General features: G+C 60.0%; 11 protein-coding genes across 26 annotated transcripts in view; 6 read left to right on the top strand and 5 right to left on the bottom strand.

Annotated features, from left to right (window-relative positions):
• Positions 1-2206: 2206 nt before the first annotated feature.
• HSPBP1 (HSPA (Hsp70) binding protein 1) lies at positions 2207-7520 on the top strand. 6 transcript variants are annotated; one of them, XM_038382216.2, is made up of 9 exons: positions 2207-2280; positions 2696-2807; positions 3001-3176; positions 3322-3535; positions 3949-4173; positions 4589-4744; positions 4981-5077; positions 5255-5366; positions 6087-7514. In XM_038382216.2, exons 3-9 carry the CDS (start codon positions 3048-3050, stop codon positions 6162-6164), a joined length of 1011 nt encoding a protein of 336 aa, XP_038238144.1. In that variant the 5' UTR covers positions 2207-2280; positions 2696-2807; positions 3001-3047; the 3' UTR covers positions 6165-7514. The 6 variants fall into 6 exon arrangements, with proteins under 6 accessions (XP_038238144.1, XP_038238146.1, XP_038238145.1 ...); XM_038382218.2 differs by having other exon boundaries at positions 2210-2280; positions 2696-2781; positions 6087-7520; XM_038382217.2 differs by having other exon boundaries at positions 2217-2280; positions 2699-2807.
• Positions 7521-7923: 403 nt separating this feature from the next.
• On the top strand, positions 7924-25963 carry PPP6R1 (protein phosphatase 6 regulatory subunit 1). 5 transcript variants are annotated; one of them, XM_038381968.2, is made up of 24 exons: positions 7924-8116; positions 11507-11739; positions 13220-13406; positions 13951-14088; positions 14468-14533; positions 14835-14947; positions 15433-15546; positions 15628-15793; positions 15964-16116; positions 16632-16763; positions 17236-17300; positions 17646-17761; positions 18026-18111; positions 18461-18550; positions 18738-18835; positions 19498-19521; positions 20274-20331; positions 20587-20720; positions 21877-21989; positions 22287-22452; positions 22731-22810; positions 23198-23303; positions 23555-23668; positions 24002-25963. In XM_038381968.2, exons 2-24 carry the CDS (start codon positions 11513-11515, stop codon positions 24003-24005), a joined length of 2550 nt encoding a protein of 849 aa, XP_038237896.1. In that variant the 5' UTR covers positions 7924-8116; positions 11507-11512; the 3' UTR covers positions 24006-25963. The 5 variants fall into 5 exon arrangements, with proteins under 5 accessions (XP_038237896.1, XP_038237894.1, XP_043357099.1 ...); XM_038381966.2 differs by lacking the exon at positions 7924-8116 and adding an exon at positions 10222-10491 and having other exon boundaries at positions 23201-23303; XM_038381965.2 differs by lacking the exon at positions 7924-8116 and adding an exon at positions 10224-10491.
• A 101-nt stretch (positions 25964-26064) lies between these two features.
• TMEM86B (transmembrane protein 86B) lies at positions 26065-31086 on the top strand. Of its 2 annotated transcripts, XM_043501236.1 has the most exons (4): positions 26065-26317; positions 29733-29985; positions 30344-30758; positions 30801-31086. In XM_043501236.1, the coding sequence occupies exons 1-3, from the start codon at positions 26267-26269 to the stop codon at positions 30745-30747; spliced, it is 708 nt and encodes a 235-aa protein (XP_043357171.1). In that variant the 5' UTR covers positions 26065-26266; the 3' UTR covers positions 30748-30758; positions 30801-31086. The 2 variants fall into 2 exon arrangements, with proteins under 2 accessions (XP_043357171.1, XP_038237897.1); XM_038381969.2 differs by having other exon boundaries at positions 30344-31086.
• Positions 31087-40902: 9816 nt separating this feature from the next.
• Positions 40903-53391, top strand: SYT5 (synaptotagmin 5). The gene is made up of 9 exons (XM_038382392.2): positions 40903-41025; positions 46060-46218; positions 46444-46622; positions 47030-47149; positions 47586-47753; positions 48167-48334; positions 49054-49171; positions 49778-49911; positions 50305-53391. Exons 1-9 carry the CDS (start codon positions 41013-41015, stop codon positions 50512-50514), a joined length of 1269 nt encoding a protein of 422 aa, XP_038238320.1. The 5' UTR covers positions 40903-41012; the 3' UTR covers positions 50515-53391.
• Positions 53392-57733: 4342 nt separating this feature from the next.
• On the top strand, positions 57734-65076 carry DNAAF3 (dynein axonemal assembly factor 3). Of its 5 annotated transcripts, XM_038381884.2 has the most exons (12): positions 57734-57879; positions 58522-58604; positions 59233-59375; positions 60721-60814; positions 61018-61175; positions 62271-62447; positions 62687-62809; positions 63161-63283; positions 63546-63708; positions 64126-64240; positions 64611-64685; positions 64766-65076. In XM_038381884.2, the coding sequence occupies exons 2-12, from the start codon at positions 58523-58525 to the stop codon at positions 64932-64934; spliced, it is 1422 nt and encodes a 473-aa protein (XP_038237812.1). In that variant the 5' UTR covers positions 57734-57879; position 58522; the 3' UTR covers positions 64935-65076. The 5 variants fall into 5 exon arrangements, with proteins under 5 accessions (XP_038237812.1, XP_043357139.1, XP_043357140.1 ...); XM_043501205.1 differs by lacking the exon at positions 57734-57879 and having other exon boundaries at positions 58421-58604; positions 64110-64240; positions 64766-64907; XM_038381887.2 differs by lacking the exon at positions 57734-57879 and having other exon boundaries at positions 58422-58632.
• A 4338-nt stretch (positions 65077-69414) lies between these two features.
• On the top strand, positions 69415-73625 carry TNNI3 (troponin I3, cardiac type). The gene is made up of 9 exons (XM_038381866.2): positions 69415-69537; positions 70074-70086; positions 70682-70864; positions 71197-71238; positions 71758-71889; positions 72065-72154; positions 72522-72698; positions 72799-72904; positions 73431-73625. The coding sequence occupies exons 1-8, from the start codon at positions 69527-69529 to the stop codon at positions 72898-72900; spliced, it is 750 nt and encodes a 249-aa protein (XP_038237794.1). The 5' UTR covers positions 69415-69526; the 3' UTR covers positions 72901-72904; positions 73431-73625.
• A 15579-nt stretch (positions 73626-89204) lies between these two features.
• LOC119847267 (galactoside alpha-(1,2)-fucosyltransferase 2-like) lies at positions 89205-90245 on the bottom strand. Its single transcript, XM_038381895.1, has one exon. It carries the CDS (start codon positions 90237-90239, stop codon positions 89205-89207), a length of 1035 nt encoding a protein of 344 aa, XP_038237823.1. The 5' UTR covers positions 90240-90245.
• A 17220-nt stretch (positions 90246-107465) lies between these two features.
• Positions 107466-109852, bottom strand: FGF21 (fibroblast growth factor 21). The gene is made up of 3 exons (XM_038382063.2): positions 109187-109852; positions 108597-108700; positions 107466-108205 (listed from the first exon to the last, which is right to left on the bottom strand). The coding sequence occupies exons 1-3, from the start codon at positions 109425-109427 to the stop codon at positions 107909-107911; spliced, it is 642 nt and encodes a 213-aa protein (XP_038237991.1). The 5' UTR covers positions 109428-109852; the 3' UTR covers positions 107466-107908.
• Positions 109853-115162: 5310 nt separating this feature from the next.
• BCAT2 (branched chain amino acid transaminase 2) lies at positions 115163-124555 on the bottom strand. Its single transcript, XM_038381621.2, has 11 exons — positions 124332-124555; positions 120529-120609; positions 120071-120271; positions 119603-119713; positions 119117-119236; positions 118615-118778; positions 118122-118264; positions 117389-117474; positions 116517-116657; positions 116211-116285; positions 115163-115794 (listed from the first exon to the last, which is right to left on the bottom strand). The coding sequence occupies exons 1-11, from the start codon at positions 124374-124376 to the stop codon at positions 115756-115758; spliced, it is 1206 nt and encodes a 401-aa protein (XP_038237549.1). The 5' UTR covers positions 124377-124555; the 3' UTR covers positions 115163-115755.
• A 2542-nt stretch (positions 124556-127097) lies between these two features.
• Positions 127098-132070, bottom strand: HSD17B14 (hydroxysteroid 17-beta dehydrogenase 14). 2 transcript variants are annotated; one of them, XM_038381827.2, is made up of 9 exons: positions 131893-132068; positions 130959-131003; positions 130536-130636; positions 130208-130274; positions 129910-130001; positions 128756-128860; positions 128289-128356; positions 127896-127992; positions 127098-127520 (listed from the first exon to the last, which is right to left on the bottom strand). In XM_038381827.2, the coding sequence occupies exons 1-9, from the start codon at positions 131978-131980 to the stop codon at positions 127371-127373; spliced, it is 813 nt and encodes a 270-aa protein (XP_038237755.1). In that variant the 5' UTR covers positions 131981-132068; the 3' UTR covers positions 127098-127370. The 2 variants fall into 2 exon arrangements, with proteins under 2 accessions (XP_038237755.1, XP_038237756.1); XM_038381828.2 differs by lacking the exon at positions 128756-128860 and having other exon boundaries at positions 127200-127520; positions 131893-132070.
• A 929-nt stretch (positions 132071-132999) lies between these two features.
• Positions 133000-133064, bottom strand: part of PLEKHA4 (pleckstrin homology domain containing A4) — a 13883-nt gene continuing 13818 nt past the window's right edge. The window contains 1 exon segment of the mRNA XM_038381576.2: positions 133000-133064. This exon segment is cut by the window's right edge and continues 913 nt beyond it. The gene's annotated coding sequence lies outside the window, so the exon portion shown is untranslated.

Below are 133064 nucleotides of genomic sequence, written 5' to 3' on the forward strand. Positions count from 1 at the left end.
GGGCAGGGGTGCATCTAGCGTTTGGAAATGGATGTGACCTTTCCTGATGTTTCCCCGCATGGTGGGGCAGGACCTGTGTGATGGCCCCCAACCCGTGGTTGGCTCCTCCTTTTAAATGCAAGGCTGAAATCCCAGTGATTTGGGGGTTTTGTTCCACTGGGGCTGGTGGGGGATGAGTGGCTGCCTTGCCATCCCACCCTAGATACCTCACAGCCCCCTCAAATCCCCCCCTGCACTCCTTCCCTGGATCCCCTGCCAAATAATCCCTCCCCGCAGCCCCCTGCCCAACCCCCTGTGGTGGGCCCCTGCTGGCCAATCCTGCCCCACCTGATCCCCTCACAGCCTCTTCAGTTCCTTCTGCACTCCCCCCACCCCATCAGCCCGCTCCAGGACCCCCCTGCCCAATCGCCCCCATTGCCCCCTCTTGGATCCTTCTGCTCAGGATCGGGGCCACACCCCATCTTTTAAACAGTCCCTTGGAGGAACCCATCGGAGTGGCAGACCCCCACCCTTCCACCAGAGCCGAGCCGTGCAGCCTGCCCGCCTCCAAGACTGAGCCCTGGGATCCAGACCCCCTGCTCCTGGAGCTCTGCCCAGAGCTGGAGAATCCCCTTGTTTGGGGTGAATTGTCTGGTCCCTGGAGTGACCCTTTGTCTCTCCCGACCCTCCAGTTGCTCTGGGTCATGGCCTTTCACACCCCATTCGTTCCTCCTCAGCCAGCCCTGGGACTCCTGTGCCACACGGCTCTGGTGGGCTGCCTGTTAGTGTCTGTAAACCCCCCTGCCTGCACCCACCAGGCAGCGACCTGGAATCTGGGGGGAGGGAGGAAACTGAGGCAGGCACAGGAACCATCCATGTATGACAGAAAATTCCCACTTTGTCATCCACCCCCCACGGGAGGGCCCCCACCAGCCCCGCCCAATTCCCCCTCAGTAATCCCACCTAGATCCCCCCAACTCTCCCTGGGTCCCCCCTCCCAACCTCTCCCCCAGACCCCAACAACCCCCGACCCCAGCAATTCCACCCTGGATCCCCAAATTCCCCGCCAGCAATCCCACCTAGATTCCCCCAACCCCTCCCATGGGTCCCCCCTCCCAACCTCTCCCCTGGATCCCAACAACCCCCAACCCCAGCAATCCCACCCTGGATCCCCCAATTCCCCACCAGCAATCCCACCTAGATCCCCCCAGCCTCCCAACCCCAATTCCCCCCAGCAATCCCACCTAGATTCCCCCAACCCCCGCCCCTAATTCCCCCAGCAATCCCGCCCCCAAACCCCTCGCCCGACACCCCCTCAGATCCCCCTAACCCCCGCCCCTAATTACCCCCTAGCAATCCCACCTAGATTCCCCCAACCTCTCCCCTGGGTCCCCCTCCCAACTTCTGCCCCGGATCCCAACAACCCCGCACCCCAGCAATCCCACCCTGGATCCCCCAATTCCCCCCCAGCAATCCCACCTAGATCCCCCCAGCCTCCCAACCCCCGCCCCCAATCCCACCTAGATCCCCCCAGCCCCCCAACCCCCGCCCCCAACCCCACCTAGATCCCCCCAACCCCCACCCCCAATTCCCCCCAGCAATCCCACCTAGATCCCCCCAGCCCCGCAACCCCCGCCCCAATTCCCCCCAGCAATCCCACCTAGATCCCCCCAGCCCCCCACCCCCGCCCCCAATTCCCCCCAGCAATCCCACCTAGATCACCCCAGCCTCCCAACCCCCGCCCCCAATCCCACCTAGATCCCCCCAGCCCCAAACCCCTGCCCCCAATTCCCCCCAGCAATTCCACCTAGATCCCCCCAGCCCCCCAACCCCCGCCCCCAACCCCACCTAGATCCCCCCAACCCCCACCCCCAATTCCCCCCAGCAATCCCACCTAGATCCCCCCAGCCCCCCACCCCCGCCCCCAATTCCCCCCAGCAATCCCACCTAGATCACCCCAGCCCCCCACCCCCACCCCCAATTCCCCCCAGCAATCCCACCTAGATCCCCCCAGCCCCCCACCCCCGCCCCCAATTCCCCCCAGCAATCCCACCTAGATCCCCCCAGCCCCCCACCCCCGCCCCCAATTCCCCCCAGCAATCCCACCTAGATCCCCCCAGCCCCCCACCCCCGCCCCCAATTCCCCCCAGCAATCCCACCTAGATCACCCCAGGATCGCGCCCAGCCCCCCATGCTCCGCTCCCGCCAGCAGGGGTCGCCCCGCCCCCTCCTCGCTGCCCCGCCCCCCGCAAGATGGCGGCGCCCAGGGCTGGGAGTGGGGAGCGCGCGGCGCGGTAGGAGGTGAGCGGGGCGGGGCGGGGCAGGGAAGAGGGCGGGGGGGCTCGGGGGGGGCGGGCAGAAGACGGGAGGGGGAGCGTTGCAGGGAAGAAGATGGGGGGTGGGGCAGAAGATGGGGGGCGGGGCAGGGAAGAGGACGGGGGGCTCGGGGGGGCGGGCAGAAGACGGGAGGGGGAGCGTTGCAGGGAAGAAGATGGGGGGTGGCTCAGGGGTGGGGCAGAAGATGGGGGGAGCAGTTTAGGGAAGAGGACGGGGGGGTGGCTGAGGGGGGCGGGGCAGAAGACGGGGGGAGGGTTGATATGCTGTTCCCCAGGGAGGGGGGCTGTTTAATGGGGGACACCTCCCTCAATACCCTGCGCCCCACAGCTTGGCCGGGTCCCCCTCCCATGCTGACCTGGGTTCTCTCCCCGCCCCCCAGCAGACCCTCTTGTGGTGCCAGCGGTGGGAGCCGGACGCCAGCAAACCCCCCCCCAGGCTGAGTGCTCAGCGCGGACCCAGCATCTGGTAACGCCTGGACCCCCCAGACCTAGGTGATGGAGGGTGAGGTCGATGAGTTAGAGTCGGGGGGCGGGGTATGTGGGAGCCAGGACTCCTGGGTTCTCTCCCGGCTCTGGGAGGGGAGTGGGGCTTAGCAGTTAGAGTAGGGGGCGTTGGGAGCCGGGATGCCGGGGTTCTCTCCCCAGCTCAGTACCTGACTCCTGTTGTCTGTGCCTTTCTCTGCAGGGGACGTGGCCGAGGCGCCTGCTCTCTGGCCCTGCACCGCCCCAGCCATGGCTGAAGGGGGCGCCGGGGGCAATCGGCCACCGCGTGAGCATCCGCAGAACCTGCAGGGGCTGCTGCAAATGGCCATCACGGCTGGCAACGCCGAGCCCAGCCAGCTGGAGCCCATGTCTGACGAGGTGCGAGCACTCCTGGGTCCTATCCTGACTTTGGAGGGGAGTGGGCCCTAGTGGTTGGGGGGGGGGCTGGGAGCCAGGTTCTCCCCCCGGCTCGGGGAGGGTTGGGATGGGGCTGGACGCTGACCCCTCTCTCTCCGCCCCCCAGCGGCGGCAGTGGTTGCAGGGGGCCATGGCCCAGGCGTTCAGGGGGCAGCTGGAGGAGGTGGAGCAGATGAAGGAGTGTTTGCGGGTGCTGGAGGCCGTGTCCCCTGGAGGGGACGGCGGAGAGACCTCGGAGCCAGCCGAGGGGGACCCCTCCCGCCAGGCCAGTGCGCTGGAGCTGCTGGCTGAGCTGTGCGAGAACTTGGACAACGCTGCAGGTATGGGGTAGAGCACTCAGGGCAGGGGGTTCTGGGGGTCAGGAGAGGGGCACTCGGGGCAGGACGGGAGGGAGCCGGGATGGGGGATTATCCTGGGAGTGCTGGGGCAGGGAGGATGGGAACAGGGGGTGCCCGTGGACTGGGAAGTGGGGGATGGTGTTGTGGGGGGAAGGCAGTGAGGGTTCTGGGGGGGTGGATTGTCAGAGCCCCCGAAGGAGGCCTGATCTCTGAGATGGGGCCCCCTGAATGGGAGCTGGGTCACGGGGGGTGAACCGTGTAATTGAGCCTGCGAGCAAGTGACCCCCACAGGGTGGGGCTGGCTTAGGGGGTGCCCCACCGGAGCTGCCTGAGAACCCCCTAAGGGCACCATATGGTCTCTGGGGCACCTGCTGTCACGCCCCCCCCCCCCCCAGATTTCTGCAAGCTCGATGGGATGCGGCTGCTGGCTCATCGCTACCTGGAGCACCCCATCCCGGAGCTGCGCTGGCGCGCCGCCCACCTCGTGGGCACCTGCGCCCAGAACGTGCCCAAGGTGCAGGAGCAGGCCCTGGCGCTGGGCTGCATGCGCAAGCTGCTGCGGCTGCTGGACCACGACGGGGCCGACGCGGTGCGCATCAAGGCACTCTTTGCCATCTCCTGTGAGTTCTGCAGGGGGCGGGAATGGGGCATGGGGCCTGTTCCATCTAGGGGGCGCTGGCTCTGATCCAGCCCCAAGGCAGGGGGTGGGGATGTGGCACCGGACCTGTCCCCTGTAGGGGTTGCTGGCTCCTGTCTGGCTGCAGGGCGAGAGGTGGGGATGGAGCACGGGACCTGTCCACTCTAGGGGGCGCTGGCTCTGATCCGGCCCCAAGGCAGGGGGGTGGGGATGGGGCCCTCTAGGGGGCACCAGCTTCACAGCCATAGATATTACTGGCCCCATGGTAGCAGAGAGGCCAGGGGGTGGAACCCTTGCTCTCCTCTGCCTCCAGAGGCCGGAGGCGGCATTGCAGCGCGGGCAGGAGCTGTGTGCGTTGCCCCCGCTGAGGCTCTCTCTGCCCCTCTCCCCGGCGCCAGGCCTGGTGCGCGCCCAGGAGGGGGGCCTGCAGCAGTTCCTGCGGCTGGACGGCTTCTCGGTGCTGATGCGTGCCATGCAGAGCCCTGTGGAGAAGCTCAAGGTCAAATCCGCCTTCCTGCTGCAGAACCTGCTGCTGGACCACCCGGAGCACAAAGGTGAGGGGTCTCCGGGACGCTGGGGGGCGCTGCCCTCTGCCTCCCACCCAGCCCTGCCCCGCCCCGTCTGCCCAGCCAGATGCCACCTTCTGCCTCCCACCCGGCCCCCTCTGCCTGGCCAGGTGCCACCTTCTGCCTCCGACCTAGCCATGCCCCGTCTTCCACCCAACCTGGCACTGGGGGGAGTCATCATTCTCCATTCTCCAGCCCCCTGACTTGTTGCTCTCCCTCTCCAGAGACCCTGTGCTCCATGGGGATGGTGCAGCAGCTGGTGGCTCTGATCCGCTCTGAGCACAGCCCCTTCCATGAACACGTCCTGGGGGCCCTCTGCAGGTGAGATGGGAATGGGGATGGGAGGGCCAGGACTCCTGGGTTCCCTTCCTGGCTCTGGAAGGGGCATGGAGCCTAGTAGGTAGAGCTGAGGGGCGGGAGGGGTGGTAGTCAGTGGGAGTGATGGGACCTTGGTCTGTGCTGAGAATAACCCCCCATTTGCCCTGCCCCCACCCACAGCCTGGTGACAGATTTCCCCCAGGGGATGCGGGAGTGCCGGGAGCCACAGCTGGCGCTGGAGGAGCTGCTGCGGGAGCGCTGCCAGCTGCTGCAGCAGCAGGAGGAGTTCCAGGTAAGGGGAGGGAGCTCTTCCAGGTCAGAGCCACCTGCATGTCGTCCCTCTGCCCGTCTCCCCCTGCCTGGCACTATAGGGCACCGCCCTCTGTCCCCTTCGGCCACTCCCTGTGCACAACCTGACGCTGCCCTCTGCCCTGGCCGTGCTCAGTCCCCCCCCCTCGCCTGGCACTGGGGGCGCTGCCCTCCCTGTGCCATCCAATAATGATCCCAGATCTACTCGGTCCCCTCCGCAAGCATCTCCGTGCATTTGCGGGTGAGCTGGCGACGCGGCAGCCTGGCTCACAGAGAATCTCTGTCCTTGCTCCACCCAGCCGTGAGATTCCGCGGCTCCTTAATTAAACTAATGGTCTGTTGGGTACGTGGGGGGCAGAGTGGTCCTCGCTCATTATCCCCCCCTGCTGCCACCTATCCCCATTTCCTTCCCAAGTGGGAGTTCAGCTGGACTGTGGTGAACTTCCCAGCAGCAGTGCCAGGACTGGGCCCCCTGCTGAGCCTGCAGCACAGTGCCCCCTAGTGTCCGCGCCAGCACTGACTGCCTAGAGTGAGCACCCCCTGCTGAGCCCGCGCCCTGCAACACCCCGCTGGGTCTCCTATCCAACATCACGACCCACCCGAACCCCACTTAGCTTGGGAACTTTCCCACCCTGCCGGCTGTGGGGCAGCCCAACTGCAGCAGCAGTCTCTCCGCTCACCCCTGCGCCTTGTGTTCCCCTAGGAGGAGCTAGAGTTCTGCGAGCGGCTCCAGCGCGTCTGCTTTCAGACGCCCCCCGAGGACAGCAGCATGGATCGATGAGTGCCCCCATTGCCCCCCGGATCTGTGACTGGCCCCGGTGTGTCCGCCCCCCCTCCCCCGGATCAGTGACTTCCCTGAGGTGACCACTCCTCAGAATGGTGGTTTTCTCCTGGCCTTTTCTGTTTTCTCCTGTGGTGGCTTTTCTGAGGGACCCCTGGCTGCCTGCCCCCCTCCCCCCACATGGGGCTGGGGAGAGGGGCTGGAGCCACCCCAGAGAGAAGGCCTCGGCTGGATCAGAACCAGGAGCCTCTGGTCCCCATTTGTTCTGTGTAGATCCTGCAAGAGACACCCCCTCCTCCCCTCCACTTGAGTTGTAATGGTGAATTCAGGGAGTGAGGGGTTAAACTGAGAACACTTCTCCTCCAGTGAGGTCTCTAGGTCTCTAGGGGGCTCCGCCAGAGCAGGGGACTGGCTGGCTGTGGGGGGGTAGGGAATGGGGTACAGGGCCTTTCCTTCTGGGGTGTGCTGGACCTGATCGGGATCCACCTGAGCGTGTGGGGGTGCTGTCTGACTTGGGAGACCAGAGGATAGGTGCTATGCCCATTGCTGTCACATGCTCCCCATGTGGGGGGGGGAAATCTAAGGGCAGGGTGGGGGTTGAGCTGGGGGGGTGCAGCTTGGGGCTCTCCTGCTCTGCCTGTTCCTGTGTTCTTGTTGCCAATGGTTTTCTAATAAAAGTTCTGCATTGGGTGGATCCTTTTCTGTTTCCTGGGGGATGCCAGGGCCTCTGGGTGGGGACGGGGGGAGGGGTGTCATGGGAGGAGCTGGGACCTAGGCAAAGGGGTGGGAGGTTGTGGAATGGGGCACGTGGCCTTTCTCCTCTAGGGGGTCCATCCTGGCCCCAGGGCAGGGACTGGCTGGCTCAGGGGGGCAGGGATTGGGGCCGGGTCCTTTCCCCCTAGGGGTGTTCTAGCTGATGAGGTTATAGAGATATCATACCCACAGCAATTAGGCCAAAGTGCTGACGGTGCAATGATGATGTCAAACATCTAGCTGATGATGCCGCGCAGAGCAATGATGTCAGTGACTCTGAGTTCCGCTGTCACCCCATGACAACGTGCCCTGCAGTGTGATGTCACACATTTGGAGAGATGACATCACATGCTGGGTGGTGAGGTCACAGCAGGGGATGAGGTCACCCCTTGGGAGTGGTTGACTCAGGGTGATGCTGTCACACAGTGAGGAACGTGCCCCAGCAGTGGGTGGCACACACTGATGATGTCAGACGTGTGGAGATGATGTCATGTTGAGCGGTGCTGGCGCTCAGCTATGTCACACAGTGTGATGATGTCACAGACCCAGGCTTGGTTACCTAGATATGCAGATTTCTGCTAAGCACCGCAACGTTCCCTCCTTAATTTAAATATTAATTGGATGCCAGTGGCCCCTGCGCATGCGCCTCGGCGCTTGGCGTAGGGGCGGGAACGAGCAGGAGAGGCTCATAGACTGGCTCTGCGTCAAGCGCATGTGCACCCAAGGACCCCGACCAATTTTCAGGGCGCATGCGCACAGTCGCAGGCGGGGCGCTGGGGGCGGAACAAGATATGCGCATGCGCACTTCCTGAGGCAACGCAACGAAACATCTACGCATGCGTAGCTGGCCCTGGAAGGCGGAAAGGTTATCCTGCGCATGCTCGCCCAGTTGAGGCGTTGGGCAGGGTTAAAAAAAATAAATGGGAGTGTGACGCATGCGTATCTTCCCTGGGAAACAGACCCGGGAAGGTTCTGGACATGCGCGTCCAGTGGGAGGCGGGGCCCCTACCCATCGTGCGAAGTGTGCGCATGTGCGGGCTCCCGGAGAGGCGGAAGGAAGGGTCCGCTCGGCGCATGCGTGTTACCCCGGAGACGGGGGGGCCTGGCAGTGAGACGGGGCGGCAGAGCGGCCGCAGGCTGGTTCCGGGCGCGGGGCATTGTGGGATCGCGGCGGTGCTAGGAGACCCAGGGGGGGCCCGGTGAGCTGCGTCTCTCGGTGGCCGCCATATTGGCCTCTCAGCCCCGCGGGGAGCGCCGGGCCCTGGGCCAGGGCCCCCAATTGACCCCCCCCGGGCCCGGAATCCCCCGGGCCGGGACCCCCCCCAGTTAACCCCCCCGGGCCGGGACACCCCCCCCAGTTGACCCCCCCCCCGGGCCCGCAATCCCCTGGGCCGGGACCCCCCCAGTTGACCCCCCCCGGGCCCGCAATCCCCTGGGCCGGGACTGACTGGGGCCCCTCCCGTCGTTGGGGCCCCCCATAGACTCACTTGGGCATGGCTGGGGCCCCCCACAGACCTCTGAGCTGGGCTGAGGGACCCCCCAAGACTCCCTGGGGATATCTCTTACAGCAGGGGCACCCCCATGGCCTTGTGGAGACCCCTGCACCCCTCGGGGACCCTGCCTCAGCCTCAGGGGCTCTGTCCGGCTGGGGACTGCGCCGGTCAGTCTGTGGGGGGGTCTCAGCCCAGCTTCCCACCCTGCGCTCGGTGCTGCACAGATGTGCTCTCTGCACTACCACCCCCGGCCCCCAAATCTCACCCTCCCCTCTCATCATGACCAAGGGGCCATGGGGGGCTAAAGGAACCAGCCTCCATGTTGGAGGGAGACGGAGCCTGTGCCCCGATTCTGTGTGCGGCGCCTGGGCGTTGGGGCTGCTTTGCTTCCTCTGATTGCGGTCTTGGGAGCCAGGACTTCTGGGTCCCCTCCCTGGCTCTGGGAGGGGCATGGGGACTAGTGGTTACAGCAGGGGGGGCAGGAATTGGGGCGGTTGTGGCATGAGCCTGGGGTGTGGATGTCCTAGAGGCCTTGTCCCCGCAGCGGACGGTCTCTGGGGCAGGCGACGGTTTGCGCAGCTTTCGGTGTCGGGCTGACCTGGCGGCAGGAGGGGTGAAAGGCCCATGCCGGTGGCTGGGTGGCAGCGTGCCGTGGCCCGGCGGAGTGCTCTATGTCCGTGCCGTGGCTGGAGTCAACAGCGTTGGTAGCAGCTTGGGGGCGGGGGCGTTTCTGGTACCTGGGTGACTGAAATCTTAACCGGTGCATTGGGGGAAGGGTTACAGGACTGCAGGGGGACAGGGAATGGGGCTCGGGGCCTGTCCCCTCTAGGGGGTGCCAGCTCCCATCCGGCCCCAGGGCAGGGACTGGCTGCTCGGGGGGCAGGGAATGGGGCACGGGGCCCTCTTAGGGGGTCTCTTTTGTTCCAGTCAGGACCCTCCTCATTAATCACGTCTCATTCACCAGTGCCTGGGCTCTGATGCGCTAGGTGCTGGACAGAGTAGCACAGTCCCCGGCCCAAAGTCTCGGCAGCTAAATCCTCTTGCTAGGAGCTGAGACCTGCTGGTGGCCAGGTGGGGTCAATCTCGAGTGACTCCTCCCCCTGCACAATCCAGTTCTGAAATTGGAGTGTAATCAGCGTAACCTCAGCCGGTCTCCAGCTCTCCTCTCTGCTCCCATTTGCTACCCAACTGGGTTTCAGTGGCCCTGTGTCAGGCAGGCATTATTCTAAGATAGCGAATGTTCGGCCTTTGCTGTTAGCTGCCGGCTCAGTGCTGGGCTGGGGAGCCCCAAGTTCAAATCTCACCTTGGAGGGGGAGGGGTGCAGTGCCTCAGTTTCATCTTTGGACTCTCCCATGTGCTGCTGGGGCCATTCTGAAGGGCAGGGAGTGGGGGTGGGAAGCTCATGAGCCTCCACCAGGGAGGCCCAGCGAGAGAGGGTCCATGCCCAACCGAGATCAGGGCCCCGTCATGCCAGGCGCTGCCCAGACCCAGCGAGAGAGGGTCGTTTCCAGCTGAGATCAGGCGCTGCCCAGACCCAGCGAGAGAGGGTCCCTGCCCAGCTGAGATCAGGCCCCGTTTTGCCAGGCACTGCCCAGACCCAGCGAGAGAGAGGGTCCCTGCCCAGCTGAGATCAGGCGCAGTCGTGCTGGGCGCTGCCCAGACCCAGCGAGAGAGGGTCCCTGCCCAGCTGAGATCAGGCCCCGTCGTGCTGGGTGCTGCCCAGACCCAACGAGAGAGGGTCCCTGCCTAGCTGAGATCAGGGCTCTGTTGCAGGCAGGCAAGGGCTCTGAGACTAAGGGCAGTGCGGGGCATTGCCCCCATGCCAGCGGGGGGCTGGAGGCGGCAGGTTGGGGTTCTGGCCCCCACCCCTCGCGCGCTCTGTTCTGCTCTCCCGGCGCTGCCTCTCAACCCTCTCTGCAAACCCATTTCCTGTCGCTTCCGTTCCTCTAGTGGCGCCCAAAGCAGGTCGCCCGGGGAAGGACCCAGGCCTCCGCAGCTGTATCTGCCAGCCTGGTGCTTCCCTTACCCGGCGGGGCGCGGTGCCTGGCTGGGCTCTGGATGGAAGCTGGCTGCCGCAAGGGTAGGGCTGCGAACAGGGGCTGTGTGGTTGGAGGGGGGCTGGAGCCTGTTCGTTAGCCTTGCAGCGATGGCTGGAAGCCTCGCCTGGGAGGGAGGCTGGCCTTGTAGCGTGGGAGAGCTGGGTGCGAGTGCCGGCTCCGGGGCTGCTGCTGAGTCCACGCTGCGCTGCAGCGGCTCTGTGCGGGAAACGGGGGGGATCCTGCTTTCATCTGTGTAGATTCAGGGTCAGGCCCAGGGCTGAGCCTTGTCTGTGCAACGCCCGACGCGACGGGGCCCCGATCTCTGGGGGGGTCTGTGCAGCGCCCGGCGTGACGGGGCCCCAATCTCAGTCTGGGCCTAAAGATGTTCTAACACAAACAGTGAGGTGGGGGGGGGTCTCGCAGGGCATGTGATGGACAGGCCCTCATCCCTTGCTCCCCCCCCCGCGTGCCACACTCTGAGAGTCGCCCCCCCAGTCCTGTTTATGAGCCACTCCCTGCCCCCAGCCAGTGCCAGTCTCCTGTGCTGGCCCAGGGCTGACCAGGGAAGAGATATTGACCAGCTAGAGCATCCTTCTAGGAAACAGGAGAGATCTGCGTTGTGGTGGGGGCTGGCTTCCATCCGGCCCCAGGGTGGGCACTGGCTGGCTCAGGGGGCTGGGGAATGGGACATGGGGCCTTTCCTCCCTAGGGGGCACTGGCTCTGATCTGGCCCCGATCGAGTTCCAGTTGGGAGGTGTCTATGAAGCATCTTGCCCAGTGGGGCCCTTGTTGATGTGTGTGTGGTGGTGGGGGGGGGGTTCCTGATCTCTCCTGTTGCCCCAACCTCACCTATCCGGATCTCTAGGGTGGGGTCTGTGACTGATCCACATAGCGCTGAATTCTGGTTGGGGGGGACTCTGGGCTCGGAGGGGAGGGGCCTCGGGCAGAAGGGGTGGTCTGGGCTGGGGGCTAGCCTCCCCGAGGTTCACCCATCGCCCATGCTGGGATCTGTGGCCGCTGACCTCCCTTTCCATCCCCGTCCCCCCTGCCCCGCAGGGCGCCATGTTCTGGAAGTTCGACCTGCACTCCAGCTCGCACATCGAGACGCTGCTGGAGCGTGCCGACCTGACGCTGCGGGAGCTGCTGGACGAGGACGATGTGCTGCAGGAGTGCAAGGTGGTGAACCGCCGGTTGCTGGACTTCCTGGTGCAGCCACAGCACATGGAGGCGCTGGTGACCTGCGTGACCGAGGAGCCCCCCGCCGAGCTGGATGAGCGGCTGCGCTACAAGTGAGGGGCTGCGGAACGGAAGTGAGGGGCGCCGGCAGAGCTAGGGGGAGACCAGGGCCAGGCTAGCAGGGGGCTGCAGATTGCGAGTGAGGAGCACATGGGATCTTTTTTCAGGGGAAAAGGCAATACACCGCGTTTATTGAAGATATAACAATTAGCACGTGCATTCAAACACACCGGACGCACACACACACCGTCCCGCCGGTCAACATTATAGTTACCAGTCCAGAGTGTGGATCAATCTAGTGGCTAGGTTGATTACAGGTAGGGAGGAGCCGGGTTCTGTCTTTCAGGACTCGATTCTCCGGGGAAGTTTTGGCAGGACAAACCCAAAGTTTCATGGCAAGGCACCCTGTTTATGTTCTGATGTTTTTTTTGTTTTGTTTTTGTTTTTTATTGGGACCCATGAGTTTTGCACTATTACGCTGTAATCAATTGTTTGACGAATGCTTGTTTTCTCAAATTGTTTTTATTTATTTTTTTATTAATTTTTTTAGGGAGTTGTTTTATACTGGTGTTGATCACAGCTATTTTGTCCCCGTTCATAGGTGCCTGTTTTATTTTTAGAGTTGTTAATTTGCCTTTTTTTGATATTTTAATAGGGGCGTGTTTCAGCCTCTTGGCGTCCTTGCGTCTGTTTTCGGTTCCTTCCTAGACCGTTTCATTTAGCGATGGCTTTTACTCTTATTTTTTAACATACGCGTTTTTTATTTACACACAAAACAATTAATTTACCTAGAACATTTTGAACAGGAACATTAAATTGCAATGCAAAAGAAAACAATCACGGCTTTTTTTTTTTTAAACTAATTTTAAAATGCAACAAAGTCGTCACCCTTAAAGGTCTGTTACTGCCTTGAAATCAGCCCAGACACAGATTTCGGTTAAAGCATCTCTACTAAATGGCCCATTAGGTCTGTTGCTTTCTGCTATTCAAAAAGGTTGGTTAGCAGGATATGATCGTATCATACATCAATACATGCTACATTATTACCTCATTCTTCTTCTTTCTAAATTATATAAAAATGCAAACATAAAATCCTTCTACTACACAGCAGGGCTGGGCTAGCAGGGGCTGCAGGTCGGGAGTTGGGCACTGCAGGGCTGGGCTAGCAGGGGCTGTGGATCGGGAGTGAGGGGCACCGGCAGAGCTGGGGGGGAAGGGCGGGCTAGCAGGGGCTGCGGGTCAGGAGTCAGGCACCGCAGGGCTGGGCTAGCAGGGGCTGCGGGTCGGGAGTCAGGAGCACTGCAGGGCTGTGGGGAGTGCAGGGCTGGGCTAGCAGGGGGCTGCAGGTTGGGAGTGAGGGGCACCGGCAGGGCTGCGGGGAGTGCAGTGCTGGGCTAGCAGGGGCTGCGGGTCGGGAGTGAGGGGCACCGGCAGGGCTGGGGGGGGAATGGCTGGGCTAGCAGGGGCTGCGGGTTGGGAGTCAGGGGCACCGGCTCCCCCACAGCTGGCTGGTGCTCATGTGCCCCGCTGCAGGTACCCCAGTGTGTCGTGCGAGATCCTGACATCGGACGTGAGCCCCATCACAGACGCGCTGGGCGAGGACGAGGGCCTGCTGCGGCGTCTCTACGGCTTCCTGCAGGTCCACGGCGTCCTCAACCCGCTGCTGGCCAGCTTCTTCAGCAAGGTCATGGGTACCCTCATCAACCGCAAGACAGACCAGGTGCCCCAGCCTCCCCCTGCCTTGGTTTCCCTTCTGCCTGCCAGCTCTTGCGGTCGGGACTGGCTCTCGCTCCACCTATGTGCAGCGCCTGGCACGATGGGCTCCCAGTCCCAGCCAGCGGGTAGGGGTGTGGGGGGGTGTTACCATAATACCACCAATAGCCTGGCAGCAGCTGCCCCCTTTGAGCTGCGGAGGGGGTGGCCCCTCTCCCTAACACCCTACCTCCCAAAGCAGCTGGCACAGGCAGGAGACCAGGCTAGTTGGGCCCAGGGCAATTGGCTGTTGCTGCCCCACATGAGTGAGACACTCGCTGCTGCTTGCAGGTGGGGGACGGGCTCATCTGGACCCCCCCAGATGTCCTCCAGGCCAGGGCATCGCTGCAGCACATCTGCCTATCTAGCCTGGCGTCCCGGCTGCGGAGCTTGGGAGCCTGTTCCCTCCTCATCACCCCGAGCAAGAAGCAGCTCGGGCCCCAAAGCTGGATGCCTGGCCCCAGTGGTGGGGAGTTCTCCAGGCTAACGGGGGCTGGACCGGTCCTTTGCAGATTGTGGCCTTCCTGCGCAAGAAGGACGATTTCGTCAGCCTGCTGCTGCGGCACATCGGCACCTCGGCCATCATGGACCTGCTGCTGCGCCTGCTGACCTGCGTGGAGCAGCCCGTGCTCCGCCAGGACGTCTTCAACGTAAGGGAGGGGTTGCCTGCTGGCCCCACCCTGGGCACCTGCCGGCCCCCCACTCCATTTCATTTGCTACCCTGTGCCCGGCCCCACGCTCGCCCCTGCTCCTTTGCCCGCACCTCATTGGCAACTCCAGTGCTACCTCAGGTTCAGCAGGGCACTCCACTGGTCGAAGCTGCCTAGGTGCCGTCCCCTCCCCCAGTGGCCAGCCCTACCTGCTGCCCCCCCTGGCAGGGTGAAAGTCACAGCTTCCAGCCAGGCTGAGCCAGAGGGAAACCCCCATGGGGGGGGGCACTGGCGCAGCTGCGGGGGAGCCCAGGACTGGGCTGGGAGGGGGCTGCGGGTCAGGAGTGAGGGGCACCGAGTTGTGCTGTTCCCTTCACAGTGGCTGAACGAGGAGAAGATCGTGCAGAGGCTGATCGAGATGATTCACCCTTCGAAAGATGACAATGTGAGCAGCTCTGCATGGCCCCCACCTGGTGGGGGAGGGACATGGGGGGGACAGCTACAGGCAGGGAGCTCCTAGCCCCCCCCCCGCTCTAACCACTAGACCTCACTCCCCTCCCTGACCTAGGGAGAGAACCCAGGAGTCCTGGCTCCCGCTGCCTCTAGCCCCTACTGGTGATGGGGGTCCGTACCTCTAAGCTGGCAGCTCCGGTGGGGCGTGGGCAGAGGGACTGGCCCCGCCTCCCAGTACTTGGCCCCGCCTTTCCCATCGCCCCGGTAACTGGGACTCTTTCCCCCCACCCCAGCAACATTCCAACGCCTCCCAGTCCCTGTGTGACATCATCCGACTGAGCCGGGAGCAGATGATGCAGATCCAGGACAGCCCCGAACCCGACCAGCTGCTGGCCACGCTGGAGAAGTGAGGGAGGGGCACTGGCAGGACTGGACAAGGGGGCAGCCCAGGGCTGGGCTAGCAGGGGCTGCGGGTCGGGAGGGAAGGGCACCGGCAGGACTGGGGAAGGGGGAAGCCCGGGGCTGGGCTAGCAGGAGGCTGCGGGTCAGGAGGGAGGGGCACCGGCAGGACTGGGGAAGGGGAAAGCCCAGGGCTGGGCTAGCAGGGGGCTGCGGGTCGGGAGGGAGGGGCAACAGCAGTATTGGGGAAGGGGCAGCCCAAGGCCCCCTTGATTGGAGGGTGGCGCTCCTAGTATCAACCCAAGTTAACGATGGCGAAGCAGAAGCCCGAAGCTCCCGGACCACGAGCCAAGGACCCTCACCTGGAGCTGAGACACGGCCTCTCTCGGGCGGGGGGCAGGGCTGGGTCCCCGGGGATGGGATGTTTGGGGCCCCCCTCGGCCAGCCCCTCTGACTGGGGTGGGGGTGGGGTGTTTGGGGCCCCCCCCGAAGGCAGGAGACGGTGGAGCAGTTGCTGGGGAACATGCTGGCGGACGAGCGGGACGAGTCCGTCATTGTCAGCGGGATCCAGGTGCTGCTGACGCTGCTGGAGCCGCGGCGAGCCAGGTGAGGGGGTGGAGCTGGCGGGAGGGGGCGGGGCCAGCCAGCCGCCCCGCCCCTGCTCATCCCTCCCTCTGCCCCCTGCAGGTCTGAGGCCGGGGGGATGGGCAGCTTTTACTGCCCCCTGGAAGGGCAGCTGGAGCTGGGGCCTCTGGGCTCGGATGGCAACGCCTGCCAGGCCAGCCCCAGCACCCTGCTGGCCCTCAGAGGTTACCTCCGGGACTTCCACCAGCTGCTGATCGACCCCCCGAAGGTAATGGCCCCTGGATTCCTGGGTTCCATCCCTGGTGCTGGGAGGGGAGTGGGGGTTAGTGGTTAGAGCAGCGTGGGCTGGGAGCCAGGACACTGGGTCGGGCGTTAGGTCTGGGGGGGCTGCCCGGATGCCTGGGTACTCTCACCTGTGCTAACCCCTGCTCCCCACAGCGGCCGGCCCTGCAGATGTCGTGGGGGCTGCTGGACCCGCCGCTGGGGAACACGCGGCTGCAGGTGGTGAAGCTTCTGGGCGGCGCGCTGGGGGCCGGGGACGCCGGGCTGCAGGAGGAGCTGCTGGCCTTGGGTGCCCTCGACACCATGCTGGTGAGTGCTGGGGACGGGACAGGGCTCAGCCAATGGGATGGCAATGAGGGGGCGGGGCCAACATTAAGGACCAATGCTGGGGTCAGCTTTTGTGTGAAGTCAGAGCCAGGGGCCCATCTGCCCGGGCGGGGGGCCTACCCCCTCTCTCCCACCCCCAGGTCAGAGCAACCCCCGGAATCCAGCGCCAATCCTGGATCTGGGAAGGAGATTGCTTCACTTCCTGTCCCAAAGCGGCCAGCTGTACCACCAGCCCCCAACCCAGAGGGGCCCATCTCAGTGCTGGGCAGGATTCCTGTATACCCAGCCCTGCCACCCCACTCCAGAGGGGCCACGTCCCAGCACTGGACAAGGGGTCCCTGTATACGTGGCCCCTGTGCCCCAGCCCAGAGGGGCCGCGTCCCAGCACCGGGCGAGGGGTCCCCGTGTACCCAGCCCCCGGCAGCTGGGCGCCATAGCCAGGCTGGTGCCCGGTGTCCCCTGCAAGCGCAGTCCTGAGCTCCGTCTCTCTCGCCCAGGACCTGTATTTCAAATATACCTACAACAATTTCCTGCACGCCCAGCTGGAGGCGTGTCTGAGCACCCTGCTGCAGGCCAGTGCCCCCCCTGAGGACTCGCAGCCCCCATCAGACAGCCCCGTCGTCAAGCATGTGAGTGGGGAGGGGCCCTTGAAGCTCCTGGGCAGAGGGCGGGCAGCCCAGTGTGGGCAGGATATGCAGTCACCTCCTTTCTCTGGGATTATGACTGGCCCCAGGGAGAGAACCCAAGAGTCCTGGCTCCCAGCCCCCTCCCCGTCTAACCCACTGGTCCCCACTTCCCTCCCAGAGCCAGGGATTGAACCCAGGAGTCCTGGCTCCCAGCCCACTCCGCCTGTAACCCACTGGACTCCACCCTCTTCCAGAGCTGGGGATCGAACCCAGGAGTCCTGGCTTCCAGCCCCCTCCCCGTCTAACCCACTGGGGACTCGATTTCCCTACCAGAGCCCCATAGGGAACCCAAGAGTCCTGGCTCCCCCGCAAACCAGTAACCATCGCTGCCTCCTGCTCCCCCTTAGTCAGTGGTGGGTCCCGTCTCTGCCCCGCCTGCCCGTGACCCGCTGCCCCTTCTCTCCCGCCCCTGCAGCTGCTGCAGAAATGCCACTTGGTGCAACGAATCCTGTCGGCCTGGGAGGAGAACGAGCAGACCCAGTAAGTGGTGGGTGGGGGTAAAGAGCGAGACACCCCACTACGAGGTGAGCCCAGGAGTCCTGGCTCCCAGCCCCCCCCCCCCCCAAACACCTGACCCGACAACCCTCCCAGAGCCGGGGGGAGGGGTGGAGCCCAGCTCTTCTGAGCCTTGTGCTGGGGTGGATGTGGTGAGAGCGCCCCCTAGTGTCCAGTGCTGACTACAGGGGAGAGCTGCATCCGCCCCGCAGCCCAGCGCCCCCGGCTGAGCCCCCAGCCTTGCTCCCCGCAGCCCAGCGCCGCCCTGGGGCCAGCCCTGCCGGCGGGGTGGGCGCTGCGGTGACACCCAGCCCTTGGGTCCCGTTGCAGGGCAGCTGGCGGCCGGCGGAGGGGGTACATGGGCCACCTGACGCGCATCGCCAATGCCCTCGTCCAGAGCTCTGAGAAGGGTCCTCACGTCGCCCTGGTGGGGCAGCTGCTGAAAGGTGGGTGCGGGGGGCACTGGGCCAGCGTGGGGCATAGAACCAGCCCCTTGGCTCCAAGCTCCCTGCCTGGCTATGGATCTGTGGTGACCCTTAGTAGGCAGTTGGTGGGGTGCCCTGCACTGTGGGTGTTCCTGCCCCACCCCAGGGCCCATAGGGGATGGCTGGGGCTCCTGGCTCTGTGGCTGTTCCCTGCCCCTGGGGCAGTGGTGGGGGGCTGCCGCCCATGGGGGGCACCATCTCACTCCAGTGCCCCTGCCCTGGCAGAGCTGCCGGAGGAGGAGCAGGAGCGGTGGGAGAAATTCGTCTCGGGGCCCCTGGCAGAGACCAACAAGAAAAACGTGGTGGATCTGGTGAGTTTCCCCCAGCCCCAGCCCCACAGGCCCATCCCGCCCGGGGCTACCCCCATGTCTGTCCAGCTGTCAGCACCGATACCAGCCCCATGTGCCCACTGGCTTCCTGCCCTGTGCCAAGCACCGTGGAAGCCGCGAGCCCGTCTTTACTCGAGCCTCAGCCCCGTCTTGTAGCAGGGAGTTCCGCCGGCTAACACCTGAGCATTGTCCTGGGGCTCTATCACATGTTCTGAGGGACTCACCCAGCCGGTGCTGACCCCCACTCAGCTGGGAGGTGTCGGGGGGAGGGACAGGGCTTGGCCCCCACCCCCGGTACCATGACCCTAACGAGCCCCGTCACCCCCTGCAGGTGAACATGCACAATCTGCACTTGTCCAGCGACGACGAGGAGAATGACCTGAAGGAGTTCAACTTCCCCCAGGAGGCCGTGCTGCAGCAGGTGGGTCTGCCCCCCCGCCAGAGCCAGCCGCATCCCAGCACACGGCAAGGTGTCCCCGTGTCCCCAGCCCCCGCGCCCCACCCCAGAGGGGCCGCATCCCAGCGCTGGGCAAGGTGTCCCCGGCTACTCAGCCCCCCCCTGTGCCCGATGCCCTCCCACCTTCTGTCTGTCTGTCCCTCCTCTCCAGGCCTTCGTGGATTACCAGATGCAGCAGGTGACCTCTGCCTTTATCGACCACTTTGGCTTCAACGACGAGGAATTCGGGGAGCAGGAGGAGAGTGTCAAGTGTGTGTCTGCCTGGAAACACCCCCCACTCCCGCCCATCAGCCCCCGCTGCCCCACACTCTGGGGCCAGCCCCCCAGGACACCTGGGCGGAGAGACCCGCTGTGGGGTGCACTGGGGAACAGGGCCACTAAATGGCACCAGATCCACCTTCTCTGCTGTGGGCTGGGAGCCAGGACTCCTGGGTCCTCTCCCCAGCTGTGCCATGACTCCTGTCGGTGCCTGGGACCGGCTCAGCCGCGCCTTTTGAGGTGACCCCACCCCGGCTCATTCACACTAACTTGGGGTTCTGCACAAACAAACCCCGGTGCTTTCCGGGGGGATGCTGAATGTGTGTGTCTAACCCAGCTTTGTACACAATACCTATCAGCCCCCTCACTAACCCCTGCCTCCCTGGGGACCCCCATGTGGAGGGAGGCTGACACCCCATAACCCCCCTCCTTGGCTTCCTGCCTCCCCGGGGACCCCACGTAGAGCAACGGGGCAGCATCGCATCAGACTTCCCCCCCCACATGGCAGTGGGGCTGGGGTGCTGGCAGTAGCGCCCCCTGCCTGTTGAGCTGACCCCCTCGGAGTGAGGCACTTCAGCCCCCCACGAGGCCCCCGCCCCAAGCCCCTCTTGGCTTCATGTCTCTGCTTCTCTTTTTCTCTCTGCTGCCTCCAGTGCCCACTTCCGCCAGCTCAAGAGGTAACGAACCCTGGTGTGCCCCCCCCCACAGACACCCCGGCAGGGGCACATGACAGCAGCCCGACCCCGCCCCATCCCTGAGAGCGGGGAGTAGGGAGGGCGAGAGGAGAACTACATTTAACCCCCCTGGCCCTGCCCCTTTCAGGAATCCCGCAATCAGGGACTCAGCTGGGCACAGCTCCAGGCTCCATGGGGTTAACTGTCCCAGGAGCCCTTGGGGTCCCAACTGCTCTCCCGCCCTCCTCCCCCCCTTCCCCTCCCCAGCACCCCCTCTCCTAGCACAGTGCCCCCTGGGGAGGATTGAGGTCTGGCGGCGGGGGCGTTGGCGTTATCCTAGTCGAGGAGGCCTACCCAAAGCAGGACTCCTGGGTTCTCTCCCGGCTCTGGAAAGGGAGTGGGGTCCAGTAGTGAAAGCAGGGAGGGGACTCGGTGCCAGGATTCCTGGGTTCTGTCCCCAGTTTTGAGAGGGGAGTGGGGTCTAGTGGTTAGAGCAGGAGGGGCTGGGTGTCAGGATTCCTGGGTTCTCACCCAGCTCTGGGAGGGGAGTGAGGTCTAGTGATTAGAGCAGGGGGGGCTGGGTGCCAGGATTCCTGGGTTCTCTCCCAGCTCTGGGAGGGGAGGGGGGATCTAGTAGTCAAGCAGCAGCCCCTCAGCTGCTGGTCTCTTCCCAATGCTTGTGGTGGGGGGTGGCCAGCAGCGCCCCCCGTTTGATGCTGGCTCGGCCCCCTGTCACGCTGCGTTCTCCGTTCCAGCGCCCCCTTCGACAGGACGGGCAGCCTGAGCTTCTCCCTGAGTGCTGATGACGACAGTGTGAGTGCCCCACCCCCCTCACCACCTTTCCCAGCCCCGCATCACCCCCCTGCCCTGTGCCCTCTGCCCCCCCACATCCCTGCTGTGCCCCCGTCTTTCCCTCAACTCCTGCGTTCCCAGCTGGCATCATCTCGTTGAGCACTGGTGACAAGCGCATGAATGTTCTCTGGCCCACCTCCTGCCTGACCCTCTATGGGCACCCCTTTGTCCCCCAACTCCTCTGCTGCCCCCTGACTCTCTGCCCCCTCCCCCTAGCCCAACTCCAACCTGTTCGAAGTCTGCTACAAGGAACGGATCCAGCAGTTCGACGACGACTCAGACGGGGAGGACACCTGGCAGGAGAAGGACCTGGCCTACTCTGGGGGGCAGCCGCAGCCCACAGGGCCCAGGTACTGGCCCCGAGCGACTCCAGGGGGCGGGCACAGGGCCTCCTGCTCTCGGGGGCAGTCAGGATGCCTGGGTTCTCTCCCTGGCTCGGAGTGGAGTGGGGGCTAGAGGTTGGAGTGGGGGGGCTGGGAGCCAGGACTCCTGAGTTCTCTCCCTGGCTCTGGGATAAATACCAGGTTGGATGAGCTCATGGATCAGATCCAGGGGCAGGGAGGGGATGGCATATCCGGGTAGATGGGCCTGTGGCTCTGATCTGGGGGGGCGGAATAGGGGGTAGATGGACCTGTGGATATAATCCAGGAGGTGGGGAGGGGATGGGATACTGGGGCAGATGAGCCTGTGGGTCTGAACCGGGGGGATGGAATACCGGGGTAGATGGGCCCCTGGGGCTGATCCGGGGGCAGGGAGGAGGCGGGATGCCGGGGTAGATGGGCCCCTGGGGCTGATCCGGGGGCAGGGAGGAGGCGGGATGCCGGGGTAGATGGGCCCCTGGGGCTGATCCGGGGGCAGGGAGGAGGCGGGATGCCGGGGTAGATGGGCCCCTGGGGCTGATCCGGGGGCAGGGAGGAGGCGGGATGCCGGGACAGATGGGCCCCTGGGGCTGATCCGGGGGCAGGGAGGAGGCGGGATGCCGGGACAGATGGGCCCCTGGGGCTGATCCGGGGGCAGGGAGGAGGCGGGATGCTGGGACAGATGGGCCCGTGGAGCTGATCCGGGGGCAAGGAGGAGGCAGGATGCCAGGGTAGATGGGCCCGTGGGACTGATCCAGGGGGCGGAGGAGGTGAGATACTGGGACGGATGGGCCCTTGGGGCTGATCTGGGGGCAGGGAGGATGCGGGATGCCGGGACAGATGGGCCCTGGGGCTGATCCGGGGTCAGGGAGGAGGCGGGATGCCGGGATAGATGGGCCTGTGGGGCTGATCTGGGGGCAGGGAGGATGCGGGATGCTGGGACAGATGGGCCCTGGGGATGATTCGGGAGAGGGAGAATGGGGGATGCCAGGACAGATGGGCCCGGGGGGCTGATCCGGGGTCAGGGAGGAGGCGGGGTGCCAGGATAGATGGGCCTGTGGGGCTGATCCGGGGGCAGGGAGGAGGTGGGATGCCGTGGTAGATGGCCCCGTGGGGCTGATCCGGGCACATTCTCTCCCCGTGTCAGGAGCTGCGGCAGCACAGACAGCGAGGGGAGCCGGGACTCGGAGGAGGAGGAGGGCGAGGAGGAAGACGCTGGCGGGGGCGTGGAGGGAGAAGGAGGTGGCGGCGAGGCTGAGGGTAAGACCCCAGTGGAGAACGTGGGTGAAACCAACAGGACGGGGGGACCCCGGGAGCCAGAGGACGGGGGCAGAGGCTGGCTCTGGAGGTGTGTGTGGGGTCTAGGTAAAGTATGTAAACAAGATGGTGCAAATTCATTAAATACGCAAATCAAGGTCTCACTTCCCAGCTCTCCGGTGGTGGCCAGCCTGAGCTGCGGCACCTGGTGGGTGCCCGGGTGTCGCCCGCTGGCACTAGGGAATCGGAGCAACGGGCCACTGCCCAGCCCTGACCCGGCTCTCTTCTCTCCCTTCTCAGGTGCCAGCCCTGACCCACTGCCTGCAGAGCCCCCCGCTCTGCCCCCCAACAGCTCCAGGGTGGACACCGGGGTGGCTGTGTGGGACAGGCCCGGCTTGGACGCCTCCCACCCCCCCACAGAAGGGAGCTGGGCCCTGTTTACAGACACCCCCTCAGCGCAAACCAGGTGAGACCCAACCCTCTTCCCCCCCCCCCCTGCAAGGCAGGCTTATCTTCATTGGCCTCTGGGGGGGGCTGGCACTAGCTGCTGTGGAAGACGGGACGCCAGGGTCGAAGGGCCCGTGGGTCTGGGTCTGGGCCAGGGAGGGGGCGGGAGGCCGGGGTCGATGGGCCCGTGGTGAGAGGTTGGGGTCGAAGGGCCCGTGGGTCTGGGCCAGGGAGGGGGCGGGAGGCCGGGGTCGATGGGCCCATGGGTCTGACCCAGTTGGGGGCGTATTTCCGCAGCCTGTCAGAGGCCCCGTCAAGCTCTGTCCGGGGACCCCACCCTCAGGAACCAACACGCAGCAATGTATCTTCAGTGGGAGGTGAGTGTCACTGCGGCAACCTGCTCTCCCTCCCCCTAGCACTGACCCCTGGGTCTTCCTCTGCGGTGGGTGGGGGGATAGATGTTGGGCCCAAGGGGCTGAGCTAAGCAGGGGGGAGGGTTGCTGGGCCCATGGGTTTGACCTGGAGTGGGGGGAGGCTTGCTGGGTCTGTGGATCTGGGCTGTGGGGGGCAGATGGTTGGGTCCGTGGGTCTGAGCTAAGCACGTGGAGGGTTGCTGGGCCCATGAGTCTGAGCTGGGGGGGGAGGGGGGGGCTGGGCGTCTGGATCTGGGCGGAGGGGAATCGGGCCCATGGGGTTGACCTGTGGGGGGGATGGGCGGGGAAGAACGACTGCCTTGGCAGGCCCCTAACCCCCCCTCTCTCCAGCAGCCCCCCCGGAGGTCCCCCGAGCGGGATCGCCCTGCGAGAGCAGCGACCCGGTGCTGAATGGCCAATCAGCTCGCCCGCCCGGCCCCGCCACAGCCAGGCCAAAGTAAGGCTGGGAGCAAGAGGGAGGGGCAAGTAGCACCCATGGGGTGGTGGGGGAAGGGTGCCTTAGGACAGGCCTGAACCTTGGGCTGGGGGTGGAGCTTGTGGGGCAGGGGAGGAGCCAGCCTTGGCCCTGCCCCTCACCCAGGTAACTGCCCTGGGAGGGAGGTCACTTGCGTGTGGGGTTTGTGTGATGGGGGAGGAGGAGCCAGCCCTGGCCCCACCCCTCAACCAGCTGTCTCCCCTCCCCCCCAGCACGGAAGGGGCCCCCCTATCTACCTCTGATGTCAACCAGCGGCTCCTGGGGGCCGCAGACACCCTGAAGGCGGAGAATGGCTCCCCCCAGAGGCAGCAGCAGCCAGCAGCCAGGTGAGCTCTGACCCCCCCCCCTCACCACCACCCCCAAGGAATGCTCAGCCGGGTTGGGGGGTCAGCTTGGTGGAGGGCTGGTTGGAGGGAGGGCCTCAGTTGGGGGAATCCCCTTCAGGATCTCAGGGGGAGGGCTCAGCCTATGACCTCATCAAATCCCGTGCATGGCGGGGTGTTAACTTGGCCTAAGCTCAACCCGCCCCCCGGCTGGGGAGATGGGCCCTGGGTTTGTGTGGGGGGTGTCTCCGATTTGGGAATTGCGGGCGAGGGGACAGAGTGGTGACCTCCCCCCTTGTCGATCTCTCTCTCTCTCTTTCTCTCTCTCCTCCCCAGATAAAGCTCATGGAGGGCACTTGGGGAAGCTGCTGATTGTGGGGGGCTGGAGGGAGCCCACCCTCCTGGAGCCCGGCCCACACAAGGAGAGCCCTTTCCTGTGGGGGGGGGCAGCATAGGATGGGGGGGCACTGTCCCCTTCATCACAGGACGCTCATGGCGAGATGGCTGAGCCCCCCCCCAGGGAAGCTGCTGTAAGCCCCTCGGCACGCCCCCCCCCCCATTTTTGCACTGAAATCTGCGGCAGGGCGACAGAATTAAAAGCAAATTGTTCGGAGAAGTGACTCTGGAAAGCACTAACCCTGCCCCCCACTTCTCAGGCCGGCCCCCCACTGTGCTTCCAACCCCCCTCGGTTAGCCCCTCCACAGCCCACCTCTGCTCCCCTGGGGGGGCCCAGCACGGGAACGGAAGCCCCTCTCCACACAGATTAGATTTTAACCCCCATCCCCACTTCCAGCATAAGCACAACCCCAATCCAACCCCCCACCTTTCTGTGTCAGGTCCAGGGCCTCAGCCAGGAGTGGGGTTCTGCCCCCGAGAGCCCAGCTCACTGGGGGACAGGGGGAAGAAATGCTGGAGGGAGTGGGGAGGGCAAGGGGTGGAGGGTAGACATGGGTGGGTGGGACTAGGAGCTGTTGGGGGTGTGGTCAGGGAGTGTTGGGGGTGGGGTTGGGCATGGATAGGTGGGGCTGAGCAGGGGGGGTTAGAGGCTGCTGGGGGAGGGGCACTACAAGGGCGGGCTGGAGCTCAGGGCTGTGGGACAGGTCTGTGTCCTTCCGTCCCCCCCCCCCCCCGGCTGGTTCTACGATCCTTTTAACCTCATGTTTTCCGCTCCCCCTTGTTATTTATTTCCCTGGCCTGGAGGGCTGGAGCTGCCCCATTTCCCTGGAGCAGAGGTGTTGGGGGGCAGAGATGGGTCATGCCCCAGGGAACAGCACCAGGCAGTCAGAGGTGGAGGAAGGAACAGGTAGTTCCCCCACTCCCAGGATACTTTTCAAGTGGGGGAGGGGTTTCGAACAGCCCACAATGCACCTGCCCCCTCCCCCCGACTCAGTGGCCTCCCCTCCTCGATCCTACTGCTCACACCAGCGCCGGCTCAGACTACAGCCCATCTGCAGGGCCCTTTGTCCCCCTCCACCCTTCCCCACAATCGGGGGGATGCTCAGTCCTGGGGGGCAGGGGTATCTGCATACAGAGGGGCAGCTCCCTCCCTCTTGGCAGGGGCCTCAGGTCCCTCAGCCTCCCCAAAACCCATCCTGTAGCAGATCTGGTGGGGGGGGAGGGTGGTATGGTACGGGGGGGGGGTCTCTTTCCCTCTGCACCCCAAGGGATTCGGGGCCCTTCAGGAGTGGAGGAAGGTTTATGGGAACCTAGGAAGTTCCCTGTCCCCATAGCGGTTTGGGGCATTAGGGGCTCAGACTGTAGGGCATAGGGGGCTAGGGGTCCCCCACCAATCAGCTGCCCCCCATCCTCCCTCCACATTGATCTTCCCGGCCTCTCCAGAGAGGTTCTGTATTGCACTAGTTTTAGGGGGGATCCGAGGTGCTTGGGGGGGTGAGGCTGGAAGGGGGTGTGGGGTCTGATCCCCTCCCCTTGCAAAAGAGACTTTAAAACAACCCCCTTCCCCGCATGGCCCCTGGCTGGGGGGAGATGGGGCCAGATGCCGGGTTACATGGCCCCACGATGCACCTTTCTCCTTTTTAAAAGCACTGAATTCCCCCCCCCCCCCAAGTCAGCAGTAGCCAACCGTGATGTCCTGGTAGCCATCCCCTCCCTCCTTCCCCTGGCTATCACTTTAGTGGCAATATTTAAAAGCTCTTAAACAGGAACCAAATCAAGTGGCCTTTTGGGGGTTGCTCCGGGGCCTGCCCGGCTGGCGACCATCCCCCCTGTGTCGTGGGTCCCCGGCTCGTCTCTTTTGTTATTCTGGATGAAAATAAAAAACAATGGTTAAAGCCTGAGCGTGCCACAGCCTCCTTCCTGGGGGGGGGCCGGGGGGAAGCAGGGCGCTGTGGGGGGGCCCAGCACCAGGGATCACATCCAGGAGCCCAGGCTCCCAGCCCCCTGAGCCCTACTCCTCCAGCAGCTGCCTCCCTGTTATCAGCTGGTGCTGGGTGGGGATGAGGCAGGAGAAATCGATTTTTCTCTTCCCGCCCCCCTCATCTTATCTCGGCTTTGTTGAACCCACGGGAGATGAAAGTCCAGGCGGGTGCCTTTAGTTGGGAGCAGCAGCCAGGGTGCTTCCGGAGCCCCGGCCCCGCACCATGGACATTCTGGAGACGGACACCCGCTACCGCCGGAACATTGCGGCTGATGTAAGGAGGGGGAAACTGAGGCACGAAGAGGGGACTGGGCGGGGGCGGGGCAGAGACTCTGTGGCCTGGCTCCCAGTTCCCTTTCCCCGCCCTGCTCTAAGCCACTAGGCTCCACTCCTTTCCCCGAGCTGGGAAGAGAACCCAGGCATCCTGGCTCCTAGCCCCACCCCACCCCTGCTCTCCCCCACTCAACCCCAGTGTCCTCTGTGTGCCATTGTGTTGCTGTTATGGCTCCTGGGACTGTGAGCTGGTAAAGCCGATCCATCGAGGCGGGATTTCCCAGCAGCCATTTCCACTTCAATCCTGCACTGTTTCCCGTAGCCCGCCTGAGGCCCAGAGGGGAAGGGAAGCGGGGCTAGTAGCAGGATCAGTGTGGATTGCAGTGGCAGCGTGGGTAACCTTGAAAGCACAATATCAGTAGGTTTCAGAGTTAACACCCTGTTGGTGTGAATGGGGCAAGCTCATGGCAGAATTGGGACAATTAGGAGCAAAGTTAACTGCCTCTTCCTGCCCAGTCTCCTGGTGATTAAATAGTTAACAATCAGTAGGTTTCAAAGTCAAAGTTAAAGCTGCTACTTTAGCATCAATAGGAACAGAACTTCACCCTTTGAAGAAGCAGCATTAACTGGCTCTTCCTGCTAAAACGGTGAAATCGTTGTTAAATTGTGCCATCGGTAGGTTTCAGAGTGAACGTCTGCTAGGGTGAGTGGGCATGGACCCAGTTTTTACTTTGGTTGAGTGGATGTTTTAGGGTTGGCATGGTGCCCTGGTTCAATTGGAAATTCCTGGGGAAAAAATACCTCTGGTATGAAACTGGAAAGTTGTGGATGAAGTGATGCAGTCAGCAGCATTCAGAGTTAACACACAGTGGCAGGGAACGGGCTGGATCATGAATGGGGTCGGAGATAGAGCAGGCATAGCAGGATGCTGCTGTGATTGCTCTGGCAGCTGAATTACCAAGGATGATGTGTTACATGACAGCAGTAGGTTTCAGAGTTAACACTTCATTGAGGTGAATGGGGGAGGAGGCCACTTCCCCGCCCCACTGGGATGAGGTGCCAGGAGGTGAGCTGAGTAGATTTAGCTGGGATGATCTTGGTGGTAAAATAGTTAACCTAGATGAGACTAGCCTCATTATCAGTAGGTTCCAGAGTAAGAGTCGTAAACAGGGAGTTAAGTTCCCAATTCCAGTGAGCTGTGGGGTTCAGCCTGAGATAAGTAGCTAGTGCTGAGTGCTCCTGGTAGATCTCTGCTTGGTCAAATAATTAGAAGGCCATAGGCAGTAACTCCTCGCTTCACGTGGTGGTTACGTTCCTGAAAAACGCGACTTTATGCGCAACAATGTTAAGTGAATCCAATTTCCCCAGAAGAATTAATGTAAATGGGGTGGGGGGGGGGGGATTTAGGGTCCAGGGAATTTTTTTTTGCCAGACAAAAGACATCATAGACAGATACAGGGTACGTTTTAAACAATTGAATATTGTACCCAGCACTGGGTGAGTGTGACGCTTGGGTGAGGCGGTGGAGTCTGCGGGTGGGATGTTTCCCAGGGAAATCTTGCTGCTAAATGATGAGCTCGCACTCGGCTGAGCCCTCAAGGGTTAATACGCTGTTGTTAATGTAGCCCTGGGGTGGGCAAACTTTTTGGCCCGAGGGCCGCATCTGGGTATGGAAATTATATGGTGGGTTATGAATGCTCGCAAAATTGGGGGTTGGGGTGTGGGCTCTGGGATGGGGGCTAGGGGTGCAGGGAGGTGCTCCGGGCTGGGATCGAGGGGTTCAGAGGGCGGGAGGGGGACAGAGAGTCAGCTTCGGGCGGTGCTTACCTCGAACAGTTCCTGGACGCATGTCCCCTCTCTGGCTCCTATGCGGAGGCACAGCTAGGCAACTCTTCTGCGTGCTGCCATGTCTGCAGGCGCCGCCCCTGCAGCTCCCATTGGCCGCGGTTTCAGGCCAATGGGAGCTGTGGAGTGGCACTTGGGGCAGCGTGCGGAGCCCCCTGGCTGCCCCTCTGCATAGGAGCTAAAGTGGGGGCGTGCTGCTGCTTCCGGGAGCCGCTTGCTTCCTAGCTGGAGCTCCAGGGCCGGATTAAAATGTCTGGAGGGCCGGATGTGGCCCCGGGCCATCATTTGCCCACCCCTGATGTAGCCTCGGGCTCTACGAGGCAGCCAGGGCCTGAGGCAGGAGGGAGGAAACGCAAGAGATGCAGGGGGCCAGCGGCCGCAAACTCTTCCCTGCAAAAATGGAACAGGATGATGGGACCCCGCTGGAGCGCACGACGCCCTCCTCCTGCCCCCGCTGGAGCGCACGACGCCCTGCTCCTGCCCTGACAGCACGTGCCAGGCCGCACAGGTGCTGACTTTCCAAAGTGCTGTGGGGTGAGAGAGAGAGACATGCGTTGCCCCTTTAAGTACGCTCACCCCACTTCAAGTATGTTGCCCTTTTAAGCAGATCAGGCAGGAAGCAACAGCCTCCAGCAAGCTCCCACCCTTCTGTCCCCTAGCCCTGTCCCCTCCTCCGCTTTGTGGAGAGGGGGTACAGAGCCGGGGGGCAGGAGCAGGGGGACATCCTGCATCAGCACCCCTCTCCACCCCCTGCACAGCAAACTGGAGCTCCAGGGAGCAGCCCCAAGACAGAGGGCAGGGGCAGCAGGGGGAGGGCCCCCTGCACTGCTGCTGGGCAGCTGCTGAGCCGCATCCCTTATTGGGAATTATGGGGAACTGACGGGGGGCCCTGGTTCTAAGCCCCACGAGGAGAGGCTGCTCTCCCAGAGAATCCTGTGGACAAAGCATGGAGCTACCAAACGACCTTATAAGGCAGCATTGCACAACTTTAAACGAGCTTGTTCCCTAATAGATCAGCCATGTGAGGACATGAACCAGGACGATGTTCAGGGAGAAGTCACTGTACTCTGGGTTATCATTAGGTGAGCTAGTGATCCGCACTGATGCTATTCAGGGTGCTGTCAGTAGTGTTCAGTGTTAACGCCATGAAATAACCAACAGGATTCTTGGTTACAACAGCTTATCATTAGGTGTTGGAGTTAACAGCAAAATAACAGCCAAAACCCACTGTGTAAGAATTGAGATGTCTGTTGTTTTCTCCGTTAACTCTGAAACCTAATGACATCCTGTTTCCCGACCCTTGTGTTTCGGTAGGTTTCAGAGTGAACACGGTGAAATAGCCAGACTGTACATTACTATAGACTGATGTAATGATAGGTGTCACAGTTAACATGATGACGGTTAACAGGCCTGCTCTTACAGAGTAGGTCATCAGCAGGTTTAAGAGTTAACGTGTGATGCTTGTTCCCTGCTCCCTGATTGGACCGAGGGATAGCCTCCATGCCAGGTGCGCTGTACTCTTCCTAGTGTAGATGGTCCCCGCCCGTGTCGATTTCCACCCCCCTCTGCAGGCCGCGAGCCGCTGCCTCAAGCTGCTGCCGTTCCTGGCCTCCTGCGGCCTGTACTTCGTCCTGTGGCTGCCTGAGCCCAGCTGGGTCAGCGCTGGCGTCAAGAGCCTCCCGCTCCTGAGCCTGGTCTTCTTCCTGACAGCCCAGGCCTGGGGCGATGGCGCCTGCACCCCCTCGGCCTGCCGGGTCTGCTGGGGGCTGATGTTCTCCAGCGTGGGAGACGCCTGCCTCGTCTGGCCGCAGCTATTCCTCCTAGGTACGGAGTCGGGAGTGAGGGGCACTGGAAGGGCGGGGGGGAGCCCAGGGCCGGGCTGCGGGTCGGGAGTGAGGGGAGCCCAGGGCCGGGCTAGCAGGGGGCTGCGGGTCGGGAGTGAGGGGCACCGGCAGGGCCGGGGGGAGCCCAGGGCCGGGCTAGCAGGGGGCTGCGGGTCGGGAGTGAGGGGCACCGACAGGGCCGGGGGCTGCCCAGGGCCGGGCTAGCTGGGGGCTGCGGGTCAGGAGTGAGGGGCACCGACAGGGCCGGGGGCTGCCCAGGGCCGGGCTAGCTGGGGGCTGCGGGTCAGGAGTGAGGGGCACTGCTCTCTGACGCCCCCCTCTTCCCCCCCCCCCCCCAGGCATGGTGGCCTTTGCTCTGGCTCACGTCTGCTACATCTGGGCCCTGGGCCTGCATCCCGCCCGCCCCTGGCTCCTGCTGCCACTGGCGCTGGCCTGGGCGGGGGCCTACACGACGCTCTGGCCCTGCCTGCGGGGCCCCTATGTGCCGGCCGTGGGGGTCTATGGGGCGCTGCTGGCGGCCGTAGGCTGGCGGGCCCTGGCCCGGCCTCCCCCCCACCTGGCCGTGGCCACCGGTTCCCTGCTCTTCATGGCCTCTGACCTGGTCCTGGCCAGGGACCACTTTTGCGCCCCGGTGCCCCAGGCCCGGCTCATCGTCATGGGCACCTACTACGCGGCCCAGGGGCTGATCGCAGCCTGGGCCCCCCGGGCCCCCCACGCCAGCCCCCGCTGGAAGGAGAGCTGAGCCGGGAGCCCCCAACCTCTGACCCCGTCCGTGCCAACCTGATGGTGACCCTGGCGACCTCTGACCCCATCCGCGCCAATCTGCTGGTGACCCCGGCGACCTCTGACCCGTCTGCACCAACCTGCTGGTGACCCCGGCGACCTCTGACCCCATCTGCATCAACCTGCTGGTGACCTCTGACCCTGGGAATGAGAACCAACTGCCCTGGGAGTTGATACCTTGACCTACGCCCCCATGGCCTAGGAGCACCAACCTGCCCAACCAATAAGCTGGAAGTAATTGTCTTGACCTTTGACCCTGCTCATTTGCCAGCAGGCCCAATTATAGCTGATTTGATGACGTGTGTTGTCTGATGTGGGCCAGGTGGGGGGCGGCTGGGACAGCAGAGACACGGGCCAGCGACCTTTTATTGGCCCAACTTGTCTTCAGCTGTTGATGGGGATGTTGAGTCCTGTGACCTATGACCTCCCTCTACAGACCCGAAGCATGACCCCACCCCCCAGAGCCAGGATAGAACCCAGGTGTCCTGGCTCCCATCTCCCCCCCCCCGCTCTAACCACTAGACCCCACTCCCCTCCCAGAGCGGAGGAGAGAACCCAGGAGTCCTGGCTCCCATCCCCCCCACTGCTCTAACCACTAGACCCCACTCCCCTCCCAGAGCCGAGGAGAGAACCCAGGAGTCCTGGCTCCCATCCCCCCCCCCCACTGCTCTAACCACTAGACCCCACTCCCCTCCCAGAGCGGAGGAGAGAACCCAGGAGTCCTGGCTCCCATCCTCTCATGAATGGTGGTTGAAGCCTCTGGCAAAGCCTGTGTCATGGCGCCCTCTAGTGGCCGGATGCAGCCACCTGGCGACTCAGGGAGCTGGAGATGGTGCTCAGGGGGTGATGGGTTTGAGGCCTGCAGGGGGCGTGATTAGGGGTCCCCAGGGACCCGACATGCCGGCTGCTTGTGGGAGCCGTGCAGGGCCAGGGCAGGTAGGGAGCCTGCCTTAGCCCAGCCGTGCCAGCAACCGGGAGCCACCTGAGGTAAGCACTGCCTGCCCAGAGCCTGCACCCCGAATTCCCCCCCTCCGCACCCAAACACCCTCCCAGAGCCCACACCCCATGCTCCCGTCTGCATCACAGCCCCCTCCCACACCCCCAGCTGGAGCCCTCATCCCCTCCTGCATCCCTGCCCCAGCCCAGTGAGCGAGGAGGGGGAGAGTGAACAGCATGGGGAGGCAGGATGGAGTGAGTGGGGCAGGTGTGTAGAGAAGGGGTGGGCCAAAGGTGTTCAGTTTTGTGCCATTAGAAAGTTGGCAACCCTCCAAAACCCCCATGTGTCCCATTCCCACCATGAGGCCGCATTGGCTCTGAGCCTCACCCCCCCCCCCTTCCCGGGCCTGCCCATGCAGCGCCCCCCCACAGGACGTAGCACCTGTTCCTCTCCCACTCATTCCCCAGAAGAAACTTGGGGACCACAATGCCCCCCCTGCTCTATCCCAAAATTTGGGAATGACTCTATGCTGCACCCTCACCTCTGGTGTGCATGCGTGTGTGTGTGGGGGGGGGGGCTTGTGTCAGTATTGGAGCTTATTTAAAGGTCTTTTTTGGAGGGGGGGCCTGCTGGAGGTTTAGCTCAATCGAGTCTGTATCTCCCCTTTACCCCACATTCTTCCCTCCCTTTCCCTCCCTCCTCAATGATGTGCCTTAAAGAGGGTCCAAACTACCCGCCGCCTCGGTGGGGTTCTTACAGGACTCGCCTCGCTGAGCCGGGGGCCCTTTTCTCTGCCCGGCACAGAGATCTCTGTGGCAAGGAGCGCAGCACCGGGTCTCACAGGGGTTTCGGTGACAGTGAGGCCCGGCTGCTGCCTCTTTGGAGTGGCCTGGACGAACTTGTTGGCCGACACAAAAATGCAGCCGGCAAAAGGCCCCGTTTTGCTTTCGTGGCCCAGAGCAGAGCCGGGGAACCATCACGGGTCCCAGTGGCTGAACGGCGGGTTCGGGTCTTATATGGCAGGATGCACCGTCCGCGTGCCGGACTGATCGATATCCCTCCTGGTCTCTGGCGGAGGGGTGTTAGGGCGGCTTTTCCCTCTCCCTCTCCTTTTCAACAGCGTCTCCGGCTCGGGGTGGCGGTAGGGACACGGCTAATGGGACCGATTGCGGTGGGTGTCAGCGACTCCTTGACGCTTCCCCACGTCCCCTGACAAATATGAAAATAAGTATTGAAGCAAATCTTCAAAGCCCCCTTTTCCTCAGAACGTGTGATCATGGGGAAGGCGGAAAGAGGGGTAGGAAACCTGCCAGTGCTGGATTTAAGTCATGATGATACATTTCTGTTCTGGGAAAGTGTGAGAAAGCACGGCCCGGAACACACCCTGGATTTGGCCTGACCATTAGGCAGAAAGACACCGCTCAGCTGGCTGAGTCTGTGTTAATCAGACAGGTCTGTGAGTGTACAAGGTCTGTGAGTGTGCCAGGCCTGTGAGTGTACACGTGTGAGTGTGCCAGGCCTGAGTGTACAAGCTGTGAGTGTGCCAGGCCTGTGTTGGTGGTAGAAGACAAAGAGTCCGTTCTAAAGCAATAACATCCCCAGTGAGGCCGGCTGCTGGGGCGCCTGGTTTCTGGATGCAGGAAGAAGATCTGGTGACCCCCACGCTTGCGTTTTTATCTCGCTTGTTTCCTTTTTGTCTGTAACAAGTGCTGTGACCAGGTCTCTTGGAGTCGGTCGTGCCCCAGTGATGTGAGACGGGTGATGGTCAAGGATGAATAGGGAGTAAAAGGTAGACGTGATAGACCAGGGTGGCCAACCGGAGCTTGAAAAGGTGCCAGAATTTACCAATGGACATTGCCAAAGAGCCCCAGGAATACGTCAGCAGGCCCCCATCAGCTCCCCCCCCCCCCCCGGCCCCGGTCCCCACACCTCCCGCCTACCTGCAGCCCCACCCATCAGCGCCTGCCCCTCCCACCCCGCACCACCTGATCAGTTGTTCCCGGGCATGCAGGAGGCTCTGAGGGGAGGGGGTGGGAAGGAGTGCCGTGGGGGCAGAGCCAGGGGTGGAGCAGTGAGCACCCCCCGGCACATTGGAAAGTTGGCGCCTGTAGCTCCAGCCCCGTCGTCTGTGCCTGTCCAAGGAGCCGCATGTGGCTCCGGGCCCCTAGGTTGGCCACCCCCAGGATAGAAAATATGCGAAGTGAAATAGTGTGTGATTGCGGTTGTGTGTTTTGGCTGGGTAATAAAAGGTTGAGGTGCCAGAGGACACCCCACCCCTTTCCCCACGGCCCTATCCCTCTTCCACCCGGGGTCCCCCCATCCTCCTCCCCACAACCCATTTGTCCCTTTCTTTCCCCCAAGGCCGGAGCCACTCTGTCCCCCTGCCGCAGCCCCAGGTGCAGCGGGGAGCAAGAGCTCCCCCAGTCCTGAGGCCGCAGCAGGGAGTGAGAGCGCCTCCAGTCCCGGGGCCGCAGCGGGGGTCCGGGACGTGGGGAACGAACACTGAGTGAGCAGCAAGCCCAGCTCACAGAGAAAGGTCTAGCAACCTGCAATGGTTGGAAGCTGAAGCTAGACAAAATCACGCGGGAAATAAGGTGCGAATTTTGCCCGGGGATGGTGTTGAACCAGTGGGACAAGCTAGTGAGGGTCACGGTAGATTCTCCAGCCACGGCCACTTTAAACTCCAGCTGGGATGTTTTTCTGAAAGATCTGCTCTGGTTCAACCAGGGATTGGTTCAGAGCACTCCCAGGGCCTGGCTTGTGCAGGAGATCAGATCTGAGCACACTGGTCCCTGCCGGCCGGGGAATCTAGGAATAATACCCAGAGTTTGAGTAATTAACGATAAACCAGCTAAACCCTCCTGCTCCAGGGCCCAAGGAACGTCCCCGGGGACAGGTGATCTTACCAGCGCCTCCATTGAGGTGTCTTGGATCCGTCTCTGCAGCAGCTGGTAGTGGCCGGTGCTGGAGAGAGGGTCGTGGGGGTCACGGGCGAGTGGTCTGAGCTGCACTGGCAATTCCTCAGTTCCTAGTTTTGGTGTCTAAAGTTCCCAGGAGAAGCGAGAAAACCCCCCTGGCTCATCCAGTGTCCGTCGTGTGGGATGTTACCACCAGCCCAGGCAAGGACCTTGGTAGCTAGACGAGGCCCCTCCCTTGGTGCACTGACTGTGACCTACACCGCGGGGGCTCTGGCCTTTGCTTTGCAGGTCTGTTCTCCCTGACCACGGAGAGCCACCGTGTTCAGGTCCACAGACTGCCGAGCGTAGATCCTTGGAGTGAGTTTCTTCCTTTACTCAGATATTTAGTTAAGAAGGGGGGATCTATGCCCCAGGCGGGATTTGTCGGCCTTGGCGAAGCTGTAAAACGCCAGGCGGGTTTGGTCCCCTGAAGCCGAAGGAGACATCACTGAAGGCTGAGCCAGTGGGGGGTTTACGGCAGGGCCGTTGCCCGAGTCACAAGCCCAGGGTTTAATGGACCCCCAAAGGTCTGGGCCCTGAACAAGAGAGTCGACTTGTTGGTCTGAACTCGCACCCGGAAAGCAGAGCTCGAGCTCCGACATCCAAGCTGTGGTTGAAAGTCGCATTCCAGACTGATTCCCCCACTGCCCCCGGCTTCGGCTGGGGTCCTGGCTTCTGCCCCCCCTGCTGTGGATTTCAATTTTTCCAGGGGCCCCCCAGTGGGCTGGGAGCCCTGGGCCCGTTGGATCATCTGCCACCATCTACCAAGGAGCCTTGGCCACCCTGGCACCTGACCCAGGAGTAGGTGCTGCTGGCCAACCTCCGGCCTATTGGGACGCCGTGCCTCTGACCCAAATGATGAGCCTAGGACCCCACCCGGGACGGATCCAGGAGGTTTGGGGGGGGTGGAACATCCCATCCCTGTGGGGCTTTAATGGGGTGGTAGCTTGGGGTCGCTATGCCATTGCCCCACCCCTCCCCGGTTGTATTTATGTCAATGGGGGGTGCTATATAGAGGGGTGAATAAACCAGCCCCCACCCCGGAGGGGCTGCATCTCGGGGCCAGGTGAGGGCTCCCTGTACAACGCAGGTGTCCTGGCTCTCAGCCCCGCTGCTGATTCTCTCTAGCCCCCCCCCACTGCTCTCCCAGGCTGGGGGAGGGGGAGAAGGCTGTGGATACAGGATGTGGGTCCCTCCCCCTCTCCGGAACCAAGGCCCCAGGGAGCCATCCAGGTGTAGAGACAGCAGGTGAGACCAGGGCAGGATGCAAGTGGCAGCCAGAGGACAGTGAGAGAGATTTAGCTAATCCCTCCTCCAACCCACCTACCCACTAGCCTCCACTCGCTTCCCAGAGCTGGGGATAGAACCCAGGAGTCCTGGCTCCCAGCCCCCCACTCTAACCACTTGACCCCATTCTCCTCCACTCCCAGAGCTGCAGATAGAACCCAGGAGTCCTGGCTCCCAGCCCCCCCTGCTCCAACCACTAGCCCCTACTTCCCTCACTCCCTCATCCACACACACCAGCTCCTCTTCCCCCTGCCTCCCTGTTACCAGTTAGTGCTGGGTGAGGATGGGGCGGGATGGACCAATTCCCCCCCACACCCATTTGTGGCTCTGTTGAACCTGCAGGAGACCAAAGTCCAGGCACATGCCTGGAATTGGGCACATCAGCCAGGGTGCGGCCCGGAGCCCCCAAAAGTTGTCCATGGACATTCTGGAGACGGACACCCACTACCCCCCGAAGTTTGTGGCTGATGTAAGAAGGGGGGTACTGAGGCACGAAGTGGGGCCAAGCAGGAGGTAGACCCTTGGTGTCCTGGGACCCAGTTCCCTTCCCCCACCCTGCTCTGAGCCATTAGGCTCCACTCCTCTCCCAGAGCCAGGGATCGAACCCAGGGGTCCTGGTTCCCTGATGGAGTCCTGATGAACACACCGATGAATCGCCCGCCCGCCACGCACACTGTTCATGCTGGTCGCAGCGCACGCTTTCGAGATCTGACGGGCTCACAACTGAAACTCGGTCTCAGACCCCAAGGAAGGCTTGGAAAGTTTCGACAAAGCCAAGCCAGGAGAGAAGGCCGACGCTGAATGTCGGCGCTGCACACGGGGTGGGATTAAGTGTGAATCGTTATAAGCGCCCAGCTCTAACTCTCGATTGAAATGAAACGTTTTCTTCGGGGAGCAGAGAGCGAGCGAGGAGAGCTTGGGTTTTGAGTTCTGGTTTAGTTCGGCAGCAAACCACACTGAGGAGCCAAATTCGAAGCTTTAATCGGCTGGTTGCTTCCCCCTTCCACCCCCCGACCCGTCTTTCCCTCCAGCAAAATCAACCCCAGGAAAATTATTCATCTTTTTGTTTGCATTATTTTTTACCTGGTTTGGGTGTGGTGGTGATAAACAACCCTGATCAGTTCCCCGGGGGAAATGAAACAAAAGAAACACTGAAAACCAAGGGTCAGACCCACATCCAGCTGTTCCACAGAGCTGGCTAAGTCCCCGTGCTCCACCCCAGAGACAGCTGCATCCCAGCACCAGGGAAGGGGTCCCCATATAACCAGCCCTCATGCCCCATCCCAGAGGGGCTGTGTCTATGTGCTGGGTGAGGGGGTCCCCATGTAATCACCCCACATTCCCCACGCTAGAGGTAGGGTCCCCATCTTGTTTTGGGGTGGGGGGAGCCTGCCATGCCCAGCATGAGGGGGGCCCTGATCTCACTTGAGGATTGTGGGGTGGGGTGCTATGCCTGGCCTGCTGGTAGGGGAGAGGGGCCAATCTCAGTCCAGGTCTCTGGATGCTGCTGTTATGGAACTAATATTTGGCAGCAGCTTTGAGTATGAAAACGTAAATTGATTTCTCATGATGCCAGCACCAACCTGTAACAGATGGCGTTCTCTAGGGGGATGGAGTGGTGGGGCTGGGAGCCAGGACTCCTGGGTTCTCCCCCAGCTCTGGGAGGGCAGTGGGGTCTAGTGGTTAGAGCAAGGGGGTGGGAAGCCAGGACTCCTGGGTTCTCCCCCAGCTCCAGGAGGGGAGAGGGGTCTAGTGGTTGGGGGGGGGCTGGGAGCCAGGACGCCTGGGTTTCCCCCCCGGCAATGTGGTCTCATGCTTTCTCTGTCTGCCTCCTGCCAGTGACTGCCCCAGTGATGATCCTCACCCTCAAGGCTCACTCGAACATCTCCCTGACCCTGGCTGGGTGAAGCCTTCAGGGTCCTGGGCCCACAACTATAGCTACAGCATCCTCATCTGGGCCCCTCTCCCCAGGAGCAGGCAAGCACAGGGGGAGACCCTGCCAGCGTCTCCAGCGGCCCTGTCTCCATCATGGGGCTCTTGGTGGGACAGAATTACATTGTATCGCCTTTCCCCTCTAGGGGGTGCTGGCTCCCATCCTGCCCCGGGTTAGGGACTGGCTGGCTCTGGAGGGTGGGGAATGGGTCATGGGGCCTTTCCCCTCTAGGGGGTGCCAGCTTCTGTCCAGCCCTGGGGCAGGGACTGGCTGGCTTAGGAGGGTGGGGAACAGGGCATGGGACCTTTCCCCTCTAGGGGGTGCTGGCTCCCATCCAGCCCCAGGGCAGGGACTGGCTGGCTCAGGAGGGTGGGGAATGGTGTGTGGGGCCTTTCCCCTTTAGGGGGCACCAGCCCTGATCTGGCCCTAATCTGCTGTTATCAATAATTTTTGGTTATTAGCCATAGCTGGTTTCTAATCATTGCTAATTGCTTAGTTCTATGAATGTAATTAACGGTGAACTGCTAATGATCACTGGTTGCACCTAACTGTTAATTACTCACATGTCCATAATTAATGGTTAAATGTTAGTAATGGAAATATATTAATGGTTTGCAAGAGGTGCTAATTAACCACTTGTCATTAATCACAATCACAGATACTGGATTGCTAGAGCGCCACGGGGAAAGTAAGAGAAGCTGTGAGAGGCAAAATGGCATCCTTTAAAAAGTGGAAGTTAAATCCTAGTGAGGAAAATAGAAAGGACATAAACTCTGGCAAATGAAGTGTAAAAATATAATTAGGAAGGCCAAAAAGAATGTGAAGAACAGCTAGCCAAAGACTCAGAAAGTCAGAGCAGGAAGCTGCTAAACAACCAATGGGCCCACTGGACAATCGAGATGCTAAGAGAGCACTCAAGGACGATAAGGCCATTGCGGAGAAACTAAATGAATTCTTTGCATCGTTCCCGGTTGAGGATGGGAGGGAGATTCCCAAAACTGAGCCATTCTTTTTTGATGACAAATCTGAGGAACTGCCCAGATTGAGGTGTCATTAGAGGAGGTTTTGGAAAAAAATGATATATTAAACAGCAATAAGTCACCAGGACCAGATGGTATTCACCCCAGAGTCCTGAAGGAACTCAAAGGTGGCTTTGCAGGACTTCTAACTGTCGTCTGTAACCTATCATTTAAATCAGCGTCTGTACCAGATGACTGGAGGGGTAGCTAATGTGACAACAATTTTTAAAAAGGGCTCCAGAGGTGATCCTGGCAATTACAGGCCAGTGAGCCTGACCTCAGTACCGGGCAAGCTGGCAGAAATGATAGTAAAGAACAGAATGATCAGACACATGGGTGAACATAATTTGTTAAGGAAGAATCAACGTGGTTTTAGTAAAGGGAAATCACGCCTCACCAATCTACTAGAATTCTTTGAGGGGTCAACAAGCATGTGGACAAGGGCGAGAGCACTGGGCCGGTGAAGCTGTGACATATGGTATTGGGTGGGAAGCCGGAGGTGTCGCAGGTCAGGAGTGAGGAGCAACAGCAAAGCTAGGGGGAGCCCAGGGCTGGGCTAGCAGGGGCTGTGGGGCAGGAGTGAGAGGCACCGGCAAGGCTGGGGGGAGCCCAGGTTTGGGATACCCCCCCTGTGTCTCCCAGGGGCATCAATGTCAGGCCTGACAGCCAGGGGAGAGACCCCCCTGCTGGGCCCCCCCGTCCTCCGTAGCTCAGCGCCCCCTGCAGGCCCCCCACCCCACCCCGTTCTAACCCTGTTGATTTCTGGCCTCTGATCCATGAGGAGAGTGGGTGAATTCTCCTGTTGCCAAGGCAACAAAGTATCAACTCCAAGAGTTGCTATGAGGCTGGGCGATTTCCCCATCTCGTTCCCATGGCGCCGGCGTTGCCCTGGTGCGACTCACGCCAAATAATCTGGACTTCTTCCAGTCCCATCTCAGGGAGGAGAGCGGGGTCTAGTGGTTAGAGCAGGGGGGGGCTGGGAGCCAGGACTCCTGGGTTCTCTACCTGGCGTTGGGAGGGGAGTGGAATCTAGTGGCTAGAGCTGGGGGAGGAGGGGCTGGGAGCCAGGACGCCTGGGTTCTCTCCCTGTCTCAGGCAGGGGAGTGGGGTCTAGGGGGCTGGGCAGGGCTGGGAGCCGGGACACCTGGCTTTGCAATGCCTAAGGCCAAAGTTTCCCTTCTCTCCTGCAGGGGGCAGCATCGCCCCTTCCCCGGCCCCCACATGCGCTAGGTTTCTTTACATGCTTCCCAAGGCCCCTGCTCCACCCCCGCGCACACAGGGCCAAGGGGGGGGGCGATTCCTCTCCCATCACCGCTGCAAGCAGCTAACAGTGTAGAAGGGTAAACCCAGGTACACACACGTGTCTGTCCCTGGCGCCCCCTGCTGGAGGGGCCGAGCCCTGCGCTGTGTGTGTTCCTCAACACCCCTCCCCTGCCGCCCCAATTGCTGATCAGGATAAACCATTCCAGCCCGGGGATCCTAACCCAGAGCCCCCTCTTTCCTCACCCCCCTCCACTGCGATGGGAGATCCCCCTCACCCCCCTCCCTGCAATGGGAGACTCCTCCATCCCCTCCCTCACTGCAATGAGAGAACCCCCTCCCCTCCCTCCCTGTGATGGGAGACCCCCCAGCCCCTCCCTGCAATGAGAGAGCCCCATCCCCTCCCTCCCTGTGATGGGAGACCCCCCAGCCCCTCCCTACAATGAGAGAGCCCCCTCCCCTCTCTCCCTGTGATGGGAGACCCCCAGCCCCCCTCCCTGCAATGAGAGAGCCCCCTCCCCTCCCTCCCTGTGATGGGAGACCCCCAGCCCCCCTCCCTGCAATGAGAGAGCCCCCTCCCCTCCCTCCTTGTGATGGGAGACCCCCAGCCCCCCTCCCTGCAATGAGAGAGCCCCCTCCCCTCCCAGCCTGCGACGGAAGAGCCTCTCCCTTTCCAGGGATGGCAGAGTCCCCTCCCCCTCCCTGCCTGCCACGGAGGAGCCCCTCCCCCTCCTGTCCCCACCCCTCGCCCCACCCAGCCGCCGTTCAGCACCGCGGGGCGGACAGCTCCGAGCCCCGCTCCGGCCGCCCCGGCGCCTGCCCCCGGCCGCGATGGAGGGAGACGGTAGGAGCCCCCCCGCCGTGCCCCCCGTCCCCCGATGGGAGCGGCCAGCGCTGAGGACTCGGGAAGCCGGGAGCTGAGGGGGGCGGCGGGGGGGGAGCAAAGCCGGGGGCAGGGAGCGGCTGAAGGGTCCGATCGTGGCTGGGGGACGGGGGCTGGCTGTGGCGCGGGGCAGGGTCCCAGCTGGGTCCATCGGTGTCACTCTGGAGTGACACCCGTTTACACTGACTGAGGATCTGTCCCTAGAATCGCCCCCTGTGTCTTGATGGGCAAATTCACTCCATAGAGGGCCAGAGGCTCAGCTGGTCTAAAGGGGTGTCACTCCAGAGTGACTCTGAATCACACCAGCTGCGGGTCTGGCCCCACTGATCTAATGGAGCTACGGCCACTGGCCCAGCTGGGGGTCCAGCCCCACTGATCCAATGGAGCTGTGGCCACTGGCCCAACCGGGGGTTGGCCCCATTGACCCCCCCAATGGAACTACAGCGGATGGACCCAGCTGGGGGTCTGGCCCCATTGACCCCAAAGGAGCTGTAGCCACTGGGTCCTGGCCCCCTTGGGGAGCACTGAGGATCTGATGGATAGAGGGGAGCTCATGGCCCTGGGTGAGGTGGGGTGGGACCTGGGGGGCAAGGAGGGGACAAGGTCCTGGAAGGGGCTGGGCTGGGCTGGAAGTGGAGCGATGCTGGGAATTCAGAGGATCGATATTTCAGAGCTGTTGGCTCCCATCTTTTGTGTGTCTCATGGGACCCGGAGCGCCAGAGGGTCCAGCCCAGGGCCAAGTTCTTGGCTGGCTCCGCGGCTGAGTCACGGCAGCTGGGGCTGGGGAGGAGCCCATCTCTTGCCCTGATACCGGGGCACCCGCTGACCCCCAGGGCCAGGCAGGGCCGGGCAGATGGACGCGGTCCACAAGGTTGGGTCCAACTTAACAGGTGAACCCATCTCCCCAGCCACAGGCCGGGGGGCCCATGGAGCCATCCCAGGTCAGGCCAGCTTGGGGTCCTGGCCCCATTGATCCAGTGATGCTATGGTCAATGGGGGCTGTCCAGTGCTCAAAGCACATGCCCTGTATCCCAGACCCCGTGTGTGGTCTGGTGGGTGGGGGGAGGGTTGGAAGCCAGGACTCCTGGGTTCTCTCCCTGGTCTGGGAGAGAAGTGGGGCCTGGTGGTTAGAAGGAGGGTGGGGGGAGCTGGGAACCAGGACTCCTGGGTTCTGTCCCCAGCTCACTTCCCCCTGTCTGGGCCCCAGTCTCGCGGTGTGTCGGGTTCCATTGCTGGGGCGGGGTGGGGGCTGTTCTGGTGCAGAAGGGCCCAGCTGTCGTGGATGCTCCTGCCTCGGGGCACGCGGCGGGGGGGGGGAACACACGTACTCAGTGAGTCAGAACCGGAAAACCACACATGCAGGCAGGGACACGTGCACCCGCCCTGCCTCCCTGGCCCTGGGATCCCCCCACGCACCAGCCCCACCGGTGGCCCTCACTCCCGACCCACAGCCCCCTGCTAGCCCAGCCCTGGGCTCCCCCCAGCCCTGCCAGTGCCCCTCACTCCAGACCCACAGCTCCCTGCTAGCCCGGCCCTGGGCTCCCCCCCCGCCCCGCTGGTGCCCCTCACTCCCCACCTGCAGCCCCCTGCTAGCCCAGCCCTGGGCTCCCCCCACCCCTGCCAGTGCCCCTCACTCCCAACCCACAGCTCCCTGCTAGCCCAGCCCTGTTCTTCCCCCAGCACTGCTGGTGCCCCTCACTCCAGACCCACAGCTCCCTGCTAGCCCGGCCCTGGGCTCCCCCCCCCGCCCCGCTGGTGCCCCTCACTCCCCACCTGCAGCTCCCTGCTAGCCCGGTGCTGGGCTCCCCCCAGCGCTGCTGGTGTCCCTCACTCCTGACCCGCAGCCCCCTGCTAGCCTGGCCCTGGGCTCACCTCAGCCCTGCCGGTGCCCCTCACTCCTGACCCACAGCCCCTGCTAGCCAGGCCTGGGCTCCCCCCAAAGATAGCTTTTCTCCTCTCACCACCCCCAGGGGAACCCTCTACAGGGTGGGGGCTCAGTTCTTCTCTCCTATTCAGCCATATCACCCCCTTTGCTGAGGCTGTTGGTTAGTGCCCCTCGGAGGTTGTTGTGAGGTAATAGGGGCCCCGGCCCCACTGTAGATGAGGCTCAAGCCCAGCAAACTCATTTTACAGCAGTGGAAAGTGGTAGTGGGGGAGAGAGGTTGGTTGACACAGAGAACCCACCTCCCAGACCCAGGGAGAGAACCCAGGTGTCCTGATTCTCAGCCCCCCCCCCCCAGCTCTAACCACTAGACCCCACTCCCCTCCAAGACCCAGAGAGAGAACCCAGGAGTCATGATACACTGCGTCACTCCGCCCACACTGCCCAACGTGTAATTAAAGTGATGTGGTTCCCCCAGCCCCATAGTGGGTGGGGATGCGTGTTTGGGGCTGAGTGTTTGGGGCTGGGGTTTGTCTGTTGGCCTCAAGGGGCTGATTCGCTCCCTTCTTCCCGCTTGTGTGCTCTGCCCTTCCCCGGATACACAGGGTTATTGTCCCTCATCAGCACCAGCGCCCCCTAGAGGGGAAAGGCCCCATGCCCCATTCCCACCCCCCTAAGCCAGCCAGTCCCTGCCCTGGGGCCGGATTGGAGCCAGTGCCCCCTAGTGGGGACAGGCCCCATGTCCCATTCCCTGCCCCCCTGAGTCAGCCAGTCCCTGCCCTGGGGCCGGGTGGGAGCTGACGCCCTCCAGAGGGACAGGCCCCATGTCCCATTCCCTGCCCCCCTGAGCCAGCCAGTCTGCCCTGGAGCCGGGTGGGAGCCGAGGGACAGGCCCCATGCCTCCTTCCATGGTGGTGTTTTCCGGTGGTTGCTCTGGTTTGCACAGGCCTGGGCTGACAGGGGCTGGCGGGGAGGGGAGGCCGGCGGGGGGAGCTGTCACCCAGCTCAGCACAAGCGGGCGTCAGGGCCTGGGGGCAGCGAAACTGCATGAGACAGAGAGAGAGCGAGCGCAAGCCGGCCGGCACTGGGGTGAGCAATCACAGGGGTGGAGGGGCCCACGGGTCTGCTCCGGGGCAGGGGCTGGATACCACGCTAGATGGGCCCATGGGTTTGCGCCGGTGGGGGGTGGGGAGGGGGTCTCTTGTGTTACGCTGTGTCTATCTATGTCCAGACACCTGGGTTTGTGCTTAAAGCACTCGACTGGGAACCAGGACGTCTGGGTTCTAGCCCCAGGACCCCCCCCGATGAGATCGGAGCCCCATCGCACTGGGCGCTGCCCATGCCCCCCCCCCAGCTGGAGCCAGGCCCTGCCAGCCCAGGGGAGTTCACAGCCTAAATCAAGAGTTGCTGGTGCTTTCAATTCCATGGGGAAACTGAGGTCTAGGGCAGGGCTGAGCCATGCCCAGACCCATAGAGGAGGGGTGTGGATCTGAAGCCAGTGTCCCATGTGCCTGGCAGAGGTGGTGAGACCCTGCTCGGGCCGGGGGAGGTGAAGGCTCCAGCCCATGATGCCTGCCCCACGACATGCCTCACCGCTCGCTCCCCTCCCGGTGCTGGGTCAATCCTGCCGGTTGGGGGGGGTGGTTAATCCACTCGGCTCCATCTGTGAGTTGGGGGAGGGGGATTAGCAAGCAGGGCCGGCCCCGGGCACTTTAACGGGCGCTAATGGGATCAGAGCCCAGGGGGAGGGGGCAGGAGAGAGAGAAACTCCCCATCAGCCAGGCCCCGGCACAGCTGGCCCCCAACATTCCTCATCTGTCTGTTCCCCCTTCTAGCCAGCCCCCCTCTCAGCCTCTAGCTATCAAGCCATCCCAACGCCCCCTTCTGTCCTGCCGGCCAGCCCCAGTCCCTAGCTAGCCACCCCTCTACCCCTCCCCAGGCACCATCCCATCTCTCCAGCCGCTGTCCGGCCAGCTACCCCTCTACCCCTTCCCGGGCACCACCCCATCTCTCCAGCTGCTGTCCCATCTCTGGGAGGAAAGTGGGGTCCAGCGGTTAGAGCAGTGGGGGGCTGGGAGCCAGGAACCCTGGGTTCTATCCCCATTTCTGGGAGGGGAGGGGGGTCCAGTGGTTAGAGCAGTGGGGGGCCGAGAGCCAGGACTCCTGGGTTCTATCCACATCTCTGGGAGGGAAGGGGGGTCCAGTAGTTAGAGCAGTGGGGGGCCAGGAGCGAGGACCCCTGTGTTCGATTCCTCACCCCGTGGAGTGCTGGGTGGTGAGCCAGGCCAGCCCAGGCCAGGGTGCAGAGGCAGTGTGCCAGCGGGGAGCAACGCGAGCTCCATGTCTGTGTTTGCGGCTCAGCCGTTGTCGCCCGGGGCAGCCCCAGCCCGTTGCACGGGAGATGGAGGATCCTGCCAGGGAGAGGAACAGCAGGGAGGTGCAGAGAGCCAGGACGCAGTTTGATTGATTGCCCAGTTTGATCATCCTCCTGCGTGGGCCGGGCGGGGGTGGGGGGGCTGGTTGCACGTTTAGGGTGATTTTTTTTCAAACTCATCAAGCTAATGTGACCTATTTCCTGGATTCCCAACCTTGCCCCCGGATTAATGCCGGCAGTAACTTACAATCACCTTGCAGGGGCTAAACGATAAACACCTATAAGACCAATACCTATCCTGAGCAAAACTGACCTACAGGTGACCCAGGCTTCTGGTCTGCCAGCATCCCACATACCCCCCCTCGCTGGGGGCACCCCCTCACCAAGGATCCCTAGGCTCTGCCCTGCCACAGTTCCGCTCTCTGATTTGGTGGCAGGAGTGGGATCCTGCAGTGCCTACCCCAGAAGCCAGGGGGAGACTGCGTGGGCCGGGGTGGTATCTCCTCCTGTACAGACAGAGCCCCCTGCAGGGAAGGGTCAATGGGGACCCCCCCACAGCAATGGGGCTGGTAGTTAACACCCCGGCGAGATATATGGGGCACTTGGGACAATTCACACCTCTCTGAGCAATAAGTCCAGGCTCTCGGCAGACTCAGGCGGGGGGTCGGGCACACTGGGGGCAGTCCCTCTGGCCCAGTGATGATCGGACGACCCGGATCTGTGCCCGCCCCTTCCCCAGGTGCAAAGATGAACGCAGCTCGGCGATCGGCCATGCTGGCCTCGGAGGTGACCGCGCCTCCCACCGAGCCGGCCCTGAACGCCACCGAGACGCCCAGCAAGGAGAACGTCTTCTCCGACACAAAGGACAAGTTCATGAACAAGCTCAGCAAGCTGCCCAGTGAGTGCTTGGGGGAAGAAGGGATCCCCTCCCCATAGCCCCGTGCCCCACCCCAGAGGCAGTCGCATCTCAGCACTGGGCCAGAGGTCCCTGTCGAAGCACTCCTCGCCCCCCCATCCCAGAGGGGCTGCATCCCAGTGCCAGGCGAGGGGTCCCCCTATAACCAGCCCCCCGTGCCCTGCCCCAGAGGGGCCCGGTCTCACTCCTGCTCTGTCTCTGCCGCAGTCCCATCCTGGGCCTTGGCCACCATCCTGATCGTGGCGGCTCTTCTCCTGCTCTGCTGTTGCTTCTGCGCCTGCAAGAAATGCGGGAAGAAGAAGAAGGGGAAGAAGGGGAAGGAGAAAGCGAAGGCGCAGATCAGCCTCAAGGAGGTGAAGGAGCTGGGCCAGAGCTACCTCGACAAGGTGAGACCCTGCTAGGCTCCGGGGTGGGCATTGGCTGGCTCAGGGGGTCGGGGAATGGGGCCCGGGGCCTTTCCCCTCTAGGGGGCGCCAGCTCCCACCTGGGCCCTGGCTGGCTCAAGGAGTGGGGAAGTGGGCTTGGGGCCTTTCCTGCTAGGGGGAGCCAGCCCCCACCAGGGTGGGAGGCTGGCGGGGGGGCCTCAGTTTGGGACTCAGCTGCTACTGAGCTGCTTATCTCCTGAGCCTCCCAGATGCCTAAGCCCTCGGCCCCTGAGGCAGCAGCCTCTGACCTTGGGGGCTGCTTGGACGCTCCGCCGAGGGGGGAGGCCAGGCCCTGCATGTGTAACTGAGGTGCTGGCAGTACTCAGGGTCTCTCTCTCTCTCTCTCTCACCCCCTCTCCCCGCCCCAGGTGCAGCCTGACATTGAGGACCTGGACCCAGCGCTGCTGCCCGAGCCGAAGGACGAGAAGCCCCAGGAGAAGCTGGGCAAGCTGCAGTACTCGCTGGACTACAACTTCCAGAACGGGCAGGTGGGGGCACCCACGTGGCCTGCCATGGAACCCAGGCATCCGGGCTCACATCCTTCCCAATTCCAACCTAGAAAAAAAAAACCCTCCCTGCCCAGAGCTGGGAATGGAACATAGGAGTCCTGGCTCCCAGCATCCCCTGCTCTAACCACTAGACCCCACTCCCCTCCCAGAACTGGGGAGAGAACCCAGGAGTCCTGGCTCCCAGCACCCCCTGCTCTAACCTCTAGACCCCACTCCCCTCCCAGAGCCGGGGAGAGAACCCAGGAATCCTGGCTTCCAGCCCCCCCCTCTAACCACTAGACCCCACTCCCCCCAGAGCCCGGGAGAGAACACAGGAGTCCTGCGTCCTCTGTGTCAGGCACTGCTGTGGGGGAAGCTCACAGGGCGTCTGACATCCGGTGTCACACTGGGACTTTTTCCTTTCACCCTGTCCCAGCTGGTGGTGGGCATCATCCAGGCAGCCGACCTGCCGGCGCTGGATATCGGGGGCACGTCCGACCCCTACGTCAAAGTCTTCCTGCTCCCCGAGAAGAAGAAAAAACACGAAACCAAAGTGCATCGGAAAACCCTGAACCCCATGTTCAACGAGACTTTCACCTTCAAGGTAACACCCCTCACTCCCAACCTGCAGCCCCCCCATGCCCACCAGCTCTGCCTGTGCCCCTCACTCCCGACCTGCAGGCCCCTCTGTGCCCCCCAACTGTGCCAGTGCCCCTCACTCCTGACCCACAGCCCCCTGCTATCTCAGCCCTGTTCCCCTCAGCTCTGCCAGTGCCCCTCACTCCCGACCCGCAGCCCCCTGCTAGCCCAGCCGTGCCGGTGCCCCTCACTCCCAACCCGCAGCCCCCGCTACCCCAGCCCTGCCCCCCACCCAGCCATGCCGGTGCCCCTCACTCCCAACCCGCAGCCCCCGTTACCCCAGCCCTGCCTCCACCCAGCCGTGCCAGTGCCCCTCACTCCCAACCCGCAGCCCTGCTGGGGGAGGGGCCCTGCTGATCTCTCCCCCCGTGCCCCCAGATCCCCTACGCAGAGCTGGGCGGGCGGACCCTGGTCATGGCCGTCTACGACTTCGACCGGTTCTCCAAGCACGATGCCATCGGGGAGCTACGGGTGCCCATGAGCAGCCTGGACCTGGCCCAGCCCATCGAGGCGTGGCGGGACCTGCAGTCCGCGGAGCAGGAGGAGGTGAGGCCCCACCTGCGGGCAGTGTCGCCTGCCAACCCCGCCCTTGGGGGTGCATCCCAGCAGGCTGGGAGTGGGGGATTCCCTGGGAGGGGAGAGGGGCCAGGGGGTTGGGATTCCCTGGGAGGGGAGGGGAATCTGGGGGATGGGATTCCTGGTGGGGAGGGGGGGTTGGATTCTCTGGGGGGGCTCTGGGGGTTGGGATTTCCTGGGAGGGGAGGGGAGTCTGGGGGTTAGGATTCCTGGTGGGGAGGGGGGTTGGGATTCTCTGGGGGGGCTCTGGGGATTGGGATTTCCTGGGAGGGGAGGGGAGTCTGGGGGTTGGGATTCCCAGGGGGAGGGGGACTCTAGGGGATGGGAATCTGGGGGGAGGAGGGCTCTGGGGCATGTGATTCTCTGTGTGGGAGGGGCACTCTAGGGGATGGGATTACCAGGGTGGGAGCGGGACTCTGGGGGATGGGATTCCCTGGGAGAGCAAGGTTTCTTGGGGATGGGATGCCTGTAGGGGAAGGGGGGTGCTGGGGGTTGGGATTCCCTGGGGGGAGAGGGCATTGTGGGATGGGAGTCCCTGGGGGGGAAGGGGCTCTGGGGGATGGGATTCGGGGGCAGGGGCAGTGTTGGCTAATGCGGGAGAGGGGAGTCCCTAGAGCTAGGATTCCTGGGGGGGGGGGAAGCTGCAGTCCAGCCCTCCCAGTCTGACTGTGCCCCCCCATGCCCCACAGCAGGAGAAGTTGGGGGACGTTTGCTTCTCCCTGCGCTATGTCCCCACCGCCGGGAAGCTCACAGTCATTGTGCTGGAAGCCAAGAACCTGAAGAAGATGGATGTGGGGGGACTGTCAGGTGAGACAGCGCTGCAAGCTTCCTCCCTGCAGTGCCCCAGCTGGGGACCCTGGTGCTGCGAGCTTCCTCCCAGCAGAGCCCCAGCCAGTGCCCTAGTGCTGTGAGCTTCCTCCCCGCAGTACCCCAGCCAGGGGCCCCAGGACTGTGAGCTTCCTCCCCGCAGTGCTCCAGCTGGGGACCCCAGCGCTGTGAGCTTCCTCCCTGCAGTGCCTCATCCAGGGGCCCCGCCGCTGTGAGCTTCCTCCCTGCAGTGCCCCAGCCAGGGGTCCCAGCACTGTGAGCTTCCTCCCCGCAGTGCTCCAGCTGGGGACCCTGGGACTGCAAGCTTCCCAGCAGCAGTGCCCCAGCCAAGGCCCCGTCTCTGCCCCCAGTGGGTCAGGCTCATGCCTGGATGTCCAGGGGGTCGAGCTCCATTGACTCCCTGGCCTCAGGGCTCAGCAAACTTATGGGGGGGTGCTTGAACCTGCGGGAGCCAGGAATTGTGGGATAGCTACCTCACTGGTCACCTGACTGGCCCAGCTTGGGGGCAGGGCAGGGGTTTGCTCTTCAGACCCAGGTGGGGCCTGGGGTCTCTGTTCTGAAGTGTCTCCCACCCACACCTTCCAGATCCCTACGTGAAAATCCACCTGATGCAGGGGGGAAAGCGGCTAAAGAAGAAGAAAACAACCATTAAGAAAAATACCCTGAACCCCTATTATAACGAGTCCTTCAGCTTCGAGGTTCCCTTTGAGCAGATCCAGGTGAGTCCCCCCCTGCCCCCCAACTCTGAGCAAGCCAGTTCATGTCCTGGGGCCAGATGGGAGCTGGTGCCCCCAGGATCCCCGGGCCCCATTCCCCACCCCCTTGAACCAGCCAGTCCCTGCTCTGGGGCTGGATGGGAGCCAGCTCCCCCTAGATGGGAGCCTGCACCCTGTTCTCTCACTGGCTTGACATGGATATTACTGGAGTGGGGGAAGATCACAACACTGGGGGGGATCCCCAGCTGGGAGCACTGCTGCAGGGAAGCTCACAGCACAGCACGGGAAATCCCTGGCTAATGGCACCACTGCCAGGGAAGTTCATGGCCCTGGCCAATCCCCAGCTGGGGCACCACAGTGGGTGAGCTCACTGTACCACCTCTCCTCCCCCGGCAGAAAGTCCAGGTTGTTCTCACCGTCCTGGATTATGACAAGCTGGGGAAGAATGAGGCCATTGGGAAGGTCTTCGTGGGCTGCAATGCCACGGGCACGGAGCTGCGTCACTGGTCCGACATGCTGGCCAATCCCCGGCGCCCCATCGCCCAGTGGCACACCCTGCAGACAGAAGAGGAGGTGGACATGGTCATCAGCATGAAGACCTCCTGATGCCCCCTCTCCCCCCGCATCCTGGCCTAGCTGGTGGGCAGTCGTCCCATCTCCCGTCCTGAGTGAGTGGGAACGTGTGGGTGAGGCGCCTCTGGAGAATGCATGTGTGGGGTTGCCTGTGAGCCTGTTTCCTCTTTCAGAGCTGTTCCTGTTGAAACATCTTTGAGAAAACCTTCTGTTTCTGATCCGCTGTGTGAACCGTGAGGTTTACATTGTGTCAAGAAGCTGGTGAGACGTCTACTATAGGGTTACTATAGGGTTACTATGGAGTTACCATAGGTTTACTGTGAGGTTACTGTGGAGTTACAATGTGACTGCAGTAGGTTTACACATCATGTTGTACCACCACATTTGAAAACTGGGTCTTGTGTGTAAACCTATTGTAAATCTGTTTACTAATGGCTTACAACAGGTATACTTTAGGGCTACCATAACTTTGCACAGGTGGATGTCATAGTGTGGTGACACATTTAAAAGCTAGGTCTCATGTAAATCTCTTGTAAATCTGTAGAGGAGGCATCCTAAAGATTTCCACCTTTGGATCTTGCAAGTCTCCTGTGTGAAACTATTGTAGCTCTGTTGATACGGGTTTATAATATACTTATATACTTGGATGCTATAGCACAGTGCCATCTTTGAAAATTAAGCTTAATGTGTAACCCTATTGTAAATTTGATTCCTGTATGTTTATTAATGGTTTACAACAGATTCACTTTATGGTTACACTTAGCTTCACATGTTTGGATGTTATGGTAGGGTGTCATATTTTCAAACTGGGCTTCATGTGTAATCCTTTTGTAATTCTAGTCATAATAGCTTTACTACAGATTGGCTCCAGGTTCACTTACAGCTTTACAATGGGTTTATTATAGGCTTACAAGATATTTACTATGGGTTTCACACAGGTATACTTTGGGTTTACTACAGGTTCATGACAAGTTTACTATAGATTTTTTGTGGTCTTATGATAGGTCTAATATAGGTTTACAACAGGTTTACTGAGGGCTTACAACAGGTTTACTATTACTTTACATTGTTACTGTACATTATTTACTCTAGTACATTATTACTACATTTTACTGTAGCTTACAATGGGTTTACAACAGGTTCACTAGAGACTTATGATAGGTTCAATATGGCTTTACTATTAGTTTACAAACATGTTTATTATAGGTTTACAGCAAGTTTACTATTAGTTTACAAACATGGGTTTACAACAAGTTCACTATGGGTTTACAACAGGTTCATTGTTGTTTTACAAACATGTTTACTATAGGCTTACAACAGGTTTGCTATATGTTTACTATTGGCTTACAATGAGTTTACTGTGGGTTTAGAGCAGGTTCACTACAGATGTACCAGATGTTTACAACAAGCTTACTATTAGTTTACAAACATATTTTCTACAGTCTTACCACAGGTTTTCTATATGATTACTACAGGTTTGCAGTGACTTTACCATGGGTTTACAACAGGTTCACAATAGACTTTCATGTTTACAATAGGTTTGCAACAGATTCACTGTGGGTTTTCAACAGGTTTACAACAGGGTCACTATGGGTTTACAGCAGGTATACTATTGGTTTATAAACATGTTTATTATAGGCTTATAACAGGTTGACAACAAGTGTACATGAGGGCCAACATTCAAATACACATTCCTTGCTCATATTGTCCCTCCTCTGGCTGCCTCATGGTGCACATTGGACAATCGGTCCTCGGGCATTTAAATCTATTGCAAGCTTTACACATGAGATCCAGCCTCCAAATGCAGGCCCTTTTCAATGGAAACCCTAAAATAGGATCATCCCTTAAAGGCATCAGCATCGGAGAGCTCAGCTCCTGCTTTCCCAATGCCCGGTGGGATTATTACCTGGCTCAGTTTAATTCACCTCTGTTGATGTTTTGTTTCGGGTTGTCTTCTGCTTAGCTTGTGCCAATGAAATCAGGCTGATCCGATTCCCCACCTGGTTCCTGTTGTACCAAACCTTGCTGCCGTTCATTGCTACTCACACTTGTTAGCTCATTAACATCCTTGGGGGGGGACTCGGTATGATCACCCCTGGCTCTGGGAAGGTTAGAGCAGGGCGGGCTGGGAGCCAGGACTCCTGGGTTCTCTCCCTGACTCTGGGAGGGGAGTGGGGTCTAATGGTTAGAGCAGGGGGGACCTGGAGTCAGGACTCCTGGGTCCTATTCACCATCTGAACTCTGGCAAGCCAATTCCTCTTCATACACTCCTAAAACCGGGCTAACACCCCAGTCTGAAGCCCTCAGACACAAGGTTGCAAAGTATTAGTACAATGACCTCTTGGCTTTCGCTACCCAGAGCTCTCCTGCTTGACCACGGAGCCACTTTTCTCCTCGTGCCCTGTCTGGCTCCATTTCAGTTCACGGGGAGCTGGGCTGTATTTTGTTACTCATTACTTCCTCCAGCTATCTAGTTCCCAAAGCAGAATCTCCCGTTCCTGCCCTGTCCAGGGATTTCTGTTCCCAGCAAAATGAGCTCAAGAAGAAGGACACCTCACCAGGCCAAGAATGGTCAAATGTAGGGGGGGGGTGGCAATTTTGTTTCTCATGTTGACCACAATAGGATGTTTGGTACTTTATCCTCTGACTGTAGAATCAGCACCCCTTGGGGACTAAAAAATGCCTTCCATCCCCGCTATTTAAATCTTATCCCCTCTGTCTCCTCTCTCTGGTCCCAAATTTTAGTGACAGGCATGACTGGAGGCGTGATTGTGTTGTAATTCCATTGGCTGAGCCCTTGTTAGCTGGCTAACTCTCCATCACCTTCCCCCCCGCCCCCCCTCACTCCCAGTCTCAACTTTTAGCCATAAGCAAAGTGAAGAGTATGATGACCTCTGCTCAAGATGGCCTTCATCAAGATGGACGGAGACGTTAAATTACTTCCACTGACCAGTCCCTTGTGTCTCTCCATCTCTCTTTATCTCCCTGCCCCTTCTAGCAAAAACTTCTAGCAAAAAACAGATAGATTATCAAGAGGGTGGCCATCTGAGTTGATGGCCACCATCCAGGATGATGGCCACTCAAGATGGGGATGGTCATTCAAGAAGGTGGCCATGCCACATGATGGCAAACTGTGAGGCAATGCTAAATACTAGTCTCCCCAATCTCCTTTCCACCCTAAATCCCAACTTCTAGCAACAACTGGTGTGTAAATGCCCGGCGCAAGATGGCCTCTGCCAAGCGTTGGAGAGATGCTGTGTCCTCTGTGAACCCCTTGTTCATGGTTCAAGACGACCTCCCCACCTCCGTAACAATGAGTGTGCCAAGAATTAGATGACCACCACCATGCTGTGATAGACACGCTGTAGGATAACGGCAGATGGGATCGGGTACAGGCCAAAGAGGACAGTTGTAACCTATGACATGGGTGGATTCTACCCCCACCCTCCGATTTTGAGGAACCTCCCTGCCCTCACCCCTTAGCGGTGCCATCCTTTATACGCCGCACCCCTTTTGAACAGGTTTTCATATCGATGTGTTTGACCGCGGGGTAAGGTCGTCTGTTCATAAATAAATCAAAGAGCTCTATATTTCAAAGGTGTGTTCCTCATTGTCTCTGACGGGGAAGCAGGGAGGTAAAAGTTAAGCGACTCTTGATTTACACCAGGGCGAGCGAGAGCAAACTCCGCTCTGTTTGACTTGGATCAGCTTTCTCCTTATTACACTCCCAGTTGATAGCCCCACCTCTCACTGGAGACCCTACCCCTAACAAACCAGCATCCCAGCTCCTGGGATAATTTAGTTTGTGTTGGTCCTGCTTTGAGCAGGGGGTTGGGCTAGATGACTGCCTGAGGTCCCTTCCAAACCTGATATTTACGTTTCAGTGTTCACAAGTAACCCAACAGTAACCAGCTAGGCCTGGTTCTCACAAAAGACCCTATAATAACAAACCAGCACAGAGCTCATGGGAGACCCTACAATAACAGACCAGGATATAAAGAGCTGCGTTCCAGGCAAGCTGGATACATACTCTCCTGCGGCTTGTGTCTGATCTTGGGAGCAATTGCGTCTGCATGACCAGGACTTTCACAGCTGCTTCCGGTAGCTACATTTTTGTAATCCCAGCGAAGGGCAGGAGAACAGGTGTTCGCCACCTGCCAGGCCCTGCCTGCTTAGGAAGCCCGACCTGGGGCCTGCTGATCTGAAGTAAATTATGGTATTCAATACTCTGTCCCTCAGCAAATCCCTTGCCAAGCTAGGAGCAACCAAGGGCTTTAGAGGAAGATGAAAATCTCTTTTTTCCGTTCCAGAGATGTAATTAATTGTGTGCCATTAAGGAGAGGCGAGGTGGGGGAGGGAGTGTGACAGAGACTGGCAAAAAGGGAGGGAGAGACAGAGCGAGGATGAGAGGGATGCAGAGAAAGTGAAGGAAGAAAAGAAAGAGTCAGCTAGGTGTGCATAGGGCTGGCTGGCTGTTATGGGGCTAAACACAGAATCGATAGATTTCAGAGTAGCAGCCGTGTTAGCCTGTATTCCCAAAAAGAAAAGGAGGACTTGTGGCACCTTAGAGACGAAAAAATTTATTTGAGCATAAGCTTTCGTGACCTACAGCTCACTTCATTGATAGACTGACAGCTCAGATCAGAGAGATCTGGATGAGGGTGTGGGGGGGGCAGCTGGTTGGCTAGATGGTGCATATGGGGATAGATACATAGATAGATAGATAGATAGAAGGGCAGATGGGAATAGATAGATAGATAGATAGATGGGGTAGACGAGGATAGATAGATAGAGGGGGTGGATGGGGATAGATAGATAGATGGGGTGGATGGGGATAGATAGATAGATAGATAGATAGATAGATAGATAGATAGATGGGGTGAACGGGGATAGATAGATAGATTAGATAGATAAAGGGGGTAGATGGGGATAGATAGATAGATAGATAGATAGATAGATGGGTGAACGGGGATAGATAGATAGATAGATAGATAGATAGATAGATAGATAGATAGATAGAGGGGGTAGATGGGGATAGATAGATAGAGGGGGTGAACGGGGATAGATAGATAGATAGATAGATAGATAGATAGATAGATAGATAGAGGGGGTGGATGGGATAGATAGATAGATAGAGGGGGTGAACGGGGATAGATAGATAGATAGACAGATAGATAGATAGATGGGGTAGATGGGATAGATAGATAGATGGGGTGAACAGGGATAGATAGATAGATAGATAGATAGATAGATAGATAGATAGATAGATAGATAGATAGATAGAGGGGGTGAACGGGGATAGATAGATAGATAGATAGATAGATAGATAGATAGATAGATAGAGGGGGTGAACGGGGATAGATAGATAGATAGAGGGGGTGGACGGGGATAGATAGATAGATAGATAGATAGATAGATAGATAGATAGATGGGGCAGATGGGGATAGATAGATAGATAGATAGAGGGAGTGGATGGGGATAGAGAGAGAGAGAGAGAGAGAGAGAGGGAGTGGATGGGGATAGATAGATAGATAGATAGATAGATAGATAGATAGATAGATAGATAGATAGAGGGGGTGGATGGGGATAGATAGATAGATAGATAGAGGGGGTGGATCGGGATAGATAGATAGATAGATAGATAGATAGATAGATAGATAGATAGATAGATAGATAGAGGGGGTGGATAGGTGGGGTGGATGGGGATAGATAGATAGATAGATAGATAGATAGATAGATAGATAGATGGGGTGGACGGGGATAGATAGATAGATAGATAGATAGATAGATAGATAGATAGATAGATAGGGGGGTGAACGGGAATAGATAGATAGAGGGGGCAGATGGGGATAGATAGATAGATAGATAGATAGATAGATAGATAGATAGATAGATGGGGCAGATGGGGATAGATAGATAGATAGATAGAGGGGGTGGACGGGGATAGATAGATAGAGGGGGCAGATGGGGATAGATAGATAGATAGATAGATAGATAGATAGAGGGAGTGGATGGGGATAGAGAGAGAGAGAGAGAGAGAGAGAGAGGGAGTGGATGGGGATAGATAGATAGAGGGGGGCTGGGGAGGGATGGAGAGAGGGGTGGTTGGGGGTGGGGGAGGGGGATGGACGGGGAGAGGGAGGCACAGAGGGGGGAGTGGGGAAGGGGGGGAAGGGGAGGAGAAGGGGGATGGGGCAGGGGAGGAGGATGGAGGATTGGGCCAAAAGAAATCTAATGAGGTTCAATAAGGATAAGTGCAGGGTCCTGCACTTAGGATGGAAGAATCCAATGCACCGCTACAGACTAGGGACCGAATGGCTCGGCAGCAGTTCTGCGGAAAAGGACCTAGGGGTGACAGTGGACGAGAAGCTGGATATGAGTCAGCAGTGTGCCCTTGTTGCCAAGAAGGCCAATGGCATTTTGGGATGTATAAGTAGGGGCATAGCGAGCAGATCGAGGGACGTGATCGTTCCCCTCTATTCGACACTGGTGAGGCCTCATCTGGAGTACTGTGTCCAGTTTTGGGCCCCACACTACAGGAAGGATGTGGATAAATTGGAAAGAGTACAACGAAGGGCAACGAAAATGATTAGGGGTCTAGAGCACATGACTTATGAGGAGAGGCTGAGGGAGCTGGGATTGTTTAGTCTGCAGAAGAGAAGAATGAGGGGGGATTTGATAGCTGCTTTCAACTACCTGAAAGGGGGTTTCAAAGAGGATGGCTCTAGACTGTTCTCAATGGTAGCAGATGACAGAACGAGGAGTAATGGTCTCAAGTTGCAGTGGGGGAGGTTTAGATTGGATATTAAGAAAAACTTTTTCACTAAGAGGGTGGTGAAACACTGGAATGCGTTACCTAGGGAGGTGGTAGAATCTCCTTCCTTAGAGGTTTTTAAGGTCAGGCTTGACAAAGCCCTGGCTGGGATGATTTAACTGGGACTTGGTCCTGCTTTGAGCAGGGGGTTGGACTAGATGACCTTCTGGGGTCCCTTCCAACCCTGATATTCTATGATTCTATGATTCTATGGACGGGAGGGGGAGGGGCGGACAGAGATGGGAGGGGGAGGGGGAGGGGGCAGGGGTGGGGCGGGAGGGGGCGGGGCGAACAGGGCTCAGCCCCTGGCGACGTTCGGGCGGTGGGGCGGAGCCTGGGGCGTGGTCTGGGGCAGGGGGCGGGGCTCCCCGGGGGCGGGGTCTCCGGGGAAGGGGGCGGGGTTTATCCTCGGCGGGGGGGCTCCAGGGAGCGGAGGCCCCGTTGCCAGGGCGACCGCGTCGCAACCGAGCTGCCGGCCCCGGCCGAGCCGCGCTGCTGTGGGCGGGACCCGGGGCCCGGCCCCGCAGCCCATTGGCCCGGAGCCCTGCCCGTCACGGGGGGGGCGAGAGAGGCAGCAAGGCAGGGTGAGAGCGCGGGGCAGGGGTCAGTGGGGGGCAGGTGATCGGGGGGAGGGGCAGTGGGGGGTAGCAGGGTAAGTGAGGGTGGGGGCGGTGTGGGGGGAGGGGCAGTGGGGGGTGGCAGGGGAAGTGGGGGTGGGGGCGGTTTGTGGGGAGGGGCAATGGGGATGGTAGGGGAAGTGGGGGTGGGGGCGGTGTGGGGAGGGGCCGTGGGGGGTGGCAGGGGAAGTGGGGGTGGGGGCGGTTTGTGGGGAGGGGCAATGGGGATGGTAGGGGAAGTGGGGGTGGGGGCGGTGTGGGGAGGGGCCGTGGGGGGTGGCAGGGGAAGTGAGGGGCGGGGAAGAGATGGGGAGGGGGTCAGTGGGGTGCAGGTGATCCCCAGGGAAGGGGGCAGGAGGTGCAGGGGGTAAGGGGAGTGGAGAGCAGTTGGGGGCAGCACAGAAAGTGGCAGAGGGCAGCTGGCCAGTGGGGGAGGAGGAGAGATGGGGCAGCGGCGGGGGAGGTAGGTGGTCACTGCGGAGGGAAAGAGATGAGTGAAGTGGGGGGCCGGGCATCGGTGGGGGTGGCAGCGGGAAGGTTGAGGTTGGGCAGCCCCCCGGCCCTGGCGGCCCCACATCCACGCAGGGTGCACCTGTCTTTGTTTTCCAGCATGACGACGGCAGCCGGCAGTAGCAGCTTCGGCACCACCTGCTGGTGGGGCTTCTCCCCCGCGCTCGACCTGCAGAGGGAATGTGGGTCCCCCTCATCCCCTGTATTACGGTAGCGCCTGGGAGCCCCCCTTCGGACCAGCCCTCCATGGTGCTAGGCGCTGTACAGACCCAGCACAAGGAAAACCCCAAAGAGCTGACAAGCCAATTCTTGGCCCCTCCCTATCTCAGGGGTCCAGGAGGGGCGGCATTGGCCCCTCCAGTCTATTCCTCCCGGCCCCTTTGGGGGGCAGAGCCAGGCTCATGCCCTCCAGTCTATTCCCCCCTCCCAGGGGTGGAATCAACCCTTTATGTTTATTCCAAAATCTGATCCCTCTGCGACATGTGGCAGTGAGTTACCTGTGTCCTGTTCCCCTTCTCAGTTTTAAATGGGTTGCCTTTGAGCTTCGCTGTTTAAGTGTTATGGGGTGGGGTGGGACTGGTTATTCGGGGACCCCTTGTCCTGTGTTGAGATGTGGCCCCTGTGGGGTGGGGGCGAGAGCTGGGTATACAGGGCCCTTTGCCCACAGCTAACATGCGGCCCCTCTGGGGTGGAGTGTGGGGGCTGGTTATACGGGACCCGTCACCCAGCACTGAGATGCGGCCCCCCTGGGGTGGAGCGTGGAGGCTGTTTATACAGGCCCGAGATGCACCCATTCTGTTTTCCATGCAGGTCTGGAGAGCTCCATGGCCCATCTCTGCCTGTCACAGGATGACCTGCCCGAGCTCAATATCCTTCTGGTGGGGTCCGTCGACGGCCGGCACGTCCTCAGGACCATGAGTCAAGCCCACCGCTGGCTGCGGAGGAGGATCAATGTAGGTGTCTCCCCTCCCCGGCTCCCCTCTCTCTCTCACCTGGCCCAGAAGTGTGGAGTAGTGGTTAGAGCACGGGAGTGAGCAGTCTCTGGAGAGCTGGGTTCTATCCTGGCTTGGGGAGGGGAATGGGGTCTAGTGGTTAAAGCGGGGAGGGGCCTGGGAGTCAGGACTCCTGGGTTCTCTCCCTGGCTCCAGGAGGGGAGTGGGGTCTAGTAGTTAGAGCGGGGGTGGGGAGGGCTGGGGGCCATTGTCAAGCCTGCCCCACATTTGGGAAGGGCTTCGGGATCCCCAGTGCCCGTGCCCCAGCCCAACCTTTCCCCCTGCACTCGGCCGTGTTCCCTCTGCCAATGAGGGCTGTGGTGGCAGCCGACCGTGGGCCGTTTCTGAGCTGGCATCAGGACTCATCAGGCTGACGGGCGAGACGGGGATGGTTTATTCCGCGGGGCATCCGGAGGCTGGCGGCACGTGTGGCATGGGGTGGAGGGGTGTGTGTGAGTGCGGGGAGAGGTCCGTTCCAGCTGCCAGGCCCCCTCCCGTAGCCCCCTAGTACCTCTTATCTAAATGCCCCCTGGGATCTCCTCCATGCCAGAGGATCTCCCCGCCTCTTGCTGTGCCCTCTTCGAATCACCTGGTCCCCAGGCTGGCAGGGGGATGTGAGGACATGGGGCTTCAGTACCCACAGGGATATTCTAGGGTGGGGAGAAGGGTTCAGAAGGGAAGCGTGAGGAGAAATCTTGGGGGTTCTGAAGCTACAACTGACCGATGGTACCCCTGCTGGGAAAGATGGGGCTGGAGTAGGCAAGAGTTCCCCACACAGCCAGTGCTCCTGCCCCGCTCCCCATAAAACCCCCTGTTGGGAGAGGTGGGGCTGGAGGAGCCAGGAGCTACCCTGCCACAGCCGGCGCTCCTGCCCTGTTCCCCACAGCACCCCCTGTTGGGAGAGGTGGGGCTGGAGTCGCCGGGAGCCCCCCCCATCGGCATTTCTGCCCTGTTTCCCACAGCACCCCCTGTTGGGAGAGGTGGGGCTGGAGTCGCCGGGAGTTCCCAGTTTAACAAGCCGAGCTCTTTACTGCAGAAGACGTGACAGTCTGGCCTAGTGGGTTTCACAGGCAAAGTCAGGGCTGTACTGTAGAAACATACATTTATATCATCAGAGGAAGGATCCCTCACGTGGCGCTGGGTCGCGGCCCCTCTGGGGTGGGATGCGGGGGCTGGGTATATGGGGACCCCTCTCCCGGCGTGGAGACACGGCCCCTCTGGGATGGGGGAACCTATAACGCCTGCCCCTGCATGGACGCCAGCTTTTCCCAGGGCTTCCCAACTTGTTTTCTTTCCTGCTTCTCAGTTCTACATTGTGGAGAATAACCTCGAGGCGCTGGGCCGGCAGCTGCTCTTTCTGAGCCTCGCCCTGGAGTCTCCGGAGAAATTGGGGCTGCAAGGTAAAGGCCACTAAATCCCTGGCTCTGACCACTAGACCCCGCTCCCCACACAGAGCGGGGATAGAACCCAGAGGTCCTGGCTGCCAGCCTCTCCTGCTCTAACCAGAGGCGGGATAGAACCCCAGAGTCTGGGCTCCTAATACCGGGGACGGAGGTTGGCGGGGAGGCAGTCTCTGATTGCAGCACTCGCCTCCGCTCCGCAGAGAAGAGTGAGATGTTCCTGGAGCTGCTGGGGAACAGCCTGATCCGCAGCCCGACAGCCGCCTACCTGCAGGAGAAATCGGACCTGTTCATCCGTTACGCCACCGACCCAGACTTCCAGCAGCGCCACCTGGGGGCCGTGGACATGTCAGCCCTGAAGGTGGGTCCCCACCACGGCCACCGGCCTTCCCGCGTGGCGGGACTGACCCCTGCAATGCTCTGGCCCCGCTCTAGTGGCTAGAGCGGGTGTGGCACTCGGGCGGCTGGGAAATAAAACCCCACCGCGGTGCCCTATGGGAGCTGTAGTTCATGTGCCTCATGCTCTGTGGGTCAAGCTCCCGCGCCAGACTACATCTCCCAAGATGCACCACGCTCTCACTGGGTAGGGCAGGTGCGCATCATGGCAGTGACGTGGCCGCACTGCATCATGGGAAAGGTAGTCCCATAAACATAAAATCGTCCCCGATAACGTTTGCAGAGGAGACGAACTGGGGATGTGGGGAATAACTCAGAGGTCAGGGTCGCTGGGGCCAAGCGACCAGCCTGCGTTTTCATACGGCTCCGTGTCAGCGTGTCCATATGGGACCAGAGGACGCCAGCTGCACGCACCAACTGGGGCTCGCCGTCCTGGGCAGCCGGGACTCTGGGAAAGATTTGGGGTTGCGGTGGAGAATCAGCCACACCTGAGCTCCCCAAGCGACACTGGGGCCGAAGGGCTAACAGGCTCCTGGGACGCAACAACCGGGAAACCCCACGTGGGAGCAGAGAGGTTGTTTGGCCTCTGGATCTGGCCCTGGGGACGACGCTGTGGGAATCCTGCGCCCAGTTCTGGGGCCTGCAGTTCCAGGAGGATGTGGAGAAATTGCAGAGGGGCCGGAGAAGAGCCCATAAGGATGATTGAAGGGTTAGAAAGGGTGAGAGACGCCACCAGACTGGCTGTCGCTGGGAAAGCTCTGTCCTGGGAATTATCATGGGGCTGTTCTCTGGCCTGGGCTATCCAGGGGTTCAGACTAGGTTCCATTGGCCCCTCTGGCCTTGGAGTCTATGAATCGATGGTCTGGCCAGGGAGCCTGGCCACACCCAGACGCATGCTGCTCCTACCTAGAGAAGAGACCACGGTGCATCCTGGGAGACGTAATCCAGTCTGTGAGCCTGGGTCTGGAGCATGAACGACCCCCAACTACATCTCCCATGATGCACTGCTGCCATAGTACCATCTCTCCCCCACACTCTCCCGTTGCTCTTTGTCCAACAGTTCAAGGAGCGGGATCAGCTGGAGGGCATCTTCCGATTCTGGCGGAACCCGGACCCGCAGGCCTTCCCGATCGCCCGGCTCTGGGACCTGCGGGTCCGGCAGTACCTGGGGACCCGTTACGATGCCCGCCGCGGTGTGTGCGACTGGGACCTCACCATGAAGCTGCACGAACGTGGGGTGAGTCCTTGGAGTGTGTGGAGCTGCGGGCACAGCCGGGGGGCGAGCTCCCCGCTGGGTGCGGCCTACGGGGTGCTCAGCAGGGGGTGCTCTCCCCTGGTATTCAGGGCTGGCCCCATGCCCCAGGGCAGCGCGAGGGGGCACTGACCCAGCTGGGTTCCAGGGTGGCTATGGGAGGGCCCATCCAGCAGCCCCCAGCGTGGGATTCTCACCACCCTTCCCCCCGCCCCTCCTTGCAGGCCAGAGCAGTCGGCGGGCGGGAGTTCTCCCGGTGGCGGGACACGGGGGTGGCCTTCGAGCTGCGGGAGGGCGTCTACGACGTCCCCAACAAAACCTTGGCCTCCGGGAGGTTCCTGAGACACGTGAGCACCAGGCGGCTGTGGGGGGGGGGGTCCCCACGGTGGGGGGGCTGGAGCCCAAGGGCGAACAGGGGCAGGGGAGATTGGAGAAGAGAAGCTTCCATGACCCAAGGGAGAGGAGTGAAGATTGTTTCCATGGAGGGAAGGTAGAGGGGGGCTGCAAGAGCCTGCAGTCGGGGGGCTGGAGGGGGGCAGAGGTTGCGGGTGGGGAAGTTGGAGGGGGGCTGCCGGAGGCCGGGAGGATGGTGGGGGGGATCTCAGATGGGGGGCTAGAGAGGGCTGCTGTAGTCCCAGAGTGGATCTAGGGGAGATCTGTCTCCCCAGATGGGTAACACCCTGTCTCCTCCTGCCCAGAAGGGGGAGCTGGTGCCAGCCCGGGGGTACTGGGGTGACATCGGCACAGGGCCGTACCTCCTCTTCGGGATCGAGTCCGAGGAACCGAGTCTGCTGAGAACCGTCAACGGGATCCCCGCCAAGGTAGGGGTCCCCCGGGGGGATGGGGGCAGGGTCATTGAGGAGAGGGGCCCCCGCAGAGCGGGAGGGAGCCCTTGCAGGGAGGCTGGGGAGTGGGGGAGAGAATTGGGGAGCCCTGATCCTGGGGTGGGGGGAGAGAATTGGGGAGTCCTGATCCCAGGGGAACGAGGGAGGAAGCGGGAAAATTGGGAAGCCCTGATCTTTGGGGGATGGGGCAGGATTTTGGGGATCCCCCCTCTCACCTCTCTCTCCTCTGCGTTGCTAGAGTGCCCAGGAGATCTCCTTGTACAATGTCACGGCCCTGTTCCACGAACTGGCAGCCCGGGCCCGCTACACTCCCCCGCCGCCCACCTCAGAGGCGGTCAGCGGGGCTGCCCCAGCCCAGGAGAACCCCGCCCTGAATCCAGATCCGGACCTCCAGAATCACAGTGAGTCCTTGTGCCAGGGAAAGGGGGAGAGTTGGGAGGGATTCCACCCCCGGCTCCATCTGTCTGTCCTACAGCCCCTGGATCCATCACATTGATACTCTAGCTGCTTCCTCCCTGAGCCAGGGGGCTCTGGCCCTTCCCCTGTGGGGAGGGGACCTCCAGTCTCACAGGACCCCCAGTACTGGGGTTCATGTCCCTTCCCCCATGGGGAGGAAACGCCCAGCCTCACAGCCTCCCATCAGTGCAGGGACTCCTGGCCCTTCCCCCGTGGGGAGAGGACCCCCAGCCTCACAGACCCCCCACCCCAGTGTTAGGGGTCCCTCCCAGTCCAGCCCCTGGAACCCCACAGATGTGGGGGATTCCCTTCCCCCAGGTCCCGGCCCCATGCTGATCAGTGTCAGTTTCCCCCCACCCCAGAAGCCGCCTGCCCCGGGCCTGTCCGGATTCACTTCCTGCCACTTGGCTGCACAGCTCGGCTGCCCTGCAAGAGCCAATACCACCAGCTCTTCCACCTGCTCTACTTCTCCTGCAGGTAGGGGCCTGCCAGCCGGACGCCGGGGTTCTGCCTGGCTCGGGGAGGAGAGCAGGGGCTGGTGGTTAGAGCAAGGAAATGGAGGAGTGGGAGGGGCTGGCAGCCTGGATGCTGGGGTTCTGCCTGGTTCTGGGCAGGGAGAGGAGGTCTGGTGGTTAGAGGGTGTGTGTGTGTGTGGGCGGGCGGGGGTTGGGAGCCCGGATGCCGGGGTTCTGTCTGAGATGGGAGGAGATTCTGGGGTTAGAGCAGGGGGGACAGCTGGGAGCCCGGACTCCTGGGTCCCATCCCCAGCTCATGGGAGGGAGAGAAGATCCCATGTCCCAACCACCTTCCCCAACCCAGCTTCATGACGCCCCCCTTTGCCTTCCAGCATGGTGCATGCCCTGACCCCAGAGCTGCAGCTGGTATCTGCCCCCAGGGCTACACTGATCACTGAGCTGACCAGGTAAGTGCCAGCCTGGGGGGCCCTGCTGTGGGGTAGATCCACTCCCTCTTCTAACTCCACCCCTCCATTTTCCCCCACAGCTTCCTGCCTGACGTGCGCAAGGAGCAGGCGGACGCCTTCCTTGACCAGGTGACGGCCATGGCCGCAGGGGCAGGCTTCACGCCGTGCGGGACGCCCGAAGGACAGAACCAGGCCTGGGCCCGCTTCCAGCGCCGGGAGGAGCGGCCCGGGGACCCCCCTCCCCATTAACCCACGTTGCCCCCTCCTGGCTCCCGATGTCCCCCCAGAAGATGGGCGCCCCACACACATGACCCCACCTGTCCGCCCATGGCCTAGCTCTGTAGGTGGGGGAGTGTTAATGGGGTTTGACTGGAAATAAAATCCGCCCCCCAGAATCATGGCTGCTTGGGTGGTTTGTTCAGCTGCAGGGAGTGGGGTGGGGGCTTGGCAGGGGGCACTCTCCCCTGGCAGGCAGGGCTGGCCCCATGTCCCTAGGGGGTGTAGGGCTGCGGGGAGTGGGATGGTGATCAGTAAGGGATGGGGGTGAGTGGGGGGCCCTGGGATGGGGGAGCAGGCCAGAGGGGTCAGTAAGGGATGGGGGTTAGTGGGGGCACTAGGCTGCAGGGACTGGGCTGGGGTCAGTAGGGGGCTGTGACGTTCCCCTCTAGTGTTGTCCGGACCGGTGATCTGCTCGGTCACTCCAATCCTCGACTCTGGGAACCAGCCTTACCCTGCTCCGCTGTGAGACCCCCCACTCCCAGGCTGTTCACACACAGCCTCTGGTGTGTGAGCTGCTCCTTGGATTGTGCAAGCAAATGCCACTAGCCAATATCTCCGGGTCCCAGTCCCAACCCTGGAACCTCCGTCTTGCCCGCAGGAAGCTGCAAGCTCATGTACGTTCGTCAGTTTAACAAAGGAATTGCTATGTACCAGGCTTGTTCTCCCATGGGGAGCCTCTGACGCGCTGAAAACCAAACGCACTGCTTCCGGTGGGATAAACAAACAGATTTATTAACTATAAAGCTAGATTTTAAGTGATTATAAGTCAAAGAAAAGGAGTACTTGTGGCACCTTAGAGACTAACAAATTTATTAGAGCATAAGCTTTCGTGAGCTACAGCTCACTTCATCGGATGAAGTGAGCTGTAGCTCACGAAAGCTTATGCTCTAATAAATTTGTTAGTCTCTAAGGAGTACTTGTGGCACCTTTTCTTTTTGCGAATACAGACTAACACGGCTGCTACTCTGAAACCTGTCATCATATAAGTCAAAGCACAACCAGTCAGATTTGGTCAAATGAAATAAAAGCAAAACGCATCCTAAGCTGATCTTAACACTTCCAATGTCCATAAAACTCAGATGCTTCTCACCACAGGCTGGCTGGTTGCTCTTCAGCCAGGCTCTCCCCTTTGATCAGCGCTTCAGTCGCTTGGTGGTGGTGTCTGTAGATGGAAGTGGAAGAGACAGAGCATGGCAAAATGTCTCTCCCTTTTATCATGTGCTTTCTTTCCTCTTGGCTTTGCCCCCGCACTTCAGAGTCAGGTGAGCATTACCTCATCACATCCCAAAATGCTCAAAGGAAGGGGGGTGACGCCCTCGAGGGTCTAACAGGGCCTAAGCCAGCATCCTTCATTCCTGTGAGGCTGGGCTGGGTTTGTCCCATTCATACCCTGACGAGGTGTGAACTGCGCTTCTGTTCTTGGAGAGCGTCATGGAGTCCCTGGATGCTCTGGATCTGCTCCCTACGAAGCCAGTCAGGACTCTGGGGGAGCCACCTCTCTCGGAGCAGACTGTCTCCAGGGCAAGAAGCTTACACAGCTTCCCCCTTCCTGGGTCTGACCTTGGAGCATTCAGCATCCTCTGCCCCTCCGGGCGCTTCCCACAGCGAGTCCGCCCAGGCAGGGTCCTGGGGCAGCCAGAGGATCCTGCATCCCAATTCCGCAGTCAGACGTGACTCTCAGCCAGCCGGGGAAACAGAAGGTTTATTAGATGACAGGAACATGGTCTAAAACAGAGCTTGTAGGTACAGAGACTAGGACCCCTCAGTCAGGTCTGTCTTGGGGGGCAGGGAGGTCAGAGCCCCATCTGGGCCTCCCTCCGTTTCCCCAGCCAAACTGAGAATCTCCTGCCCCTCCTCTGGCCTTTGTCTCTTTCCCAGGCCAGGAGGTCACCTGATCTCTTTGTTCTCCAGCCCCTTCAGTTGGCACCTTGCAGAGGAGGGGCCCAGGCCATCAGGGGCCAGGAGATGGGGTGTCGACCATTCTCTGTGCAGACCCCATCACACTGGCCCCCTAGGGCTCTGCCACAATCACACTCTCTTATCCCACCACCTAGATACTTAAGAACTGCCTAGGGGAAACTGAGGCACCCCCCCAGTATTCAGAGAAAACATTAAGAGCATTCCCACTTCGCCACAGAGAGTTTTTGCATGGGGTTGATTTAAACCTTGAGGACACATTTTCATCCTCATAACTATATCCATGAAATTCTAACCTCTAACCTCACTGTAACATTCCTGTAACAATTACTCTGACATCCCTGCACCAACCATGCTCCGTGCGTCATGACCCTTCCGGAGACACCCGGCGTGACAAACGTTGCATTGGATCCCACATAGTCATTTTATGAAGATGAGCATGGGGGTGCTGGGTGTTCCCCTGAGGTACAGAGCGTCACAGGGGCGCTCTGCCCCAGCTGTCAGTGCTGACCCCAAGAACGTTGTGTCCCCGCGGGCACCCGGCTGCCCTGTCTTCGCCGTGGCCCTAACGGGAACCAAGGGGACGCCCTTTCCTGGCGCAGGTCCTGCTCTTCTCACCTCTCCTGGCTGGATACAGGCACCTCCTCTAGCCAGTCTGCCCCCCCCAGCTCCGCCCCCCAGCTCGCCCCATAGCCCCCACAGCTGCAGGGTGTGAGACCCTCACAGGGTCAAGGTAACTGGGGCTTGCTTGTGGGGACGTTAGGGATTAAAACACAGGGAGCAGGGCCCAGCCCCTCCAACAGGGGTTGCAGGGACACACACACAGGCTGCTGGACACACACTCACACAGAGCAGGAGGCACAGACAACACACACCAAGGCAGCAGGGACACACACACGCACACACAGGGACACACACTCACACAGAGCAGGGGGCGCAGGGACACACACACAGAGGGACACAGAGCTGGGAGTGCAGGGACACACACACAGAGCAGGGGGCGCAGGGATAAACACACACATAGGGACACACACACACACAGGGAAACACACTCACACAGAGCAGGGGCGCAGGGACACACAGAGAGGGATACACAGAGCTGGGAGCGCAGGGACACACACACACAGGGACACACACACAGAGCAGGGGGCGCAGGAACACACAGACACAGGGACATACAGACACCAGAGAGCAGGGGCGCAGGGACACACAGACACACAGGGACACACACACACAGAGCAGGGGGTGCAGGGACACACACACACAGACACACACAGAGCAGGGGGCGCAGGGACACACACACACATGGGGGACACACAGAGCAGGGGGCGCAGGGACACACACACACGGGGACACAGAGCAGGGGTGCAGGGAAACACACACACACACAGGGACACACAGACACACACAGAGGAGGGGTGCAGGGACACACACACACACACAGGGACACACAGAGCAGGGGGTGCAGGGACACACACACACGGGGGACACACAGAGCAGGGGGTGCAGGGACACACACACACATGGGACACACACAGAGCAGGGGCCGCAGGGACACACACACAGACACACACAGAGCAGGGGGTGCAGGGACACACACACACACACAGGGGGGGACACACAGGGCAGGGGGCGCAGGGACACACACACTTATAGGGGGAGACACACTCTCTCTCTCTCTTTCACACACACACACACACACACACACACACACACAGCCGGGCCCTGCCCCCCAGCGCCCCCCTCCCGGAGCCGGCCCCGCCCCTCGTTCCCTACAAGGGCAGGCGACGGCTCCGGACCCTTCTTAACCCCCCGGCCCCGGCCCCGGCCCCGCGCCGCCTCCGGAGTCCAGACACTCGGGTAATCCGGCCGGGGGAGCCCCAGTCCTGGGGGGAATGGACGGGAGGGACCCCCTGCCCCCCATTGATCCCCTTGGAGGATGGAGGGGAGGGGACTTGCCTGCCCCCCACTAACCTCTGGGGGGATGGAGTGGAGAGGACCCACCTGCACCCCACTGATCCCTGGGTGGATGGAGGGGAGGGGACCTGCCTGCGCCCCACTGATCCCTGGGGGGATGGATGGGAGAGGACCCGCCATCCCCCCAACTCCGGGGAGGGGGAGACTAGCTGCAGGGGGATATTTTCAACCCAGATGAGCGTGGGGGAGCCCAGCCCCCCATCTCAATGCTGCCCCCCCATCTTTCCCCATCGCAGCATCTCCAGGGCCTGGCTGGATCTTCCAGAGCTTCCCCCGTTCCCCCAGGCTTGAAGGGGGGGCTCCCCCCGTCCCATCCCCCCAGCCCCCGAACTGGCTCGGGACCCCCTCCCACCCGATAAGGGGATTTATATTTAGCAGCAGCCACTTAGGGGCTTATCGGCCCGAGCGGCTCCCGCCCCAAATAGGGGAAAGGAGCCGGGGCTGGGGGAGATAACGGGCCCCAGCGCAGGGTCTTTCCCAGCCCCCTACCCGCCTGAGCCAGCCAGTCCCTGCCCTGGGGCCGCATGGGAGCCGGCTCCCCCTAGAGGGGACAGGCCCCGTGCCCCATTCCCCGCCCCCCTGAGCCCAGACCCAGACCCTGTGCAGAGCAAATAAGATTTTTCCATCTTCTCCTCCCAGCTGTTTGTAGTGAAAGCCACCTGCTCCTGATGGCAGACGAGTGAGTTACTTGCTTTTGACTAATCCAGCTCTGGGAAGGGAGTGGGGTCTAGTGGGTAGAACCCGGAGGCAGGGGGCCTGGGGGCCAGGACTCCTGGGTTCTCTTCCCAGCTCTGGGACAGGATCGGGGTCTAGAGGGTTAGAGCAGGGGGGCTGGGAGCCAGGACTCCTGGGTTCTCTCCCTGGCTCTGGGAGGGGAGTGGGGTCTAGAGGGTTAGAGCAGGGGGGCTGGGAGCCAGGACTCCTGGGTTCTCTCCCTGGCTCTGGGAGGGGAGTGGGGTCTAGTGATTAGGGCAGGGGGGCTGGGAGCCAGGACCATGTGATTTTTTGAGGAGGTACATCCCTGTCCCCGCTCTGTGCCTCCATTTCCCAGTATGCGAAAGGGGGCAAATCTCCCTGGCTCATGGGGGCAGAGAAGGGTCGATCGCTGTGCGAAGAGCTTTGGGCCCTGCCAGCAGGAGGCGCCAGGGCGGCGGGTGGGGGGGGTTGACTAGGGCTGCTCGAGCCTAATCGCCGTCCATCTTTCTTTCTCTGCAGGGAGGACGTCACCGTAAGGAGGAGCTGGGGGGGGGCCCTTTCCCCTGCTACACCTGGGGAATCTCTGGGGTGGCGCCATGGGGTGGGGGGTGGTTCTGTGAGATCAAAGCCTCTTTCACAGGCTGCCCCTGCCCAGGCCTGGGTCAGAGCTGGCGCCCCATAGAGGGGACAGGCCCCGGGCCCCATTCCCCATCCCCTGGGGCTGGATGGGAGCCGGCACCCCCAAGAGGGGAAAGGCCCCGTGGCCCATTCCCCGCCCCCCGGAGCCAGCCAGTCCCCGCCTGGGGCCAGATGGGAGCTGGTGCCCCCTAGAGGGGAAAGGCCCCATGCCACATTCACAACCCCTAGCCAGCCAGCCCCCTGCTATATTTAATCTCCTGGCTGTTGCTCTGGCTGGTGTCACCCCCATTGTATCCCCCCCCCCTCCCTGGATAAATGATTCCGCCCACTTTCCAAATATTTCGGGGTCATCGCCTGTAAGTGGAGGAGGGGTGTTGAGTTATTGTTGCTCTGGGGCCAGGACACCTGTCCCCCTCCCCCGCTCACCAAGGCCACCCCGGCACCTCGGTGCAAACTGGGCTGACGCCCTGAATTCCTTCCCCCCCCAGTACGAGGAGGAGGAGGAAGAGGAGGATGTCATAGAGGAGGAGGAAGAGGCAGCCGAGGAGGGGCCCCAAGAGCCGGAGCCCCCCAAGCCGGCTCCCCCGCCCCCACCGCCGTCCTCCGTCCCACTCCTCCGGCGCAAATCTTCCGCCAACTACCGGGCCTATGCAACTGAGCCACACGTCAAGGTGGGCGCTGGGCCCGGGGCGACGTGCTTCCCATGACAGGCTTTTGGCTGGGACCCTGAAGAGCTGGGGCTGCTTCCTGGCTCTGCCCCAGATGCCCTCTCGGTCGTGGGGGGGGGTCTGTGCAGCACCTGGCGCGACGGGGCCCTGATCTCGATCGGCAGGGGGGAGGGTCTGTGCAGCACCTGGCGCGACGGGACCCTGATCTCGGTCAGCAGGGGGGAGGGTCTGTGCAGCACCTGGCGCGACGGGACCCTGATCTCCGTAGGGGGGGCAGGTCCTGAGCTGCTCTCATCATACATCTAATAAAAACTCTCTTCCTTGTTCTAATGCAGAGAAAATCCAAGATAACGGCATCTCGGAAATTGCAGCTCAAGGTAACATCTCAGGCTTCCCATCTGGGCTTGTGGATCTGGTCTAGAGAGGGGGCAGGAGGCCAAGATGGGTCTGTGGGTCTGGTCTGGGGAGGGGCGGGAGGCCAGGGTTGATGGGCCTGTGGGTCTGGTCTGGGGAGGGTGCGGGAGGCTGGGGTAGATGGGCCTGTGGGTAGGGTCCAGGGAGGGGGCGGGAGGCCGGGGTCAATGGGCCCGTGGGTCTGGTCTGGGGAGGGTGCGGGAGGCTGGGGTAGATGGGCCTGTGGGTAGGGTCCAGGGAGGGGGCGGGAGGTCGGGGTAGATCGGTCTGTGGGTCTAGTCTGGGGAGAGGGCAGGACACCAGGGTAGATGGGCCCGTGGGTCTGGTCTGGGGAGGGGCAGGAGGCCGGGGTCGATGGGCCCATGGGTCTGGTCTGGGGAGGGGGCGGGAGGCCAGGGTAGATGGGCCTGTGGGTCTGGTCCAGGGCGGGAGGCCGTGGGTCCAACTGAGGGGTGTCACCCAGCCCCCTTCGTGCCCCCCAGACGCTGATGCTGCAGATCGCGAAGCAGGAGCTGGAGCAGGAGGAGGAGGAGCGGGGCCGGGAGAAGCAGCGGTACCTGGCCGAGCACTGCACCCCGCTCGCCCTGGCCAGCCTGCCCCTGGCCGAGCTGCAGGTAAACCACCCCCCCACCCCAGACCCCCAGGCAGGGGGAGGAGGGCTGGGTCTCGCAGTGCGGTGAGGGGGCATGGGTGAGCCCGGACAGAGGTGGGGGGATGGGTCCAGGGGGGCTGAGAGAGGACCCCTTTTCTCCTCCTTTCTCTCCCCCGCCCCCCCTTCGCCCCCCCCAGGATCTCTGCCGGGAGCTGCATGCCCGCGTGGACCGTGTGGACGAGGAGCGCTATGACATGCAGGTTCGGGTCAGCAAGAGCATCAACGAGGTATGGCCGAGACGGGGGCCCCCTGGCTCCCCTTGCACCCCCATGCCAGCCCAGAGACTCCAAAAACCAGCCAGAGGCCCCCCCCCCAGCCCACCCCGCGAAAGGGCTGCAGAGACGGAAGGAACCTCCAGCGGCAATAACAAAACAGGTCACTAGACGGCGCCGTGGGGCTGGGGGTTAGCCCCGCCCCCTTAAGTGCCGTCCCCCACCTCACACTCCCCACAGCACGGCGCCCCCTAGTGCCATCTGGCAGCATCTGCCTGCCAGGTTTGAGCAGTCCCTGCTGAGCCCCCCGGCCCCACTCCCTGCACCACGCCCCCCCCCGCCGTTGTTACCTGACCCCCTCCCCTGCTGCTCTGACCCCCAGATCGAGGATCTGAACCAGAAGATCTTCGACTTGCGGGGGAAGTTCAAGCGCCCGGCGCTGCGGCGGGTCCGGCTCTCGGCCGACGCCATGATGCAGGCACTGCTGGGCTCCAAGCACAAGGTGTCCATGGACCTGCGGGCCAACCTCAAGCAGGTCAAGAAGGACGACGCGGAGAAGGTGAGCGGGGGGCGGGGGCTGGGGTGAGGGGAGCAGGGGAAGCTTCCCCCCCCACTCCGGGGTATCAGGACTGACCCTCTTCCTGCCCCCCCCCCCGCAGGAAAACCGGGAAGTGGGCGACTGGCGCAAGAACATTGACGCCCTGAGCGGCATGGAGGGGAGGAAGAAGAAATTCGAGACCTCGGGGGCTGGGCAGGGCTGAGCAGGTGACCCTGCACCCCACAGCGCCCCCTGCTGGCAGAAGGGCTGGGGTCACCAGGACCCTGCCCCCCAGAGCCGGCGCTCCTGCCCCGTGCCCCACATTGCCCCCGCTGGGAGGGATGGGGCTGGGGTCACCAGGGGCTCCCCCCAGCCGGCACTTCCTGCTCCCTGCCCCACACTGCCCCTGCTGGGAGAGGTGGGGCTGGGGTCACCAGGGGCTCCCCCACAGCTGGCACCTCCTGTTCCCTGCCCCACACCGGCCCTGCTGTGAGAGGTGGGGGTTGGGTCACCAGGGGCTCCCCCACAGCCAGCTCCCTGTCCCACAGTGCCCCCGCTGGGAGAGGTGGGGCTGGGATTGCTGGGACCCCCTCTCCTGCACAGCTGGTGCTTCTGCTCCATGCCCCACAGCACCCCTGCTGGGAGAGGTGGGGCTGGGGTCCCCGAGCTCAGATGGAGGATGGGGCTGGGGCTGGGACATTGTTTCTTCGGTGGTTTCACTTTCCTCTTTGTCTTTCTGTTTCTTTCCAGCAGGAGCAGAGAATTGCCGATGCAGGGGGAGGGAAACAAGATGATGGACCCCAAAACTGCCCCCCCCCAAGCTCCACTCTCGATTCTACCCCTCCCTGCCTCCCTATTCCCCTCCCTACCTTCCCAGGTCAGAGCACCCCACAGTGTCACCCCTCGACTTTGAAAGCTGCCCCCACCAATAAAGCATCTCTGAGTGTCGGGGGCTGTCTGTCCGTCTGTCTGCTGGCCCCTGTCCGGAGCGGGGGAGCTCCCCAGGGGCCCTGCGGTTCGGGGGCTGGGAGCCAGGGCCTTTCCCCCCTAGAGGGCGTCTTTCCCTGCTCCCTGCTCTAACCCATAGACCCCACTCCCCTCCCAGAGCCAGGGAGAGAACCCAGGCGTCCTGGCTCCCAGCGCCACACCCTCTAACCACTCAACTTCGGGGAAGGGGGGGAGCGATACCAAGTCCCAGAGGGTCCCATATCACTCTGGACCGACGATGTAGGTCATTTATCCAGACACCCCAGTCAGCAGGAATGAGGGGCACCAGCAGGGCTGGGCTAGTAGGGGGCTGCAGGTCGGGAGTGAGGGGCACCGGCAGAGCAGCATGGGACCCAGCTGCCTCCTCTCCAACCCTTCCCCCCCGCCCCCCAAGGCAGCAGGAAGAGCTTGGTGCTGCCCCCCTCCCCCTCCTGCCTCGCCCATGTCAGGAAATGACTCATTCAGAGGCTGGGGTGGGGTGGATTTACCAGAGTCCAAAGGGCCTTGGATTCACTGAAGAGAAATAATCCCCAGGTGTCAGCGCCCCGCCCCACCAGCTGTAGGTTCCTGCCCCCAGCCTTAGCGCTGCCCTAGGGCCAGCCCTGCCTGGCAGGGGAGAGGCCCCTGCAAGCCAGCACTGGATAAAACCCAGGAGTTGTGGTTTGCAGCCCCCCTGTTCTCACCACTAGACCCCACTCCCCTCCTAGAGCCAGGGAGAGAACCCAGGAATCCTGGCTTCCAGCCCCCCCCCCGCTCTAACCACTAGACCCCCCCCTTCCCTCCCAGAGCTGGGGAGAGAACCCAGGAATGCTACTTTTGCCTTGCAGGTCACCAATAGCTGCACCCCGGTACCTGAATTCCTTCGACGCTTCCCTGCCTGCTCGCCAGCCCCTGCCACTGTTTGCTCCCAGAAATCCCAGCTCCTCTGCCCCAAAAAGGAGCCGTGGGCCCCAGTTTCCCATCGCGGCGGTCACCCACACTGTGCTTGCTGTCACCCACACGGAGGAGTATTTCAGGCAGGGGAGAGGGTCCATTAGACGCAAGTGGCAGCAATGGCAGGAAAGGGTGACAATAGAAAATGAAAGTCCTAAAACATGAACAACGGCTGACACTTATCAAGAGTTACCTCTCCTAGCTAATGAGGTTGGCCTTCCCTCCCTGCTGGGGATAGAACCCTGGCATCTTGGCTCCCAGCCCCTTCTGCTCTCACCCACTACACCCCGCTCCCAGAGCTAGGCGGAGAACCCAGGAGTCCTGGCTCCTAGTCTCCCCACTCTAACCATTCAACCTTGCAGATGGAGACGGCCCCATCACTTCTGGATACTTCTATGAGAAGTTGTCCGATGTAGGTCATTGGCTTCTCTGTAGGGGCTCTGAACCCCACCAGCCCAGCTCCAATCTCCTCTGATGTCCCCAGCACAGCCCGCCCCGTGTGAGTGTCTGTGACAGGGTGGATCCTGTTTGCAGCCCGTGGCCACCGGATGAGCTCCTTTAGCCACTCGTCCCACTCTGCTGCGGGGAGAGATCGGCATCGAGCCCGATCCGCTCAGGCAGGAAGGCGGCCGCAGGCTTGAAGGTCTCGAGGAAGGGGGAGTCGGGGAGGGTGTAGTTGGCCAAGTAGATGGTCTCCCCCCCAGTCAGGTAGCCGGCCCAGGTGCCGATGGTCATGATCGTGTGGTTGCAATGAGCCAAGAGAGCAAAGTCCCTCCCCGGCGAGGACTCCTTCCTGTCCCCCGAGAAATACACGTCTCCCCGCGAGGCATTGATGTTCTCCCGGCACCACTCCAGGGGTGTAAATGGACACTGCAAGATGGAGGTTCCCAAGCCCGGGGCAAGATGGAGGTTCCCAGGCTTGTGTTTGGGACCTGAGATATTGGATAGTGTCATTCACTTGCAAGTAGCTGGGAGCAGCTTACATGCCAGAGCCTGTGTGTGAACAACCCAGGAGTGGGGGTCTCACAGCAGAGCAGGGTAAGGCTGGCTCCCAGAGTCAAGGATTGGAGTGACCTAGCAGATCACTCATCCAGACAACACCAGAGGGGAATGTCACAGAGGGATCAGGTGAGTGGGTAGACCTATGGATAAAGAGGTGTGTATAGGGATGGATGGATTGATGGATGGATATTTGGACGGGGGAGAAGGGTAGATGTGGGGATGGATGGCTGGGGAGAAGAGTAGATGGTGGATGGTTGTGGGGGGGAAGGGTAGATAGGGGTATAGCAATGCTGCCCTTGGTGCGGCCCAACTGAGAGTGCCAATTCAGGACACATTGCTTAGAGCAGGATAGTTACAGCCCAAGGCTGGGGTTCCTTTGCACACCAAGGCAAACCAAACCAGCCAAACAGAGAAGACTTTGGTTTTACCCCACTGGCTAACCGTAAGTCACACAAGCAATTCCCTTAGACCCTCCAGTTTCCTGGTATCACCACCAACGCCACTCGTTATGGGGACGAATGGTTATGAAAACCAAGACCCCAGTAAAAGAAAAAAGGTTCTCCCGATCCCAAAGGACCGAGCCCCAAGGCCAAGTCAATATACAAATCAGATCTTACCCATAAATCACGCTGTTGCCAATCCTTCAGAATCTAAAATCTAAAGGTTTATTCATAAAAGGAAAAAGATACAGATGAGAGCTAGAACTGGTTAAATGGAGTCAATTACATCCAGTGAAGGCAAAGTTCTTGGTTCAGGATTGCAGCAGTGATGGAAGAAACTGCAGGTTCAAAGCAAGTCTCTGGTGTCCATCCCCAGTAAGGCTGGGTCATTCAGTCCTTGGTTCAATGCTTCAGTCTGTAGCAAAGTCCCTCCAGAGGTCAGAAGCAGGATTGAAGACAAGATGGAGACATCAGCCTTTTATAGTCTCTTGCCATGTGGTCTCTGCTTTCTTTGTCCCAAGGACACGCTGTCCAGCACGTGGCATAGAAAACCTGAGGCATGGCTACACTGGAAACTTCAAAGCGCTGCCCTTGGATAGGAAGGTAGGGTGGATGGATGGGTGGGTGGATAGATGGATGCATAGGAAGGTAGGGTTGGTGGATGGGTGGGTGGGTGGATGCATGGGAAAGTGTGACGTTACTGACATAAACTGTGACCATATAAATCATTGTTGCAACCACTGTTATATATTTGCAGCAAGTATTGTACAAAGGTTCTCGTGGAAGGTGTCTATGGAAAGGTTATAATTTGCTGGTTATGCTCAGATGGGGAAGGATTGGTGGGGGGACTGATAAAGAGGTGTGTATGGGTATGGGTGGATGGATGGATGGGAAGAAGAGTAGATAGGGAATGGATGGATGGATGGATGGATGGATAGGGAGGACGATAGATGGGGGATAGGAGGATGGAGAGAAGGGTAGATGGGGGATGGGAGGATGGATGGAGCGGGAGAAGGGTATAGCTGGGGTGGGTGGGTGGATGGATGGAGGGGGAAAAGAATAAATCGGGGGATGGATGGATGGGGAGAAGGATTGATGGGGGGATGGACAGATGGGAAGGATGATAGATGGGTTGATGGGGGGTGGGTGGATGGATGGGGAGAAGGGTAGATGGGGGATGGGTGGATGGGTGAGATGGATAGATGGGGGAATGGTGGATGGATGGATGGATGCGGAGAAGTGTAGATGATGGATGGATGGACATATGGGAAGAATGGTAGATTGGGGATGGATGGTGTCACGGAGTCCCCGGGCGATGCTCTGGAAGTGCTCCCCACGAAGCCGGTCAGGACTCTGGGGAGTCTCCTCTCTGGGAGCAGCCTGTCTGCAGGACACACAGCTCACCCGGCTTCCCCCTTCCTGGGGCTGACCTCGGAGCATTCAGCATCCTCTGCCCCTCCGTGTGCTTCCCACAGTGAGTCTGCCACGGTGGGGTCCTGGGGAAGCCAGAGGGTCCTGCCCCACAACTCCGCAGTCAGATGTGACTCTCAGCCAGCCAGTAAAACAGGTCTATTAGACGACAGGAACATGGTCTAAACCAGAGCTTGTAGGTGCAGAGAACAGGACCCCTCAGCTGGATCCATTTTGGGGGGCAGTGAACCAGACAACCATGTCTGCACTTCACTCCATGTCCCCAGCCAGCCCCAAACTGAAACTGTCTCTAGCCCCCCACTCCTCTGGGCTTTGTCCCTTTCCCGGGCCGGGAGGTCACCAGATTCCTTTGTTCTCCAACCCAGGCCATCAGTTGCCAGAAAATAGGGAGTTGGCCATTCTCTGTGTCCAGACCTCTGCACACACCTGCCCTCCAGGGCTCTGCAACAATCATACACCCTTATCCCACCACCTAGATACTTAAGAACTGCATAGGGGAAACTGAGGCACATCCACAATATTCAGAGGAAACATTAAGAACAGTCCCGCTTCATCACAGATGGATGAAGGGGGAGACGGGTAAAGAGGGCGATGGATGGACAGATTGTGAGAAGTGCAAGAAGAGGAATGGGGATGGATGAATGGGTGTGTGGGTCAGGTTATTTGTGGCTAAAGAGTTCGGTGTTGGGCTGGATGGAGAGACGGCTGGAGGGGTCAGTATCTTTGGTCAGAGAGAGGCCAGCACATTTCTAGGAAGGGAATCTCCCTGCTTCTTATCTTGATGAGGTGGGTTTTGGGGCGGCCTCTCCCACCTGCTCTTATTCGGTTTCCCTGGACGTCTCCATCTACAGGTGACTCTGCCTCACCCATTTAGTTCCTCTTGGACTTTCATCAGGCCTTAAACATTAATCCAGTGAGCTGCCCCCAGGCATGACTTACCCTTCTCCGTGCCACCCACCTCCCCGGCACATGCCCCAGTGACACACTGGGGCTTAAAGCAAACCAGGGGGGCTTGCCACACCAGGCTGGGAGGCCGGGGCAGAGCAGGAAAGGGTAAGTCATGCACGGAAGGATGGGGAGCGAGGGTTGGGAGCGGGGCCCAGCATGAAATAAGGGAACCAGGACAACTGAGCTTGCTCTGTGGCTTGGGAAGGGGAGTGAGGTCTAGTGGGTTAGAGCAGGGGTGCGGGGCTAGGAGGCAGGACTCCTGGGTTCTCTCCCCAGCTCTGGGACAGAATTTCACAGGCCCCCCACCCTGCTCCCTGCACCACAGCATCCCCTGCTGAGCTCCCGCCCCGGTCCCTGCAGCACAGAGCCCCCCAGTGCCCCCTTGAGGCATTGCCCCCTTGATCCCTAGGGGTGAGCACCCCTTGCTGGGATCCCCCTCTCCGAACAACCGAGGTGCTGACACCCAGTGGCCAGTTGGGAGAGCATGTGCTTATTAACCCTTTACAGGAGTTCTGACCTGCATTCCTGCTCTGGTCCCGGCCAAAACATCACACAGACAGAGAGAACCCTTTGTTCCCCCCCCCCCCCCGAGCTTTGAAAGTATCTGGTCATTGTGGTCAGGTGCCAGCGAGGTTATCATAGCTTCTTAACTCTTTACAGGTGAAAGGGTTTTTCCTCTGGCCAGGAGGGATTTAAAGGTGTTTACCCTTCCCTTTATATTTATGACACGCCCCCCAAATCACAGATAGGGTGAAACACTGGCTGTGATTTCTTCCTGGAGCTCTAGGAGAAAACAGAGTTAATAAGACACATGCACCTCTAACTATACTACCAAGTATATAAAGACTGACAATATTTTCCGCATCTCAAGGACGATTTTAACCAGTTGATTCTGGGAAACTTTCACGGGAAAGTGCATCAGCCACTTTGTTCGAAGCTCCTGAGATGTGTTGATGTCGAAATCAAAATCTTGGACAGCTAAACTCCACCGAAGAAGTTTGTTGTTATTTCCCGTGGCGGTATGAAGCCACTGTAGCGCAGCATGGTTGGTTTGCAGGTGGAAACACCGTCCCCAAACATATGGGCGTAGCTTTTCCAGAGTGTAGACAATGGCGTAACATTCTTTTTCACTGACTGACCAGTTGATTTCCCTCTCAGACAGCTTCTTGCTGAGAAACACGACAGGGTGGAATTCTTGATCCTGTCCTTCCTGCATTACAACTGCTCCCACACCACGCTTGGAAGCATCGGTGGTTACTAGGAACCGTTTGTCAAAGTCTGGGGCCCTTAGCACAGGGTCAGACATGAGTGTCGCTTTCAGCTGGTTAAAGGCCTTCTGACACTCTTCGGTCCACTGAACGGCATTTGGCTGTTTCTTTTTGGTTAGGTCTGTCAGTGGGGCGGCAATTTGGCTGTATTGCAGTACAAATCACCTGTAATATCCGGCCAAGCCTAAGAAGGTTTGGACCTGTTTCTTTGACTTGGGGACGGGCCACTTTTGGATAGCATCCACTTTGGCCTGTAGGGCGTTGATAGTTCCTTGACCCACCTGGTGTCCAAGATAAGTCACTCTGTTTAGGCCTATTTGACACTTCTTAGCCTTAACAGTTAGTCCTGCCTCCCTTATGCACTCGAAGACACTTTGTAGTTCCAGGTGTTCTGCCCAGGAATTCGAAAATGTGGCCACATTGTCAAGGTTGGCGACTGCATATTCTCCTAATCCTGCTAGGAGACCATCTACAAGTCTTTGGAAGGTGGTGGGTGCATTCCGCAGCCCAAAAGGGAGTACATTAAATTCATACAGCCCGACGTGCGGAGAAGGCTGACTTTTCCTTGGCGGATTCATTTAGCAGTACCTGCCAGTACCCCTTGGTTAAGTCCAAGGTAGAGATGAACTGGGCCCGTCCCAGTTTCTCTAATAGTTCATCTGTGCGTGGCATTGGATAGTTGTCTGGGCGAGTTACAGCATTTAGCTTACCGTAGTCCACGCAAAAACATGTCTCCCCATCTCGTTTGGGAACTAGAACCACTGGAGACACCCATGCACTGCCAGAGGGGCGGATTACACCCATCTGTAGCATACCCTGGATCTCCCGTTCTATAGCAGTTTTAGCTTGAGGAGACACCTGTTAAGGTTGGATTTTAACTGGGTGAGCATTACCTGTGTCAATGGAGTGGTATGCCCGTTCAGTCAGTCCTGGGGTGGCTGAGAACGTCGGCGCATAGCTAGTGCACAGCTCCTGGATTTGCTGTCTCTGCATACGCTCAAGGGTCATGGAGAGGTTCACTTCTTCCATTCCACCAGCACCTTTCCCTTCGTAGTAGACACCTTCAGGCCACTCAGCGTCATCTCCTCCCTGGGCTGTAAACTGACAAACCTTTAATTCTCTGGAATAAAAGGGCTTTAGAGAATTAATATGGTATACCTTAGGCTTTCGGTTGGAGGTGGGGAATGCTATGAGATAATTAACAGCTCCCAGGGGCTCCTGGACCGTGAATGGCCCTTCTCACAACGTTTCCATTTTATGGGCCTGGAGCGCCTTTAAGACCATGACCTGGTCCCCTGCTCTGAAGGAACACTCTCTGACATGTTTATCATACCAGGTTTTTTGCTCTTTTTGAGCATCCTGTAGGTTTTCTTTAGCAAGGGCTAAAGAGGTTCGGAGGGTGTTCTATAGGTTGGTTACAAAGTCCAGAATGTTAGTTCCTGGAGAAGGTGTAAACCCCTCCCATTGCTTTTTCACCGACTGTAATGGCCCCTTAACCTCACGACCATATACAAGTGCAAATGATGAAAACCCTAAACTGGGATGTGGTACAGCTCTGTAGGCAAAGAGCAACTGCTGCAACACTAGATCCCAATCATTGGAGTGCTCATTTATGAATTTACGTTTCATGGTCCCCAAAGTTCCATTAAATTTCTCCACCAGGCCATTTGTTTGATGATGGTAAGGGGTGGCAAGCAAGTGATTCACCCCATGAGCTTCCCAAAGGCTTTCCATAGTTCCTGCCAGGAAATTAGTTTCTGCATCTGTGAGGATGTCGGTGGGCCAACCTACCCTGGCAAAAATGTCCGCTGGTGCCTAGCACACACTTTTAGCTCTGGTGTTGCTTAGAGCTACTGCTTCCGGCCATTGGGTGGCAAAATCCATGAAAGTCAGTAAGTACTGGTTTCCTTTGGTTGTCTTTTTTGGAAAAGGACTCAGAATATCCACAGCTACTCGCTGAAATGGAACGTCAATGATGGGGAGTGGCTGGAGAGGGGTTTTGACCTGGTCTTGGGGTTTTCCCACTCTTTGGCATACCTCACAAGACCATACATAGGTAGAAACATCCTTGCCCATTCCCTCCCAGTGGAATGACCTCCCCAAACGGTCTTTGGTCCTGTTCACCCCAGCATGGCCACCAGGATGATCGTGGGCTAAGCTCAAGAGCTTTACCTGGTACTTAGTTGGAACTACCAACTGTCTTTGAGGATGCCAGTCTTCCTGGTGTCCACCAGAAAGAGTTTCCTTGTATAAAAGTCCTCTTTCTACAACAAACCTGGATCGATTAGAAGAGCTGAGAGGTGATGGGTTGCTCCGTGCCGCCGTCCAAGCTCTCTGGAGGCTTTCATCTGCTTCCTGTTTGGTCTGGAACTGTTCTCTTGATGCTGGAGACATCAGTTCCTCAGTGGATTGTGGACCTAGGCTTGGTCCCTCTGGAAGCGATGTAGGGGATGGCGCTGTTTCCGTTGACTGTGAACCGCTCTCCACTGGTGCACTATGTTGGGGTCCAGGCTCCGGCTGAGCCTCTTGTATAGGGTTATCTGCTGCTGCCGGTTCAGGTTCGGTGGGGCCCTCTGGTGTTGGGGTCTCAAGTACTGGATTCAGTGCTGACAACAGGTCTGGTGCTGGTTGTTCCGCCGGTTCCGGTTTTGGAGCTGGCTCTGTCTGGGTTTCTGGGATTGGATCCACTACTGCTGTTGTAGACGTTGGTATGTGGTCCGGTTCCATCACCTGGCCGGGTCCTGGTAGAAATTTCCGGAACAGAGCAGGCATGATGGCTTGCTTAGCTTAGCTGTGGGTGACCATTCCCACCCTCTTGGCTAGCTTCATATGATTGGCCAAGTCTTCCCCCATCATCACGGGGATGGGATAATCATCATAGACTGCAAAAGTCCACGTTCCTGACCAGCCCTTATACTGGACAGGCAACTTGGCTGTAGGCAAATTGAAAGAGTTGGACTTGAAGGGTTGAATTGTCACTTGGATCTCTGGGTCGATTAAATTGGGGTCCATTAAGGAAGCATGGATACTTGTGCTCCGGTGATCCTCCATGCAGTGACCTTCTTCCCACCCACACTCACAGTTTCCCTCCGCTCTGAGGGTATCTGGGAGATATCTGGGCTTGAGGACCTCTGGTATGATTCCGGTGCAAGGAACTGTAATCTGTTGGGGTTCTTGGGGCAGTTGGCCTTCACATGCCCTGGCTCGTTACATTTAAAACATCGTCCAGCTGACGGGTCACTGGGGCAAGGTGGGTTGTTGGAGAACAGTGTGGCAGGATGATAAGGTGTCTGTATTCAGAGTAGCAGCCGTGTTAGTCTGTATTCGCAAAAAGAAAAGGAGTACTTGTGGCACCTTAGAGACTAACAAATTTATTAGAGCATAAGCTTTCGTGAGCTACAGCTCACTTCATCGGATGCATTTGGTGGAAAAAACAGAGGAGAGATTTATATACACACACACAGAGAACATGAAACAATGGGTTTATCATACACACTGTAAGGAGAGTGATCACTTAAGATAAGCCATCACCCACAGCAGGGGGGGGAAAGGAGGAAAACCTTCCATGGTGACAAGCAGGTAGGCTAATTCCAGCAGTTAACAAGAATATCAGAGGAACAGTGGGGGGTGGGGTGGGGGGGAGAAATACCATGGGGAAATAGTTCCTTGGTGTGTAGTTGGGGCCTTGAGCTGCCCACGGTAGTAGGGTGTGGTCTGAGGGTGTCCCTTCTGGTATCCGCTCCAACTGTGACCAGGGTTGTTCCTCTCTCCTCCCTCCACCCGTTTTGTTTCAGCTTGCCCCGCCTCTCTGGCAGTCTGGGACTGCTCGTATCGATCAGCATAAGAAGCAAGACTTTCTGCTGAGTCCATTTCCTTATCCCATAAACAGTGTTTTATTTCCTTCTTGGACATATTCAGGAATTGCTCCTGAGCTATCAAATCACACATTCCGTCAAAGCTAGTGACTCCCCTTCCTTGGACCCATTTATCTAACAGATCCTTCATCTGGTTTAGATAAGCCACATTACTTAGTCCAGGCCCTCTCTTAAGGATTCAAAATTTTACTCTGTACGTTTCAGAAGTAATTTGAAATTGCTTTAAAACCAAATCCGTGAACTTATTATAGTCAGAAGCCTCATCAATAGGCATCTTATTGAATATGTCCAGATCTCCTCCAGTCAATTTTGCGACCAATGTGGTCATCTTGTGAGCTTCAGGAATTTTATGGAGAGTGCACAGTCTCTCAAAGGTGAAAAAATATTCAGCAATATCACTGGATTCATCATACTGTGGACATAGTCGCTTCCATTTGTAGATTGTTGGGGAAGAATGGTTAGGGTTATCCAGTAGATTTCGCTCAGCCCTTACCTTCTCCAACTCCAGTTCATGCTTCCTCTCTTTTTCCTTCTCCTCCAGTTCTTTTTCCTTTGCCTCCATAGCTCTCCTGTGGGCAGCCTCTTGGTTTTTTTCTGCCTCTTTTGCACCTCCAGTTCTCTCCTGTGGGCAGTCTCTTTGGCTGTTTCTGCCTTGGGCTCTGTCATGTTTGCCTCTCTGTTTTAAACTAACTTTACACCCGAGAGTTAGAAATAAAACAAACAAACAAACAAAACTTGGCTTGTCAAAACAAAATAGGTTGTGCTGTAATGGATACCGATGTTCTCGGATCGTGAGTCTCAGCCTACAGAAAAATCCTTAAAAAAAAACAAAACAAACTAACACCTTTGTCTCCAGGCAAATAGACAGAAAAACCCTCTAGTTGCTCTTAGCTAAAAAACAAACCACCTCTTCAGGTCTGTGAAGACTTGTGAATTTCCCTGCAGGAGGTTAACTACCCTGCCTTTAGGTAGAGAAACTCCGGCTCACAAAAGCAAGCTCCCTTTTGTTATGCTTGTTGCTTTGTCCCCTTTTACAAAACCCTTTAAAATCTTTTAAAATCCTTCTATGCTTCTGGTTCAAAAAAAAAAATCTCAAAATGATTTCAAGTTAATCCCACCACTCTGCCACCATGTCAAGGTTCCTTCCCCACTTTGAACTCTAGGGTACAGATGTGGGGACCTTCAGGAAAGACCCCCTAAGCTTATTCTTACCAGCTTAGGTTAAACGCTGCCACCAAAGTGTTACACAAAGAACAGGGGAAGTGCCCACTTGGAAACGTCTCCCCCCCAAAAATATCACCCCAAGCACTACACCCCCTTTCCTGGGGAAGGCTTGATAAAAATCCTCACCAATTTGCATAAGTGAACACAGACCCAAACCCTTGGTCTTGAGAACAAAGAAAAAGCAATCAGGTTCTTAAAAGAGAATTTTAATTAAAGAAAAAGTAAAAGAAAAACTTCTGTAAAATCAGGATGGTAAATACTTTACAGGGTAATCAGATTCAAAACATAGAGAATCCCTCTAGGCAAAACCTTAAGTTACAAAAAGACACAAAAACAGGAATATACATTCCATTCAGCACAACTTATTTTATCAGCCATTTAAACAAAACAGAATCTAACACATATCTAACTAGATTGCTTACTGACTCTTTACAGGAGTTCTGAACCTGCATTCCTGCTCTGGTCCCAGCAAAAGCATCACATAGACAGAGAGAGCCCTTTGTTTCCCCCCCATCCCCTCCAGCTTTGAAAATATCTTGTCTCCTCATTGGTCATTTTGGTCAGGTGCCAGCGAGGTTATCTTAGCTTCTTAACCCTTTTCGGGTGAAAGGGTTTTTCCTCTGGCCACGAGGGATTTAAAGGTGTTTACCCTTCCCTTTATATTTATAACAGGAGGACTATGGGGTAGCTAACTGGGGGCTATGGGGGTATTTGGTGGGGCTATGGGGATAGAATCACAGACTTTAAGGTCAGAGGGGACCATTCTGATCGTCTAGTCTGACCTCCTGCACAATGCAAGCCACCAAGTCTCACCCACCAACTCCTGTTACAAATCCCTAACCTATGTCTGAGCTACTGAAGTCCTCAACTCGTGGTTTAAAGACTTCAAGGTGCAGAGAATCCTCCAGCAAGTGACCCATGCCCCATGCTGCAGAAGAAGGCGAAAACCCCCCAGGGCCTCTGCCAATCTGCCCTGGGGGAAAATTCTTTCCCGACCCCAAATATGGCAATCAGCTGAACCCTGAGCATGTGGGCAAGATTCACCAGCCAGATACCCAGGAAAGAATTCTCTGTAGTAACTCAGATCCCATCCCATCTAACATCCCATCACAGGCCATTGGGCCTATTTACTGCCAGTAGTCGAAGATCAATTAATTGCCAAAATTAGGCTATCCCATCATATCATCTCCTCCATAAACTTATCAAGCTTTGTCTTGAAGCCAGATATGTCTTTTGCCCCCACTGCTTCCCTTGGGAGGCTGTTCCAGAACTTCACTCCTCTGATGGTTAGAAACTTTCATCTAATTTCAAGTCTAAACTGCCTGATGGCCAGTTTATATCCATTTGTTCTTGTATCCACATTGGTACTGAGCTTAAATAACTCTTCTCCCTCCCTGGTATTTATCCCTCTGATATATTTATAGAGAGCAATCATATCTCCCCTCAGCCTTCCTTTAGTCAGGCTAAACAAGTCAAGCTCATTGAGTCTCATTGAGTGGTAGCTAACTGGGGGCTATAGTGGTATTTGGGGGGCTATGGGAGTAGCTAGATGAGAGATGACTGCAGGGGGTGGAGCTGGGTAGAGCTTGGTCACTTTGGCTACTAGGGGTCAGTGTTTCCCCTTCCATGGCACCCCCAGCCGAGGTTACCAACTGGAGTGTCCTGAACTCAGCTCCCTCTGGGGTCAATGTGGGCTCACTCCCACCCGGGTGGGAAATGGGGTCAGGGCTGGGCTAGCAGGGGGCTGCAGGTTGAGCCTGTGATGGACTCCCAGGCCCCGTGCTCTCTGGGCTACATACGGCCCCTGGGAGACCCCGCTTCGGTGTGACAGCCTGTCATGGAGTCCTCGGGGGATGCTCTGGATCTGCTCCCTACGAAGCCAGTCAGGACTCCGGGGAAGTCTCCTCTCTGGGAGCAGCCGGTCTGCAGGACACACAGCTCACCCGGCTTCCCCCTTCCTGGGGCTGACCCCGGAGCATCCAGCATCCTCTGCCCCTCCGGGCGCTTCCCACAGCCAGTCTGCCCAGGCAGGGTCTTGGGGAAGCCAGAGGGTCCTGCCCCCCAACTCCAGTCAGACGTGACACTCAGCCAGCCAGTAACACAGAAGGTTTATTAGACGACAGGAACATGGTCTAACACAGAGCTTGTAGGTGCAGAGAACAGGACCCCGCAGCTGGGTCCATTTTGGGGGGCAGGGAGCCAGACAACCCCGTCTGCACTTCACTCCATGTCCCCAGCCAGCCCCAAACTGACTCTCTCTCGCCCCTCCTCCTCTGGGCGTTGTCCCTTTCCCGAGCCAGGAGGGCACCGGATCCCTTTGTTCTCCAACCCTTTAGCTCTCACCTTGCAGGGGGGAGGGGCCCAGGCCATCAGCTGCCAGGAAACAGGGTGTCGGCCCTTCTCTGTGTCCAGACCCCTGCCCACACCTGCCCTCTAGGGCTCTGCAAAGATCATACACCCTTATCCCACCACCTAGGTACTTAAGAACTGCCTAGGGGAAACTGAGGCACCCCCACAATATTCAGAGGAAACATTAAGAACAGTCCCGCTTTGTCACACAGCCCCCCCCCCCGCCCACTCCCTTCCCCCCCCATCCCCTGAGGGTCTTCCTCAATCTCTGGGGTTAGGTTCTCTGGCCCCGCCGCTTCCTGGAACCGCACCTCTGAGCCTCCATCCCACCTGGCTTCCTCCGTGAGCCCCCTTGGGGGTCCCCTCCCTCTTCCCCCCCCAGGGCTGCTACACCAGAGGGAGCAAGGCCCCCAATCTCCAGCCTGCAGGGACTTTCAGCCGGCGTAAAACAGGAGGGTTTATGGTACAGCCAAACCCAGACCAGGCAGTTCTCAGAGGCCTGGGGCCCAGCCAGTCTTAGCACCGTCCAGCTGGGTCTGTCCAGCATCCAGATGGGGTCCAGACCCTTATTTGTCTCCAATCCAGAGCAAGCTCCTTCCAGCCGACCCCCCTATATCACCTTCCCTACAGCCCCTCCTCCTCCCTGTGTCTTTGGTCCCGCACAAACAGATAACTGGGGTCCTCTCTCATCCGTCCTTTGCCCTCCCACTGGCCAGAATCCAGCAGGCTCCCAATTGGGGTTCAACCTCCCAGGCCTCCAGGGTCATCAATCACTACATTACCAAGTGTCCAGGCTGTTGGCATCAGGCTGCTAGGTAATATCACATCTGGTCCTCTGCAACAACAGCACCCCCTCCCACCTCCTGGTTAAACATGCAGCTCATGGGGGAAACTGAGGCATGCACAGCACTTCCACAAAGCATCCAGAAAATTCCCCACTTTGTCACAGGGAGTGAGGGGCACTGGCGGAGCTGGGGGGGAATCCAGGGCTGGGATAACAGGGGGCTGCAGGAGTGAGTGTAGAGTCCCTGTGGCTGAATGAGACCCAGCTGCAGCCCTGGCCAGCTGGGTGATGCCCTTCTCCTCCCGCACCAGCCTCAGGTGATGAGATCCTTCCTTCGCCCCTAGCGCAGCCTGCTCCCCAGGGGAGAGCACCCCCTGCTGAGCCCCCTGCAGCCCAGAGCCCCCTAGTGCTGTTCCGGGTCTGAGCATATCCCCATCCATCTCTCATGGAGATTCCCCTCCTCCCCCGCCCACAGCCAGCCCCCATGTCACCACCTGCAGCCCCTTGCCACTGCCAAGATAGCAGCTTGGAATTTCTGAGACCTGTCTGTCCGTCCGTCTGCTGGCCACTGGCCAGAGCATGTGAGGGGGGACTGGCTGGCTCGGGGGACAAGGATGGGACACAGGCCTTTCTTCTTTAGGGGGGTGCCGGTCCCAGTGCTGGGACTGGCTGGCTCAGGGGGGCAGGGAATGGGGCATGTGGCTTTTCCCTTTCTGGTTTCACTTGTTCATCCACAATTCTCTGCTCTTGAACCCCCAGTGCCCCCTGCCCCAGAATGGGGAGAGAAGCCAAGACCCTGACCTGTGATCTGTGTGTGTCCTGGCACTAGGAGCCCATATCTGTGTGTGTGTGTGTGTATGTGGCGGGGGAGGACATGGCTTACTTGAGGGGTTCCGAGCCTGGCCAGGTCAGGTCAACAGTGAGCAATTTGATTTGTCTCTTGTAATAAAACCACATCTGCAAAACAAATCAGTCATGGTCCTGGCCCACCTCCACCACCCCAGGCCAGCCTCCCTGGTCACCTGAACTCACCACTGGAACTGGGGAGAGAACCCTGGTGTCCTGGCTCCCAGCCCCCCTCCCCCCCCCGCTCTAACCACTGGACTCCAATCCCCTCCCAGAGCCAGGGAGAGAACCCAGGAGTCCTGGCCCCCATACTCCATCACTCTGAACATTCCTATCAGATCAGTAGCACCTATGTAGGTCACTGGCTTGGGGATCCCAGGTGACCAATCCTGGGCAGAACGGCCAAGCCACAGTGGGTGGATCCCATTGGCTGAGCTCCTTTAGCCAGAATTCCCGCTCCACAGCGGGGAGAGATCGGCATCGATCCCGATCCACTCGGGCAGGAAGGCGGCCCAGGGCTGGAAGATCTTGAGGAAGAGGGAGTCGGGGAAGGTGTAGTTGGCCAAGTAGATGGTCTCCCCCCCAGCCAGGTAGGCAGCCCAGAAGCCAAAGGTCCCGATGGTCATGATCGTGTGGTTGCAATGAGCCAAGAGAGCAAAATCCCTCCCCGGCGAGGACTCCTTCCCGTCCCCCAAGAAATACACGTCTCCCCGTGAGGTGTCGATGTTCTCCCGGCACCACTCCATCCCGTTGCTGGTCACCACGAAGACCGGCTCCTGGTACTTGGCCCGGAAGTAGCCCATGGCCTTCTCCAGGTAGGCCTTGTCTGCCACCACCCTCTTCCAGCGCTTGGTCATCACCTGGACGTAGTCCCCTCTCCGGACATGGACACCCAGATAGGTCACGTTACGGCGCTGCCCACGCAGCCTGGTCAGGTACCGGTTGGCCTCCTCCTTGATGTGGTCATGGAAGGTGAATTCCTGGAGGATCTCCTGCCGGAGGTGGTGGTAGAAGGTCCAGGAGCAGGGGTAGCCTGTGAGCCAGACGTATTTCCCCTCAATGTGCCTGTACTCCTCCGACATCCAGTCGTGGAGCTCATAGTCCTTCCACGGGATCTCCCAAGCCCTGAATCTGGAGATCACAGGCAGGCTGATGCGGAAGAGCGGTGCCAGCTGCCGGTGCATGTCTGGGAGGATATAGGCCTGGCGCCCGTTCATCTTGGCCAGGGCGTGGAGGGTGGCGTATTCCCCCATCTGGTTCCCCAGGTGCCCAAGGGAGTTTATGGTCCATATGCCCTTCTCTGTGTAGGAGGCAGATGGACTCTGCCCTGAGTCATTTAGAGATGGGTTCCTCCATCCCTGGATGGGGAACTGGCTGTCCAGGAATAATAAGGTGGAGACAGTCAGGATAACCAGCAGCCAAAGGGTGATGAAGAGAGATAGCCAGAAAGAGATCCAGGAGTTCAGTAGCTTCATGGCACCAAGCAGCGGAGGGCAGGAGGAGTTCTGCCTTGCGGGGAGAGGGAGAAAGAACTTCAGACCCTCACTGATTGGCCTAAGTGTCCAAAAGCTTAGTGACCAGCTTCTTCCAGGATAAGAGCATGGGAGGATGGTTGGAGCAATGGGAAGGTGTGCTAGATAGCTGGGAGATGGGAACATGGGGAGGAGGGATGGATGGGTGGGATGGTATGGCAGGTATGTGGGTGAATGGAAGGGTGAGAAGATAGGGAGGAAAGGTGATGGATGGATGGGGGTTGGATGGATGGATGGATGGATGGATGGATGGATGGATGGATGGATGGGAAGCCACGTGTATGGGTGTGTGGACAGACGGGTGAGAAGGGAAGTTGGGTAGGTTGATAGATGAATGGGTGGTTGGGTGGATGACTGAGAAGGTAGGGAGGGTGGATGGATGGATTGGAAGCTAGGGAGTTTGGTGGATGGATGGGAGGTGTGTGGATGTATTGGTGAAAAGATAGGGAGGGAAGGTAGAGAGGGTGGATGGATCAGTGGGTGGGTGGGTAGATGAATGGGAAGGAAGGAAAGTGGGTGGATGGATGGATGGATGGATGGATGGATGGATGGATGAGAAAGAGGGATGGTAGATGGTTGGGTAGGTGCATGGATGGATGTGAAGGTAGGAATGGTGGACAGATGAGTGGGAGGGTGTGTGGATGGATGGGTGAAAAGAAAGGGAGGGAAGGTAGGTAGATGGATGGATCCCCCTCATGAAATTCATCCATCCATCCCCATATATATCCTTCCTGCTAATCTATCCATCCACCTCCACCTACTAACTGCACTCAAACTATGTTAACACAGAGTTCCCATGGCCTGGCACCACCTCAGCCCTTCCAGAATGTGCAAAGAGGCTAAATATCAACCTTTGGAAAACCAAGAAAAGAAGAATTTATTGAGTGCAAACTTCTGAAATAACTTCTGAAAGCAAGGACATACTGAAATAAGGCAAGGGCCAGTGGAGCAAAGCTACCTTCACTCTGACCCTCTGTGACTGGTAGCAGCCACTGGGAACTGCTCCAGAAGGCATGGGTAGATAGATGGTTGAGTGTGGGGACAGTTGGATGGGTGACTAGATTGAGGGTTGGGTGTGGGGATAGCTGTTGTGGATAGATGGGTGTGTAGATACATAAAGGGTTGAGTGTGGGTGGATGGATAGGTAGACAAATATAGGGTGGGTATGGAGAAGAATGGATGGAGCAGTAGGGAGTTAGAGAGTTGGGTATGGGGATGGATGGATGGATGGATGGATGGATGGTGACATTGCCGTTCATATGTTTATGGAAATATGCTTATTGGGGTAAATATAATGTAACTGGAATATGCTTTATGCAAAAGGTCTCTTGTAAAGTATCATTACAAAGCTTATAATCTGCTGAATATGTTCCTCCTGTTTGTATGAATGTCTCATTCTTGTATCGGAAGATAGAAATATGAAGTATTACTCTGATGTATTGTGACTATGCAAAGTGTGGGCTATTAATGGTGGCTTGGAATCGTGATGGCTCCCATTGACTAGGACTTTGGTTGTGGCAGGCTCTGTTTACTCGCAAACATTCCAGGCAGGCCAACCCCGAAAGAATGGGAATGAAGTTTTACAATGACATGTGATCATGTCACCTGGTACTGGAATCCATCTTAAACCTAGCGCTTTTCCATTTAGAAGGAGGGATGGGAACCCAGAGAGAGACAAAGGATTCCTGCCTTGTGCCAAAGCTATAAAAGGGGGTGGAACAGAACAAAGGGGGCTGCCAGTCATGAGAAATCCCCTAGTTATCACCTGAGCTGGAACAAACAAGGACGGTGCCAGGGGAAAGGGCTCAGACTAGGAAGGAGTCTAGTCTGGGAAAGAAGCTTATTGGAACATCTCTGAGGGTGAGATTTACCTGTAATTAGTTTCTTAATGTTTTAGGCTTAGACTTGCGTGTTTTGTTTTATTTTGCTTGGTAACTTACTTTGTTCCATCTGCTATTACTTGAAACCACTTAAATCCTACTTTTTATACTTAATAAAATCACTTTTGTGTATTAATGAACCCAGAGTAAGTGATTAATACCTGGGGGAGCAAACAGCTGTGCATATCTCTCTATCAGTGTTATAGAAGGCAGAGAATTTATGAGTTTACCCTGTATAAGCTTTATACAGAGTAAAACGAATTTATTTGGGGTTTGGATCCCATTGGGAACTGGGAGTCTGGGTGCTGGAGATAGGTGACCTGTTAAGCAGTTTTCAGTTAAAGTCTGCAGCTTCGGGGGCATGGACCAGACCTGGTGTTGCAGCAGACATAGTGTGTCTGGCTCAGCAAGGCAGGGTTCTGGAGTCCCAAACTGGAAGGGAAAACAGGCTCAGAGGTAATTCCAGCACGGCAGGTGACAGTCCCAAGGGGGGTCTCTGTGACTGAACCCATCACAGAAGGATGTGTAGGGGAATGGGAGGATATGGGGAAAGATGGATGGGTAGACATATAAAGAGGTGTGTACAGGGATGGGTAGGTGGATGGTAGAGTGGGTAGATAGATAGAGGGTTGGGTATGGAAAGGTTGGGTGTGTGGGAGGATGGGTGGGTAGACCAGTAAAGGGTAGGGTATGGGGAAGGATTGACTGATGGGTGGGTGGATGGATGCAGAGATAGATGGAAGAGGTGTGGATGGGGGGGTGGGTGGATGGGTGAGTAGATAGATGGAAGTTTGCTTATGGGGAAGAATGGGCAGATGGGTGGCTCGAAAGGTAGGAGACTATGTGAGGAGATGGGGGGTAGCTAGAGGGTTCGTATGGGGGAAGGATGGGTGGGTGGGTAGACTGATACATAAAGAGGTGTGTATGGGGATGGGTGGGTGGATGGATGGGTGGGTAAATAGTTGGAAGGTGGTTATGGGGAATGTAAGATAAAATAATAATAAAAAAATTCAGGTGAGCTCAAGTTTGGTTAAAGAAAAGAACATTTTTACTTTCTAGCTTGTGGCCAGGCAGAAGAAGGTCCCAATGGGCAAGTAAAGGAAAGCCGAAGCTGTGAGAATAGCAAGTCATAAGAACAGCCAGACTGGGTCAGACCAAAGGTCCATCTAGCCCAGTATCCTGTCTTCCAAAAGTGGCCAATGCCAGGTGCCCCAGAGGGAATGAACAGAGCAGGTAATCATCAAGTGATCCATCCCCTGTGGCCCATTCCCAGCATCTGGCAAACAGAGGCTAGGGACACCATCCCTGCCCATCCTGGCTAACAGCCATTGATTGACCTATGCTCCATGAACTGATCTAATTCCTTTTTGAACCCTGTTGTAGTCTTGACCTTCACAACATCCTCTGGCAAGGAGTTCCACAGGTTGATGGTGCATTGTGTGAAGAAATACTTCCTTTTCTTTGTTTTAAACCTGCTGCCTGTTCATTTCATTTGGTGACCCCTAGTTCTTGTGTTATGAGAAGGAGTAAATAACACTTCCTAATTACTTTCTCCACACCAGTCATGATTTTACAGACCTCAATCATATCCCCCCGAGTCATCTTTTTTCCAAGCTGGAAAGTCCCAGTCTTACTAATCTCTCCTCATACGGAAGCCGTTCCACACCCCTGATCACTTTGGTTGCCCTTTTCTGAACCTTTTCCAATGCCAATAGATCTTTTTCGAGATGGGGCGACCACATCTGCAGTCATTTAAGGTGTCGAGAAACTTTGTCTCTGCATCCCGACCTGAGGTGATGCTTGTATGCTCATGCCGGGCTACTTGTCGTGTGGGAAAGATGGATGGGTCCCAAAGTAACTAATCAAGTAAAGAGCTGCAGAAACAAAAGGTTTCAAAGTAGCAGCCATGTTAGTCTGTATCCACAAAAAGAAAAGGAGTACAATTTGTTAGTCTCTAAGGTGCCACATGTACTCCTTTTCTTTTTGAGAAACAAAAGGGAAATTCTCTCCAGAGAAAGAAGCCCCAAATCTTCCCACTGGTCTGCTGGTAATCAAGGATTGCAGGGGGTTAGAGAAGGCCTCAGAGGAAGGGAAGTAGCCAGGATAAACTGCTTCAAACTGGGGTTTTGCTAAAGCCAGCAAGTTCACTAACAGGTATAAAGAGAGAGCCAGGAACCTGAAGGCGCTTTGTCAAATCCTGCCTGATCACGCTGGAACACTCCTTATGAGCGAATCCTCCCTAAGGCTGGCCAGGTTGTAAGTGCCCTGATCACGGGTATATAAATAGCTTGTTCCTGTGGGCTTATCTACACTGGCAATTTACGGCACCGAAGCTTTCTCGCTCAGGGGGGTAGAAAAAATACGCCCCTGAGCGCAGCAAGTTGCAGCGCTGAAAAGCACCAGTGTAGATAGGCACCGGCGCTGGGAGCTGCACACCTCGTGCAGGTGGATTTTTAGAGCCCTGGGAGAGCTCTCTCCCAGAAGCCATAACTGCTTCGTTTTAGGGTGTTGAGCATGCCGAGAGTGACCGCAGAAAGCTCCGCTTGGCCTGTGGATTTAATACAGGAATTTATGGCTTGATTGACATTTGGTGATTTCCCATATTGTTATTAATAATTTCCAAAACGATGAATCATTCCAACGGGGGAGAACAGATAGGTGAGTAGCTGTGTGGATCGGCAGGTAGATCGATAGAAGGTTGGAATGAGGAAGGATGGATGGGTGGAAAGGGGAGATAAAGGGTTGGGCATGGAGACAGATGGACGAAGGAGGCTGGAAATGGGATAGGAAAGGACGGATGGACGGACAGGTAGATGGAGAAGTAGATAGACGATTGTGGCTGGGGAAGGATAGATGGATGGGTGGATGGATGGATGGGAGGTTGGGGACGGATGGATGGATTGAAGGCTAAGGACGGATGGATGGATGGAGGGAGGGCTGGGGTTGGTGGATGGATGTGTGATGCTGTGTAGAAGAAAGGTGACCTTTTCTATCATGGTTGTTCCCACCATTACACAATTTAGATTCGTCTGATAGAAAGTGTATTATGTAAGGTGTCCATGGAAAAGTCATGATTTGCTCAGTAGGATTATCCTGTTTATATGCAGGTATCATCACTGGACCTGCAGTTATGAATATTGCCCGTGTGCTTGTATCTGAAACCGGTGCTGGGCGACACCCTGTGATGAAGTGGGGATTTTCCTTTATGTTGTCTGTGAGTCTAATAGGTCGGAGTATGAACAAGAGGCTACTAGGCAGCTCTCCAACACCACTTTCTACAAGCCATTACCCTCTGATCCCACTGAGAGTTACCAAAAGAAACTACAGCATTTGCTCAAGAAACTCCCTGAAAAAGCACAAGAACAAATCCGCACAGACACACCCCTGGAGCCAGGACCTGGGGTATTCTATCTGCTACCCAAGATCCATAAACCTGGAAATCCTGGACGCCCCATCATCTCAGGCATTGGCACCCTGACAGCAGGATTGTCTGGCTATGTAGACTCCCTCCTCAGGCCCTTCGTTACCAGCACTCCCAGCTATCTTCGAGACACCACTGACTTCCTGAGGAAACTACAATCCATCGGTGATCTTCCTGAAAACACCCTTCTAGCCACTATGGATGTAGAAGCCTCTACACCAACATTCCACACAAAGATGGACTACAAGCGTCAGGAACAGTATCCCCGATACTGTCATGGCTAACCTGGTGGCTGAACTTTGTGACTTTGTCCTCACCCATAACTATTTCACATTTGGGGACAATGTATACCTTCAAATCAGCGGCACTGCAATGGGTACCCGCATGGCCCCACAGTATGCCAACATTTTTATGGCTGACTTAGAACAACGCTTCCTCAGCTCTCGTCCCCTAATGCCCCTACTCTACTTGCGCTACATTGATGACATCTTCATCATCTGGACCCATGGAAAAGAAGCTCTTGAGGAATTCCACCATGATTTCAACAATTTCATTCCCACCATCAACCTCAGCCTGGACCAGTCCACACAAGAGATCCACTTCCTGGACACTACGGTGCTAATAAGGGATGGTCACATAAACACCACCCTATATCGGAAACCTACTGAACGCTATTCCTACCTACATGCCTCTAGCTTTCATCCAGATCATACCACTCGATCCATTGTCTACAGCCAAGCGCTACGATATAACCGCATTTGCTCCAACCCCTCAGACAGAGACAAACACCTACAAGATCTCTATCATGCATTCCTACAACTACAATACCCACCTGCTGAAGTGAAGAAACAGATTGACAGAGCCAGAAGAGTACCCAGAAGTCACCTACTACAGGACAGGCCCAACAAAGAAAACAACAGAACGCCACTAGCCATCACCTTCAGCCCCCAACTAAAACCTCTCCAACGCATCATCAAGGATCTACAACCTATCCTGAAGGACGACCCATCACTCTCACAGATCTTGGGAGACAGGCCAGTCCTTGCTTACAGACAGCCCCCCAGTCTGAAGCAAATACTCACCAGCAACCACACACCACACAACAGAACCACTAACCCAGGAACCTATCCTTGCAACAAAGCCCGTTGCCAACTCTGTCCACATATCTATTCAGGGGATACCATCATAGGGCCTAATCACATCAGCCACACTATCAGAGGCTCGTTCACCTGCGCATCTACCAATGTGATATATGCCATCGTGCCAGCAATGCCCCTCTGCCATGTACATTGGCCAAACTGGACAGTCTCTACGTAAAAGAATGAATGGGCACAAATCAGACGTCAAGAATTATAACATTCAAAAACCAGTTGGAGAACACTTCAATCTCTCTGGTCACTCGATCACAGACCTAAGAGTGGCTATCCTTCAACAAAAAAGCTTCAAAAACAGACTCCAACGAGAGACTGCTGAATTGGAATTAATTTGCAAACTGGATACAATTAACTTAGGCTTGAATAGAGACTGGGAATGGATGAGTCATTACACAAAGTAAAACTATTTCCCCATGGTATTTCTCCTCCCCACCCCACCCCCCACTGTTCCTCTGATATTCTTGTTAACTGCTGGAATTAGCCTACCTTGCTTGTCACCATGAAAGGTTTTCCTCCTCCCCCCTCCCCCCCCCCCCGCTGCTGGTGATGGCTTATCTTAAGTGATCACTCTCCTTACAGTGTGTATGATAAACCCATTGTTTCATGTTCTCTGTGTGTGTGTATATAAATCTCTCCTCTGTTTTTTCCACCAAATGCATCCGATGAAGTGAGCTGTAGCTCACGAAAGCTTATGCTCTAATAAATTTGTTAGTCTCTAAGGTGCCACAAGTACTCCTTTTCTTTTTGCGAATACAGACTAACACGGCTGCTACTCTGAATCCTTTCCTTTTCTTTTTGTTGAGCCTGTGTGAGTTTTACTGTTTCGCAGGAATATTGTGTGTGCCTCAGTTTCCCCGTGTGCTGTACCAATACCTCAGTGGTGGGAACAGGAGTGTGTGACTTTGGCTGAGACCTCTGGGGCAGGTGAGGCTGCTCAAGCTGCCTGCTCTTAGGCTATGACCGGTGCCCTTCGTAACCTGAGACCCAGGAGTGGGATGCAACCAGATGACGACCAGATGACTCTTTGCCTGGGAAGCGAGACAAAGACAAGGAGGAGGAGAAATGGGGGTGTCTGAGGTTGGGTCACTGGAAGCTGGCAGTCTGCTTGTGGGGACTGGAAGAAGGGGAGTCCAGGGCATCTGACCCAGGACTCCCAAGATGGACTTGGCTGAAAGTCACTGATTTCTGTGATAGCAAGCTCAGTTCTACTCCGTGTTCCCGTCGACTAATAAATCTTCTATTTTACCGGCTGGCTGAGAGTCACATCTGACTGAGGAATTGGGGTGCAGGACCCTCTAGCTTCCCCAGGAGCCCCGCCCAGGAGGACTCGCTGTGGGAAGCACATGGTGTGAGAAGGGGATGCTGAATGCTCTGAGGTCAGACCCAGGAAGGTCGAAGCTGTGTAAGCTTCTTTCCCTGGTGACAGTCTGCTCTGAGAGAGGAGGAATTTCTGTGCACATGGCAGAGGAGATAAAAATATGCCTGAGATGTCTCCATGTTGCCTCTTTCCTGCTTTGATTCTCTGGACCGTGGATTTACAACCGAAAGGAGTGTCTTGAATTATGGATTGAGGACCTGCCAATCTTTTGGAGATTACCAGAGAGATTTTACAAGTCAGCAGCCTGTAACATCACTGCTACAAAGCTGATACAAGGACTTTGCAATCATTTGTATATATATGATCGATTAACCATGGGTAGATGAATGGATGGATGGATGGAAGGATGGATGGGTGGATGGATGAGTAGATAGATAGAAGGTTGGGAATGGATGGGTAGATGGATGGTATCACGGAGTCCCTGGGTGATGCTCTGAAACTGCTCCCTACGAAGCCAGTCAGGACTCTGGGGAGTCTCCTTTCTGTGAGCAGCCGGTCTGCAGGACACACAGCTCACCCGGCTTCCCCCTTCCTGGGGCTGACCTCAGAGCATTCAGCATCCTCTGCCCCTCCAGGCGCTTCCCACAGCCAGTCCACCCAGGCGGGGTCCTGGGAAGCCAGAGGGTCCCGCACCCCAACTTTGCAGTCAGACGTGACTCTCAGCCAGCCAGTAAAACAGAAGGTTTATTAGACGACAGGAACATGGTCTAAACCAGAGCTTGTAGATGCAGAGAACAGGACCCCTAAGCTAAGTCCATTTTGGGGGGCAGTGAGCCAGACAACCCCCATCTGCACTTCACTCCATGTTCCCAGCCAGCCCCAAACTGAAACTCTCTCCACCCCTCCTCCTCTGGGCTTTGTCCCTTTCCCGGCCAGGAGGGCACCGGAGTCCTTTGTTCTCCAACCCTTTAGCTCTCACCTTGCAGGGGGGGATATTCAGAGGAAACATTAAGAACAATCCCGCTTTGTCCCAGATGGATGGAAGGATGAGTAGACAGAAGATTGGGAATGTATGGCTAGATGGATGGATGGATAGATAGAAGGTTGGGAATGGATGAGTAGATGACTAGATGGATGGATGGATGGATGGGAATGGACAGGTAGATGGATGGATGGATGCATGGATGGATGGATGGGTAGATGGAAGGTTGAGGATGGATGGGTGGATGGATGGATGGATAGATAGAAGGTTGGGTCTGGGGATGGACAGATGGGCGGATGGGGAAGGACAGCAGGTTCAAGAGTTAGATGGAGGGCTGGGTCTGGAGAAGAATGAATGAAGGGGTAGATAGAGGGTTGAAGATGGAGGGGTGGATGGATGGTTGGATGGATGGATGGAAGGTTGGGAATGGATGGGTAGATGGATGGATGCATAGATGGATGGGTAAATAGAAGGTTGAGGATGGAGGGGTAGATGGATGGAGGGGTAGACAGAGAGTTGGGTTTGGGGATGGATGGATGGATGGATGGACGGACGAGTAGATAGAGGGTTGGGGAGGGGAAAGGGTGGGTGGGTTGATACAGGGCTGGGGTGGAGCCAGCCAGCCAGGAGGCTCCATATCTTTGGTCAGAGACAGGCCAGAACAGTTTCTAGGTAGGGGATATCTCCCCTTCTTACCTTGGTGAGGTGGGCACCGTGGTGGCCACTGCCACCTGCTCTCCCTGCACGGCTCCGGCTCCGGCTCCAGCTCCCGCTCCCTTTGACTCTGTGTCAGCCGATTATTTCCAGTTCTGCTCTTATCAGCATTTAAACATTAATCCAACCAGCTGCCCCGGGCCTGATTTGCCCTGCCTAGCCCTGCCTAGCCCTGCCTGCTTCTCCCCAGCACAACTCCTGGGGCACTCTGGGGCATGCCATGCCAGGCAGGGAGGGTGAGGAAGGAGGTGTGGGAGTAGGTTTCTGCATGAAATAGGCGGGCCAGGACACCTGGGTTCTCTCCTCGGCTCTGGGAGGGGAGTGGAGAGGGTGCTGGGAGCCAGGACGCATGGGTTCTCTCCCCAGCTCTGGGAGGGAAGCAGGGTCTAGTGATTAGAGCAGGCGGGGGAGGGAGCTCCCCCCCCCAGGGCTCAGAGGTGGTGGATGTGCCATGCAGTGAAGGACTTGACAAGCCAGGACTGTCACATTTCCAGCACACCCCGAATCCCTCTCACCATTCCCTACAGCTGCAGTGGCATTGCACACATCAAAATCCCCTAAGGGCCTGGCACCAACCCAGAAGGAAACAAGTCAGGTACTTTGCTCTTCAGTCCCGCCCTGCAGCCCCGTCCCCCCCGCCCCAGCTGCGCCGGTGCCCCTCTCTCCTGACCTGCAGTCCCCTGCTAGTCCAGACCTGGGCTCCCACCTGCACCCCTGAATTCAGATTGTCAGCACAGAAAAGTGGAGGGAGGGTTGGGGGGAGCCCAGGGCCAGGCTAGCAGGGGGCTACAGGTTGGGAGTGAGGGGCGCCAGCAGAGTGGGGTCCCTAAGGGAACAGATCAGAGTATCCCTCCTTATCCAATCTCTCTCTCTGTCCATTTTTGAGGGGTGGGGTAGATACTGACATAGGGTCCCTGAGTCGGGGACAGAACCCAGGAGTCCAGGCTCCAAGCCCCACCCTGCTCTAACCACTAGATCCCACTCCACTCCCAGAGCCAGGGAGAGAACCCAGGAGTCCCGGCTCCCCTATTTCCTCCTCAGACCCAACCCCCAGCCTTCCTGCCTGACAAAGCAAGCCTCAGTTTCTGTGCCCCTGGGGGCGGGGGGGGGGGGATGACAACAGGCAGAGCATCCCACCCAGGACAGCTGGCTGGATCTAATGTCTGAACGCTGGTAAAAGGAAGAGGAAATAACCGTGTGCCGCAGCAGGGTCAGAGGGAGCCGGAGCCATACCGGTTTTCCCAGGACTGTGGGCTTAGCAGCTGTCATCCAAACCCTGTTCCCAGCCCTGGGCTTGGCCAGGCCTTGCCGGGCCTGCCGCTGCGGGTTACCCCTCGGTGCTGCCCAGCCCCCCAGCCCCTTTGAAGTTACCCAGCCCCAGACACTGGCTACTCCCGAAAGGCCATGGCTTGCTGTCCCCAATGGAGTGGGACATGCAGGCATACAAGATCCAGCCCAGGGCCGGCTGCTTGGTGAAGCGTGACTGGGTTAGTTGTTAAAAGCAGGGGATTCCATGTGACTGGGTTATTTGTTTGCAACTTGCTGCGCTTGGGGGGGGAGGTGTTTTTTCACCCCCCTGAGTGAGAAAGTTTCAGTGCCGTAAATTGCCAGTGTAGATTAGCCTACAGGAACAAGCTATTTATATGCCCGTGATCAGGGCACTTACATACTGGCCAGCCCCAGGGAGGATGTGCTCGTAGGGAGTGTTCCAGCGTGATCAGGCAGGATTTGACAAAGCGCCTTCAGGTTCCTGGCTCTCTCTTTATATCTCTTAGAGAACTTGCTGGCTTTAGCAAAAACCCAGTTTGAAGCAGTTTATCCTGGCTACTTCCCTTCCTCTGAGGCCTCTCTAACCCCCTGCAATCCTTGATTACCAGCAGACCAGTGGGAAGATTTGGGGCTTCTTTCTCTGGAGAGAATTTCCCTTTTGTTTCTGCAGCTGTTTACTTGATTAGTTACTTTGGGACCTATCCATCCTTCCCACACGACAAGTAGCCCAGCATGAGCATACAAGCATCACCTCAGGACGGGATGCAGAGACAAAGTTTCTCAACACCTTAAATGCTGCAGATGTGGTCGCCCCATCTCGAAAATGATCTATTGGCATTGGAAAAGGTTCAGAAAAGGGCAACTGAAGTGATCAGGGGTGTGGAACAGCTTCCGTATGAGAAGAGATTAATAAGCGTGGGACTTATGTAGCTTTGGCACAAGGCGGGAATCCTTTGTCTCTCTCTGGGTCCCCACCCCTCCTTCTAAATAGAAAAGCACCAGGTTAAACATGGATTCCAGGATCAGGTGCCATGGTCACATGTCCTGTGAGCCCCCCTCCATTCCTCCAGGACTGGCCCGCATCTATGCAGTGGAGGCTTGCAAGTAAACAGAGCCATCCACAACCAATTGTCCTCGTCAACAGGAGCCATCAGGATTCCAAGCCACCATTAATGGCCCACACTTTGTATAGTTACAAGCCGACTTCAGAGTTAACTTCGTATTTCTAGTTTCAGATACAAGAATGATACATTCAAAGAAATGGGATGACCACACTCAGTAGATCCTAAGCTTTGTAATGATACTTTACAAGAGACCTTTTGCATAAAGCATATTCCAGTTACATCATATTTACACTCATAAGAATACTTCCCCTGGGAAGCCGATGGGCCATGCAGAGCAGCTGGAAATTCTTGGGAATGTCGTGCCTGAGAGCGCTGAAAAGTCCCCTGCCGCTGCAAAGCCAGCGGTTACGGGGTGGTCGCATTATTTGGCCATGGGGATATGGTTACGGCTCCTGGACTGGGTGTGACCTGGAGGTTTGGTGTCAAGCACCGAAAGCTTAAGGTTGCCCCATTTGGGATGCTTCCCCCGGGCCCAGAATTTATATGTTAGACATGCTAGGCAGGGAGACGAACCCAAGCCCCCCAGAGCTCATCCCAGGGTATTAGCAAGCTCTGCCCACCAGCGCAGCCTGGGAGAAATCCGCCTCCGGGACAGCTGCATCTGCAGGGGTTCCGAGTGTTACTTTTGGGTTAATTAACACAGGGGCCAGTGTCTAGAGGCCCAGTAAGGGTGGAGCGGGTCACGAGCCCTTGCCAGGCTGCTGTTGATGGTGTTGCACCAGGCAGCAACCCGTGGCCGCCTCGTCAATCCCAGCCAGGAATCGTGTGGACGAGATGTAGAGTCACGCTCCCGGGTTGCAATCCGAACCGGCAAGGGGCCGCAGCACTGCCTGTCCCGTAGCCCCTGGCTCTCCCGACCTGGGTCACTCACAATCAGCCTACCAGCTCACGTCCCGAGCCACGCTGTGGCTTCCACCAGCCTGGGTTGGCACCTGTGGGGTGACCCCGACACCCGCCCTGTCCCGGATTTTCCCCAGAACATGTGACCTGCACCTTCCAGCCCTCTCCTGGCCAGTCCCGATATGAAAGGCCCGTTTTCCCATCAGGGATCCGTATGCAACCGTTTGCTACTTTAACTGGAGTTCCCCCAACCCGCTCGGTTTAAACGCGGCTCGGGCTTCACTGAGCTGGAGAAACACACATTTCTTTCACGAGGCAGAGGCCGGGTTTGAGTGAGCACAAGTGTCAGGTGTTCAAGTCAGAACGAACGATAAAAACGCTTCCTCGGAGCTGACCCTTAGCAAGCCGGGTTGGGTGAGGTCAGATCCTCACCCCAGGGCCCCAGATCCACAGGCCGGGTCAACGGGTGGGTTCCTTTGTCGTCTTAGGTGAAAAAAGTATGAGAAGGACAGATGCTTTGTGGGGGGGGGAACGTGTGCCCCTCCCTTTTATAGCCCAGTTGTCATCTGGAGTGGATTTTTATGAGGGTTCCTCCCTAAAGCAACATTGATTCAAGCTGTCAAGGTGGAGACGTCTGGCCCCAGGCTCTTTCTTCTCCCTCATCTCTGCTGAAATGCAAATTTGCTTTGTCTCCGGCCACTTCCACCCCTCCATTGCTGTCTCGAGGCCCCTGTTTATTACTGATCTGTTGTGAGCCGAGGTGCCTTGGGTGGCCCACACTGAAAATGCCAAGTGCAGGGCAGTCTGCAAACAGGCGCGCGGATTCTCCCAAACCTGGAGGTTAACACTGTGGTTAGATTCACCAACCAGTAACCAGCTGGGCTCCTGATCCCCGACCCTGGTTATGCAGCAGCTAGAAAAAAGAAATCACCCAGCCCCATTTACTGGATCCCAGTCCTCTTGCTCCCACCAGCAAATAGGTCAAGTAAAGTGAGAAGTTATTTAAAAACTCTGCTCGCTATGACAAAATGTCTAACGTATAAATTCTGGGCACAAGGTGGGGGGCGGGGAGTGTCAGGAAGCCTTCGGTGACATGTTAGACACATTAGGCAGGGTGACGTACCCAAGCCCCCCAGAGTATTAGCAAGCCCCACTTGCCAGCACAGCCATATCGGGGGGGCTCCAGCTCCCAGCCCTGGCTCTGCAGGTGAGTCCCCCCCAACCCACCCAGGGAGGGGCAAAGCAGCGATCGATGGAGGGAGAAGGAAGGAGGAGCGAACAGGGGGTGGGGCCTCAGGAGGAAGGGGCAGGCCCTGGGATGGGGCGTCAGAGGAAGGGGTGTGTGACATTATTAACATAATCTGTAACCGTATAGATCACTGTTGCAACCACTGTTATATATTTGCAGCAAATATTTGCAGCTGGAGCCGCCCCAGGGAACCCAGACAGGAGCAGGAGGAAGCAGCCTGGTCCCAAATCCCACCTCGCCAAGGTGAAAGGAAGGGAGATTCCCCACCTAGAAACTGTCCTGGCCCTTCTCTGACCAAAGATTCCGACTCCTCCAGCCGCCATCCACCTGTCTCCACTCCCATCCACCCATCTCTCACCACCCCCAGCCCTCTAGCCATCTGTCTCTTCATCCATCCATACCCACCCCCCCAGCCCTCTACCCCTCCATCCATCCATCCATCTAACGTCCAAATCCATCCAGCCAGCCATCCAACATCTTCATCCAACCATCCACTCAATGTCCTCATCCATCCATCCATCTATCCATCCAGCCAATGTCCTCATCCAACCATCTGGCCATCCCTCCACCCAACGTCCTCATCTATCCATCCCTCCACCCAACAGCCTCATCCATCCATCCATCCCTCCACCCAACGTCCTCAGCCATCCCTCCACCCAACGTCCTCATCCATCTGTTCACCCAACGTCCTCATCCATCCATCCATCCCTTCACCTAACGTCCTCATCCATTCATCCATCCACCCAATGTCCTCATCCATTCATCCATCCATCCATCCCTCCACCCAACGTCCTCATCCAATGGCCTCATCCATCCATCCCTTCACCCAATGTCCTCATCCATCCATCCATCCCTCCGCCCAGCCCACATTCCATTCCATCCATCCTTTCACCCAATGTTCCCATCCATCCATCACAGCTACCAAAATGGAACAAGGCATGTGGACTGTCAACTCCATTGGGCACCAGGGGAACCAAAGGGAGGAACATGCCACCCTCTATGCCCTGGCCAAGGTGAATGAGCTCCAGGCCTACATTCTCCCGGAGAGGCACTGGGAGCTGGTGTCGCTCTTCCGCATCACCCTGCCCATGCTCTCCGGCGACGTGGTCAAGAGGGTCCCAGGGAAGACGACAGGCTCCACAACCGGATGTCAGAGAAGGGCAGGTGCCTCCACAAACAGATATATCTGGCTCATGGGCTACCGCTGGTCCTGGACCTTCTACCTCCATCTCCAAAAGGAGCTCCTCCAAGAATTCTCCTTCCACAACCACATCAAGGAGGAGGCCAACCAGTACCTGGCTGGGTTGCCAACAGGATCCACCCACTGTAATTGGGCCAGTCAGCCTGGGATTGGATGCCTGGGATCCCCTGGCCAGGATGGGTGGCATATGGAGAATCCAATGACCTACAAGTGGTTTTCTCACAGGAACTTCCCAAGTGATGGGACAGTCCCCTTCCCCAAGGTTGAATGGTTAGAGCGGGAGGAGGGGGAGCCAGGACTCCTGGGTCCTATCCCTGGCGCTGGGATCTAGTGTGTTAGAGTTGAGAATTAGGCGGGCTTGAATAGATGCAGCCAGAAAGGAAAAGGCCCCATGTCCCACACCCTGCTTGCCTGCCTCCTAGTCTGGCTCCACTCTCCCCACTCTGGCATTTGGTTATGGGCCAACAGCGAGACAGTCGGGCCCCAGACACCCAGCGCTGTATTATCAGGGAGAGGGGTGACACTGGGACTGCCTACGGGCTGGGTGATCTTCATGAGAGATGGACAGGGACATGTCCAGACCCAGAGCAGTGCTAGGGGGTGCTGGGCTGCAGGAGGGGGTGGGTGGCTCACAGGGGGCACTTCCCTATGGCCGGCAGGGCTGGCCCCGATGCTCGTGAACAAGCAAACTCCACCCCCATCCTAGCACTGATGACCCTCCCCTGCCCCCCAGCTCTGCCGGTGCCCCTCACTCCTGACCTGCAGCCCCCTGCTAACCTGGCCCTGACCCCATTTTCCACCCAGGATGGGGGTGACTCCATGGGAGCTGAGTTCAAGACCAGCTGGTAACCTCGCTGTGGGGAGCCCAGCACAAAGGGGGGGGGGGCATCAGGGTCTTGCCTGGCAGCTGCTTCTCAGCTCCCCATATAGCCACCCCCTTGGCTCAGAACCCAGATGGGCCCCAGGCAGCCGGGCAGGGGGTGCCATGGAGTGGGGGACACTGACCCCTAGTGGCCAAAGTGACCAAGCTCTACCCAGCCATCCCCTGCAGTCATCTGTCATCTATCTACCCCCATAGCCATCCCAAATACCCCCTAGCGCCCAGTTAGCTACCCCCATAGCCCCATCTATCCCCATAGCCCCCAGCTAGCTATACCCATACCCTCATCTATCCCCATAGCCCCCCAGCTATCCCCATAGCCCCCCTCTACCCACATAGCCTCTTATTATCCCCATAGTCCCCTCTAGCTTGCCCCATAGCCCTCCTCTAGCTACCCCTTAGCCCCCCATCCCCATAGCTCCCAGTTAGCTACCCCCATAGCCTCTTATCCCCATAGCCCCCCTCTAGCTAGCCCCATAACCCCCATCTAACCTCATAGCCCCCCCCAGCTAGCCCCATATCCCCCTCTAGCTCGCCCCATAGCCTCCCACTAGCTACCCCTTAGCCCCCCTCTATCCCCATAGCCCCCTCTAGCTAGCCCCATAGCTCCCATCTACCCCCATAGCCCCCACTAGCTAGACCCATAGCCCCCATCTCTCTGTCCCCAGACTCTCGCTTTACAAAGCAGGGAATCTGCTCACAGGTAGCTCTCAGCTCTCTGGGCCCCCCCCAGGCCATCAGCCTGTCGCTTCTCCCCCACCCCGCGTGGCCGAGGGCCTGGGGCGGCTGGGACAATAGGGAGGGGGCAGTGGAAGTGTCACGCGCGCTCCCGGCTGGCCACTGGGTGTCAGCAGGCTAGGCTGCAGGGAGAAGACAGGCTCAGCAAGAGGTGCTCTCCCCAGGGCTGGCCGCAATGCCCCAAAGCGGCGCTGGGCTGCAGGGAGCAGGGCGGGGGGGGGGGCGCTAAGGGGCGCTGTGCCACACTGCACCAGTTGGGTCCTCGGACTCGCTTTCAGTCCCCCGGCCTCATTTCCACCGGTTCGTCCTGCCCCAAACGCCCTTCTCCACCCCCGGACTTTGCGTCAACCCAGAAACCGTACCCCTCCCCCCCACAGAGACCAGGACACCCAGGGCAGATTTGGCTCACACCAGTTGTTTATTCTCAAGCCGTTGGCCACAAAGCCGCCACGGACCCCGCAATAAATAGCCAGTCCTGGAACGATGCCCCAATAAATAGCAGGAATCCCCTCACCTGTGCACCCCAGCCAGCCACGGATTCCACGAACCCGCTCAATAAATAAACCCATCTGGTTAATAAATAAGTTATTAAATACATAGAAAAATAGGAACCAAATACGGCTGATGGGAATCGGCCCGTAGGACCGATGGTGCTGCATCTTGTGGACCACTGTCTGCATCAGGCTACTCAGCACTGGCGTCCATAGGTCCCAGTCCAGGGGAAATCAGTCCCGGAGCCAGGGAGAGAACCCAGGAGTCCTGCCTCCCAGCGCCCCCCTGCTCTAACCACTAGACCCTGCTCCCCTCCCTGAGCTGGGCAGGGGACCCAGGAGTCCTGGCTATTAGAAGATGTAGCTGGGGCTCAGGACCCGGGAGAGGCGGCTCATCATGCTGAGGGGGTCGGAGGACTCCACATCCAGCGGCGGGTCGCCGTAGAAGTCGTATTCCAGCAGGACAGGCTCCACCGGCACCCGGCTGACCATGGGCAGGAAGTGGAAGAGACGTGGGGCTGGCCCCCGGCCAGGGGGCCCCTCTGCAGGCCTCAGGCTGACAGGGACGTTGTGGGTCTCAGAGAAGTAGAGGTTGTACCCGTCACGCTGAACCTTTTCCCAGAAATTACAGGCCTCTGAGTATGAGCTCTGCACGGGAGGAAGATTATGAGGGTGCAGGTGAGCAGCTGTGTCTGAGGCCCCTCCCTGCTCTAAGCATTAGACCTCACTCCCCTCCTAGAGCTCACAAGAGAACCCAAGAGTCCTGGCTCCCAGCCTGTGCTATGACACAGACTCCCCTCCCCCGCTCTAACCACTAGACCCTACTCCCCTCCAAGAGCCAGGGAGAGAACCTAAGAGTGCTGACTCCCAGCCCCACTTGCTCTAACCACTAGACCCCACTCCCCTCGCAAAGGCAGGACGGCAGGGAGGGGGAGTGATGCAGGGCTGGAGGGGCCCTTTGGTTGACTGTGTCCCCCTCTCCCATCTAGCTAACCCCCCAGACCCTATCCCTGCCCCCTGCTGCTGGGGTTCCACTCACCGCCCCATGCAGATGCCCGCTGGGATCCATGCACAGGAACAGGAGCGTTTTCATCCCTTGCATCCGGATCACACCAGGCTTCACCGCCTTAATCTCCATCAGACCTGCAGCACCCAAGGCAGAGCAAAGTCAGCAAGGGAACCCAGGCATCTGGGCTCCCAGCCCCCTCCACGCTCCAACCAACTAGACCCCACTCCCCTCTCAGAGGCAGGCAGAGAACCCAGGAGTCTTGGTTCCCAGCCCCCTCCATGCTCTAACCACTAGACCCCACTCCTCTCCCAGAGCCAGGCAGAGAACCCAGGAGTCCTGGCTCCCAGCCCCCTCCACGCTCTAACCACTAGACCCCACTCCTCTCCCAGAGGCAGGCAGAGAACCCAGGAGTCGTGGTTCCCAGCCCCCTCCACGCTCTAACCACTAGACCCCACTCCTCTCCCAGAGCCAGGCAGAGAACCCAGGAGTCCTGGCTCCCAGCCCCCTCCACGCTCTAACCACTAGACCCCACTCCCCTCCCTGAGCCAGGCAGAGAACCCAGGAGTCCTGGCTCCCAGCTGCCTTCTCCCCGCCCATCACCGTCACCCGCCGGTACTCACTGTAGGGGGTCTGGTCGGGGGCCCCGCGCACCTCGCCCTGCGGGGTGATCTCCAGGTACAGCTGTGTGTGGGTGTTAGCTGTGTACAGGTGTCGGAGCCGAACCTGCCCGTCGAACTGGTACAGGGGGCTGGAGTTCTGCAGGGGGGCAGCCTGGGAGGGAGCGGGGGGCCGGGTCCCCCACATCAGGGCAGCCAGCAGCAGCCAGGACTCTGCTGGGACGGGGGTCGAGCCACCCCACATGCTGAGGGCCGATAGGCAGTGCCGGATCCGAGCCCAAATCAGGGAGAGAAACTAGGCGTCCTGGCGCCCGCCCCGCTCTAACCACTAGACCTCACTCCTCTCCCAGAGCCGGAGAGAGAACCCAGGAGTCCGACAGTAGCAATGCTCCAAGACGCAGCAGACAGTCCAGTGCGGGTAAGTTGTGTTTCCTTGGCAGGTCAGTGCGGGGGACGTGAGAGGGGTCCCGGCCCGTCTCTGGCTGCTCCTTCCCGGTCCTGTTTTTCTGAGCCTAGCGGGTGCCCTGGGCACCTATTTATCCCCCCGGGCAGGGTCCCCCCCCCCGCGGGCCTGAGTCATGGGACCGCTCCGGTCACTGACTTGCGGCGCGTCCGGCCAGCGGCGGCCACATAAAAGGAACCTGATGCAACTTGGGGAAAGGAAGGGGGGAGGAGCAGCCAGGGTACCCATCCCCTTGGGTTCCCCAGGCCCCCATCCTCCCATCCAGGGTCCCCATCCCCCAGGGACCCCAGCGCCCCCGGGTCCCCCGGCACCCTGACTCCCAACTACCATCCCTCCAGGGTCCCCAGGCCCCCCACCCCCACCAGGGTCCCTCAATATCCCCCTCCAGGATCCCCAGCCCCTCTGTCCTTCGCGTCCCCCGGGGTCCCCACGCCCCAGCTCTCCCTTCAGGGTCTCCAGTTCCCATCCCTCTGCGCTCCCCAGCCTCCCCCAGGATCCCCCCAACCCTTCAGGGTCCCCTGCACTCCCGTTTTGCCTTCCCTCCAGGTCCCTAGCCCCCCCCCCGGGGACCCCCAACACCCCCCCTCCAGGGACCCCAGGCCTCCATCCCTCCAGGGTCCCCAGCCCTCCCTTCAGGGTCTCCAGCCCCCCACCCTCCCATCCCCAGCATCCCTCCAGGATCCCCCCAATCCCCCCTCCAGGGTCCCCTGCACTCCCGTTCTACCCTCCCCCCAGGGTCACCAGCCTCCCCATCCCTCGGGGATCCCCCCAACCCCCCCCAAGGGTCCACATCTCCCCATCTCTCCAGGGTCTGCATCCCCCCTTCCCGCTCTTCTTCCAGTGTCCCCCAACACCCTGACCCCCCCATCCCTCCTGGGTCCCCGAACACCCAGATACCATCCATCACCATCCCTCCCCTATCCCCAGACACCCCTGCTACCAGCTATCCATCCCACTGTTTTTCGGGGTTCACACGCCCACCCATCCCTGTGGGACCAGAGCTCTTTGGGGGAAGGGGGACATGGGGGGTCCAGTGGTCAGAGAATGGGAGCGTGTGTTGGGGAACCAGGACACCTGGGTTCTCTCCCTGGCTCGGGAAGGGGGAGGGAGATCTACTGGTTAGAGTGGGGGGGAGGGGAGAGGCAGGATTCCTGGGTTTGAGCACCACCATCCCCTTTGCCCAAGTTGCTCATTCAGACCTGTGGCCGTGCCCACTGCCAGGGCACGTGGGCACAATGGTTTCATCCCCGGGGACTTGGGACTTTGGGCCCGAAAGTTCTCACCCAGAACAGGCCGGGCTAGAGCAGCCTGTGTGTGTCCCTGGCGCCCCCTACTGGAGGGGCCGGGCCCTGCGCTCTGTGTGTGTGTGTGTGTGTGTGTGTCCCTGGCACCCCCTGCTGGAGGGGCCGGGCCTTGCGCTCTGTGTGTGTGTGTGTCCCTGGCGCCCTCTGCTGGAGGGGCCAGGCCTTGCGCTCTGTGTGTGTGTGTGTGTGTGTGTGTGTGTGTGTGTGTGTGTGTGTGTCCCTGGCGCCCTCTGCTGGAGGGGCCGGGCCCTGCGCTGTGTGTGTGTGTGTGTCCCTGGTGCCCCCTGCTGGAGGGGCCGGGCCTTGTGCTGTGTGTGTGTGTGTGTGTGTGTGTGTGTGTCCCTGGCGCCCTCTGCTGGAGGGGCCGGGCCCTGCGCTGTGTGTGTGTGTGTGTGTCCCTGGTGCCCCCTGCTGGAGGGGCCGGGCCTTGTGCTGTGTGTGTGTGTGTGTGTGTGTGTGTGTGTGTGTCCCTGGTGCCCCCTGCTGGAGGGGCCAGGCCCTGCGCTGTGTGTGTGTGTGTGTGTCCCTGGTGCCCCCTGCTGGAGGGGCTGAGCCCTGCGCTCTGTGTGTGTGTGTGTGTGTGTGTGTGTCCCTGGTGCCCCCTGCTGGAGGGGGTGAGCCCTGCTCTGTGTGTGTGTGTGTGTGTGTGTCCATGTCCCCCTGGCGCCCCCCTGCTGGAGGGGCCGGGGTCCTGCGCTGTGTGTGTGTGTGTGTCCCTGGTGCCCCCTGCTGGAGGGGCCGGGCCCTGCGCTGTGTGTGTGTGTGTCCCTGGCGCCCCCTGCTGGAGGGGCCGGGCCCTGCGCTCTGTGTGTGTCCCTGGCGCCCCCTACTGGAGGGGCCGGGCCTTGCACTGTGTGTGTGTGTCCCTGGCACCCCCTGCTGGAGGGGCTGGGTCCTGCGCTGTGTGTGTGTAAAAAGAAAAGGAGGACTTGTGGCACCTTAGAGACTAACAAATGTATTTGAGCATAAGCTTTGTGAGCTACAGCTCACTTCATCGGATATGTGAGTGTGTGTGTGTGTGTATGTGTGGGTGTTAAAGCAGCTACTCAGAACATCTGCAAAACCTCACAACATCCGGTTGCGTGTGTACAGCTAACAGGATTCGTTTATTGTGGGACATGGTGTCTGGTGGTTGCGGGGGCGTAGAGGGGCTGGAAGCCAGGACTCATGGGTCCTATCCCTGGCTCTGGGAGGGGAGTGGGCTCTAGTGGGTTAGAGGTGGGGGGCTGGGAGCCAGGAACTCCTGGGTTCCCTCAGCCCATGAGCTCAGCCTGTGAGGTTCGTCCCCTGGCTCTCAAACGGTAAATAGAGCTGATGAAAATATAAATATTTGGCTTTGCCACACGGCCAGGCAGGGGGGTGCCCAGTGGGCCATAGACTGGGCTGCAGGGACGTGCCCGATGGTGCCCAGTTCCCAGGTCTGGCATCCCTTCCCAGCGCAAGTAGCGCGGCTGGCCCGGCCTCTATGGACCCCACACCACTTTCCCCTTTGGGCACTGTGTCGAGGGCCCACCCCTGGCACTAAGGGCCCCATGCCGGGTCCTGATGCCCCAGCCCTGCCATGCCCACCCCTGGCATAATGGTCCCCACACCGGGTCCCAATGCCCCAGCCCTGCCATGCCCCCCCCCCGGCATTATGGGCCCCACACGGGGTCCCGACACCCCAGCCATGCCTACCCCTGGCACTAGGGGCCCAGGCTGGGGCCTGAAGACATGCGGTGCCCGCACCGGTTTCTGCAGACTCATCTGTACCCACGGGCTCAGCCCCCAGGCCGGGCCACAGCTCACCCAGACTGGTTGGCGTTTGTGTGTCACTGGGGGGGAGCAGGTGGGCGATGGGGGGGGGTTCAGCTTTGTTGGGACTTTGCCTGATACACACAGGCACGGTGCCAGGGCAAACATGACCCCAGCTGCCCAAGCCAAGCTGGTGCCTGATGCCATTTCACACTTGCCTGAGGCTGAGCATCCAGCCCCTCCCCCCAGCTTGTCCCAAGAGACACCCCCCCCGCCAGTATCCCCAGGGCCCCCCCAACCCACATCCCCAGGGACCCCCAAGCCAGGGCCTGCCCAGCCCGCATCCCCAGAGCCCCCCGGCTCCCCCAGCCCATGTCCCCAGCCCCCTCCCCCCAGCTTTGATGACTTGCAATTTCTATCTCATCCAAAAGGAATGTACTGTCATGGGCCCTGCAGCTGCGGGCAGGGGCTCTTCGTAGGGGGACCCCTTCACCCGGCCCGAGAAACAAGGGCCTGGAGCCAGGACACCTGGGTTCTCTCCTGGCTTGGGGAGGGGAGGGGAGTGAGGTCTAAGGGGTAGAGCAGAGGGCTAGGAGCCAGGACTCCTGCGTCCTCTCCCGGCTGCTGCCGGGCCCAGCTCACGAGGAAACCAGTCACCCCCCATGACGACACCCTCCATCCATCCCAAATATCCATCCTCCCCGCCCCCCCCCACACAAAGCATGTTCCAGGATGCACTTCCGATCCCCCGCATCCGAGCCTGTGTCAAGCCAGGGCTGGGTACAGCTGGCGGGGGTGATGGATGGCTCAGCCCAGCCTCCAGGTGGCTCCAATCTAAATATTTATACCCGTCCTGCCCCACTGGGGCTGATGGGGGGGTGAAGGGGCAGGCAGCTGACCCTGGCCACAGACCAGCTGGGCAGAGGGGGTGATGTAAAAGAGGCTGGGGAACAAAGGAAGAAATGGAAACTACCATCAGGGAAAAGTGAAAAACTTGAAAGAATAAAAAAAAAGCTAGGAAAAAAAAAAACAAAAGAAAAGGGGGGAAGAATGAATGAAAAACTGGAAAGAACAAATGAAAAGCTAAGAAGAATTTGTGAAACACTAGAAAGAGCCAGAGACGGAACGAAAACCTAGAACAAACCCGAGAACAAACGAAAAACTCGGAAAAATGAAAACTAGGAAGAACAAATGGAGACAAAAAGACAAAAAAGAGAAAACCACGAAAGAAAGAGGCACTTGAAAGCTGAATGAGCAAAAGTGACAGGCAGGGGAGGATCCCGGCCCCAAGAAACAGAAGAATAAGACAAGACAAAAGAAAAGCTGGAGGAGGGAGGCCAGGAGCGGTGAAGGGAAGGAGGCCCCAGTGAGGGGGGCGGTGGCTGATCGGGAAGTAGGGGGCTCCATCAGAAGAGAGGACCCCACCAGCTCAGCCACCGTGGGGAGAGAGGAAAGGCCCCATTGCCCACCCCCCTGAGCCAGCCCGTCCTTGCCCTGGGGCCGGATGGGGCACCCCTAGAGGGGAAAGGCTGTGTCCACCCCACCCCCGCTGGGGGCTGTTTGGGGTCCTGGGGCTCTGGCTGGGTCAGTCCCTTTACTTCTGGCCTGGTGTTTACACGGCTCCCCCGAGCCCCCAGCTATAAGACCTCCCAGCCCGGCCCGGATGTAGCCTGGATGTCGCAGGGGTGAGATTCGCTGGGCCAGCACCACTCAGCTCATGGGGCATCAGCCAGACCCCCGGGCCAGGTCAGGGACCGGCAGCCAGGCCCCACAGGAGAGCCAGGCCCTGGCCCCCAGGGGCTGAGCAATGCCAGGGGAGGAGGGGAATGGGGCAATGCCCCCCCGCCACTGAGCTATAGGCCAGCTCCCTTCCCCCCTCCATCCCTTTCTTCAGCCCAGTTCCTCTCCAACCCCTCCTTTCCTATGATCACAGTTCCCATGCAGCGCCTGGCGCCACGGGGCCCTGATCTCGGTCGGGGGGGGGGGGAAATCTGTGCAGCGCCCAGCACCACGGGGCCCTGATCTCAGTCAGGGGAGTGGGCAGCTGTGCAGCATCCGGCGTCACGAGGCCCTGATCTCGGTCGGGGGGGGGGGGGAAATCTGTGCAGCGCCCGGCGCCACGGGTCCCTGATCTCGGTCGGGGGGGGGGGGAATCTGTGCAGCGCCCGGCGCCACGGGGCCCTGATCTCGGTCGGGGGGGGGGGGGGAATCTGTGCAGCGCCCGGCGCCACGGGGCCCTGATCTCGGTCGGGGGGGGGGGTGTCAGTGCAGCGCCTGGCGCCAGGGGGCCCTGATCTCGGTCGTGGGGGGGGTGTCAGTGCAGCGCCCGGCGCCAGGGGGCCCTGATCTTGGTCGTGGGGGGGTGTCAGTGCAGCGCCCGGCACCAGGGGGCCCTGATCTCGGTCGGGGGAGGAAACGGGGGGATCCTGTAGCACCCGCTGTCCCCCATCCCCTGACGCAGACTCTGGACCCAGTGGGTTGGTTTAATTTAGTTTAATAGAAAAGCTTTTTGGGTCAGCGCCAGGCATTTCGGCCCCCTGCGGGCAGCAAGGGGGGTGCCCGTGGGCCTGGCACCGGGGACACGGACCGGCCTGAGAGCTCGGGGAGCCCAGAACAGGTCCAGCGGAGGCGGGCTACCTCGGGCGGTCTCAGCCCCCCCTCCAGCTGCCGGCCAGCGGGGGCGGGGGCGTGCGGGGGGAGGGGTAGAAATTGCAGGATGGGGTAGTTTACCCAGAAGGCATTTCAACTGGTCGATCCGGTCTCCCACAATGCACTGCTCCCGGGATTACCCAGCAGGCCTTGCACTGGCTCAGCTATGCTGGTGCTGGGGGGGGGGGGCTTGGCCCAATCCCGATCTGACCGGCCCCAGGGGGGGAGGGGACGGGGGCACCGGGCAGAGGGAGATCCCGGGGGTGAGGCAAGTTTGGTTCTGCTCCAGGGACCTGTGTCAGTTGGGGGGGGGGCATGGGAGGGCTTAGCTGGGGGGGGAGCATGGGGGGCAGCTGGGGGTCGCTCTGGGGGAGTGTTAAAAGCCAAAGCCCCCCCATTATCAATGGGGGGTCCGGTCCGGCTCAGACGGGCAGCACCCAGTCGCTGGGCACACGGCCGTACTGCAAGGAGACAGACAGATGGGGGGGGTCAGAATGGGCAGGAGCTCGGCACAGACACCCCTTCCACAGCCCATGGGGGGGGGGGGGGGGGGGAGTACCAGCCCCTTGGGAAGCAGGCTGAGCCAGCCAGTCCCTGCCCTGGGCCGGGTGGGAGCCGGCGCCCCCCAGGGGGGACAGGCCCCGCACCCCATTCCCTGCCCCCCTGAGCCAGCCAGTCCCTGCCTGGGCCGGGTGGGAACCGGTGCCCCCTAGTGGGGACAGGCCCCGCACCCCATTCCCCACCCCACCAGCCAGTCCCTGCCCTGGGGCCAGATCTTTTCCATACACCTGAAACGCCATCCCTGGGGCTCTGACCCCCTCCCCACTGCCCCCCCCACCGCCCTGCACTAACCCCAGCTCCCCCCACGGGCCGGTACCTGGATGTCCGTCAGCTCCTTCCGGAACCGCTTGGCCAGCTCGGGGCCGTTCTCCATGGTGGGGATGGGATAGGTCTGGAAGGAGACGAGACCCGATCGGATCCAGCTCCCCCCATCAAGCCCAGTCCCCCCTCCAGCCCCCATCAAGCCCGGTCCCCCCTCCAGCCCCCATCGGATCTGGTTCCCCCCATCAAGCCCGGTCCCCCCTCCAGCCCCCATCGGATCCAGCTCCCCCTATCAAGCCTGGTCCCCCCCGCCCCCGGCACACCCAGCTCGGCCGGTGGGCCCATCACCCCAGCATCCCACCTTGCCCTGGTACAGGATGTGGCTCACGGGCGAGACGACGCAGGCCGTGCCCGAGCCGAACATCTCCCGGACCCGCTTCTCCTGCAGCCCCCGGATGAGGTCGGCCATGGTGATGCTGCGCTCCGACACCTTGAACTCACCCTGTGCAGGAGGGGAGGGTCAGGGGGACAGAGGCAGCGCCCCCTAGTGCCAGGCGGGGGAAATGGGGCACGGCTGAGGGGGGGTGGGCAGGGGACGGTGGGCGGCACCCCCTGGTGCGGGGAGATAGGGCAGGGCCAGGGGGGTCAGGGCCGCAGAACTGGGGAGAGGGACTCAGCAGTGTCTCTGTCACAGCCATGAACCTGGAGGTTAAAACCAGGAGGGGGTGGATTTGTGGGGCTCCCCCCAGCCTGTGGGGAGCTGGGGTCCTGTGGTGGGGGGGTCACCCCAAGGAGCAAACTGACCAGCTTACTCCAGGGGGACAGAATTAAACCCCACCCAGGCTGAAGGCGGCCAAGAGGTCCACTGGGCCCCCCAACTCCTAGCCCAGCCCTGGCAGGGGTTTGCCCAAGTGAGGGTTCCCTAGCCACCCCCCCTACCCTGCTCCAGGCCCCGAGCTGGCGACTCCCCTTTAGGGGCCACTGAGCCCCTCCCAGGCCCATCTTGGCCGCAAACGGGCCCCTCAGAGCTTCCCAGCTTCCACCTCCTCCACCGCTGCCCCCACCCAACCCAACACAGTGGCTAGAGACCGGTCCCCCCGGGAATCGCTGGGGCAGAGCTCACGCGGGCCCCCCTTCGATCGCCTCCCAGGCCCCATCGCCAGTCTGGGAGCGAGAGGGGGGGAGTAAAAAGAGGCTCCTCTCCCCCTCCCAGATCTGTCCCCCCCCACTCACCCATTTGCGCCCTAAGTCCAGCAGGCTCTGCCGGGTCACCCCGGGCAGAATGATGCCATTCAACGGGGGGGTCACCAGCTCCAGGTCTGGAAAAGAAAAATCCCGTCATACACGTCCCCGTCCCCCCCTCGCCTGGCTCACGCCAGAGCCAGGACGCAGCCACTCTGGGGTGGGGCAGGGGCTGGGTATACGGGGACCTCCCAGCCCGGTGCTGGAATGCGGCCCTTATGGGCACTCAGGGACCCCTGTGGGGCAGGGGATGGGAATAGGGGGATCCTCCTGGGATGGGACGGGGGGCAGGGATCTCGGGGGCCCCCCCAGGGCACCACCGAGACGCGGCCCCTCTGAGACAGGGTGTGGGGGCGGGGCACTTGGGGATCCCCCCAGGCTGGGGGGCAGGGGAAGGGTATAAGGGGAACTGCCCTGGCGCAGGGTGGTAGGGGGCACTCAAGGATCCCTGTAGGGCAGGGCGTGGGTATATGGGGACAGCCCTGGGAGGGGACATGGGGCGGGGCACTCGGGGACCTCCCAGGGACCAGGCACAGGGGCGGGGCACTCGGGGACCCCTGTAGAGCAGGATGCAGGGGATGGGTAGAGGGGGACCCCCCGGAACGAGGCACAGGGGTTGGGTATGGGGAACCCCCCTGGGACGGGGGATGGATATAGGGGGACCCCCCTGGGACGGGGCACTCGGGGACCCCCCTCGCCTGTGGCAGGAGGCTCCGGCTCTCACCGCCCTGCGGGTCTGTCCAGAAGAGGAAGATGTTCATGGTGCCGACCTCGGTGATCTGGTGATCGTCCCCGTAGAGCCACAGGGCCTGCTGGCACCCGGCCCGCACCGCCTCGTCCTGCACCAGGATGGTGGGGGCGTAGTTCCTGCGGACGCAGGGGGCGGCACCCTCAGAGAATGGGGCACGGTGGGGGAGGGGAGGGCAGCACCCCCTAGTAGCTGGTCGGGGGGGGGAGGGGGGACATGGCTGGGGGTATGGGGCAGCACCCCCTAGTGGCTGGTGGGGGGGGGAGATGGCCTGGGGCAGGGGGAAGCACCCCCTAGCGGCTGGTGGGGCGGAGGGGGGGGCATGGCTTGGGCCTGGGGGGAGGGAGATACAGCTGGGGGCAGGGGGCAGTGCCCCCTAGTGGCTGGCGGGTGGGAGAGGGGACACAGCCGGGGGCCCGGAGGGCACCACCCACCAGCAGCAGGCTGGGGCCTGGAAGCTCGTACTTACCCCCCCATCTTGTAGTCGCCGACGCCCCCCAGCCAGGCGCGGACGTAGCGCGGCTCGGCCAGCAGGCCCACGGCGCCCATGGGGCTGGTGGCGAAGTAGGCCCCCACTGGCGACAGGATGACAAAGAGAAGGGCGTGGCCGGGACAGGACACCCCCAGGGACGGCTGCGGGGGGCGGAGTACAGCGTCAGAACCCCAGCAACCCACGGTTGCACCCCACAACATGCGATGGCGTCAGCGGCGGGGGGTGCTCTTCGGAAGGTTGAGGAGCAAGAAGCCAGGGGAGCCCAGAGTCGGGGTGCAGGGGAAGGAGCAGATTAGGGGGATGCAGGTGGGAGACAGATCTGGGGACACAGGGGGACAGAGGCAGGAGACAGATCTGGGGGACTGGGGGGGCGCAGGAAGGAGACAGATCTGGGGGCCCAGGTGCTGCAAGGTTGGAGGCAGGCGGGATGTATCTCGTGGGGATGGCAGAAGTCGGGGCGCCCCTTGGGGCTCCGCACCTCGGTGCCGATGAAGGTTGGCCGGATGTAGAGACTGGCGCTGTCCGAGTGCGGCACCCAGTCCTGGTCGAGGGTCACGAGCCGGCGGATGCAGTCCAGGAGCTGCAGCTGGTCAAAGGGCTGGGGAAGAGGGGGCAATGCTGGAGAGAGGGGGCAGCCCCCAGTGCCAAGACAGAACCCAGGAGACCTGGCTCCCAGCCCCCCCGCTGTAACCACTAAACCCCACTCCCCTCCCAAAGCCACAGAGAGAACCCAGGAGTCCTGGCTCCCAAGCCCTCCCCCCCAGCTGTAACCACTAGACCCCACTCCCCTCCCGAAGCCACGAGCGGACCCAGGAGTCCTGGCTCCCAGCCCCCCTTGCTCTAACCACTAGACCCCGCTCCCTTCCCAGAGCCAGGAACAGGGGGATAACCGGTGGCCAAGGGCCTGGTCAGCGAGGGCCCCAGGGCCCCATGCAGGAGGCCTGGGGAGAGGGGGGTCACTCACCGGCAGGCTGGCCCGGGCGGCCGAGCGGTACATACGCTCCATGTTCATCAGGGGGCGGAAGAGACGGACTCGCTGATCCTGGCCCCGGAAAGCCTTCATCCCCTCGAAGAGCTGGGGAGAGCCAGCACCGTCAGCACGGGGGTGGGATGCGGCCCCTCTGGGGGGAGGGTCTGGGGCCCCCTTGCCCGGCTGGGACGTGGCTGGCTCTGGGGGTGGGGGAGGTATCTGGGCACCCCTCAGCCGGCTGGGACACGGCTGGCTCTGGGGGTGGGGGAGGTATCTGGGCACCCCTCAGCGGGCTGGGACGCGGCTGGCTCTGGGGGTGGGGACGGTATCTGGGCACCCCTCACCAGGCTGGGACGCGGCTGGCTCTGGGGTGGGGGGCTGGTTATCTAGGGCCCCCTTGCCTGGGCTGGGACGCCGCCCCTCTGGGGTAGCAGGGGCCAGGAGTAGGGCCCCCCCACTCACCTCCACAGCATAGTGCAGGGCGGAGGAGGCCGGGTGCAGGCTCAGGTTCTGGAAGGGTTTGATGTGGGGCCGGCCCCAGCCCCGCTCCCGGTCCCACTCCACCGTCAGCATGTGGTCAGTGAAATGCTTCCCAAACTGCAGCTGCCCCACCTCTGGCTTGGGCTTCGGGTCATTGGTCAACTCCACCTGCAGGTCCGAGGCCTGGAAAAGAACCCAGGCATCCTGGCTCCCGGCTCTAACCACTAGACCCTACTCCCCTCCCAGAGCCGGGGAGAGAAAACCCAGGAGTCCTGGCTCCCAGCCCCCTGCTCTAACCTCTCTACCCCCCCACCCCCAACAGAGAACCTAGGCATCCAAATTCCCAACCCCCACCGCCCCACTCTAACTATTAGACCCCTCTCCCCTCCCCTCCCGCCCCGTGCCAGGCAGAGAACCCAGGCGTCCGGGCTGGCACTAACCTTGAAGAAGGTGCTGATGGGTCTCCGGGGGCTGAGGGGCAGCAGCCGGTCCAGGGCGGCACAGAATCGACCCGGCAAAACCTGCGAGACAGAGGGACGAGTGGCGGGGGGGGGCAGGGGCCCAGGGAGCCCCCATTTACAGGGGTGCAGGCTGGAGATCGCCCCCTAGCGCGGGCACGAGGCCAGCCTTGCCTGCCGGGGAGAGCGCCCCCTGCTGGGCCCCTCGCCACCCCCATCACTCTCTGACCCTGTTTCATGCCATCTGAGCAAACAGAGGGTTAATGTGCAACCTGGCTCCGTGGTGGGTTACCCCAGGGGCGCCCCACAAGGTCCCCAAGGAAGGACCCCTCCCCCAGGCAGGGGGCACTACGGGCACCAGGCCAGGCCCCCCCAGAAAGGGCCCCTCATTGGGGATTCAGTTGGCAGTGCTGGGCGTGGAAACCTGCCCCCACCAGCAGGATCAGCCGCATCCGTCCCCGCTCCCCACGTTCTCCCCACCCCGCCCTGCCCCGCCCGCCTGGACTTCGCTCCCCACTGAGCCGTGCTGGCCTCCAGGCAGGAGACACGGAGCCAGGGGCCACGCAGCAGAGACCCCGGGGCCTTTGCCCCCACAACATGCTGGGGTGCAAGCCAGCCGGACGCCTGGGTCCCCGGTAAGTTTCTTCCCCGCAGCCCTGGACGCCTGGGTTCACTGTCAGTGTCCCCACCCCACCCCCAAATTACAGGCATAGGTTCCTGGTAGATTCCACCCTGAACTCCTGGGTTCGCGGCTGGTCCCCAAAAACCTCCAGTGTGTGGGCTCATGGTAAATCCTCCCCCCCGGACTCCTGAGTTCGCAGTCCCCACCCCGGAATCCTGGGTTCGCGACCCACCCCCCAAAACCCTACTGCAGCGTTTATGGTAAACTGGTCAATTCCCTCCCCACACAGAGGGGTTTCCAGCAAACGCCCCCTCCACCACATGCTCCCCCCGATGCTCAGCCAGCCCCCCCAGCATGTGGGCTCATAATAAAGTAGTAAATTCAGCCCCCCACCCCCATCCCCGAACACCTGGGTTCACGGCGTGGGGGAGGAGGGGGGGTTGTCAGTAGTGGGAGTGGAACACGGAGGCTGGGGAGGGATGTGGGAATACGGGGGGGGTTAGTTTATTTCCATCCAAGGTGGAGAGAAAGGGGAAGAAAGGGATAAAGATATGGGGAGGGGGGCTGGGAGCCAGGACTCCTGGGTTCTCTCCCCAGCTCTGGGAGGGGAGGGGGGTCTAGTGCTTGGGGGGGGCAGGAGCAAGGACTCCTGGGTTCTCTCCCCAGCTCGGGAGGGGGGTGGGGGGAGAGAATCTAGTGGTTAGGGCGGGGGGGGGGCTGGGAGCCAGGACTCCTGGATTCTTTCCCCAGCTCTGGGAGGGGAGTGGGGTCTAGTGATTAGAGCGGGGGGGGGGTGCTGGGAGTCAGGACTCCTAGGTTGTCTCCCCAGCTTGGGGGGGGGGAGAAAATCTAGTGATTAGACCGGGGGGGGGGGGGAAAGGAATCAGGACTCCTGGGTTCTCTGCCCAGTTCTGGGAGGGGAGTGGGGTCTGGTGGTTAGGGCGGTGGGGGGGTTGGGAGCCAGGACTCCTGGGTTCTCTCCCTAGCTCAGGGAGGGGAGGGGCTGGGGCCCGGGCAGGGAGTTGCGGACAAAGTAGGGCCTTGAATGCAGGGCTGGGGCGGGGGTTGGGGGCTCCCTGAGCTAGACAAAGACCCTCCCCCCAGCCAGGCGCTAGGGGGCACCACCCTCACTGCCCCCCCACCCAGCTGCACCCCTGTGTAGTGCTATGGGGCACCTCCCCCACCCCCTACAGCCATGCCTGCCCTGGAGCTTGGGTGCATCAGCTTACACCCCCCCACGCATGCAGTTTCCCAGCATGCCCTTGGGGAGGACGATATTTCTGTGCCCTTGGCTGCAGCTGCCAGGTACCAGAGGCACCACCAGGCACCCGGGGCCTGGCAACCTCCGGAGAGCCTGGCTCCGTGCCAGCCCCCAGCGCGTCTCCGTGGGGCAGCCAGGACAGCGCGGCCATGAGCCGCCGACACACCCAGCCCCTGCCCCCCACCCCCAGCCAGCCCTGGGGCTGGCAAATCAGGCCGGCCACATGTGAGATGAGCGGGAAGGACTCAGCCCTGCTCAGGGGCAGCTAGGCAACGAATCATCGGGGTGCCAGGGAGCCACCCCGGGTCAGGAGTGAGGGGCACCGGCAGGACTGGGGGGGCGGAGGGGCAGGTCTGCGAGCGCAGGGGGCCCCCACTGAAACACCCAGGGGCTGCCTTATTAGCTCAGACCAAGGGGCCCATCCAACTGCATGGCCAGCGATTACAAGCAACGCCCCCTAGTGGCCCTTTCGGGGACGACCTGGTTCCCGGTTCCCTCCTGACCTTTCCCAGCCAGAGAGTCCGGCCCTGGAGCCTGAGCATGGGCCCCGAGCATGGGGCCCTGCTCACCCCTTTGCCACGTGACCACGGCCGGCCTCGTTAGCGGCCCGCATGCCCACAGCCTGAACGAGCCCTGCACCCCAGCTCAGCCAGCCCGGGGCCCAGTTCTGCTGGGGAACTGGGGCTCGAGGAAACCCAGATTCACCCAACTATGCTCTGACGGGGGGGGTATCACCAGAGTGTCCAGCCACCACACCCCTGACTCAAGGCTGTTGCACTGGGAGGTTCTGGTGCCCCTCACTCCCGACCTGCAGCCCCCTGCTAGTCCAGCCCCGCCCCTCCCCAGCCCTGCCAGTTACTCTCACTCCCGACCCACAGCACCCTGCTAGCCCAGCCCTGGGCTCCCTCCCCAGATTTGCCGGTGCCCCTCACTCCCGACCTGCAGTCCCGCCAGTGCCCCTGCTATACCACCCTTCCTATTGTACAGGTGGGGAAACTGAGGCACAGCAGAGACTTGCCCATGGCCGAGCCGGGAACTAAACCCGGCTCGCGGGCCCCCCCGGCTCTACCGGCCTCGTTGGCTGCACGGGGCGGACTAGCCCAGGCCAGTGAAAACAGGGCAAGTTCTGGGAGGGTGACCAGATGCCCCGACTTTAGGGTCTTGTTTTTCTATAGGCTCCTATTACCCCCACCCCCTGTCCCGACTTTTCACATTTACTGTCTGGTCACCCTGACTTCCGGTCACTCTCCCCAGCCCCTGGGGCTTCTCTCCCGCCCCCAGGAATCGCGCCAGCCCCCCCCGCAGGGTCCTTGAGAGGCGGAAACAAAACGTTCAAGGTGAGAGAGTCGCTCAGGTGAGAGGGGGACCGGGGAGCCCAGGCTAGCAGGGGGCTGCAGGTCGGGGGGGGCGCCGGCAGGGCGGGGGGGGGGCGCGCCGGCGGGGCGGGGGGGGGGGCGCGCCGGCAGGGCGGGGGGGGGGCGCGCCGCAAGTCGGCGGGGGGAGCGCGCCGGCAGGGCTGGGGGGGGGGGGCGCTGCAGGCCGGCGGGGGGGGGGCGCCGGCAGGGCTGGGGGGGGGCGCTGCAGGTCGGCGGGGGGGGCGCGCCGGCAGGGCTGGCGGGGGGGGCGCGCCGGCAGGGCTGGCGGGGGGGGGCGCTGCAGGTCGGCGGGGGGGGGGCGCTGCAGGTCGGCGGGGGGGGGGCGCCGGCAGGGCTGGGGGGGGGGCGCGCCGCAAGTCGGCGGGGGGGGGCGCCGCAGGCCGGCGGGGGGGGGGCGCCGGCAGGGCTGGGGGGGGCGCTGCAGGTCGGCGGGGGGGGGGCGCCGGCAGGGCTGGGGGGGGGCGCGCCGGCAGGGCTGGGGGGGGCGCTGCAGGTCGGCGGGGGGCGGCGCCGGGGCCGGACTCACCCTTCCGACGGCCCCGATCCGGGCCCGAACCCCCGCCGCTGCCATGCCCGGTGCCGCCGAGTAATGGGACCGGGCCCGGCCACGGCGGCGGATGGAAGGTTCCGCCCCTCCCCCGCCCGGCACCCGGGGGGGGTGGTCTGAGGAGGGAAGGGGGTGTGTTGGGGGGAGGCTGGTGGCGGCGCCGCCCCCTGGCTTTACAGAGGAAGCCGGTTCCCCGCCCCACAAAATAAGTTGGGGGGCGGGGGGGACCCGTCCAATCACACCCGCTCCCACTCCCCACACCCCCCGCTGCGGCCAATGGGAGGGCAGCTCCCCCTAGGCATGGGGCTGGCTCCGCCCCGCCTCCTCACCCAGCCCTGGGCTGATCCGCTCGGGCCCTGGCACCCGGGCAAGGCGGGCGCTGGGGGCTGCTATTCCCCGGGCTGGGGGGCAGAGAGGAGCTGGGGGGCAGGGGGCTGCTATTCCCCGGGCTGGGGAGCAGAGAGGAGCTGGGGGGCAGGGGGCTGCTATTCTCCAGGCTGGGAGGCAGGGGGCTGCTATTCCCCGGGCTGGGAGGCTAGGGAGGAGCTGGGGGGCAGGGGTGGCTATTCGCCAGGCTGCGGGGCAGGGAGGAGCTAGGGGGGCAGGGGGTGTCTGTTTCCCAGGCTGGGGGGGCAGGGGGCTGCTATTCCCTTGGCTGGGGGTCAGGGAGAGGGCGATCTCATTGCTGGCTCATGGGACTCCCTGAGATTTCCCTTCCCCAGGCTGGGCCGGGCCCCCTCCCTCACAGCTGCACCACGACATCTCCCCCCCAGTGACATGTACCCCCCCCAGGGCAGATCAGCTGCCCCGGATGAGAAGCACCTGCTCAGCGGCTGGGGACATGTCCCGGGGTCCCCGGGGGACGCTCTGGATCTGCTCCCTGCGCTGCCCATCAGGACTCCGGAGAGTCTCCTCTCCGGGAGCAGCCGGTCTGCAGGACACACAGCTCACCCGGCTGCCCCCTTCCTGGGGCTGACCCCGGAGCATCCAGCATCCTCTGCCCCTCCGGGCGCGTCCCACAGCCAGTCCGCCCAGGCGGGGTCTTCTCTGTGTCCAGACCCCTGCCCACACCTGCCCTCTAGGGCTCTGCAACGATCATACACCCTTATCCCACCACCTAGATACTTAAACTGCATAGGGGAAACTGAGGCACCCCACACTATTCAGAGGAAGCATTAAGAACAGTCCCACTTCGTCACAGGACATAAATAGCCACCCACTGACCTGGGGGACTGTGTTAATTAACCCCCAGCCTCCCGCTCCCATAATGAGCCAGGGGAACCAGGCTCCCCGCGATCAGAACCTGGAATAGATTTACTGAGTGATTATCTTCCCCGTCAGGCCCTTGGGGAGCTGGAGATGCAGCCACCTCTGGGGTGGGGCACAGGGGCTGGGTATCTGGGGTCAAAGCTGGATTTCAAAGCGGCCAGCACCCAAGAATCCCCCACGGCCTTTGTCCGAGGGTTAATTCCCCTCCAGGTTAAAAACGGGCGGCCCCCTTTCCAGGCTGGGTTCGTCTCGCTCCGGTGTCCAGCCAGGAGGTCGGGTTTGACCTTCCTCTGCCTGCTTGAGGAGCCCGGGAGGAAATATTCGTTCCCCACGTCGGTCCCTAGAGCCGGGGATCGAGTTCCCCCCGAGCTGTCTCCGCGCTCAGCACCAGAGCTGGAGTTCCTGGGGTCTCTCGCCCTCCAGCAGGTTTTCTAACCCTTCACTCATCCCCCTCGCTCTTCTCCGGCCTCCCTGCCATTTCGTCACAGCCTCCTCACACTGCAGGCCCCAGCACTGGGTGCAGGATTCGCCCCCAGGCCAGATCCAGAGGCCAAACCACCTCTGCTCCCACTTGGGTTCCCCGGTTGATGTGTCCCAGGGTCCAAATTAGTTTGACAGGCTCTATTGTTCATAACCCCAAGTTGCGCTGCATTAATTACATTCCCCTCCTTCGTTAATTGAGGCCTGTAGCAGCTGCTCCACGATCTTGCCCAGGATCGATGTCAGGCCAACAGGCCTATAACTACCTGGGTCCTCCTGTTTCCCCTTTTTAAATATTGGCCTAAGGTTCGCTTTCTCCCAGGCTTCAGGCACTTCCCTGGTGCCCCAAAACATATTGAAAATCAGTGTTAAGAGGCTTGTGAGCTCCTCGGCTAGCTCTTTTAAAACTCTTGGATAGAGCCCTGCGCAGATATGCAATTTGTATCCGCGGAGCTACAGGGCTCCAGTGCCAACGAGCGAGACCAGCAGGGCCCAGGCCAGGAACCGCAGCTTTAGGCGGCTGATTATGAGGGGGCATGTCCCCCCCCAAATAAAAATCAATGAAAACAATATTTGTTTGCAACTCATCTTTATTAACCATGTGAGCTTGGGGTCCCCTATTGGTGCCCACACCCCTCCCCCAGAGACTGCGGTCCTCCGTCACTGCCCAGACCTCTACAATGGAGATTGGGGTGCCCCCTCGCTGCCCAAACCCCTATGGACGCAACCAATGCCACAGAGACCTTCAGCCTCTGGAGGGGAGTGGGGGCTAGTGGTTAGAGCAGGGGGAGGGCCAGGACTCCTGGGTTCTCTCCCCAGGTTTGGGAGGGGAGTGGGGGCTAGTGGTTAGAGCGGGGAGGGCCAGGACTCCTGGGTTCTCTCCCCAGGTTTGGGAGGGGAGTGGGGGCTAGTGGTTAGAGTGGGGAGGGCCAGGACTCCTGGGTTCTCTCCCCAGGTTTGGGAGGGGAGTGGGGGCTAGTGGTTAGAGTGGGGAGGGCCAGGACTCCTGGGTTCTCTCCCCAGGTTTGGGAGGAGAGTGGGGGCTAGTGGGCGCAGAGGGAGGGGGCTGGGAGCCAGGACTCTTGGGTTCTCTCCCCAGCTCTGGGAGTGGAGTGGGGGCTAGTGGTTGCGGGGGTGGGGCTGCGAGCCCGGACTCCTGGGTTCTCCCCCTGACCTGCAGCGTTTTCCGCCTCGGAGGCTCAATGCCCACAGGCAAGCTCAGGGCCAGCGCCTGGGAGAGAACCCAGGAGTCCTGGCTCCCCCTGCCCCCTAGCTGGGGCCCAGCCGGCTCTTGGGGCCATAGGCCAGTTCGGCCCCACCGCTCAGCAGCAGGTCGATCCCGGTGCAGAAGGTGCCGTCGGCAGCCAGGTACATCACAGCCAGAGCGCACTCCTCCACCGTGCCCATCCGGCCCAGCAGCTGCGGGGCGGCGGGGGGGGCGGGTGTCAGCCACTGATCCTGCCCTCCAGCCCCCCACTCACCCTCTGGCCCTCTGCTCCCCACTGAGATCACCCCACTGAGATTCCCCCCTGCTCTTCCACTGCCCCATCAACCCCGGCCCCCCCACCTCTGCCCCCCCACTGATGCCCCCACGTACACCAGCCCCTCAAGTCCCCTCAACCCCTCCCAGAGATCCCCCCACTGCCTCCCCTCCCGCCACTGGGACCCCCTCCTGCTCTCCAGTTTCCTTTCCCACCCCCCCAATACACCCCCTTTCCACCTGCTCCAGCCCTTCCCCCAACCTGGGTTATGGCAAACCCCTCCCACCCCACACTTTTCCCATAATGCACTTGCCTGGGCATCCTTCCCAGCCTGGATTGTGGCCTCCGGATTGGCCGTCTGCCTGGCTGTCTCCTCCCACATGGGGGTCCAGATGTTCCCAGGAGAGATACTGGTGGAGGAACCGCAATCATTTGGTATCAACCCTGACCTCAAATTTTCACCCCTTCCTGACCATGAGACCAGGGCTGTGAGCTTCCCCGCAGCAGTGCCCCAAGGCAGAGACTGTTTCAGATGCTGCAAGCTTCCCCGCAGCAGTGCCCCCAGCCTGTGACACCCCCGGGGGGCACTGCGAGCTTCCCTACAACAGTGCCCCCAGCCAGTCACTGTCCCAGATGCTGCAAGCTTTCCCACAGGAGTGCTCCCAGCCCTGAAGTTGTGGGGGGGGGGTTGGGGTTCATAAGGTACCTGTTAACTCGCACACCGTATCTGCTCTCATCCACCGCCATGGCCTTCGTCATCGCCGTCACTGCGCCCTGGGGACAGACTCAGGATTGAGGGACTCTCAAAATTCCCTCCCACCCCCACCCAAACACTAGGCCCCCCTGGAGGGGGGAGTTCACTCGGAATAGACCCAGCCCCCACATGCCTGATCAGCATTGGCTAGAGGCACAGGACGCCTGGGTTCTCTCCCCGGCTCTGGGAGGGGAGTGGGGGCTAGTGGTTAGAGCGGGAGGGGGCTGGGAGCTAGGACTCCTGGGTTCTCTCCCCAGCTCTGGGAGGGGAGTGGGGGCTAGTGGTTAGAGCGGGAGGGGGCTGGGAGCTAGGACTCCTGGGTTCTCTCCCCAGCTCTGGGAGCGGAGTTGGGGCTAGTGGTTGCGGGGGTGGGGCTGCGAGCCCGGACTCCTGGGTTCTCCCCCTGATTCTGCCAGTACCTTGGTGGCGACATAGGGAACAGCCTGCCTCTGTCCAATGATGCCCACGAGACTGGAGATGTTGATAATGTTGCCCTGGGTCTCCCGTAGATAGGGCAGGGCAAACTGCACCGGAGAGAGGAGAGGGAGGTGGGGGAGACGCAGCCGCTTCTGGGGTGGGGGCTAGTTATACAGGGACCCCTTCCTGGTGCTGAGATGCAGCTGGCTCTGGGGAGACACAGGGGCTGGATACATGGGGACCCCTCCCTGGCAGGGCCACCCGGGGGGGCAAGTGGAGCAATTTGCCCCAGTCCCCACAGGGCCCCCACGAGAGTTTTCGGCGGCACTTTGGTGGCAGGAGGTCCTTCAGTGCCACCAAACACACCCAGAGTAAAGGACCCGCCGCCGAAGTGCCCCAAAGACCTGGAGCGGAAGAACCCCCATCGCCGAAGACCCCAGGCCCCCTGAATCCTCTGGGCAGCCCTGCTCCCTGGCGCTGGGATACGACTGGCTCTGGGGCAGCGTGGGGGCTGGATATACAGGGACCCCTCCCAGGTTCTATGATGAAGCTGGTTCTGGGGCAGGGAATGCGAGTGGGTACACAGGGACCCCTCCCTGCAGTTGGATGAGGCTGGCTCTGGGGTGGGGTGCAGGGTCTGGTTATACAGGGACCCTCCCAAGCACTAGGATGTGGCTGGCTCTGGATTGGGGCACGGCGGCTCGTTATATGGGAACTCTCCCCAGCACTGGGATGAGTCTGGCTTTGAGGTGAAGCACGGGGGGCTGGTTATACGGGGACCCTCCCCGATGCAGGCTGCGGCTGGTTCTGGGGTGCAGCGAGGGGACTGGTTATACAGGGACCCTCCCCAGCACTGGGATGTGGGTGGCTCTGGGGTGGAGCACGGGGGGCTGGTTATATGGGGAGCCCTGCTCGATGCTGGGATGCGGCTGGCTCTGGGACAGTGTGGGGGCTGGTTATATGGGAACCCTCCCCGGCACTGGGATGCAACTGGCTCTGGGGTGGAGCGCAGGGGGCTGGTTATATGGGGAGCCCTGCCCGATGCTGGGATGTGGCTGGCTCTGGGACAGTGTGGGAGGCTGGTTATATAGGGACCCTCCCCGGTGCTGGGATGCAGCTGGCTCTGGGGTGGAGCGCGGGGGGGGGTGTCTCTCACCTTTGCTGTCAGGAAGTAGCCGACCAGGTTGACCTCAAGAAGTTCCCGGAAATGCTGGGAGGTGATGTCGTCGATTTGCTCTTCGGGGGGATCTGGGGAGGGCATGGGGGTGAAAAGCAGGATGCAGGCCCCAGAAACACCCTTCCCCCCCACAGCTCAGACCCGGGGATCCCCATTTCCCCATCCAACAAGGTGGTGGGGCCCAAGTGCCCCCTAATTTCCCCCAGCTCAGGGGTTCCACCCCCCAATCCAGGATGGCCCTAGGGACCCCCACCCCCTCACGATCGGGGCAACTCACGGCGTCCGGCATTGTTCACCAGGCAGTCGATGCGTCCATAACGCTGCCAGGTCACCGTGATCAGTGTCTGCGGGGGGGGGGGGAAATGGAGGGGGGGAGTTGGGGGCAGGGAGGAGGGAAGCGGGGGGAAGTAGGAGGGGGAGGGGTGTTGGGAGGCAGGACAGAGGTGGGGGAATTTGACCCATTAGGCTCCAAGCTGAGGTTACCCCCACCCCGGGCACTGCCCATCCTCCCACAGAAAGCATGGGGTGGGGAGGGCAATGCCCCCCCGCAGCATCTGCCCCCTCCCCACAATGGGGCAGATTCCCCCCCATGCTGCCCTGCCCACCTGGATGTCCTGTTCACTGGTGATGTCACAGGGCTGGAAATGGGGCTCTCCAGGGCCCCCCGATTCCCGCAGCGCCTGTTCCAGTGCCCGCCCCGAGGCCCCTGCAAGGGAAAGGGGGGGCAGTGACAGCCCAGGGATGCGGGGCACAGACACCAAGGAGGAGGGGGCCAGACACCAGGGGAAGTGGGATCCCAGGAGGGGGCAGGTAGAGGGAGGGTGGAAAGAGGGGGCAGCCAAACACGGGGGAGGGGGGGTACCCAGGAGACACTGCGGGGGCACCTGTCACGGGGGGAAGGACAGACTTGGGGGGCTCAGAGAGAGAGAAATAGCCACACACCCCCAAACCAGCACCCCATATCCCCTGCCCAGAGCTCCCAACATGGGTTGTGGGGGTCCCCAGAAAAGAGGGGAGTGATTTCTCACCTTCAGCTTCGGGGGCGCAGAAGACCACATGAGCCCCCTGCCGAACTGTGGGGACAGGGGAAGAGGAGGCAAGGAGGGGGCCAGAGGGAAGAGGAGAAAAAGCAGGGTGAAGTAGGGGGAAGGGATAGGAGAGAATAAAGTTAACATCAAAAACACCAAACACCCCCCCCCGCTGCTGCGAGCTTCCCCCCAGCAGTGCTCCCAGACAGGAACTTCTCCCCTCCCCACAGCGCTGCGAGCTTCCCCGCAGCAGTGCCCCTAACCAGGAACTCCTCCCTCCCCCGAAGCACTGCGAGCTTCCCCCCAGCGGTGCCCCCAGACAGGAACTTCCCCCCTCCCCCCAGCGCTGCGAGCTTCCCCACAGCAGTGCCCCTAACCAGGAACTCTCCCCTCCCCACAAGCGCTGCGAGCTTCCCCCCAGCAGTGCCTCTGGGGGACGATGGGTCTCTGCTGCCCCCTGCTGGCCAGCCCCACACATCGCAAGGCACCTAAATCTCACTCCTGCCCCCCCGCCCCGGCCCCGCAACTCCCAGGGTCAGTGAACAGCCGGACGGACAGACCCAGGACAGACGGACAAAGTCCAGGAGGATCCAAGACGGAGCCCAGCCCTGGAGTCTCCGATTCCCCGCCTGGGATCCAGTCTCCCCCCCCAGCCCTGTAGCGCCCCCCCCACTCTGCGACCCCCACATCCACCATCCTGCAATATCCCGACTCCCCACCCCCAAACCACCCATGTCCTGATCCCCAGCCCCCCCGCAGGCCTCTGCTCCCCCAGGGACCTCCTGCTCCCCCCCTCGCGGCGCCCCAAGGCCCCCCCTACAGATTCCCAGGGGTCCCTGCTGCCCCAGCCCCCCAGCTCCCGCTGCGCCCCTTCCCCAGCCCCCCCCTTGCAGGGCCCCCCGCTGCCCCCTATCCGCACCCCGCTCCCCCTCACCGAACTCCCTGACGATGGCTTCCCCGATGCCCCGGCTACCCCCGGTCACTATGGCAACCTTGCCCGGGTACCGCAGCCCCGAGGCCATGGTGCTGGGCGCCCCCGGGCCGCAGCTGATCCGGAAAGGGGAAGCTGCAGCCCGGAGGGCACATGGGCCACCGGGGGGGGGGGGGGGCCGAGAGAACGGGGCATCTTGGGAAATGTAGTCCTCTCCCGACAGGGGGCGGGGCAGGGGGCCTTTCCCCTCTAGGGAGCGCTAGCTCTGCCCCAGCCATGTGAAAAGGCCGTGGGGGGGAGGCGGAATTTGTCTCCGGAATAAGGAGGCTGAGATTCAGGGGTTAAACGAGGGTTAAATAAATGAGATTTATTGATTACATTTCTCTGCAATATAACCCAGAAGAAAGAAACCCCCCAGACGTACCCCCAGAGGGGCCAGGCAAAATCTAGGATGAGGTCCCAGCCACCTCTAGGGTGGGGCGCGGGGCCTGGGTATCCAGGGACCCCTCGCCCAGCGCTGGGACATGGCCCCACTGGGGTGGGGCGTGGGGGGGCTGCCGCGTTTTATCACATCCCCGGGTCTCTGGCTCCAGCTGCATTGGAACAGTTTGTTAAATCTCTGGGCGGGGGAGGATCAGGTGTCCCCACCAATCCCGCTTCCCCCTGGATGCTACAAGATGCCCTGACTGTCAGCGTCAGCAGGGTGGGAGTTTGGGGGAGCCCAGGGCCAGGCTAGCAGGGGGCTGCAGGTCGGGAGTGAGGGGCACTGGCGGGGCTGGGCTAGCAGGGGGCTGTGGGTCAGGAGTGAGGGGCACCGGCAGAGCTGAGGGGAGCCCAGGACTGGGCTAGCAGGGGGCTGCAGGTCAGGAGTGAGGGGCACCAGCCGGGCTGGGGGGCGGCAGGGCTGGGCTAGCAGGGGGCTGCAGGTCAGGAGTGAGGGGCACCAGCCGGGCTGGGGGGCGGCAGGGCTGGGCTAGCAGGGGGCTGCAGGTCAGGAATGAGGGGCACCGGCAGGGCTGGAGGGGGCAGGGGTGGGCTGGCAGTGGCTGCAGGTCAGGAGTGAGGGGCACCGGCAGGGCTGGGGGGAGTCCAGGGCTGGGTTGGCAGGGGGCTGCGGGTCGGGAGTGAGGGGCACCGGCTGGGCTGGGGGGGCAGGGGTGGGCTAGCAGGGGGCT

This window comes from Dermochelys coriacea, chromosome 23 (genome assembly GCF_009764565.3).
Source record: "Dermochelys coriacea isolate rDerCor1 chromosome 23, rDerCor1.pri.v4, whole genome shotgun sequence".
Taxonomy (NCBI): domain Eukaryota; kingdom Metazoa; phylum Chordata; order Testudines; family Dermochelyidae; genus Dermochelys; species Dermochelys coriacea.

Excerpts from the sequence above, each read along its gene's own strand:
- PPP6R1 (XM_043501164.1), top strand. The coding sequence starts at position 10,231 with ATGCCAGCGGGGGGCTGGAGGCGGCAGGTTGGGGTTCTGGCCCCCACC. Across the intron at positions 17,762-18,025 it reads GGTGGGGCAGCTGCTGAAAG|AGCTGCCGGAGGAGGAGCAG; the intron begins GTGGGTGCGGGG and ends CTGCCCTGGCAG. Across the intron at positions 21,990-22,286 it reads AGGTGGCGGCGAGGCTGAGG|GTGCCAGCCCTGACCCACTG; the intron begins GTAAGACCCCAG and ends CTCCCTTCTCAG.
- BCAT2 (XM_038381621.2), bottom strand. The coding sequence starts at position 124,376 with ATGGCAGCGGCGGGGGTTCGGGCCCGGATCGGGGCCGTCGGAAGG. Across the intron at positions 120,272-120,528 it reads CCATCAGCACCTTCTTCAAG|GCCTCGGACCTGCAGGTGGA; the intron begins GTTAGTGCCAGC and ends GTTCTTTTCCAG. Across the intron at positions 119,714-120,070 it reads CCCTGCACTATGCTGTGGAG|CTCTTCGAGGGGATGAAGGC; the intron begins GTGAGTGGGGGG and ends GGCTCTCCCCAG.
- TNNI3 (XM_038381866.2), top strand. Across the intron at positions 71,239-71,757 it reads CTCGGAAATTGCAGCTCAAG|ACGCTGATGCTGCAGATCGC; the intron begins GTAACATCTCAG and ends CGTGCCCCCCAG. Across the intron at positions 71,890-72,064 it reads TGCCCCTGGCCGAGCTGCAG|GATCTCTGCCGGGAGCTGCA; the intron begins GTAAACCACCCC and ends CGCCCCCCCCAG.
- FGF21 (XM_038382063.2), bottom strand. The coding sequence starts at position 109,427 with ATGTGGGGTGGCTCGACCCCCGTCCCAGCAGAGTCCTGGCTGCTGCTG. Across the intron at positions 108,701-109,186 it reads CCCCGACCAGACCCCCTACA|GTCTGATGGAGATTAAGGCG; the intron begins GTGAGTACCGGC and ends TGGGTGCTGCAG. Across the intron at positions 108,206-108,596 it reads GCGGGCATCTGCATGGGGCG|AGCTCATACTCAGAGGCCTG; the intron begins GTGAGTGGAACC and ends CCTCCCGTGCAG.
- HSD17B14 (XM_038381827.2), bottom strand. The coding sequence starts at position 131,980 with ATGGCCTCGGGGCTGCGGTACCCGGGCAAGGTTGCCATAGTGACCGGG. Across the intron at positions 131,004-131,892 it reads AGCCATCGTCAGGGAGTTCG|TTCGGCAGGGGGCTCATGTG; the intron begins GTGAGGGGGAGC and ends CTGTCCCCACAG. Across the intron at positions 130,637-130,958 it reads CTGCGCCCCCGAAGCTGAAG|GGGCCTCGGGGCGGGCACTG; the intron begins GTGAGAAATCAC and ends TTTCCCTTGCAG.
- TMEM86B (XM_038381969.2), top strand. The coding sequence starts at position 26,267 with ATGGACATTCTGGAGACGGACACCCGCTACCGCCGGAACATTGCGGCT. Across the intron at positions 26,318-29,732 it reads GCCGGAACATTGCGGCTGAT|GCCGCGAGCCGCTGCCTCAA; the intron begins GTAAGGAGGGGG and ends CCCCCTCTGCAG. Across the intron at positions 29,986-30,343 it reads GCCGCAGCTATTCCTCCTAG|GCATGGTGGCCTTTGCTCTG; the intron begins GTACGGAGTCGG and ends CCCCCCCCCCAG.
- HSPBP1 (XM_038382216.2), top strand. The coding sequence starts at position 3,048 with ATGGCTGAAGGGGGCGCCGGGGGCAATCGGCCACCGCGTGAGCATCCG. Across the intron at positions 4,174-4,588 it reads GGCACTCTTTGCCATCTCCT|GCCTGGTGCGCGCCCAGGAG; the intron begins GTGAGTTCTGCA and ends CCCCGGCGCCAG. Across the intron at positions 5,078-5,254 it reads GTCCTGGGGGCCCTCTGCAG|CCTGGTGACAGATTTCCCCC; the intron begins GTGAGATGGGAA and ends CCCCACCCACAG.
- SYT5 (XM_038382392.2), top strand. Across the intron at positions 46,219-46,443 it reads CAAGCTCAGCAAGCTGCCCA|TCCCATCCTGGGCCTTGGCC; the intron begins GTGAGTGCTTGG and ends TCTCTGCCGCAG. Across the intron at positions 46,623-47,029 it reads GCCAGAGCTACCTCGACAAG|GTGCAGCCTGACATTGAGGA; the intron begins GTGAGACCCTGC and ends TCCCCGCCCCAG.
- LOC119847267 (XM_038381895.1), bottom strand. The coding sequence starts at position 90,239 with ATGAAGCTACTGAACTCCTGGATCTCTTTCTGGCTATCTCTCTTCATC.
- DNAAF3 (XM_038381884.2), top strand. The coding sequence starts at position 58,523 with ATGACGACGGCAGCCGGCAGTAGCAGCTTCGGCACCACCTGCTGGTGG. Across the intron at positions 58,605-59,232 it reads GCTCGACCTGCAGAGGGAAT|GTCTGGAGAGCTCCATGGCC; the intron begins GTGGGTCCCCCT and ends TTTTCCATGCAG. Across the intron at positions 63,284-63,545 it reads TCAACGGGATCCCCGCCAAG|AGTGCCCAGGAGATCTCCTT; the intron begins GTAGGGGTCCCC and ends CTGCGTTGCTAG.